At 53.9% G+C, this 133,263-nt stretch overlaps 6 protein-coding genes across 9 annotated transcripts; 2 read left to right on the forward strand and 4 right to left on the reverse strand.

Moving 5' to 3' along the window:
• Positions 1-18,359: 18,359 nt before the first annotated feature.
• MRPS23 (mitochondrial ribosomal protein S23) lies at positions 18,360-20,828 on the reverse strand. Its single transcript, XM_050322066.1, has 5 exons — positions 20,682-20,828; positions 20,410-20,577; positions 19,494-19,571; positions 19,260-19,383; positions 18,360-18,794 (listed from the first exon to the last, which is right to left on the reverse strand). Exons 1-5 carry the CDS (start codon positions 20,723-20,725, stop codon positions 18,633-18,635), a joined length of 576 nt encoding a protein of 191 aa, XP_050178023.1. The 5' UTR covers positions 20,726-20,828; the 3' UTR covers positions 18,360-18,632.
• Positions 20,829-25,261: 4,433 nt separating this feature from the next.
• On the reverse strand, positions 25,262-45,145 carry CUEDC1 (CUE domain containing 1). The gene is made up of 12 exons (XM_050321689.1): positions 45,038-45,145; positions 32,364-32,825; positions 31,779-31,899; positions 31,434-31,440; positions 30,832-30,958; positions 29,237-29,420; positions 28,543-28,626; positions 27,558-27,647; positions 27,088-27,181; positions 26,830-26,888; positions 26,447-26,517; positions 25,262-26,268 (listed from the first exon to the last, which is right to left on the reverse strand). The coding sequence occupies exons 2-11, from the start codon at positions 32,652-32,654 to the stop codon at positions 26,450-26,452; spliced, it is 1,125 nt and encodes a 374-aa protein (XP_050177646.1). The 5' UTR covers positions 32,655-32,825; positions 45,038-45,145; the 3' UTR covers positions 25,262-26,268; positions 26,447-26,449.
• Positions 45,146-48,823: 3,678 nt separating this feature from the next.
• Positions 48,824-64,414, reverse strand: VEZF1 (vascular endothelial zinc finger 1). Its single transcript, XM_050321688.1, has 7 exons — positions 64,238-64,414; positions 58,237-58,934; positions 57,483-57,546; positions 56,323-56,506; positions 54,689-54,907; positions 52,495-52,539; positions 48,824-52,139 (listed from the first exon to the last, which is right to left on the reverse strand). Exons 1-7 carry the CDS (start codon positions 64,268-64,270, stop codon positions 51,712-51,714), a joined length of 1,671 nt encoding a protein of 556 aa, XP_050177645.1. The 5' UTR covers positions 64,271-64,414; the 3' UTR covers positions 48,824-51,711.
• Positions 64,415-75,733: 11,319 nt separating this feature from the next.
• On the reverse strand, positions 75,734-79,239 carry SRSF1 (serine and arginine rich splicing factor 1). 2 transcript variants are annotated; one of them, XR_007629760.1, is made up of 4 exons: positions 78,890-79,236; positions 78,569-78,753; positions 77,164-78,316; positions 75,734-76,247 (listed from the first exon to the last, which is right to left on the reverse strand). XR_007629760.1 is itself a non-coding variant. In XM_050321851.1 (4 exons), exons 1-4 carry the CDS (start codon positions 79,081-79,083, stop codon positions 77,693-77,695), a joined length of 747 nt encoding a protein of 248 aa, XP_050177808.1. In that variant the 5' UTR covers positions 79,084-79,239; the 3' UTR covers positions 75,734-77,692. The 2 variants fall into 2 exon arrangements, 1 of the variants encoding a protein (XP_050177808.1); XM_050321851.1 differs by having other exon boundaries at positions 75,734-77,887; positions 78,144-78,316; positions 78,890-79,239.
• Positions 79,240-92,972: 13,733 nt separating this feature from the next.
• Positions 92,973-99,938, forward strand: DYNLL2 (dynein light chain LC8-type 2). 2 transcript variants are annotated; one of them, XM_050321853.1, is made up of 3 exons: positions 92,973-93,122; positions 96,298-96,436; positions 98,063-99,938. In XM_050321853.1, exons 2-3 carry the CDS (start codon positions 96,305-96,307, stop codon positions 98,198-98,200), a joined length of 270 nt encoding a protein of 89 aa, XP_050177810.1. In that variant the 5' UTR covers positions 92,973-93,122; positions 96,298-96,304; the 3' UTR covers positions 98,201-99,938. The 2 variants fall into 2 exon arrangements, with proteins under 2 accessions (XP_050177810.1, XP_050177809.1); XM_050321852.1 differs by lacking the exon at positions 92,973-93,122 and having other exon boundaries at positions 96,284-96,436.
• Positions 99,939-107,936: 7,998 nt separating this feature from the next.
• HEATR6 (HEAT repeat containing 6) lies at positions 107,937-124,380 on the forward strand. Of its 2 annotated transcripts, none has more exons than XM_050321956.1 (20): positions 107,937-108,020; positions 109,325-109,432; positions 109,839-109,979; positions 111,096-111,211; positions 111,611-111,725; positions 111,958-112,059; positions 112,472-112,609; positions 113,531-113,817; positions 114,105-114,282; positions 114,588-114,794; positions 115,443-115,542; positions 115,761-116,119; positions 116,891-117,013; positions 117,529-117,615; positions 118,551-118,685; positions 119,779-119,901; positions 120,901-121,025; positions 122,221-122,317; positions 122,677-122,881; positions 123,345-124,380. In XM_050321956.1, the coding sequence occupies exons 3-20, from the start codon at positions 109,842-109,844 to the stop codon at positions 123,893-123,895; spliced, it is 3,186 nt and encodes a 1,061-aa protein (XP_050177913.1). In that variant the 5' UTR covers positions 107,937-108,020; positions 109,325-109,432; positions 109,839-109,841; the 3' UTR covers positions 123,896-124,380. The 2 variants fall into 2 exon arrangements, with proteins under 2 accessions (XP_050177913.1, XP_050177912.1); XM_050321955.1 differs by lacking the exon at positions 107,937-108,020 and adding an exon at positions 108,620-108,796.
• The last annotated feature ends 8,883 nt before the right edge of the window (positions 124,381-133,263 follow it).

Genomic DNA, 133,263 nt, shown 5'->3' on the forward strand with positions numbered 1-133,263 from the left:
ACCCACCACGAGCTGGGGTTGTCACCCAGCACGTCCCCAGCCTGGAACACAGAGCGCAGCAGAGGGAAGCAGAGATATTAAGTGGCTGATTTACATAGTAATCTGCAAGGGGAGAGATGTTCGGGGCGCGCTCAGCCTTCATCATAACACTTGTCATATTTGTGCTTCAATCTGAAGGGGGAGGAGAAGGGAAATGAGCCCTTGTTTGGCTGGGGTTTTTTTTGCACATGCTATTTGGTGTGAAAGCTTGGACCTGCCACAGCAAATCAGAGCCAGCACCCCACCAACACAGATCCCACCGATGGCTGGGTCCCAGCAATCCCACTCCTGCCTGTGGCATTCAGGGCCTGGGGTGTGCAGGCAGGAAGGGGGGCTCTGGGACTGAGCAGAAAATCACCAACAGTAAAGTTTTTAATAAAACATCTGATGCCATGACACACAGTTGGGCTGGGTGCTGAGGTTGCACCCATGGGTGCCCCCGTTCTCCTCACCAACACCTCACTGACAGATTTAGCAATGCAATTCAACTTTTTTTTTCTATAGTATGAAAACAACCACATTTATGGACAGCTCTATCACTACCATATGTTATGCTCTTTTGCCATATATGAAGCAAGCAGCTTTCAAGCTTTTTAATTACACAGAATTGAGCAAAGTCTTAGCAGAACAATCAGATAAAGGGAAGGAAGGGAAATATTTTCTCCCCGTCATAGGAGCAATTACAAGAGTTTCCCTCTCCTCACAAGGACTGCAGAGATGGGCTCAATTTGGGTCAGTTCTGTGGTTGCCTCAAGAGAAAACCTGAATTTGTTTTACACAGGCAGCTCAGGGTTGCTCCGGCTGCACCCACGCCCCTGGACAGTCGGTGTCCGTGGATCCATCATTTACAGCTCCAGCCCATCAACTGACAAGTCCCCACACTCCATCCCACGGCCCAGCCTCTCGTGATTGCCGCATTCAGCACCCAGCCCAACACAGATCAGCTATTCCAAACCTGTCAGCTCTCATTAGCACAGGCAACAGCACCAGCAAACCCAGCAATTGCATCCCACCCCAGCCTCGTGTGCTGGGAGATGAGCAATGACAGCCAGAGTTTGGGGGTGGGAGGAGAGACCCCAGCCCGGCTCCTGAGGGCTGGAATGGCAGTGTTCCCAGGCAGGCAAAGGGCACAACCCAGGGTTTCTGCAGAGCACCCCAGCCTGGGGTGGTTCTCCCAGTTCAAATGTCATAGACTCAGAAACCTTTCACTAGACCAGGTTGCTCAGAGCTCCACCCAGCCTGGCCTTGAATACTCCCAGTTCCAATATTAATGTCCCTAAATAGGTGTTTGTCACTGCCCAGGGTGTGGGGTCACACACGGGGTGTTGGCCCCCAGGCTGGAGCACCTGGGCACGTCCAACACGCCCTGGTAAGAGCCAGCACTCCCCACACACACCACAGGACCCCCTTCCCAAAACACCTTCAGCTCCTGGATCCCAGTAAAACACCAAACCCCAAAGTGGATCTGCACCCCATCACTGCCAGCACCGACTGCCTGGGCCCATCAGCCCAGCCCGGCACCAGGGGAGCAGCTGGGGACATTAATATTGAACATCAACAAACAAAACAATTGAAAAGTCAACAGTTTAGGGGGAGAGGGGGCTGTGGCAGCCCCGCGGTCCCGAGGATTATTTTAAATGTGCAAAATGCCATCTCTCTAAATAATCAAACTCCACTGCTGCGACTCGGAAATTGCCACCCACGGCTAAAGCTCCAATTTTAAACGCATCCTCAAGTCAATCTTTGTAAATTCCACATTAAATATTGATCAGCCCCAGAGAGGGCTGACGCTGCGTGTTTAGCATAGATGTGCCAAATTCAAACAGCGGCGGCTGAGGCAGAAAATGTGCCTGGATCCCCTCCCAGCCCACAGAGACCATCACAGCAATCACACCAGGGAGTGCCATCCCCACGGGAAGGATGACCATGATGCCATGTCTTGGTGCTGCCCCATCCCACCAGGGACCACAGACACAGTGCCCGTGCTGAGGAACCTCCCTGGACTACCAGCACATCAAAACACACAGAGAAAGGGGGGGAAGCATCCCCAGCAAGAGCCTGGCACTGAGGGACAGGGCTGAAAGAACCATAAGGACAGAAAGAAATACGGACATGGGAGGGGGAAGGAGGTGAGAGCTTCCCTTTTAGATACACCAGCTCCAAACATACTCCATCCCCTCCACGGGATCAGTGAGCACATGGCCCAGAAATTCAAGTTACATCACTGAGGCAGCTGTTCTGGTTCCCAAATTCACACTATCACAGAGGGGCTCCAAGGGGGAATTCTGAGCAAGCAACATTCCCACTGATCCCATCAAGAGGGAGTTTAACAAAACCACAAATGTTGGAAAACGATCCCTTTCATTTCCAGATCCCCAAACATGGTGCGTGTGTGTGTGCGTATATATGCCTGGAGTATTATGAAAATCCTACTTGAAACCCAGATTCCAACTCCATTTCCCAACCACTCATATAAAATTTTCATTACAGATTGCTGCCCTGCAGTGGAACAGGGGGCAACTTTATTAGACGAGGAGGCAGAGCTGCCTGGCAGCAGGAGAATGAGCCAGTCGACAGCTCCAGATATTCCTCTGCAAGATACAGCAGAGAGCTGGAAATGGAACAGATTATATATAAAAAAGTAATTCAGAGCAATTTCTAGTAAAGAGTCAAAGAACCATATAATTCAACATTTATATAGACAAGGCTTCAAGGGAACTCGTCAAAAAAAAAAAAAAAAAAAGGACTGGAGGTAACGGTAAGAAACTCTGGTTTGATTTTGTCCCCCCTTTTTAATTTCTTGTTTAACCTGCCCTGCTGGTTTGTGCCACCCTTGGCTTCAGCAGCACCTGCAGGGACAATCCCAGCTGCCAGTGCCTGTTTTGGCTGCTGTTGCCTTCCCTCCTCTTCCTCACCACACTCCCCACCTGACCCAAGGGCAGGTCCTGCTTTTCCTAACAACCCCATGAGCAGGGATGTCTTTGTGTACAAGCCAGAAGATGAGGTGTGATCTTCCCCAAATGTGCCCACATGCAGTTTTCCTCTTCCCCATCCTGCCTCCCTCATTTAGCGCGCTATAAAAAGCAGGGAGGAGCAGACAATCCTTTGTGCCGTGATTAATTGCGGCCGGAGCGGAGCCGGGCGGAGCGGCGGCGATCCCGGCATCCTTCCCAAGGTGCTGCAGCTGCACCAGGCGCCGCAGCCCCGTGACTTTCCCCGCCGTCGTTTGTCATCGCCTGACACTGATAAAGAGCTTCTCCAGCACTGTGTCTTTGCGAGGGAACATATCCATATCAAAGCTGCTTGGATCATCCTTTTGCAAACTATCTGGCTGCGTTTTCTGGCCTACTTTCCCTTCTGATCTCCAGCTCCTGTTCCTTCCCTGGGTGAGCCCCTGCAGCGGCACACATCACCTCAGCCTGCCCCAGCACCCAGGGGTGGGGGCTCCTGGGAAACAAGGGGTCTCTCAGCCTCCACACTGCTCACACAGCATCTCTGCCAGCCCAGACTGGCGTGGTGCATCAGCCACAAACACACTCCTGCAGCCACGGGTGCCCGTGGTGGGATGCAGCTCCACACATCACCCCTACAGCAGCTCGGGTTTCACAGGTCCAGGAGCCTCCATCCAGCTCACCTGGCTGACATGGGACGCTGAAAGCTCCTGTGACGAGTCAGGAACCAGCAGGGATTCCTGGCCAGGCAGCAAGGTTACACCACAGGATCCACTGGAGCAGTTACAGATGCTCTCTGGATAATATTAATATCCCATAATTATTATTCATCTGCTCAGGCTGCTGAGAGGTCCCTTCCCGCTTAACCTTGGGCTGATGGATGCTCTGCTCCAGTGCCCAAAGGCCCAGCTGGGTGTCCAGAGATTGGGGCTCCATTCCCAGGCAGGCACATCCTTCAACTGCTTTTGGTCCTCAACACCTCCACCTTTCAAACAGCGTGAAAACATTTCCACACGTGATGGGACTCATTCTCAGGCAGCATCTGACATGGGAGAGAGCTCCTAGGACAGGGGGATGGAAGTGCTGCAAGCCAACACAGAGCCACAGCTTCCTGGGGCAGGTGAAAACAGCACCTAATTCTCAATATTCCGTCAGGTCATGCTGTTTGCTTAGCAGAAAAGCAAACACTCACCTCCCCCGAGGTGCATCACAGCTACAGAAGCAAGTTTGTGTGGCCCTAACACGAGCAATGTACTTAGAGCCATTAGGAAAACATCTCCAGGCTTCCAAACAGAGCCAGTTTCAGCTGGAAGTGAACAACAAGGAATTGTAGCTTTTTTTTGTTTGTTGGGTTTTTTTTTTTTATGTGGAGGTGCTTTTCTCTTTAGGACAGCACCTCAACCAGAGCTTAATGAACTGCACTTTCTTGGTTCTGAGAGGTGCAGACAGGCCAGATAAAGCTACTGATTCATTAGCATCCCATCATGTCTGCAGGCTCCGTATTCCCCAGCCATATGGGCAGCACGATGTGCTTCCAAAAACAGGGACATCCACAAAGGCTTTATTACCATCAGCCATCACGCTGGAGTAGCCTGTGGTCACGGGGAGATGGGGAACATCTTATTTCAGGATCTTTTGGGTGGGAAGGAACACGGTGTGGATGGGCAGACAAGGTGACTTTGTAGGACGTGAGCATCCCTCCTACTGCAGGCAGGATTTTAATCAGGATCAGCTCTTGGTCCTGAGCAAAGCACGGTCTCCAGAGTGGATACACATCTCCAGGAGAGAGATGCTGCCTGCCCAGGTGGGAGAGACAGCATCTGCTTTTATCTCTCCCCATATTTGGAGATAAATTCCCATATAACAGATTAAACCTCCCAGCGAGCTGAGCTGTGTGTCCAGCAATCAGCCACAGCCAAGCTGAAACCTCAGCCAGCCATGGAAAACCGAGTGGTTCCCCCCATCCCCACCACATGCAGGTCCAGCAACCAGAAGCAGCATCTGGGCATGGCCATAGGTGGCCATAAATAGACATTAAGTGACCATAAATAGACATCACGAGACCATATGCAGCCTCTGAGAGCAGCAATCTGTACAGGAGGCTCCTCACTCTCACCAGGGCACAGGGGAAGAAGCACCCAAAGCTAATGCAGGTAAGAGCAGCACCCTGAGATGTCAGCAGGTCATGGGGGATTTTATGGTGTCCTTGGAGGAGCGAGGGAATTTGGTTTTACGTGCATGGACCAGCCCAAAGAGCTCCTGACCCCCGAGGAAGGGTGGCCACGCAGCCCCCACCTCCCCTTGGACACACCAGGTGGCATCTCCCACCGCTCCTGAGCCACCTCCTCCTCTCCCAGCACCATCAGAATCTGCCTGCGGGTTCCCAGCACCCCACGTGTGTTTTTTAACAAGCAAATAACTCCTTCCTCACTCCGAGCTCCGCCTGCAGTTCCGTAGGGCCCAGCGGGAGGGTCTGCCCTCCTCCTGCATTCACCAACCTGTGTCAGCAGTTTATTGTGCAGCCCTGTGGGTTTTTTAGTTTAAAAAAAAAAAAAGAGGAGTTTTCAAAGCTTTAATAGCTTTGAAAACAACACAGAGAGTTCTCTCTACTGCAGGAGAGGTTAATGATCTCCCTGTGCTACAGAACCAAAGTGGACATCATAATAAATAATCATAATAAGATATAAAGTATCACCTAGAGTCATTCAATGCAGGGAGCGGGTAGGAGTTACGATGCATTTCCATTATTCAGAGTAACTGCCAGGTGGGAAATATTCAAAGTGAAGGCAGTCAATTAAAAAATGAAAAGCATTACTGAAACAGAGAGAGACTGCACCTCGTCTTGCCTGGGAAGACCATGAGCTCTGGCTTCTGGTGGGACTGCAGCCCCGAGGAGGCCCCTTGTCCTCACCTCTCCTTCTCCCTGCAGCCCAAGCAGGAATGGCAGCAGTGTGCCACCCTGTCACCCTGTCACCAGAGCCCACAGGGGTCCCGCAGGACCCATCTGCACGATGGCTCTGCATGGCCAGAGCTGAGCATCCTGGTACCAGCCTGTGCTGGCCCTTGCTCCAGCTGCTCTCAGAGCTGCCTTGGGTATGTTTGCACACCCAGGTTTTGTTCAGGCACATCCAAAAGGATATTTGCAATTACTTCTTGGCAGTTAAAGAAGACAGAGAACCCCAGGATGGGTTGGGAGGGACCTTAGAGATCACCTCGTTCCCACCCCCTGCTGTGGGCAGGGACGCCTTCCACTAGACCAGGTTGCTCCAAACCCTATCCAGCATCTTACAGGGGGGGATGTTTGGGTTCAAAAAGATCAGGAACACATTTTTCACCTCCACAGCTGCTCTGCCCCATCCCCGCACCAGACATGAACATGGTTTTACTCTTGGCAGAGCCTGGGGCGACACAACAGGTACCTGGACACCCAGCAGGGCTTGAGCACAGACAACAAAAACTCCATCAGAAACACCAGCGTTGCCCTGGGGAGCGACACGACCTCCCAGACCTCAGCACAAGGCCGGGGTGACACCCCAGCTGCCCCCCTGCCAGCTGCCCCGCGCGGACCGGAGGCAGGAGTCGATCCATCACCGGCGGCAGGAGGTGCCCCCAGCGCGGTGTCAGGGAGGGGAGGGGGTCAGAGTTCCTCTCAAATGGCATTAATCACCTTTCCCGAGGCTCTGCACACGCTGGACAGAACGATTAATCAGCGGCGTATCAGCCCTGCAGCCCGGTCGGGCCCCTTTGTGTGGGTCCCTTCCCATCACAGCCAGATAAGATTATCAGTGACGAGCAAGACACCCATTGAGCAACACCTGACTGCAAGAATGGGATTTTTTTTTTTTTTCTTATTTATCCCCCTGTCTCAAAGATGAGCTGTTTCTTGTCTTGTCAAACCACATCCTTTTCTTGAAAGAACCAGCTTTAAGAATCCAATTTGTCAAGCTGGACAATCATTTGAGAATCCATAAAAAGCCTCAGTGACTTTATCAAAAAAAATAAATCAGAAGGTTTTAAATGGTAACTGAAAGGGATTTGAAAATAGGTTGAGTGGCCTACATCAATTAATCTTCAGAGAGCTGGGGCTTTGTGAAGCTGGAGTGGCGGAGAAGTGTCAAAAGCTAGTTACTGGGCTTGAGGAGATGGAAGTTATCGATATTTCTCACTCCTTTTTCTCTCTTTTCCCCTTTCTCTGTCTCTTCAGAACATGTTGAGGCAATATCCTGTGCCACAGGGTACTGCAAAGCCAAGAAGGGCTGGGAGGTCAAGCCCAGGACGGGTGGGTGGTCAAGGCCACTCTTCCCTGGTGAGATTTTTGGGTGGTCACTCCCAGAATCAGCTAAAGAGGGCCAGACCATGGCGTTGGGTCTCACTGCTGGCGAGTGCCAGAGCTCCAGAGCAGCCACAGGGACAACCCTCAGAAGGAGTCATCACACACTGCTGACATTTAAGGGCAGCTGAGGAGCCCCGAGGCACATCATGACACCTGAGGATCCCACGAGCTCATCACCCACGGCCCAGCTCCGGCCGAGCAGGGAGGAGGGAAGGGCAGAAAGAGATAAATGGTTTCAGTTCAACCCCGGGGGCCTGAACAAAGAGCTGCAAACCGACAGGAGACCTCGGGGCTTGCAAAATGAAATGAAGAAGCTGGAGAATGAGGTGTTTGGCTGGAGAGAGCCAGTCCCCTGGAACAGCAGCAGATCCCCTCGCCCGCCTAATGAGAGCGGACAGCCCCGATTGCTCCTCGCTGCGCCGCTCCCTGAGACACGGGGACCAGGGACAGGGGGCCAGGATGCTGAGCCCCAAGGAACACAAGCAAGGGGACGCAGGGATGGAAACAATGGACTGAAGAATTTAATATATTGGATAAAAAAAAAAAAAAGACCTTGAGAGGAATCGAAATGCTGCAGAGAGAAGGGCCACGTAGCCGCGCTCCGGTACCGAGAGCAGGATGTGAGGGGCTCCAGATGGCTCTGTGGTTTAGTGCAATAAAAAATTTAATCTGACAGGCAAGTGTGGGGCTGGAGAATAATAATAAGACAAATAATTTCCTTAAAAAAACCTGAAAGGAATGTAACAGCTCAAAGATATCTTCATTTGCTGCAAAGAACAGAGACTATCTGGTTATTTACTGCAGTTGGGAGCATGTTCATGAGCTTTCAAGCTGTATTTTGTTGCAGAATTATAATAAAAGGACACTTTCCTCGCTTTCCAGTCTGGGGAAATAGATCTGACTTGGAAATTGGCCAGAAGGGCTGCAAGTTCGGGCTCTGAAGCGAAGGTGATAACTTTACCAATTAAATATGGATGTGATTTTCCCCCCCTCTCCTTCCCTGGAATACTTTTGCACTGTCATTAGGTGATGATATAAAGACATAGGCCTCCTGGTGCAGCTTAATTGCTCCTATATAGAAAAATGATGAGCCGGGTTGCGCTGCACGGGCGCTGCTGCGGCCTCTTGCTGCCTTATTAATAGGTGATACCAACGTGTGTTTAATTCCTCTGCCCAAGGAAAAACAGAGAGATGGCAAAGCCCTGCTCAGCAAATACTTCAGTGCTCACTAAACTGCTCCACTGAACAGCGAGGGGCTGAGGAGTGAGTTTATATTTAATCACACACTTAAAGTGTTTTGCTGAGTTGATGCTCAGTGCACGGGAGACAGGATGGACTCCCCATTAGGTGATCTTTTATTCCCATATCCTGGTATCTTTCTCTTTTATTGATACACAGTGCAGACTATCCTGTGTTTTGCAATCTGCTGCTGGATAATTTCGAGTCCAGGGTGAAGCCTGGGCAAACGAAGGACAAAAAAAGAACAGCTTCTCTGGGCAACCTGGACCCTCCTCACAGGGAAGAATTGCTTCCTAATATAATTCAGCACTGGGAAAGCAGCATTACTGCATGTTTTCAGTGTTTACTTCCTCAGTGGCCAACAGATCCTTCCTTAAAAATCCATATTTGTTTCTGCTTTGTAACAATCACTCTAGGAAAAAGTTTTTTAAGGGATTGGCCCTCTCCCAAAAGAAATTGGGGGAGCCTCCCTCAAATCTGCATGAAAAGCAAGTGGGCACGGGCTGCAGGGGCAGGGGATTTGCATTTGCATCTGCTGAGGCTCTGAAGGTTGAGTTTCGCTCCCGAAGAAGCTGCGGTTGGCGAGGGGGGAGCAGAGTAGGGAGGAGAGGCTGCCACTAAATTGATGGCAACAGAAAAAGCTGGAGGTACAAATGGCTTGAGAAAAGGCGTGATGAGATGTGACTGCCCTGGGTCCTGGGACTGGAGAGAGAAAAATGGGAAAAGACCACCTGGACGAAAAGAAAGTGCTTCTGATTGCTCGGGGAAAAACGGAGTTAAAGATCATTGGAACGGACAAGGCAATCTGGCGGCGGCGCGGGCTGTGATTGCTGCCGGGGCGGGCGGGGGCTGCACCCCGGGGATGCGCGGGGGGAAGGACCGGCACTAGCACAGGGCATCATCAACGCGGGCGTGACGTGCGGGCACAGGGATCCGGCCACACCAGCATCTCGCGGGGGAAGAGCCCCGGCAGCCCCAGCTCTGCCAGCTCCCCTCGACAAACCAGAGAGCTCAGCCCCGAGCTCTGTGGGAGAGCTGGGGACACCCTGCCCAGCCCCCGGGAAGCAGGAGTGAGCCAAACCACGATGGGGAAGTGTCATTTAGGGGTCACACAAATTTTGGGGTGCGACAGACCCCCCTCATCTCCTCCAGTCCAAAGCCCTTCACCTTGAGCGATGCTCCGTGCATCCCGGGAGCACGTGTGCTCTGGGCTGTGGATTCACACAGCCAAAGATTTTCTAAAGGTTATGCAAAGGTTACCACCCAATTAATGTGCTGGAGCAGCACTAGCTCTGCCTAATTTCCAAATCTGAAGGCCACGGGGCAGCTCAGCAGCCCAAAGGCTCCAGCTCCCCCCACACATCTGTGCTGGTCCCTCAGTCCTGAGCCACGTTCCAGCACACAGGTGACGGCAGCAATGAAGATAACAACAATAATGTATCCATTTCCTCTGCCTTGGGCATTTTGAAGTCATCTCATCTCAGAAACGAGCCAATTTCAGCCTTTTGCGTGACAACCTGTTGGACCTTCTGAGCGCTGGGCAGATGGTGGGGTTGCATTCACACATCACCTCTGGTAGAATCACACAGGCTGGGACCCCAGTCACTGCTCTGTTTGAAGGTCACAGAATTATAGAATGGTTTGGGTTGGAAGGGACCTTAAAGCTCATCTAGTTCCAACCCTCTGCCACTGAAGGGCACAGGCAGACCCAGCTTTCTCCACCTAATCTGCCTGACAGCCTCCGAACTCCCATGACACAGGAGGGGAGGCAGAGCCCCAGGAAGATGGAGACTGACTTTGGGTACTGAGCAAACCAGCAGCAGGTTCTGGAGCCACAGTCTCCAGCTGTAGGATAACACTGTGCAGAACACACAGAGATGGACCATTTCAAAACAGGCACAAGATGTATTTTTTTTCAAATGTCCCTACTCATGTTATGAACTATGTCCCAGGTTACTAACCACAAGCAAGTTAGGATTATTTCCTTCCCAGCACTACGAGCCTGAGGTTAGCTGTCCCCCTTAACTCAGGGCTTCCAACAGCCTTTACAGACAATTTCCCTGTCAGGCTTTCCATGTATGATCACAGTTTCCCAGCTCCCAGCATTCTAATCCAGCCAATCTATCCTTATTGAACCTCCAAGTGCTTCACTAATTCCTTCCCTCACACTGCAATTTCACATCCTGGAATATTGGGTTGAGCAGCAGCAGTGCTCCTGCCGCCGCTTCCAGACTAAATGAGCCAGGAGGAAAAACATTCCGAAAGGATTTCAATTGGGCCTTTACAGTTTGAAGGGCATTTTAAAGACAGGGAACATAACCTGGCTCCTGCTGATGTTCATGAGGATTTAATCGTGAGAAAGAGCAGACGGTGTTGGAGCAGAGCAAGGAAAGGGGGTGAAGTCTGATACGACATTAAGAAGATGGGACTTACTTTTCCGGTCCCCCCATGGTCCCACGGAGCAGGGCTGGTCATCCTGGCTGTATTTTTGGGGTCCTGTGTTGAGAAAATAAAGAGCCATCAGTAGGAGAAGATGGGGACTGGGTAACCTTCTTATCCCCAGGAATTGCAAAATGAAGCACATTTTTTAAGAGCTGCTGTTTTGGAGGGCCCCTCCGTAAAGGCACAAGGGAAGTACCTTGAGAACAGACTATGGCACTCAGGACATTCCCTAAATAAGGGACAAAACAGCCACTGGACCCATGGTGAGAAGGAGACCATATAAAGAAAAACTGGATCTTAGTCCAGGCTCCAAACTTTTCCTCCCTCCAGGAGTGACAGAGTAGGGTTTGGGTTTCCTCCCAAAGGAAGCCTCATGAGCAGGGTGGGACTGTGAGGCAGCAAAAAAAGGAAGGAGAAGCTGAATAAAAGAGTTTGCAACATCTGATGTTTAGTCCAGCAGAAACCCCAGACTGATCCCTCTTACTGCTCCAGCTCACCCAGGGGTGCCACAGAGTAGCAGTAGGTTTGGTTTCCTTCCAATACCACAAAACTGGTGGTTGTTGGGAGTCTGCCCCTGCCTGCACCTTGAGCCCCCCAGGACCCCCCATGTCCCACCCCCAGCCCTCCCTGACCCCACAGAGCCAGGAAGGAAAACAAACAGCAGCAGAAAGCGGAAAACTTTCAGTCTCTCTCCTGTTAATTATGATCTTATTTTGCACAGAGAACCTGTCATTCAGCTGCTGGTAATGGATAGTTTCTATTTCAATTCTCCCTCCACCCTATTATCTTTTATAAAATTCCGCAGGGCCGGGTGATGGATTGATAAGGGCCGGTCCCGGCGGGAGCCGCTCGCTCGGAATGGCTCTCACGCGCCCAACTTCTGTATCTTTTTAAATATTTCAGTTGTTTGAGATCTTTATTTCACATTTCGATTTCCTGTAGTACAGTAAATTTATCTTAGTCACCCAGTCAAGTTCTCTCCAAGTCTCTTATCTTCTCCTCCTCTGTAAGCTGAAGGCCCCTACACTATCTGTGCTGCTGATAAAGCCGGCCCTGGCAATCCGCAGATCCCGCTGATCCGGCAGCCCCAGCCCAACAGAGACCTTGGAGGCCCCGTGCTCAGCCCAGAGGAGACCTTGGAAGCCCCACACTCCGCACCAGCTGGAAGTTCAGTGCTCAAACCCAGCGCTGGCTCCTGCCAAGGCACCTCCTGCTCAGCTGGAGAAGAGTCTGGGGCTCCCTGTGGACCCAAGGGATGTTGTGGGCAAGGGCAGCTGCTCCCTGCAAGGAAAAGCCCAGCTGGGGCCAGTGGGATGTCCCCAACGGAGGGGTCTGTGCCAGCCAGACGCCCTGCTGCGGTCCCAGGCCGGCAGGCAGAGCTCATCACCACAAGGATGTGGTTTTCCCCCACTAAACCACAATTTCTTAAACACCTCAACAGCAAGGAATAGAGAGAGCACCCTGCACGGAAAACCCCATCCCAACAGCATCCATCACAGCCAGGGAGGAGATGAGGAGCGATCAAATAAAAATAACAATGAACAAAAACAACGAACAGGTAAAACCGAGTCACCTCCTCGCTGTTCCCTCGGCGGCGCCGGCAGCGCCGAGCGCGATCAGGCAGCACCCCCTGGTGCCACCGCGGGGGGAGAGGAGCCGGGCCAGGCTGCGGTGGGCATGGAGAACCAGCAAACGGGGAAACAACTGCCCAGGAAACCGTGCGGGAATTCAACCTCCCGTTTTCCCCCACCGGGACGCGCGCCTGGGTGGATGCTCGGGAGAGGCGCAGAGGGATGGCTGTGGAGGCAGCACATCTCACCTGCCCGGCTCCAAGCACAAACACACTGGTTTGGGACTGTCCCCATCCCACCTGCTGGGATCCAGGAGCTCTAGGATCCAGGAAATCTAGGTGGTTTCCCTCCTTGGGAAGAAGTGGGTTACAGCTCCAGAGAGTTCCAGCTCCTGCCTTACCGATTACAGCAAGACAAAGGGTTGGGGTCCTCCCTCTCCCCAGATCTCAGAGTGATTTCATCCCCCAGGATCAAAACCCAGCAGCAGGGCACCCAATAAACACATCTGCAGAGGGGTGATTTATCTGCAGGGGAAGCCATGGAAATTCCCACACCCTCTTAAATATCTGCCTCCTGGCTCTAAACCATCAGTAAGTTGCCAACTGGGGAATGTATTTGTCTGCTCCCCTCTGTATATTTTCTGCTTTTCATTATAATTTGCTAAATAATACATTACAATGAGTTATTTATCACACTCAGCAGTTCCGTGATGCCTCCTCCATCGCAAGGAATTTCACCCATAAATCAGACACACAAATATCTGCTGGCACTGCTGCAGATTTAACCCTGCACCCAGCACCTTTCACCTGCCCCAGTGGCTCCCAGGCTCTGTCGAGAGCCACCACTGCATTACATGGAATTTCTTTCCCCCAGGATTGCCATCTCCCTCCCACTGTTGCTCCTCTCCTTGTGGACACCAGCCAAAGGGCAAAGGGGGAATGGAAATTATAAAATTCCCAGGGGGAACACCAGGAGGGAGAAGTTATGATTCCTCAGGTTGAACCTCCCTTTCCAAGACACTGTACCCTCCCTTCAAAACAAATTGCTTCGAAAATGTGGATTCATTTAACTTTACACCATCCATCTTAAATCAACAGTATCTTGGCGCACAGATGGGGAAATCAAGGCATAGAAGGGATAAAAAAACAGAACCAGGAAAAAAACCTCTCTCTGTGCTTTAACTACAAAATCATCTTTCCTCATTAGCAGCTAATCAGAACTACCAGAGGGGAAGAGATTACAGACAGGGTGGAGAGGGGAGTAACTCAAAGAAATACAGACATCAGAACAGATTTTCATTTATTTACTCATTTATCACAGCGAGTCACAGGCTTCGAGTTCATGAGTCTGCATTAGCCTTGCAGGATTTTGGGACGCAATCTGCAAAATCTCAGAAGTGAACAGGTCACAGCTCCGTGCCATCTCAGGAAGGAGAAAATCAGCAGTTTTGGGTTGGTCTCGGGAAGTCTGATATTGCTTTGCCTGTTGGATTATAAGAAACCACTAATCTTCCCTCACCAGCCTCCTAATCTCTCTGGGAGCCCAGATGCCTTATCTGGAACTCGCTCAGTGAAGAGCACCCCAGCTTGCCTGGCAGTGGCTGGGGGATGGATTCCAGCAGCTCTGGGATGCAGGGAATGGCAGGTGGGGGAGTTTGGGTGCGTTTCAGCACCCACCACGCCACAGGTGCCCTGTGCTTCACCAGCCAGCGGTGCTGCCAACAGGAGCACATCGCCAGGGCAGGAGCAGTTTGGTGATGGACAACATGAATGACACACATCATATGCTTGTTCCTTAACTGAGCAGCTCCAGAATGAGAGGGCACCACTGGGCTGCAGGTGCCAGGGCTGAACCCCTGCACTCCCTCAGCTCATCTGAACATCTCTGTGCACACTTGGCCCACCTTTTGTACCTTTAGACACCAAAATAAACCATCAGCACTTCAAGGGCTTTTTTCCTCCCCTTCTTCCCCAAAATGATTTGCAAGAAGCCAAGTGTTGTATTTACTGCAGGCAGAGAATGTCTCGTTTCCCTTTCTCTCCTTATTTCACCCTGACCTTCCAGAAGTGAGGAGGCAGGAAGGTCCAAGGCTCTCACACCACCACCACCACCCCAGACAGTGCACTGAGCTGGCTCTGAGGGCTCCAGAGTGACCAAGACCCCACAGCTCACACCAGCCTGGGATGCCCAGAGAGACACCACCTGCACAGAGCATTTCCTGCGGCATCTCCAGCCCCGCACACGAGCCCGTGCTGGGAAATGAGGAACATATTTTTAAATGAGAGGAGGAAATGGTGTCTTTGTGTCAGGCAAGTGGAAGAAATCCAGGACCAAGAGACTGCAGAGCCTTTCCACTTCAGACAGCAGGTGCTCTCCAAGATGTGGTTATGGCAACAAAATAAATGATGGATAATTGCTTTTGTGACAACTTGCCAATTAAATTAGACTCAGCAGAATAACATAATGACAATTTGTTATGCTCTGGTGGGCACTAACACACCAATCATAATTAAATGCTATGACTGAAATAGAATGCTGCTGTACACAGGAATATATAACCCCAATTCCCTCCCAGTGAAACATTATAGGTTCAGACTTGATTTCAATTTCTGCAGGATAATAGCATTAGCGCACATCAGAATGAGCTTGCAATATGCAGAGAGGCAGCAGCAGCTCAGGGACAGACAGAGCCAAGGGCAGCTGAGCCACCGGGCTCCTGGGGGGACCCTCCCAGCATCTGTAACGCTCCAGGTCTCAGAGCAGTGGGGACATCCCGAATCACTGCTGTGTTCAGGGGAGATCTCAAATCCCCAGCCTGGGCAAGCAGGCAGGGTGGTGACCCCAAGGCAGTGACACTGCCCCAAGGCAGTGATTGACCCCAGGGGAGCAGCCCCACTGCAGGCTCTGAGGTAAGAGCCCGTCGGGACAAGGTCACAGGGGTTTCTTGGGGCTGCTCATCGCTTTGTGCCAGCAAAGCCCTCAGGATCAGAGCAAAACAGCAGCGGCTTCTTCACCCTGAGCCACCACTGAACTCAACCCACTGCCCTCACAGGGATGTTCCAACCCTCCCACTGCTCCTTCCTCCTGCCCTGCATCTCACACATCCCAGAACTGCTGGGCAAGGAATTACCATGAGCTGGGCATTGTTGGTGCTGCAGAAGCAAAGCACTGCAAAGAGCACCAATCCCAGTTCCTCGGAAAGAGTTCATTTAGAATCAGAACCAGGCAGGTGGCAGGACTGATGCTGCCCAGGCCTTGTAAAGCAGGAGCCACCTGTGTGCCATCCCCACTGTGGTGTGGGAACTCCACTGCCCTGCTCCAATTCCACCATCCATTTTCCCAACAGATACAGACTTCTGGAATTCCAAAGCTCAAAGGGACAGGTTCGAAGACCAGATGTGTGTGTGTGTGCAAGCAGGGGTGGGCAGAGGCAAATCACAGAGGAATCTGCAGTGTGGCAATGCCAACAATTTTATATCTTACTTGGAGCCACATTCTTTAAACATTAAATCCTTTATTATCTGCCTCGATGAAGCTTGGCATTGGCAAGGTCAGATCACCTGGTTTTCCAGCAAAGCTGAGGAATTATTTTGGCTGCTCCAGACATTAGACCTGATCCTATTAAATCCTTAGTTTCCCTACCCTCAACACATACCAGCAGATAATCCACTGCCCAGGAACACGTGAAGGGGCTGAGCAGTGCTGTGGGGGCAGCTGCCCATGGGTTAAGACGTTGGCCAAGCTCACAGCCCAGCCCTACAGCCCTGATCTGTGGGACTGGAGGCATTTGCTCCAGCAGGACATATCCTGCACTGTTTGGGAAAGCACCAGTCTGAGGAATGCTGCAACATCCCTAGGAGTCTCCAACCATCCACTGCACGCACCACTGTACCTGCATTCTAGATCCTACAGGGGTGCCTGCTAGAGACCAGGCAGTTTTTCATCCTAAAACTTCCAGGTGAAGCCCACATTTTTAGGAATTGACCTTGGAAAACCTTCAGCCTGGCTGCGTCAGAGCAGTGGAAGGTGTCACTGCCCGCGATTGTCTCATCTCTTTGATGTCTCGAGGAGTAAGGCACCGTGTAACCGATCCTTCGGCATTTATTGTCACTTAAAATAGCCCGGCAATCAGCGAGAGGAACTGCCGCCCTGCGGGAGGAGGGAGCTCGGGATTTAGCCCGGGAAAGGTCACACGGCTGCCCCGGGACGGGTGTGGGATGGCGAGGCAGCGACCGCCCCGCTCCGAGCCACGAGCGAGCGCTTCAGTGGCAGCGGAGGGTTCGCCAGGGGTGGGGACGGTCCCCGACCCGAGGCACAGGGCAAGTGACGGAGTCACAGCCGTGTCCTTCTCCCGGGAGCAGCCTCTGCCTTCCCCAGGGCACCCCATGGCTCTCCCCAGTTCCCCCAGTGCATCCCCCGGCTCCCACCCCGCTTGCTCCCGGGGGGAGAGGAGATGCCTTTTCAAACATTTTTTGGGGAAAGCTCGGACTCTCGCAGGCCTGCGGGAGGCCGGCAAGGCTGCCGTGCCCACCCCCGTGCCCTCCCTCCCTGCCGGGCTCCGGGAGGGGCCGGCGGTGCCGGCAGCGCTCCCGGCGCGGAGCGCGGCTCCCACCTAGCGGGGAGCGCCGGGGAAGGGGCTGCGGGGAACCCTTCCCACAGACACCCCCGGACCCCCTCCTGCCGGGTGAATGCTCCGTAAGTAACAAATCACCCCCCCCGGCTGCTGCCCTCAACCTCTTCATTAAAGTCGCTGAACTCCAGCGTGTCCCGGCGCCCGGGATCCGCCTCCCAGCCCAGCAAACGCGCCCATCCAACGCCATCCGAACCCGCGGAGCCCTGGGCTTAGCTGGGTTTGCTCCTCGATGCACCGACCGCTCCGGCTCGCAGCCCTTGCCCACCTGGCGTACCAACATTCCAGCCACTCCTCCATCACCCAGCCCGCCCCGGCCCACGGCAGCTTCCAACAGAGGATTCCCACCCTTACACCACGGGAAGGCTCCTGTTCTCCTTCTCTCCCCCACCAAGTGTAGACTCCCGTATAAATTTACAGGTTTTCCCACAAATTTGGCCACGTACCTGCCTCGGAACGACAGGGTTCAGACGCCAGTGAAGGACACAACTGCCTGTGCAGGAGCTGGGCAGAGCGTGGAGCACACCTGCACCCTCCCATCCCACTGCTGCTCCACAAACCCGAGGGGTTTTGCATTTTCCGAGTCACACTCTGGCTCCCTGGGCACGCTGGGGTGGGAGTAGGAAAGCACGTGGCAATAGAGCTCTTTCCTGTGGTGATGGAAACTGATGTTGTGCAGCTGGACAGGCACCATTCTGGAGTGTTCCAGGGGAAGAAAAACCCACGAGGGGCCTCTGACTCCACCCCCGGACCACAGCTGCCCCTGAGGGGAATTCCAGCTGCTCCCAGTTGAGCCCATCGAGGGAGGGCTGGTCCAGCTGGGTGGGACCTGCCCCCGGGAGCCACCCCGGAGACTTCTAACACACAAAAGAAGAGAAAATCACTTTCAACTTTCTCCAATTTCATTAGGAGTCACCAAAAACGACAGAGGTCCCAATTATCTGGTATTGCCACACTTCATCCCACCCTGAATTTAAGCAAATAAAAGAATGGGAAGAGCATATTATTCCATTTCTATCAAGAGCAACCTTCCACAGTGAGCTATAAAAAGATGACACTTGAGGCAGCTGCTGGGATGCATCACACAGGACCTGCCACTTCCACAGCAGGAAACATCTTTACCGCTGCAAACAAGACACCTGAACAGGCAGAACTTCCAACTTTTAAAGAAAATGGTTTATTTTCCACTCTTATTTTCCAGCTCACACTTTGAGATAACAGCCTTGAACCTTAAAAAAAAAAACCACATTATCTCCAATTTCATCACTGAGGAGAAGGATGGAGGAAAACGTGTCACACTCATGAGTCTGGGGGCACCAGAGCTGGATTCCCCCCAGGAAATGTCCCAAAGTGCTCGGTGTGGAGTCTGGATCCTGACAGGGGACAGCCAGGGCACAGGGGCAGCAGAGTCCAGGGCAGCAGAGCTGTCACGAGGGAGGGGGATTCTCCTTTTGTGTCCCTGCCAGCTCTGGTGTCTGCTCCTCCCCACCCTTCCTCTTCTCCTGCAGCTCCTCCAGCAGAGTCTGGAGCTGCTGCTGCAAGGCAGGGTCCCTGGTTCCAGCAGATCCCTGGTGCTCCTGCTGTGCCACCTGCAGGGAAAGACACAAAATCACACAAAACAGGGTGCAAGCAGCTTCTGAAGGGTGACTGAGGAGAGAGACAGCCCTCTGTGTGTCCAGAAACACTGACAGCAATTAATTCATGCTGAGATGATTATTATTATTATTATTATTATTATGGAAAAATTCAATACAGAGCAGCACACAAACATGTTTCCAAATAGTTTCTACAGACACACACTTATCTGAAAGATTATTCAATCTTTTATCACCAGAACAAGCTCTTTTCTGTCCCACAAGCCCCTTAACCTTGGCCAGACATGTTCATGACCAAGAGGAAAGTTTTCTCTGCACAGCAAAGACATTTTATTACGACCACCAGATGTCTGACTGCTTTGCTGAGAATTTATCCCAGACCACTCCAGTATCAGAGGCCTGGGAGAGGGGTTTCCTCAACCCACCAGCCAAGTGACTCTGTGAATATTTAATACTCACTTTATCTGCTGTTCTCCTCTGTAGAATGATCCCACTGGCTAAAAGAGCCTTTCCTGTTTCTTCAAACAATTTCTCCTCTTCAATTTTCCCTTCTTCCTTCAGCTCATTGTATTTCTCAACAAACCTGGATTGCAAGGTCGTGTTTTCACTCTCACAAATAACATTTTGGTTCAGTGACTGAAGGGGAGGAAGGGACAAGTTTCAGAGATATCTCCAGTTTAATTATAACCTTACCTCTGGCAGGTAGATTTGAAGTTTAACTGTGTCAGGTCGAAAGGCCTCGGACCACTGCCATAAACTCTGTAAAATCTCCTGGTCAGAAAAGAAAACAGGTGAGTTTTTGCAAGTGAAATCAATGGTAAATAAACAACATCAGGGTCTGTTAGCTCAGGGTGCAATAAAAAGCATTCACAGAACTATTTCTCCTTTGCCCAGGAGCCCTTATGAACACCTAGAAGTGTCCAAGGCCACGCTGGAGCAACCTGGGAATAGTGGGAGGTGTCCCTGCCCATGGCAGGGGAGGGACTGGATGGGCTTTAAGGTCCCAAACCAGCCTGGAATTCCACAGAGATGTTTGTTCCAGCATTTTTAATGGTTTTAATAAATTCTAGTTAATCATCACCACGGGTCAGAGCAGCTCTGGAACTCCCCAGAGGGTTAAGCCCAGCCTGGAGCTCTGTACAGGTGTGTTTGCCATTCCTGCTGCACAGGAGCCTCCACGAGCCACGAGACACACGGGGAGGATCATGGAAAAACCGTCCTATTTGTTCAAGAAAATCACAAGCCAAGAAGCAAAAGCTGGATTTAGGTGATTTACTCAAAACCTGTTTCTACCCCACAGCAGCTTCGAGGCTCCATTCCTCAGACCTGCCCTGTGGAAGCTCCCATCACTCAACCCCAGTGTGTAACTGGGACTGGTCCCCGATCAGCAACTGGTGAGACACAGAGAACCACGAGAGAATTTCAGCGAATGGCTCCCTAACAGCACGTCATTCTGCTCAGTATTCCCAACACAGCATTCCCTGGGGTCACGGAACGGTCCGGTTGGGAGGGACATTCACGATCGCGTCGTTCCAAACCGCCCAACTGGGGTAACTCCCCGGGCAGGGGCACGTTGCAGGAGCAGGCCGGTGTGCCGGCGGTCACTCACGCCCGCACTTCGTCCTCCCGGTACAGCACGGGCCGCACCGGGTCCGCGGCCCGCCCGCGGCGCGGCCGCACCGGGCGGTGCAGGGGCTCCCGCAGCGGCGGGAACGCCGCGTACACCTCGAACCACAGCGGCTTCCTGATGATCCCGATGCGCAGCAGGTCCCGCGTCCTGCGGGGAGAACCGGGGGGGAAAGGGGGTCAGGAGGGGCCGCCCGGACCGGGAACCGGGAACGACACCCCCCCGCCACCCCCGGCTGAGCCCCCTCCGCGCACCGGCTGAACACGCTGCCGATCTTCTGCGTGCGGCTCCCGGCCATGGCGGGGCGCTCCGGGACACCCGAGACACCCCAGGACCCCCCGGGACACCCCGGGACACTCCGGGACCCCCCGATCCCCCCGATCCCCGGGACACCGGAACGGGAACCGGGCACGCCGCCAGGCCGCGCAGCCGAGCGCCGAGCGGGAGACGGCGCTCAGGCAACGCCAGCCGATGGCCGAGCGGCGGCGCAGCCGGATCGTGTCGTGTGTCGCCCCACACACACCCGGGGCTATCGCGACACGCGGGGCCCGGGCCCGGTGAGCCCGGCACCCTCAGCCCCTGCCCGGGCGGCACCGGCAGGGCCGAGGCTCGCAGCAGCCCATTCCCCACGCTGGGACGGCAGCAGCTCCCTCAGTGACCCAGCCCCAGGGGGATAACGGGGACCCCCCAGCCCCCTGGCACCCCCCCCAGCAGCTCTGAGATCCATCCCCTGCTCCCAAACACCCCCTCCTCCAGGCCAGGCACCGGGGGTGAGGGGGTGCAGCAGAAGGGTTTGGGGTCACAGCCCTCCCGGGGGGGCAGCGAGCTCCCAAGTGTCCAAAATCCCAAAGCCCCAGCCCTGGGGAAAGGTGGCACCAGCTGTGCTTCCCCAAACTCCCACACCCCCGTCCTCGGGGCTGTGGTGTGCTGGGGTCTGGAGGGTGGACGGGCTGTGGGGACACAGCTGTCACTGTCCCCTGCCAGGCACGTGCGGGCTCCGGTTTCTCTTGGAGCCATCGGGGCTGCTGCAGGGCCAGGGCGGCAGTGACAGGGAAGGACAGCTGTCCTGGGGATGGACAGAGCTCCAAGGGAAGCAGGAGCTGCTCCCACCCTTGCTGCCCAGTCCCCTCTCCTCTCAGAGGAGGGGACAGCTCGGAGATGCTGTGCCTGCCCCTCCACAGCGGAGTGGTTCCTCCCCATGCATCAGCAATGATGTCCCCAAAAGGGCTGGGGCTCCTCTCCCCTGCCCTGCACTGAACTGCCCTGTCTGCTGTCCCCAAGCTAACACTGCTGTGTCCCCGTGGCAGCCAGGGCATGGGAGCTGGGGGTGACACGGGGCTGCAAACCATCACCAGGTGGGGTGTGGGGAGGGTCAGTCTCACCCCTTCACCTTTTCATGGACTCACAGAATATCCTGAATTGGCAGGGACCCACAAGGATCATCAAGTACAACACTCTGAGGCTCGTGGTGGGATTGTTGGGGTGTCCTGGGCAGGGTCCTGCCCAGGACACCCCAACAATCCCACCACGAGCCTCAGAGTGTTGCCCAAACGCTCCCTGAGCTCTGGCAGGCTTGGTGACTCTTTTCACGGAACCACAGAATCATTAAGGTTGGAAAAGACCTCTGAGATCATCAGGTCCAACACCTTTTGGTGTTGGGTCTCACCCAGACAGAGAGCAGATGGTGGGATCTGCACAGTCCAGGGGCTGCTCCCTGCCCTGATCCTGCCCTGGCAGCCCCAGCCCTGCCCGCTGGGCTCTGGAGGTGGCAGCGTGGCCACCACAGTGTCCCCCTCTGTGTTTTCTACCTTCATTTATAAAGGCCAGGAGCTCCACCCCGGGCCCTGTGTGAACAGCCTTGCTCCAGTCAGCATTTCCCCCAGCCTGGCTTGGCAGGGAGCTGGTCACTAGGTGCAGCCCTTAGCTTGGGAATGAGCTGATGGGAAAAAAAAAAAAAAAATACATCCCTGCTTCCATCTTCCAGCCTCGGGAAGGAAGGGGGCAGTAAATTTCCACGGCAGCCTGTCAGCCAGCAGGTATTGCCGGGCTCTCACATCTCCAGCTTCATCCTCATCTCAGCACTTCCCAGCCCTGGGCTTTTCTCAGCCGCTGGTTTTCTTAAAACACGGGTTTGAAAAAAAAAAAACAAAACCACAAACCACCCTTGTCCCTGTGGAGAAGAGCAATTAAAAAAGGAGTCGCTGGGACTGCTCCAGGGCTGCATCTGAGCTGCTCCCAGCACTGGGCAGGCCCTGGGCCATGCAGCTCCTTGGAAAGCCCTGGCTCCTGCAGCACGTGGCACTCGCTTGGCTGTAGCAGGAAGGCAACAGCCACAGTTTCTCCACCATTCCTACGATTTTGACATTTAAGGCAAGAATGCCTTGGCTTTTTCCAGGGTCTTCTTTCCCAGGGAAGGTTTCCAAGCCACACGTGAGGCTGGGGAGCTCTAATCCTGCCAGGAACTGAAGGCTGCTCCCGGACAGCTGGTGCAGAGGGAGTGGGCTCCGGACTATCCCTGACGTGAGAGGGATGCTCCGTGTGCCACCCCAGCCCTGCCACTGCCACAGCAGGAGCTGGGCTAGAGCTGTCCCTTCCTTCCCCATCCCCCTTCTTTTTAATTCCCCCTGTAAAGAAATGGGAGTGAAGAAATACACCTGAGTGTTGAGTACAACAGGACTTTATTATAGGAATTACTATTAAACATCTTTAAGAAAAAAATCACTTATGGAAATAAATTCTAAAACAGTCACACTCACAAACATCACAGATCAGTTTGGTTTGTTCTTTTTAAACCCTTTTGTAGAGAAATGATACAAACATCACTGAGAATTGGACATTTTAATGTAAGAAATGCGTTTTGGCTCCCAAGCCGGGTTTGTGACCTTTCTACTCATTAGACCTGATTTTTTTTTGTTTGTTTTTTTTTAAAGGACACAGAAATAATCCCTCTCCATCCTCCATTAAAATGATGCTTTGTTGCCTCCAAGATATTTTGACATGGCTACAGAGTGACATCACTCCGAGGCTGTGCCAGGCCTGGGATGTTTAAGGGCACGTTGTTGGCGGTGTGAGCCAAGACGTCCCCGGGGCGCTGTGCCAGCCCCGCAGTGCGGTGCCCGCTTTGGGCACAGGGCCCCCAGCACCACGACACCTCTGTGCAGGGCAGAGCCCCCCATCCCTTCCACAGAGCCCCCATGTCCCAGCTCACAGCCCCCAGGCCACCCTGCCTTCCTCTGCCCGCTCCTCACATGCCCCCCAGCCCCGTGGGCTCCGATGGGTCACGGGGAGCAGATGGTGACGGACGCTCGGGACGTGCTCAGGCAGAAAGCAGAGGCAGCTGCTGTCCCGAGGCTCCTCTGCCAGCAAACCTTGGCGGGGTTACAGAACGTGCCACCTGAGCAGGCCCAGAGGAGGGACAGTGTCCACCTCTGGCTGCAGTTAAAGCCAGCAGGGCAGCAGGACTGGCCTGTGAGTGATGTGAGCCGTGCCCAGCCACAGCCTGCCAAGGACAGCTCAGCTGATCCCCCACGGCACAACCCAGCCCGTCCCGGGCACAGCGAACCCTCCAAGGCTCGGCAGAGGGGGTGAGCTGCGAGTGCCCAGGAACCTGTGCCTTGCTGCCTCAGCCCTCCCATAACCACCTCCTGGTCTGCCAGGGCACAATTCCCTTCCCGCCAGAGCCAGAGCACCCGCCCGCCGCTGCTTCCTGCGCTCATGGAAACTCCGCCGGCACCGCAGCCCTCGGTAGCCGAGAGGCGCTGGAACAGGGACAAGCTGATCCGCTTCCAGCCTTGATTCTCCTCCAAATATGCAGAGCTGCTTTGGACTGGGAAGGGGTATCGGCAGCCTCCTATGGCCCCGAGGGCCAGCAGAGGGTAAGGAAAGAGCCCGTCCTTCTCTCCACCACTCTCAGGCTGGGAATGAAAGTCCCACCCAGGGACTAAAGGATTTTCTGTTCCCAGATTCACACTTAGGCCCCTTGCACCCTGAGCCAGGAGGGGACAGGCTCCTCCAGAGCCCCATCCTACCCTGCACGCTGCAGAGCAGCCTGAGGCATGGCTGGGCACACCACAGGGAGCAGGGGGCTCCGAGCCTTGCCCACGGCACGGCGTGGGATGGCTCTGACCTGTCACCAGGCTGCCACGGCTCGGGACATGCTCCTCAATGCTTCCTTCAAAAGCAAAGAAGCGGACACCAAAGCTAGGATTTGCTGCTCTGATTTCAGGAACTCCAAGCTCGCTGGTGTCCCCGGGTACTCCCAGCCCAGTGCATCCTGCCCTCACCCTCAGCACCCCGGGGTTTGTCCGAGCGCCGCTGCTGCAGGAGCGTTTACTTTGAGCTAAGGAGACACCACCTGGGCCCTGCAGCCACAGACACCTGGGAGCAGTACCAGCCCTGGCCAGGAACCAAGAGCAAGTGAATCCCGTGGGTGCCCCGATACCCCCACGCTGCAGGGCCGACAGCCGCGCTCAGCAGGTGCAGCGGCCGTGCCGCTCGCGGGGCAGTCTTGGCGTCCACTTCAAAGGCACGCGGGCTCCGCTGGGATGGAAGAGGAGCCTGCCGGGAGCCAGCGCCTGCAACAGGGACTTTTGTTACCAAACCCCGTGGAGAGGCAGGGAAAACAGTTGCGTGAGTGTTTGATGGCTGGGGCTTCTGCGTCTGCCGCCTTCGCAGCTCCAATCCTGCAACATTTGTGCTGGTTGGCGGGAGCCAGAGAGTGAAACAGGCACGTCTAGAGCCACCTCCTGCGTTTGGCAGGGAGTGCTGTGCCGATAAAGGAGGAGAAAATGTGCTGGCGGGAGCGAATTCTGCCTTTATGCTCGTCACTCGGTACTTACACAGCGAAGGAATTTGTTTATGTAATTATTTTTAGCCTGACAGCATCTCCGAGAGCTGCAGCGACTCCGGCGCTGTGGGCACGAGGAAGGGGCTCTGCTCCTGCCCCACACCAGACCCAGCAGTGTCCCCAAGCCCTTGTACAAACTCTCCGTGCTGAAAACACCTCCACCAGCCTTGCAAACACCCGGCTTGGGCTTTGCCTCTCACCTACAGCGGGGGCATCGCTGAAGCTTCCAGGCTCCAGGTCCACCCCCAGCACCCCAAACCCCGTGGGTCGTGTCCTGCTCCATCAGAGAGGGTTAAACTGGTGCGAAATCCAGCCCTTGGTGCTGCCCCGCGGCGGCACAAAGCGTCCCAACTTCAAGGCAGTTGTAGCAATGCTGAAGGCAAAGGTTTAATTCAAAGTGAAACGCCTAGGAAAAGAAGGCCTTTCCTTTATAAACAATTTATATTATTTGACTATTACCTGATCTGAATCTCTGCTCATTACTCCTAGCAATAATAGACAACGGCTGTTAGCTTCCCTTTCTCACGTGGTTTTTGTTCCGGTGTGCGCAGAGTGAAGTTGCATCAGACCACTACAGATATGTTCAGGAGTGCTCCGGCCCCGCAGACCCCACGTGTGAATGGATCCTCGTTAGTACGACTGATTTCATTCCTCCTCGGACCGAGAGAGCAGGCGGGCCTGCTCCTCCCCGCTCTGAGCTCCGCTGGCTCCTCCACAGCCGCTCGCAGCAGCTGCCCACTTTGTTTTTCCTTTTTTTTTCTTTTTTTTTTTTTTTCCTTTTTGGCTGATTTTCTGGATAGAAAACGTTGTTTTCAAACCGCTGGTAAGAAAACACTGTGCCTCACTTCAATACTTGTACTTCGGAGGAGTACAGCAGTGGAGGGGGAACAGCCAAAATCTGGGTGATTTGTTGGGTGGGTTTTTCTCTTTTCCAGCCATCTCCTCTTGAAGCCTCCTGCACGTCCTGTGCCAGCAAGAAACCCCAGTGCTGGGACCTGCAGGGAGGGGAAGGGAGGGAAGGAGAACAGCACGTGCTCAGCCTCAGCTGCACCATGACCAGCACGTGGGCCTGTCTCAGCCACGGCCACCGATGGGCTTGTCCCCACCCAGAGCACATGGCCCCTCCTCCAGCCAGGATGGGATCATTCACACTCATCCCCGGCTGCCTCTCACCATTTACTGCCCTTCCTTCGGCGTCTCCTCCTCCTCCCGGAGCTGTTGCCTCCGTGCTTGGAAGTCTTCATCTGAAAGGCAGAGGCAGGCGGGGGCTGGAGCCACCTCCACACCAGGACACCTCCATGCACCATGGTCCCAGCTCCAGGGAGGTGCTCCAGGGGGAGGCAGCCCAGCCCCTGTCCCGGGGCAGAGATTTCCTTGCTCAGACAGACAATTCCCAGTGGGACACTGGGGTTCTCTGCCATAACTGAGAACACTGGAAGGGGGTTTTGGCCCACGGGGGTGTTTCTGCCAGGTGGTCACTCCTGGGCCATCCCCAGGGTGACCTGGGGCCAGCCACGCCCAGCACAGCACACCCATCACGGCACAGCATTCCTTACCATATCCATGGCCTTCCACGTTGTCCAGGAGATTTGCCGTGGAAGCCGCCGTCCCCATCCTGCACCCCTCGCTAAGGAAAACCAGCTGTGGGACCAGGAGGTGGCTGTGGCACCACAATCCCCCTTCCCATCCCACAGCCCTGCCACGGGGCAGCCGGGGGGGCTCTGCCCACACCGTGCCCTTGGGGAGCCCTGGGAGCACCCGAGTGAGGCCCCTCTGACAGCCCTGGGCCCTCCCCCAGTTCCCTTTTAGGATACACCTGGTGCTTCAACAAGTGTTTTCTTTTTGATTTTCTCATCTTCGTCTTCTCGGAGAAGGCTCTGGCGAGTTCAAACAGCTTCTTGCGCGTGGCTGGAAGGAAGGAACTGGGTGAGGGTCTCGCTCCAACACCTTCCTGAAGCTGCCATGTGTGATGGGCAGGAGACAGGCAGGGCCAAGGTGTGAGAGCCACCCACAACCCTGTGGTGATGCCCTAGGTTTGCCTGGGAACAGGGACAGTGCAGAACTGGGGCGGCAGGACTGGGTGTCCCTGTCCCACCCGCTCTGAGCGTCCAGCCCAGGAGCATCCTGCCACTGGCAAGGCCCAGGAGAGCACCACAGGGTGGGGATGCACCAGCCCATGGATGTGGAATGCAGGTGGAAACTGCTGCCACCTCTCCCCCTGCCTCCCCCACTCCAGCCCTCCTGGGCACCCCGCTGCCAGCACGGAGCCTGCACACCGACTCACATTTCCCCATGTGTTTCAATTTGTCTCGGAATAAGGCATCGTCAGACACGGCACCGCCGGCCTCGCTGGTTACAGAGGGGGCTACATCACCTGGAAGGCAAACATCTGGTCACTGGGGGTGTGTGATGAGGGGACACTCGAGACAAACCACTTCCATGACCCAGTTCTAGTGCTAGCAAAGCACAGCCCTGCCACAAGCACAGCTGAGCCAGAGCAGGAGGGACGAGGGCACTGCCACACGGGGCTGGCTCTGGACAAGGGCCCTCAGCAGACACAGCCCTGTGTTGGTGGGTGCAGGTGTGGGCCTGCAGCCCACCCTCACCGTGATCCCCCTGTGAGTGGACGTGGGGCGAGCGGTGGCTCAGTCCCAGCACAGGCACCTCCCTCTGTGCTGCTCCGGGCACAGCAGCCCCAAATTACCCTGGGCACTACCTGCACTCTGGGTATTGGATCGTGGTACCCAGGACAGCATGGGCAGGACTTCCAACTCGGTCGGGTGGGCCAGAGACCTCCAGAGCCGTGTCCCCCTGCCTGCTGGGCCGTGCCCCTTCCCCAGGTCCGTGTGCCCAGCTGGAGCTCTGCCAGGCTGCCCTGCCACTGCGTCTCACCCGACCCTGCGCGGGGCCATCGACAGACACCAGCTCTAATTCTGACTCTGGGCAGCTGCTCCCTCACCGAGGTTAATCAGGATTACCAGGGAACAGTCGTTATGCCTCCCAGGCACAACCCTCTGCTCCAGCCCAGGCAACGGGGGACAGGGATGGACAGGCAGGATGCAGGAGCACCTCCACGAGGGGAGGGCAGGAGCATCTGTTCCCATCACCCACCAGCTCCTCTCCTGTGCTGGGGGGGCAGCAGGGAGGAATCAGCCCATTTCCTCCCCCCACAGCCACTTTGGAGGCAGCTGGGCCAAGGGCTGGGAATGCAGGGCCCGTGGGGCACCCTGCTGCAGAGAGATGATGCTCGTGTGTGCCTTGGAAGTTACCTGATAATACGGAGGAGAACCCAAAGTCGTTGCTGACAGCAACACTGCTCGACTTGGATTTTTTGGACTCATATTTCAATCGATCTGAAAAGCAGAAAGCACAGCGCCCGCTCGATCAGACCCTCGGGCAGAGCACGCGGCTCCCTCCCCTCCGCCCTCACGCCCTGTGACTGCCAAGGGACAGGCTGATGGCAAGGCAGGAGCTGGGGCCACACTTCAGCACGGTGACCACAAGCCCCTCGGTGGGAGCCAGCAGCAGGGGTGGGGCTGCTCCTCACCCAGCAGAGGAACCGCACACCCACCGCGAGCACACGGCAGGCACACTCACGGTTTTCCAGCCTCTGCCCTGAAGGTGCTGCCAGGACCCTGCAAACCACCAGCAAGGCCCCCTTGGCTGGGAGGCTCAGGAGGGGAAGGGCAGCTCTGTCCTCAGCAGCAGTAAAACCACCCACACCCTCCCTGTGGCACTGGACGAGCAACCAGCTCACTGGGAAGGAGCGTGGTGACAGGGAAGGAGCAGCCATGGGAAAACTGCTCTCCAGTTCAGGCCTGCCAGCATCTGGGGAGGGTGCACAGCCAGGGAGGGCTCAGAGGGCATTTCCAAAGCTCCTTGCTATGGATTCTGCTGGGCTCTGCCAGTGCCACGGGATGGGCACACACCCAAAAAGCAGAGGTTTCTGCAGGTGCTTCTCACCTCTCTCCAGGGCAAGGAGGAAATCCCGGTTCCTCTGGAGCTCCTTCATGAACTCCTCATTCTGCAGGAAGAGCGCGATCCGCTCGTCCTCCAGGTACTGCTTCCAGCGCCGCTCCTGCTCCAGGGAGCCCTGGCCCCGCGGGACGAGCCCCCTCGGCAGGGGCTGCCGGCAGCCGTGGGAGCCCTGCACGGAGGCAAACACGGCACAGTGGGGTGGTGGTCTCGGTGCCCGGGGGTCCCTGCACCAGTGCCTTGGGCTACTTGGCCTTTTGGCCCTGTTATGCTTCACCCCAGCCCGGACAGCCACCAACTGCTGCTCCCCAGCAGGTCCCTGGGACAGCACTGTCCCCCTGGGATGGGGCTGCTGCAAAGGGGACAAAGGGGACAGGGCATCACTGCCTCTGGCCACCGGGAGGGGGGACAGGACAGAGGGAGCCAACATCCCACATGGGAACCTCTCGGAGCCAGAAGTGCTCCTGTGCCAAGCACAGGCCTGCCCAGGTTTTTAACTTTATACCATAGGGTTATAAAGTTAACCACCACAGGCAAGAGAAGGGTCTCAGCCAGCACTGCTGCTTTTATTTCCCATCTCTGAAAAAAGCAGAGTCTGCAATTTCCTGCTGACAAACGTCCCTGCGTGAGGCACGTCACGCCTCGCACCTGGGGAGCAGCACAGCCCCACGCTGCAGCACAACCTCAGCCTTGCCTGCAATATTTATCTGATTTGTAGCTGCTCCCAGAGAGCCATAAAAAGCAAAAGCACACAATTACCGGGGAAAGAAAAGGGCAGCTGCTCCTCTCCTCCCCCTGAGCCCAAATGAATTGGCACACTCCTATTCCCAGAAAGGTAATAGAGCCCACGAAGCTCAACTTGCAGGGCAATCATTCATGAAAACGTGGCAGGCTGCCTTTGGAGCCGAAAAGGGAGGGAGGAGCAGGGTTTCTGCAGCCCCTCCAGCCCCTCGCCATGCCAGGAGGGTGCTGGCCCCATTTACAGTTAGCAAAGAGTTGAGGACACCCCAGACTGCAGCATGCCTGGCACTGAGCTGGATGCCCAGCATGGTCTGTGCCAGGGCTGCTTGTTCCCCACAGGGTGCTGCCCATTGCCTGCCCTGCTGCGGGCACCCAAACCTGTTGGCTTCAAAACTGCCATGAAGCACATGGGACTCTGCTTTCCCAGGGGCAAATCCTCTGGCTTGCACCAGCTTTCCCACCCAAGTTCCACTGCAGCAGCCCCCGAGTGCCCCAGCAGTGCCGTTGGTCCTGCAGTGTTACTGGTCCAGGGCAGCAGGTGAGACGTTCAAATAATTGAAAATACAAGGTGCTTATGGCAAGTGGCATTTCTGGCACCAATCACTGAGATAATGGCAGGGCAAATATGCAAGCCTCCCTGAAAGATTCCCCTTTCACACCTTACCCACTTCAGTCTCGCCTTGAACAAGACACGTTCCAAGGCTTTCAGTTCAGTGCACACCCAGTACCCAGCTGCTTCCAGAGTGCTGGTGCTGCAGCTCAGGGTGGCTGAGAACGGGGAGCAGTGCTCCGTGGTGCTCTGTGGAGCTGGGATGCAGGCTGGAAAGGGGAGCAAGCCTCACCTGCGTGCTGGCCGTCTGCTGGGGCAGGATGCGGAGGAAATCCTCGGGGAGGTTGCCCAGGAGCGGTGGGTTCCAGTTCCTGTAGTGCCCGGGTGCCGGGGTGCTGCCGGGGCCTGGCACGTCCGTCCTGTGGGACAAGCACAGACGGCCCCTTCGGTGAGGGAGAAGCCCACCAACACCTGGCACAGCAGCGGGGCACAGGGCCTGGCACAGCAGCTCATCCAGCTCCACCAGCAGTCCTGGGAACCAGGACACCCCAGCACGCTTCCCTAACCTGCGGTGTTAGTGTCAGCTCTGCAGAGTGAAAGGCTTTCCTACTGCAATTGGAATCTCTGGGAGCTGCATTTCAAGCCTTGCCCTGCGTCTTTGCAGGCTGGGATTTCCTTCTCCTCCCTGTTTCACTCAGACTCCCAAAAACCAGCCTGGTGGAGCCCCAGCACTGCAGGGATTTGCCTGCGAAGCTGACAAAGGTCTCTCACCAGACATCACACCCGGCCTGCACAGCCCATGTCCGAGGGGCTGGCACAGGGGTGGCCAGGGCACCACGCAGGGGTCCCACAGCCCCACAGCTCCAGCCATGGTGGTGCTGCTGGGGCACAGACCCCGGGGCTCAGTGCCCCTGTGAGCCCCACACAGCCCGGCTGCCCAGCACCTGGTGTTTGCGAGCGGGGGCGAGCGCTCCCCGCCCCCGGCAGCTCATTTTTGCCATTCCACACACTGCCAGAGCAGCTTTCCAGGCCCCTCAGCTGTTCGTGTTTTAGGGCCTCACAGGGATTGCTGAGCCAGCTGTGAGCTTCATTCATCTCCCTCGTCTCCATCCCACCCGACCCCAACGAACTGGGGTCAGATACTCCGTGCCAGGGCCAGCTGATGGCAGCCTGACCCCCGGGACTGGCACAGGGTGCACCAGGAGCAGGAGGTGTGTGGGGCTGGGGGCTCACCTGGGCGGGGGGTGGGCGGTGCACGGGGGTAGCGGCTGCTGAACGCCTGGCTCTCGTAGGCAGGAGGGGAGTAGACGGGAGGGGGCTCCTCATCCGAGCTATCCGGCTCCAGGGTCCGCTCCAAGATCTGCAGGGTGAGAGGATGGGGTGAGGGCAGGACAGGAAATGCTCCTCAATGGGCCAGGGCCTCAGTGCAGCAGCACGGACAGCACAGGTTGAACGACACTGCAGAGGATGGGGTCAACCTCGTTGGTGGAGTTTGGAGGTGCTGCTCAAGGGGTGAGCGTGGGTGAGCCTGTCCTTGGGTGCACACAGCTCTGCAGAGTCCCTCTGACAGCAGCAAAGGGTCCTTGTTGGGTTTTGGGGCAGGAGGGAGTGGGGAGAGCACCTTGGCTTGAGCCCCAAGCAGTGCCCAGGACACACCAGGCAGGCTGTGCGCTCCAGACCAGCTGAGCAGGCACTCGGAGCTCTGCCCGCCTGCAGCAGCCGAGCAGCACCGTGCCCGGGCAGCAGGAAGGCAGGATGAGACTGAGGTGCCTGCTCGTGACAGCTCAGCCAGGGCAGCCCAGGCAGGGGAGCCCCCCAGGTTACCTCGGGGGGGATGCTGTCCTCCGAGTCCGAGCTGTCGTCACAGCCGCTGCCGTCCAGGTTCATCTGCAGGAGCTGGTCGATGGTGGCGTCCACGGCGCCATTGTTGGCCCTCAAGACGCACTCGATGATGTCGTAGTCCATGTTGGGGAACATGGTCTTGAAGTCCTCCATGGCCTGGTTGAACTCCAGCCGTCGGACCTGCCTGGTGGGGCGGCTGTTGTTGAGCTCCTGGGCGGAGGAGCCGCCGCGGGAGCCGCCGTTGCTGCTGCTCCGGCGGAAGAGGCTCGTCATGGTGGGGGCACGGCGGGGGCACGGCGGCCACGGTGCTGCTGTGCCCGCTGCCCTCCTCACGGGGGGCTGCCCCGGCGGCCAGCGGGGACCATGGGTGGGCGGCGGGGGTCCCGCTCTCCGCGGCCGGTGGCTCCGCGGGTCAGCCCCCGGCACGCTGCGGCATCCTCCCACCTGCGGGGCAGAGAGAGAGCATCACCCACGGGACAGCACCCCGAGACACCGCCAGGTCCCCTCTCATCCAGGGACATTCGGTTCAATTCCACCCATCCCACTGTGTCCTCGTGGGACTGTCCCATCCCTGGCACGCCGGAGTGGGGATGTGCCGTGCCGGGAGCTGTACAAACAAAACGCAGGGCAAGAAAAATGGCATTACTTCCACTGCCCAGGGCTGCCCAGATTTAACATTTCCATGCTTGACATGTATTTATAAACACAGTAAAATCGCTCTTTAAAATAAAACATGGAGTCGGCTCAGAGAGTGTCAGAGCAGGGGGCTAAAATGCTGTGCAGCACGGCAAATCGACTCTTTGGAAAAGCCACCAAATCCAAGATTAACATTCACTTTAAAACCATAAACAGATTATACAGCTACTGCTTCTCCTTTGGAAATGCAGGGCCAAATTCAGTTCTGGATTAACTCCACTGTTGAAACAGAATTACCCCAGGAACACTTTTGATCCATAATATCATTTTCAAAGGCTTTTTCCTAAGCAGCAGGCAGAGAGTTCAGGATAACTGTCCCTAAATGGTATTTAATGCAGAAGAACGTGCCAAGCACATTTCTTAGCAGAACAGGGTATAATCAGATTCCAAGCCATTAGGAGGAGCAGTCACCTCTGAAGGTCAGCCGGGCTCTGCCCTGCCCAGAGCCAGGCCGTGTGTGACAGCGCTCGCCTGGCCTCGGCTCACAGCCCCGAGCTGCTCCAAGGGCTTCCCAGGGGCTTCCAGGGGCTGCTGAGAGCAAAACACACTTGAAAAATGTGGGGAACTGAGCGGGAACTCTGGGAGCAGGTTCACTTTTGCCACGCTGGTTAACCCCAGCCTTCATCCCCAGGGACAGCGCTGCTCTGGCTCGGTACCAGAGGAGTCACAGGGGATTCCTGCTCCTGCTCCGGGCACGCTCTGCTCTCCTTCCCTGGCTTTTTTGTAATCCTGGAAGCATTTGCATCTGGATGCACCAACAGCAGCCTCGTGCAAACAGCAGCATCAGCACCTGACCAGACCCTGCACCTCGGCCAAGGGTCCCCGGGCTGAGGATGGTGCCACAGGGCCCCTGGCCAGGTCCACTTCCCGTGGCATTTGTTTGCCTGTGGGACAGGACCCCTGGAAAAGCAGCAGCAGGTTCATTGCTGGGCACGAGGGGCCATTTCCAAACAGCACCAGGAGCCCCCAGCTCATTCCTGCTCACTGATAGTATCCATGTAAGTGATTCTCAGCCCAGAACTGTCTCCATCCCGCTGCTGTGCTCTGTCCCCAGGATCAGCTCTGCCTTGCAGGAGCTGGGCATGGAGCAGGAGCAATTCCGACAGCTCTGCCCAGCTCTGTTCACCGAGGACAAATAAATCCGCTGGAGTCAATTAATAAAATGCTGCTGCTCGGTTCCTCCTCCGCTCCCCTGACTCATTCCCAGCAAAGAGCACAGCATTGTTCACACCTCTGGAATTACACTTTAATTGCAATATTGCATGGCTGGTTTAGTCACGTATTAAATTGAGTTGTAACACATTCACGGGGTACGCACCTCCTTAAAAGATATGGCTGCTCCAAGAGGGTGGTGAAAGAACCTGGACACCCAGGAAAACACAGTTTATACTGAATACACTGCAAACACACACACCATCCACGTAGGGAGACGAGAGTTTCTGTGGAGAACTGTTGGCTCAGAAATGCCATGCCAGCCCATAAACCTCCAACAGCAAAATCAGCCCCCAGAATCAGGCTGCAAATCCCTAGATCTCTTTAAAAATCATCAGATCTATAAAGTAACAAGGAGCATCTGTGGCTGGAGAGGTCTTTGTCTCCCAGCATTTGTCTTTGAGTGTGTATTTAAGGTCTTCCCTGTAACCATGAGGGCCACGACCACGCCAGGCGTTGGCAATGCCCCTGCCAGCCCTCTGGGCTTCTCCTGATGCCAACACCTCTGCTCTGGGGAGGTGTTAGTGAACACTGCACGAGAGCCTGGGACAGCTCTCTGGAAGTGCTGGGACAGCTCTCTGGAAGTGCTGGATAGCGTGACTGAGCACAACAACGTGCCGAGCAGCAGAGAGCTTCTGGTCAGAAGATGAGTGAAATCAGGGATGGGGACAAGATATTTATACACCCAAAAGGCTCTGCTGCACATCTGGCTTCAAACAGGCCTGAGGGAATGTGCTGCTGGGACCTTCCCAGCCCTGACATACACCCTGGGGGTTCGGGGCTCGCAGGGGCTGCTGCAAAGGACACCTTTGGCAACGCCGAGGTGCAGCCGAGTGCCAGGGCAGCTCCACGTGCCCCGTGGGCAAACACTGCCGTGGGCAGAGGTGACAGTGGTGAAACACCACAAATGAAGGCTTTTAAGTCCATTTTTTAAAGTCCTGCTGCTAATCCAGAGAAATGCAAACCACTACACCAGCACAAGAAAAAATCCAAGGAAAAGCGAGTCCCCTCATTGGCACGAGTTGACTTAAAAGATCAGCTGGTAGTTGTATTCCAAGGACCCTCCCCAGTTCCTGCGTGTCTGCAGCAGCATGTTCAGGTGAGCAATGGGGAGGGCAGTGGGACCCCCAGGGAGGGGGCTCAGCATGCTCCTGGCCCTTATTGCTGTGATGTCAGTGAGGGGCTGGGAAGATGCCAGGAAAAGCAAAATCCTTTGGATTTCCCAAAAAAGGAAAGAAGCAGCTGGTGTCTGACTGCAGCCCAGGCATGAGCATGGCTGTGCTTGGGGCACGGGCCGGGCTCCTCTTTGCCCCGTGCCCCCATCTGCAGAACAGGGCTGTGATGACTCGTTTGGCTGCTGCCTGATCAACTTTCTTCCCGCTTGAAAACAGCTCTCGCCCTGTTTTCCTGCAGGAAGGACCCTGAATGCTGTTATTCATTCACCCAAACCCGGGCACAGGCGTAATCCTTCCCCCTTCTGCTGTGCCCATCACAGGAGGAGCTTAAAGGCTTTGCGAGCTCCGGGCGCGCGTGTCCCCGTCCCCGGGTCGCAGGGAGAAGCAAGGTGGCAGCAGGGACACTGGTGGGGCTGGCACTGCCCCTGTGCCCCCACCAGCCCCAGCAGCATGGCCTAAATCCCCCCGTCCTGGCAGGGCACAGGCAGTGCCCGGTCCTGGCTCGCCCTGGGGACACAGTGGCAGTGCCCAGCGGAGCATCCAGCGCTGGTGGCTGTCCCAGCACTGACCTGCCCATGGGGAAAGTGCCAGGTGACATCCCAGTGCCAGCCCCGCAGGAAGGGCTGCCTTGATGCCACATCCACACCAGCTTTTATCCAGGTGCCTCTGTGCTCCGGGATGGGGCTGGTACTGAAAATGCCCAGGCAGGTTTTGGTGTCACCACGCAGCCAGGACAGCGTGGGATGCTCTCCCACAGACCTCCATGGCTGCAGGCTGTGCTCAGGCACCAGCACACCTTTGTGTGCAGCTCCTGCCCCGAGCTCACCACTTAAAACCAGAAACTGTGACCAAACACAAGCTGACCTCAGGAGGAGGCTGCCCCGTGCCAGCCCAGGGCTGCACCCAGCTCTTCTCCCACCCAAGCTGCCAACGAGTTGCACAATTCAGGTCCCAGCCGGAGCCAAGAACGAGACCTCGCAGCCAGGAGAAACCCTCAGTGCAGCCCACGGGGAGGGACGATGCTCACAGCCTGCCTGGGCACTCAGTGCCTCCCAGAATCGGGCTTTTCCCGTGCAGGGGTGGCCCGGGGGGCTCTGGGCACAGTGCAAGGAGCACAGGCTGCCTCCCGTCAGCCAGCCGGGAACGGCACAGAGAGCAGCCGGATAATCCCGGGGCTTGGTCAGAGCGGTCACGTCGCGCTGCAAACAACAGTTGCTGGGCTCTGTGAGGAACACAGCCCTCTGTGAGGAACACAGCCCTCTGTGAGGAACACAGCCTGAGCGAGGAGCCAGCAGCTGCAACAGCACTGGGGCTGATGGCTCGCAGCCCTCGCCGCTCAGGGAAGAGCCTTGGCACCAAGTGCAAACGAGAATATTCCCTTCCCCAGTGTCTGCTGCGGCTCAGACAGCAGATGGGATTGCTCAAACACTGCTGAGCCAGCCCGGGCCCTCTTCCCCTGCTATTGCCACGCTGTGTTTGCAGATCATCCCTAAAAACACGCTGTGACCCCTGTTTGCAGCCAGGATGGGGGGATCCCTGAGCACTGGTTCCCCCCAGCCCAGCACTCCCCAGCTCCCCAGGGCACCCATCACTCGGCAGCAGCTGCAAGCCCGGGCCTGTGGTGCAGAGCAGACGTGCAGAAGCATTTCCATGCACAGGATTATCTGGAGACGAGGGCCGACAGCCCCCCCAGCTCCTGGAGGGAACACTCTTGGAGGAAGTCTCAAAACTAGGGATGTTAAACCAGAAATAATGGCTCTGGCCAGAGCAGATGTGCTGAGCTCTGCTGCAGCCAGGCTCCTGAAAAGGGATTGCTCAATATGGGAATGAGAAGTCTGGGAACTGTTCAGCAGCTGCAGGTGTGACTATAATGGGATTGAAATAGGGATGAAAAGTAAAGGATCAGGAACAAAACTTATACCAGTGTCTAACAGCAAACTTGCCAAGGATGTGCAGGATGAGGCCCCCTCAGTCTCTCCCAAATCCCCTCATCACCTTGCTCTCCACCTCAGGGGATGCTGAGCACCCCTCCTGGGCCCACAGCCTGGGAAAATTGCCTGCCAGCAAATCCTCTTCCACGGAAACAAATAAGCACCTGAGGATCTCCTTTAATACTTGCTCTACTGCATATTAAAATGGCTGGGTTTAAGCCCTTTTCAAAGCAAAAGCAATCAGGGAGGCAAGCACAAGTAAGCCCTGCTTGGGAACCTGTGCAGCACATACCTCTCTGCAACAGGAAATTCCCCTCTTGGCTCTGAGAGCAGCGATTGAGAGCAGAGGAGCCAGGAGAGCCATGGAGTGATCCTGAGCCCAGCACTGGGCACTGGCAGCATTCCTGCTCAGGTGCTCTCACCTGCTGGCTTTGCTGGGGAGCCCATGGACAGACCTGCACTCTGAATGCTCCATATCCACCTTTCAGAGAAGCAGTGGCTGCTGCTGCCTCAGGACACCCAGTGTTCTCCCAGCTGTGCTGGCCATTCCCTCCTCCCGGGCAGATTTATGGGAGCCCTTTGTGAGCTGACCAGATGTCAGCCCTCCACAGCACCCAGCTGGCTCCTAAACCAATGACACACGGAAAAAACCTGAGGGACACACAGTTGGGGCAGGAGAGCTGGGCAGGGCTACACTGGGGACCCCTTGACCCCCAGAGCAGCACCCACCTTCCCCCTGGCAGCGCTGGGACGCAGCAGGATCTGCAGGGCTGCCAGGGGGTCCTGGTGCCCCCAGCCCTCTCTGCCAAGCAAGGCAGAGCCACCCCCTGCCCCTCAGCATTGTGCTGCTAATCCCTGGCTTTCACACGTTTTCCATGCCAGGACCACAGCCCCCCCCAGCTAAGCCTACATTAATGAGGTAGAACTGGAGCCTCATCCAAAAAGTCGCCTGCCTTGCGAGGCCGCCTTGCACTGGTTTCATTGAAGGTAATTTGATCTTGGTAGGACGACATTCCTAAAATAGTTGAGGGAATTCAAACATGAAATAAGGTTTCCAGGAAGGGATTAAAAAAAAAAATAGGTCAAGCAAGTGTGAGCGATTAAAGTGACCCGGCATCCCTTTGTACGGTTTAACTGCGTCTCTGCTCAACTCTATCTCGCATCAACGTGTAATAAATTAGATCCAAGAGGTTGCCCAAAGCAGGGAGGCTGATATAAGATTATTCCGGGAGGTGGCTGGTGTCGGTGACCTTTCCTCCTCCAGCTTTCACCGCCGACATCAAACACACGCGGCCCAGCCGAAGGATCAGCTCCGAGCTTTGGAGCGGCGCACGCGGCAGCGGCACGGCCGGAGCCAGCGCTGCCGCCGTCCCACGGCACAGCCCTGCGCCCACCACGGACCCCCTGCCTCAGCCTGCCCGTGCCAGGCCTGGCAGGAGGGAAGCCCAGGACCCCCGTGCGTCCCCCCAGCGCCGGCCGCCGTGCAAAGCCCTGGCGCCATATGTCACACAAACCCATCTCGAACTGCTTATCCCTCTTCTCCCTTTGTGCTCCCAGCTCGGCACAAAAGCCCTGGGAAGCAGCTGGGAGTGAAAGAAAATAAAAGTTCCTGCGGAGACAAAGGTGTGTGACGTTCCCTGGGGCTGGGCTCGGGGCAGGGCGTGCTGAGGAGTCACTGCCAGGCAGTTTTTGGGTTAGATTTGGGCACTCTCCTAAAGGAGAGTGGGAGAAAAATAACACAGGCTGTAGGCAGGGCCAGCCCTGCTCTCTGGATAATTAGCCTGGCTTACTCCCAATTGCTAATTTGCTGTGATAGGTCAAGGGTCACAGAAGTTAAAGGACAGGAGGGGGAAAAGGGAGAAAGAGCCTGAGTAGAGGCAGAACCTTCCCCTCCAGCTTTTTGCAAGAACATACTGGAATGGACTGGGATTAGACTGGGCTGCCCCTGCTCCAGCCTGGTGCAGAGCATCTCTGCAGGATTTGGCCCTGGGCTTCCTGCAAAGGCAGGGACAGGCAGGGATGGGCAGGGACGGGCAGGGACGGGCAGGGACGGGCAGGGACGGGCAGCGCAGACCAGGCCCAGCCTCCAGCTCTCCTGCCGGCAGGGTTTAAGGGCCATCGCTCACTGTGCAAAGGAAAAATCCCGTATTGATTCACCCGAGGCTCCGGAGCACAGACCGCACGAGTTTCTATGGAAACAAAATTAGTGGAGTAAAACTCTCCCTGCCGGCACACGGTGAATTATTCACCAGGACAGGGCCCTGGCCAGAGGGGCTGCTGAGAAGATTTAAAGGTGATCACAGCGTGGCTGCCGTGATCCCCCTTCCCTCGGGGACCAACCCACAGCGGGGAGGAGGAAAGGACCTGGGTTTCCACGCTGTGTGAGTGGTGAGACCCACGGGGGATGTGGGAAGGTCCTGCACCTCCATCAGCACATCTGCAGCCTGCGGGGTCCCCGGGGAGGGGACAAGGGCTTTCCCCCTGGGCTCCCCCTGCCAGCCCCTCGCTACACAGCACGGCAGTGATTTGTGGCACAAAGCCAGCACAGATGACCCTGCCCGCTGCCCTCCTGCCATGCACTGGCCAACCCTTGGCCATCCGTCCCTGGCACCCAGGATGAGGGCAGGCCTGGCCGGGCCCTGCTCACCCCACAGTGCCTCACACCGCGCTCATCGCTGCGAGCCAAGACAGAGGGAGAGAAAGGGACTAATTAAGTCACAAACAGAGGAGGGGTTTTTTTACGAGTCACTAAGCCATATGGCTGATGTAGCTATCCCGGGAAAGTGCCCAGCCGACAATCCGGGCGCTACCCTCCTTGTCCTGGGACACGGCCTCACACTGTAATTGCACCAGGCTTTTGTCCTCCCTCACGCAGGGTGACATTGCTCAGCAGAGGAGAACCTGCTTGAAAGGCTACACCTCACCAGGGACAGGTATTTAATTAACACCCTGCGTCAGGCCCCTCCTGCCAGCCTCCAGCACAGGCTGCTCCATCCCGGCACAACGTGGCTCACAGGGCGGAGAAAAGCCCCAAAAAGGCAAAATATTGACTTTGCTCCTTTCCTTCTGCTCTATCACAGCACATCACAGATATACACAGAAACTGCATGGGACACGAACCTGGATTTGAAGCCAGGCCAGTGCTCAGAGAAGCTCTCAGTCTCCTCAGCAGCAGAATCACTCCTGTGCCAGCACAGCGCTGGTTCTGGGCAGTGAGGGGACCCAGACTCCCAGCAGTGGCTCTGTTTGCTGCCCACTTTGTCACCAACCACATGCTGGGCTCAGACACCCAAATGGGTCATGTTCTTATTCAAAATCCTATCTCACTTCTCTTTCATTATATTTAAGTTTGTCACCATCCCATCCCGGTTGATCTGCACTGGCCTGACCATGGCAGTCACCAGTCAGGGAGGTTAAAAGCCACAAGGATTTTAGAAACAACAGTTTAGGCTCCAGGAGCTGGGGATCCTCCCCAAAGGCTGTCCCCTCTCACCACCACTGCCTTACACCAGTGACCCATCTCCATCACCAGGGCTGCAGCCACCCTTCCCTCCATTTTCCAGAGATGATCTCCCTATTTTCCCTTGTTCAGCCCTGCTTTGCTACGCCAAGGACAGCGGCCAGGCTCCATCCCGGTGTGCTTGCGTGCCCAGCTGCGTGTGCCTTCCCTGGGGAAGGGAGAGCGAGGGCAGGGATCGACCAGCTGTCAGGCAGAAGGAAGAAATACCACTTCCAGGAGTCAGAGCTCATTTCCCAGCAATAAAAGCAGGCTAGGGCTGGAGAAAAGCACCACTAATGGGGATGCACATCCCGCACCGCTCCAGCTGCCGATAGGAAAGTATGCAGGGCTGTAACTTGGAAAAATAAAAGCCTTCAACAAGGGTTGGTTTTAAGCAGCACAGCCTGGCTCAGATTGGGCCATAAAGGATCTGCCATTCCCCACACAGATTACTGCTGTGGATGATGCCCTCCATGTGCCAACCTCGTCTCCCTGGCTCCCAGCTCCTCCAGCAGATGGGAAAAGAAAACCTGACTGCTTCCTCCCAGGGAGGGGAATTGCTCAGACAAGCATCCACCCTTAACTGCTCCACTCTCCATCCTCTTCAGCCCTATTATCCCCCCTCCACCCACACACACTCCTCTGGGGACCTAAGGAAGAGCCAGTCTCCAGTGCTCATAAATGTCACTTAGAAATGAAGACCTGAAGAGTTTGTGCTTCCCAGAGTTACTGCTGGGTGGATTTTACCTCCTTTTCCACCTATTCTTGCTGGCTTTGATGAGGAGGGTCCTCACCACTGAGCAGGCACTGCCTTCTCTCTGCCAGCTCACACCCTCCAAGCAGAGGGTGTGGGAAGGACAGTGTTACCTCCCCAAAACAACCCCCGAGATGCAGGCAGACCCCAGTGACCAGGATATGGCAGGGCCAGCCTCGCCAGCCGTGGCAGGAGGGGACAGTTCCTGCGAGGCCATTACTCTGGGTTTTAAGACACTTGTTTGTTTGTTTGTCGCTGGGCAACCGAGAGGATGGAAAAAAATATCAATGTCATATTGTCACCTATGAGTCACCGCTCAGCACGGGTCGAGATGCCCCGGTCCCTCCACAGCTGAGCGGGGGGCAGCTGGAAAGAGCCCCAGGCACCCCGAAACCTGCTCAGCCCAGCTCCTGCTCCCTGCTCAGTCCTGCCCCAACACCTTCCCCGTCCCCACAGATGGGGACTCCAGCGGCCTGGGGACATCGGTGGCCCGGGGACATCGGTGGCCCAGGGACAACTTTCCGGGCCCTGGAAGGCGAGGCAGGGATTTGCATTCCTATTTGCATTTCCTAATTGCGCCTGCGGGTTTCCTGGGGCAGCGGCTGGCTCTGGTTTCCATGGCAGGTTTTGTGCGGACCCGAGAACCGAGGGAGGCACAAAGGGGCCACAATGGACCTGCCACTCACCCGCATCAAAGGCGGCCGGCGGGGCGGGCCGGGGGCAGCGCGGACGGGGCAGCGCAGCCTGTGCCCCCGGCACCGGGCGGGCACCGGGCGGGCACCGGGCGGGCACCGGGAGCCCCGGGGCAGGAGCGGGGTGTCTGGTGGCCGACACTCCGAGACCCCGGCGGTTCGGCGCTGCCGGAGCAGCGGTGGGGACATGTCACCATGCTGCTCGATGGAGGGGCCGGGTTGCGGCCGCTGTCGCCCGCAGCAGCAGCCGCCCCGCGCCCGTCGGAAGCGGTGCAGGAGCTGGACCCAGATGTTCACCCTGTTCTCATTTCCTGTTATTTTCAGCCAGCTTTCCACCCAGCCGGGTGGGTTTCTTTCTCCTTCCAGCTTCCCTGTCCACACAGGGACTGTCTCGCCGTCCCGGCTGTCTCTCCCTGTCCCGGCTCGCCTCGCACGCTGTGGTGCCCACCCAGCCCCCGTGCTGACCCCAGGGAACCGGCAGAACAGCCAAAACCGGGACCGAGGCCTGGGAAAACCTGGTCCCAAACCACTGCTGCAAGCCCAGAGCCACCGAGCAGAGGTGAGGCTCCAGTCAACATCCCTCCACACCCTGGCCACGGTGCCAGAGTCGCTGCCACCCCGGCCACGCCACAGGAGAGGGACCCATCTCTGCCTTGCACACCTGCCAAGGGCTCAGGGCTATTACTTCAAGCTTTTTTCTTATTTTATAGTTATCGATTGCCATCATCATCATCATTAACTTGTGGCACCCAAAAGCCTCCTAGTTCTGCCCACGAGCAGCCTGAGATGCGCCAGCGAGTGCATCCACAGGGTTATGGCAACAGCCCCCACCCATCCTGGGATTTTACCCTCATGGCACAGATCCTGGGCACGAATGGCCCTCCAGCTCCTCTCCCACTTGGAACACCAGTGCCCACAGCATCCCTCGTTATCTGTGCCCCCGCAGAGGGGGTTTGTGCAGGCAGATAAGCACCAAGTGCTCGCTCTCGAGCTGCTGCTCCCCGGGGCAGAGGGAACCACGGCACTGCCACCAGGGCACAGCCGCTCAGCCACACCACGGACCTGGTCGGGGCAGCAGGTCAGGTTCGGTGTGTTCTGTTCGTTTGTTTTCATTTGAAGGCTCTTTTTAAATAAAATGCTGGAAAAGTCAAAGCTTTCCCAGGAACTTTGTGGCTGGGAAGAGGATGGGCACCTTTGACAGAAATTCTTGTGGCAATCAGAGGCTTCGGCACCGGGAAGGGGCTGTGGGCACCGATGGATCAGCATGTCAGGCTCTGCTGGCATCAGGCACATCCTCACCAAGGAGACACAAGGAGCACTGCCCAGGTAGTTGGATAACATAGTGGGAAAGGCCACAGGTGCATAACAAGGAGCTGAAGGCAGGGTCTCTGCCATAAGGACCACCAAAAGCTTCCCAGTAATCCCATGAACAGCACTGGCCAATCTCTGCTCCCAGAGGGCTCCCCTGGGGTCTCGCTGCCCCCGTGCCGTGCTCCAGCCAGGCACTTCCACAGGAAAAACTCCATGAAAACCACAGAAAGCTTCTCAGCGGAGCAGATGCCACTCAGCCTATGTTGTTAGAGACGGAGGAGGAGGTGAGGAAAGCCACAGCTTCCCCAGCTGTGGGGCAGCCCCGCCAGCAAAGCCCCACTGGCAGCCTCGGGGGTCAGCCCAGGATGGCGGCTCTCCCACGGAAATCCTTATGGCTCCGGCCCCCGTGTTTGTTGTCAGTGGTAGCAGCAGGAGGAGGTGTGAGGAGGAGGTGTGACTCCAATGCTTTTTAAGAAAATAATAAAAAGGAGCCTTTCCAACCCGCCTGTGAGACAGACGGTGCAGGAGAGCGCTGCTTTGAGCGCTGACTTGCACGAGAGAGGCAGCTCCCGTACCCTTCCCCATCACCGTGTGTCCACAACCCAGCGGCGGCAATTTCGGTGCTGGACAGAAACCCCAGGAGAGGAACAGCCTGGCAGGACAGTGCCCTCCATCCTTATGGAGGGTGTGAGATGTGGCTGGGCTGGACACCCGAACGGAGGTTCACAAATGACCCCAGCAGGTGACCACCAACGCCATGGCACGCCAGGGCCCCGCCGTTCCTGCCCCAAGCGCTGACCCACCCGGCTGGGATGCTGGGGATATCGGGGATTCCGGCGCTGTCGGGGTGTGAAGGGAGCTGCCCCGTGAACCCGGGGATGGGGAGGCTGTCCAGCAGCAGGAAGCCACCAAACCCCAACCCGCGGCGCTCGGCGGGGTCACGCTCAGGGAGCAGCGATGCTCGGGGCTGAGCGGGACGCGGCTCCGGCCCCCGGCCCCACGCGGGGACGGGACCCTCACCCCAGGCCAGGCCGGTGGGCTCGGCCCCCCACCGCCCCGAGGGCTCCCCACGCGGGACCCTCCCGGACCCGGCGGGCGCGGGGCCGCGGCGGGGCCGGAGCGGCGGCGGGGCCGGGCCGGGGCTGCGGAGGGCGGCCGGGCGGCCGCAACAGGCTCGGCCCCGGGCCCGGCCCCGCCGCCGCCGCCGCGGCCGCTCCGCCCGGGCCCCGGTGGAGGCCGAGCCGTGCCCGGCGGGGCCCGCGCGGCCCCGGGCCCGACCCGCGCAGGCCGAGCGGCGCCGCCCGCCCGGTCCGGCCCCGGCCCTGGCCCAGCCCAGCCCAGCCCGGCCCGCCGCACAAAGAGCCCCGGCCCGGCCCGCCCCCTTACCGGCGGTCGGCGCCGCGCTGCGGGGGCGGCGGCGGCGGGCGGCTCCAGTCACGCCGGGAACCATGGAAAGGAGCCGGGACGGGAGACGTACGTGGCGGGCGGGCGGGGCGGCCGTGCCCGGCAGCGGGGGCGGCGCGGCGGGGCCGGGGCCGGGGCCGGGCCGGGCCGGGGGCGCGGGAGCGGGGCCGAGCCCAGTGACTGCGGGGGCGGGGGGCGTGCGGGTTCCTCCGGGGCTGGGTCACCCCCCCCGGGCACGGTGTCCCCCCGGGGGCACCGAGGGGCGGCACCGCCCGGCCCCCGCCGCCTCCCGCGGTGAGGCAGCCCTGACTGGGGCTGGGGGTCTCCGGGCCCTCCCGCTGTCCCCAGGCTTCCCTGGCACCCCCAGCCCGGGGGTCGGCACCTCCGGCCCTGGGCAGCCTGTGGAGGGAGCAGCATCCTGAGGATGGATGGATGGATGGATGGGTGGATGGATGGATGGATGGGTGGATGGATGGATGGATGGGTGGATGGATGGATCCCAGCTCTCCAGGTGCTCAGCCTCCTCCACACATTAGGAACGTCCCAGGCTCCTGGAACTTGGACCCTCAGCCCCGTGTTAAGGAAGAGGACATGCTGCTGCTGCCCCATGGCTGAGCATCAGAGATGGGGTTGTAACAGAGCATCACTTGGAGCACAGGCAGAAAACATCCGTATCCCATGTCCCACGCTCCAGCTGACAGCTCGGGATGGGAAGCAATCTCCTCTTACAAGTTACAGGAACCCGTTTACACAGGGCAGACACTTCCCCTTCCACAGAGACCAGAGCGAGACCACGAATGGCAGCGGGTCAGAGCCTCCTCCCCTTTCCTCGTGGCTCTCCAAACCTCCTGGACACGACTGTGGGAGGAACCCACACCCCTGGGCACCACAGCTTCCACAGCACCCTGCTGCAGCCAGCAAGGCCGCTGGGATGCACATCTGTGGGTGCTGGAGCCCAAGCACATGTAGGGGATGTCCAGGGCTCTGACAGGACAGCTCTCCACGCTGAGGTTTTTCCCACTCAGTTGTTTCATCCGCGTCTGGGAGCTGAGCGGTCCAGGGTCAAGATCTGGATGGCTCTGGCAGGGAACACACTGGAGGCACACCTTTGGCTTTCAGTGCGTACGGAACATGTGCCACAACATTCTGTCCCCCAAGTTAACGCAGACCAGACTCTTCCGAGGCACAGCGCCTTGCAGCGAGCTTTGGTGGCTGCAATCTCTTCCTAATCCAGGCTTGTTTCGGGAAAACAGGCGGTTTTATGTCCCTTTGATATGGGTCTTAGCTGCTAATGACACTAGGAAGTAAAAAGAAATGGGAATAGAAATGCACAACTATGAAGAATTAAAATAGTGAAGGTAATTCAGCCAGTTCCAACAAAATTGGTAATTCCCTGAAAAACAAGCCTTGCACGGGAAACACAGAACATGAACGGTTTTGTCTTGACAGCTGGTGAGAACAACTAAGTGAAAAAGTGAATGCAATATTTCTGACTTCTCTGGACAACAAAAGGTTCCACACATTTGTAAAATGTCCCTTTTTTTATTAAATGGGTTGGTTGGGAGGCAGGGGTTGTAAAAGCTCTGGAGGAAAGCAGAGGTCTGTGCTCTGACACAAGCAGTGATTGCAGATGCCAAAGGTGTGATTTTGAAAAGCACTGATGCTTAAAGGAAAACCCAGGACTTTTAAAAATCATAGAGCCACACAATGGTCTGGGTTGGATGGGACCTCAAAGCTCACCTCATTCCAAACCCCACACCAAGAGCAGGGACACCTTCCACTAGACCAGGTTCATTCAGAATAGCCCAGAAACCTGAAGAACAACAACAAAAAAATGTAATACTTTTAAGAATCACAAGCCTGGCTTGCCCAGTGGTCCTGCTTTGGGCTTCAGGGAGATGCAGCGTCTGACAGAATGATGTGACGCTGCGGCGGTCGCCAGCTGAGGAGGGAGCTGGCTGGACAGCCTGGCTCAGCTCCTCTCAGCACTGAAATACTCTTTCCAAACCAACACCAAAAAAGGGTTGTTTCTAGGTCAAGACCTCAGCACTCAATTTTAACCAGGGGCTGCCAGTCCAATCTGAACACAGCTGTAAAATGGATTCGCAGGAGAAGTTCTGGCATTCTTTTTGTAATTAGCAAACAGCCAGTGAGCCATGTGCCTTTAAAGGTGAAAGCTATTTTTGACATAAAAATTAGCACGTAGTTCCTCTGTCATCCCTCGGCTGCTGCTCTGGGAGCCGTGAGCGAACAATCCAAAGATAAGAAGTATAAACATGCTGAATTAAACAAATGCTTAGAAGGGGATGAGGTTTAATTTGTTTTATTCTCTGACAATTAGAAGAGATTTATTTTTACACTTTTTCTCCTAAAAAGCATGGGTTAAAAGGTCCACTTAAGCACTGAGACCTCAACGGCATTTAAAAACTTGAAGTGCTTTTAATAGCTGCCTTTTGAAAATACTGTTAATCTATTTTTGAGATGGATAAACTCAGCCACCAATGAGCAGGGCAGGAGTTTTCCGAAGGGCCCAGCACTGAGAAACTGTTGTTCACTTCTCAACAACTCAGCTCCCACACGGGGACCCTGAGATAAAAAACACCACAGCGCTGGATGCTTCAAAAACCTGAGCGTTCCTCAAATCCCAGTTTTCCGTCTTTGGTGGGAATCTAACCCCGACAGCCTTGAAAATGAACCCCAGGTGGTTTTCAGGATACAGCTCTGAGTGGCTGTTTCTAAAATAAAAGTGAGGGAAGAGCAAGCAGAACTTGGAGGCTTATCAGCACCCAGAATGCCCCGGCTAATCCTCAGCAGCCCCGGCCCCTTTATGTAACCTGGGATTGCTGCAGCTCAACAGCTTACTGGGGTCTGGGTGGTTTTCTTTAAACCTCTCGTGGACAAATGCAAACACATTAAATACTTCTTTCTTCTGCCTCTCTAAAAGAAAAAGTTGTTTTAAGGGGGGGGGGGAAATGTTTTATTTGTGAACAAGGGCAAAGAGAATTAAACTCTTATGCTGAGAATAAAATGTGTTTCTCTCTGATTCATCCTGACTGAACAGAATCTTCCCAATTCACAGCACTCAGGTGTAACTCTTTAATAAAAGGCGGAATCCCGGTTTTCTCCTCACCCCAAACACCCTCTGGAAGTGGTGAGGTGTTCCAAATAAAAAGAGAGAAACTGCCCATTTATACCATTGACACCACTCCTGGCAGTGTGGGTGGCTGGGCTGGAATACTTACGTCCCTGTGGCCGCTTCCAGAGCCGGCACCCGCGGCTCTCCTTGCGCAGAGGACGCCTCTCTGTGCCGTTCATCTGACTGCTCTGACTTTCCACGGCACAAATCCAAGGCAAAATTCAACTTTAAAACTCTCGGTCGGTGCTAAGCCATTCACCTCACGCTGAATGCTTACGGAAACTTCAGAAGGAAAAAAAATAAACCCCCTATTGAAGTCCTTGCAATCGGAGACCTGAATGGGCTCGATATAAACCCCACTCGGACCAACGGCAGCAATAGGCTTCCCTGGATGTTGGACTCGATCCAGCTTAAAAGTTTCCATGAAATAAACTAGGCTAAGCACATCAGCTGCATAGAAACTAACTCGGTGTAACAGGAGCATCTGTTCTTCACATCCACCATTTTCTTAGAGCCTTAAACGCGAGGTGCCACACGGATCACCGGGTGTGACAGCTCCGGCCTCGCCGCACGGGGACGGACATGGATTAGCGGGGAGCGTGCACGTCGGATAAACTACTTGACCAGGTAGCTTTTGTTTGTCAGAAAAACAGCTTAATGTATTTGGTACGACGGCATTACAGAGCGCAGTCAATGTCCGCACTGAGACAGCTGAGGACACCTCGGACCCATTAATACACGGCACAAAGCAAATGTTTACCCAAGTACAAATGAAACAGGTCGACAATTAGCTAATGCAGCTTTGTGGACATAAACCAGGTACAGTCGAGCAGAACCAACATAAAATAAAAAGGAAACAGCCCTTTTCCTACGCCACGCTAAGAGCACCATGGTTAGTGGTTTGGGAAGCCTCTGTCACAGTGAAAAATTTCCTTGCCGGTATTTAATGTGTTTATTCTACTGCTACACTGCTGGGATAAAAATAACAGCAGCCAGGCTGTACGAGGGACCCACTGTCAATACTGCAGTAATTGACAACATACAATTAAGTCTCACACCTGTTTATTGTAAGTAATTCATAGATAACCACTTCTAGTACACATTTTCATATTGGCTTTTAATGCTTTTGTTGGGTTTTTTCCTTTTTTTTTTTTTCTTTTTTTTTAAGCTCAGGGACACCCAAACTTCACCTAAGGGTCATCTCTGTGGTTACCCAGACCCGGAAGGCTACACCTACTTTGGAAAACCGGTGCCAGGTGGTGCCGTGGCCACGGGTCCCAGAGATGGCTCGCAATCTACAGGTGCCAACATGCAGGGGGGCTGTGGGGAGGGAGGGTGGGGTGCATGCGCCTGGGGCCGCGGGCCGGCCGTGCCGCTCCCCGCACGCCGAGCTCCACACAGTGCAAAAACACAGACCTCTACACAGCTGGAGTAAGAACAGTGGTAACAAAGTCATAGCTACATATTCTTCTCTACATTTTTGTTTATTGAGACAAACTAATTAAAAGGCACAAACATAGGGCATATGTTTACATGGACATTATAACAAACATATACATTAAAAGTGTAGGAATGTGTTTCCTTTCTGCTAAACAGAAAGTTCCTAAGCTTTTATATATACAAAAGTTGTACAATTTGATGTCCTAAAGTACAAAAGATCATTTATAAAATTATTTTACACTAAGCTCTATTATTTTTTTTTGTTTGTTTTTGTTTTACTATGTAGTCCAAGCCCCTAGAACAGTTTCACGTAAGGATACAGATACCTGTCACCTGAGCCAGCAGCCTGGCAATCACTGCTCGCACGGACACGGCCGGGGAGGAACGGAAGCAGTCCAGTGTGACTGGTCAGTCCTGCTATGACTCTGTGAAAATGCACACGCTAATCTCCAGAGCTCTCAACTTCATTAAGATAAAAACATCTCAACTGTAATTTTTTTTTCCTTTTTTTTTTCTTTTTTAAATTTTTTTTTTATTTAATGTAGAGTCTTGGGTTTAGGGTGGTTTGTTTTTTTTTTTTAAACAAAGTTTTAAAAATGTGAATATGTGACATGATAGTCTAAAAAGTATATCTGTTTCCCTAGATTTTTGCTTTCTACTTTATGTACAGATAAACAGGTTAAGAAAAAAAAAAAAAAGCACATGTAGCTTAAACATGTGTGACCATTTATGGAGCAGTTCTGGGCTGGACAGCTCAGCACCCCAGAACTCCCACAAATTGATAGAAATGTGTTAACACAATAGAAGAATAACGTAAAAATGATGATGTTTGCAAATATTTACAAAGTTGAACAGATTTGCACAACACTTGATTAAGAAATAGGGGAGAAATTAAAAGACGCTCTCTGCTTGTCCTGGAGGGGCATCCTACCTAGTTAGTGGTTAGAATAAAAACTGTATACAATTTAATATAAGACAAAACTTCTAGTGAACAACTAACACGTCTGTCCCCTGCTGGAACACCAGCAGGCTCTGATTGGGAGGCAGAGGGCATAAAAATCACACCCAGGGCCTCCAGAATCTTCCAGCTTAAAGCAATATTTCTTAAGTTTCCAAGCACTCCTTTTGCTCCTAGATAAGAGTCCCATGGGGGTCTGACTGTTCAGAGACCATGTTTACATACATTTCGACTCCTCTTCTGTCAGCCATGGCTGTTTCTCACCAAACAATAACAGTTTTTTTAAAAAAAATGTTGACTACAATGCTCTATTCCCTTAGGGTAATATGTTGGGTAATATTTACATCTCCAAATATCAGGTCACAATCCCTATTATATGTTGAAGTTAGAATGATAAGTTATCATATGCTTTGCATATCAGAGCTGGTATCACCTTTCCCATAGGGAATGCTGCCTGAAATTATCATATTCCCAAAGGTAAAATGCATATTTTCTCCAAAAATGCATTTTTTTTTTAAATGACAACATTGTAATGCATTTACTCATTAAAAAAAAAAAACAACATCAACACAGACAAAGGTTCTACACTAGCTCAGAAACAGTGGACTTGCCTGGCAGGTTAAAGTGAGCCATCCACCCTGTCACAGATACAGAGGGGTCTTTGCTAGTGTTTAGATTAAAATAATTTTCTAAGTTATAATTTGAGGGGATAAAACATAAAACTTTTTTTAATTACCTTTTTTTTTGTTGTGTTTTTTTTCTTTTTTTTTTTCTTTTAAAAACTCTGGCAAATAAGTATCTGCTCTAATTCAGCATCAGTCAGCTACAAGGTAAAACTTACTTTAAATGAAGTGCTCCAGTGAAACTCAAGCCTGAACCATGTGAGCCAAATCAAGGGGAAGATGCTACTGTGGTCTCTGATGGTGTTGCCCCAGTGTCTTACTCTGAATTTATTATGAACTAAAACAAAACAAAACAAAAAACCCAACAGAACAAAACAAAACAAGAACCAAAATAAAAAAAAGAAAAACAAACAAAAAAAAACCCAACCAAACAAAACCCAAAAAAGAACTGCTGGTAAGGATTCCATTTTAATCCTTTTTAATACTGTTTAGAACTTGTTTACCAGGGAGGAGAGGTGGGCAAGGCCTGGGGCAGGAAAGGCATGCTCTCCACTGGTCTCATGGCTATGTTGAGGGGACCAGCCAGCGTCATGGGCGTGGGCAGGTTCATGGGGGACGTGATGGTGACGGGGTGCGCTATGTTCACTGGAGCCGTGACCGGCGTGGGCAGGTTCACCGGGGTGGTGAGCGTGAGGGGCGAGGTCATGGACAGAGGACTGGTTATAGTTACAGGATGCCCTAAGTTCATCGGACTGGATATATTAACTGCACTTGATACATTTACTGGACTTCTCATGCTCATTGCAGCTGCCACTGTGACTGGGTTTGTGATAGTCCCAGAAGCCACAGAGGACGTTATATTGAATGGAGTAGTAAGAGTCACAGGCGTAGTAGCAGCAGTGGAGGTTTGGCACAAGTTAGCAGCTTCTAAAAATGAGACATAAAAAAGACAAAAAAGTTTTTAACACATAAAAAAAACCCATGGACAAGATTTAAACAAAACAAAACAAAACAAAAAAACCCAAAAACCAAACAAGAACAAGTACAAATTCCGGAATAATTTTCTTTAGGAATTATTAGTAAGTTAAAACTGTTAACATTCTATAGCCTACAGGAAATACAAACTCTCATGCAGGTCATTTCAATTCAATTTTTTTTTTTTCCTGAGAATTCAAGGGAGGTTGTCTTAGCAAGAGGGTTTCCACGTTCATAAAAACAGTACCGTACAATCAAAAAATTCTCCCAAGAGGAACATTAGAAATAGAGGAGAGAGTGTACATACCGAATGGTACGTACTCTATAGCCTTCTCAAAGGTGAACTGACATTCTGTGAAGGTTTTAAAAAGTCATTATTAGGGACTGATAAGCAAAGCTCGTTTCAGTATTTACCTGCTTATTTCAGTCTTAATTACTGCTACTTAATTGCTCCACTGCTCACAGTTACCTCTACTCCAAGCCTACCCCAGCAGTACATCCTTCAACCCCCTTCAGCTCCTCAGCTTCCACATGAGCCACAGCTCCACCCCACATTTGTTCTGGGGGCTTTTTGGGTGGTTTAGCAGCAAGCAGGAATGAAGTGCCGAGCAGGGGAGAGCCAGGAGGGCAGCGGGCAGGGGCTGGGGAGCAGGGCCGGGCACTGGGGAGCGGGGCTGGCGAGGGGGGCCAGGGGGGACGGAGGGCTCTCTACACATCCATCAGCACCACCTGCCGGCTACCCACACCAGGAGGCTCCAAAAACAGGAGGAGGGGAAAGGGGAGGGCTGACTGCTAAAGAAACCCGGGGAAATCGTGTTCTACATCAGCGTTACGGCATGGCTAAGTCGTGTCTTATTCCACATTTGTAGGGCAGGACCCCAAGCTCAGTTACACCCACGTGTCAGAGGTAAACCAGGAGCAAAGAGTCCGCTTTGCCACTCGGGCAATACAAATGTAACTTTGAAAGCAACATTAGCCCCACTCAAGGGTTACTGTTGGTTCTTCAAAGTCCATAGCTAGGAGGGGTGGAAAGGAAGGGAAAGAGTAAAAAAAAATAAAATAAAAATTGTGAAAATAAATTGTATTAGACTAAAAAAAAAATCCCATCTAGTCTTGCAAAGCCACCACAACAAGTGGCACTAGCACAGGAGAACCAGCAAGGAAAGAGCAGCTCAGGCATGGCACTGACTGGTCTAACTTCACCTTCAAGCACAGTCACACCCAAAGACACATCCCACCCGTGCCCCTTCCCCAGTTAAACAAAGCTAACAGCACCAGTCTGACACCACTCCTACCCAACCACCTCCCTCACCCCCCATCCTGCCCCAAACCACTTCTGTTAAAGCATATTCAATAATCTCAGTAAGAAAGGAAGGCATAAAGGAACAAGACATAGGAAGAAACAAGCAGGAAAATAATTCTCAAGAGATTTTCTAAATCCAACACCCATTTGCTTTATCTCTTTAGTGGCCTGCTGATATTTATGTTTCTGTTATCAGTACATGTTAACATGAATAAGCTGTTTCTACACTGTCTAGAATTCAATTACTGGCATAACAAGGCAAAAGGAGCGAGCAGCCTAAAACACAAACAAGACCTAGAAAAGAAGAACAGACTGAAGAAACTGAAAGGAAGGTTAGGAGAAAAGAAAAAAAAATAAGGTGAGTCAAAAACATTCTAAAAACAGCCAGTGAAAAACAATAAGTGGTCACTAAGAGCTTCTAAAACATGTAATCCACAAGAGTCACATGACAGGCATTAGAAATCAAACTGTTGTGAAACAAATAAGCAGCTGTAATGGGAGAGTTTAAACTACTATATCCTAAAAACACTGAACCGAAGCAATTTGTTCTTTACAAACTGACACAGTGACCAACAACAGGAAGCAATTCCTCTTTGATTGTGGCAGCACAGGTAAGGTAAGCTGTGGTCCAGCACTAATGAAAAACAGGATCACTGATTAGTTCATTTTGTAATGAAAAAAAAGCAACAGAGAGAGAAGAGTAAGCTCTCTGAGGTCTAGAAAAAGGCCAGGAGAGTTACACGATGATAAAATAGATAGAATAAATTGGGAGAGAAAAGATGAAAAGAAACAGAAAGCACACACACACAAACTGGGGATGCAAAGACAAGAGGGGGGTGTGTATATATACACATATATATACATATATATACACACACACAAGTGAACAAGGGTAAATATGCACAAACACAGCTCAAAGCCACAGGCAAGTCAAAGCCCACACTCCTTCCCTGGAGCAGACACAGCCTCCCTTTGTAACTGATGGCTGCTGTGGACACAGAGACCAGAGGGAGCAAGCAAAGAGTTCTTTAACACAGCCTAATCCTGGGCCTGTTTCCTCCTGCTGGTTCTTAGCTGGGACTTCTGCTGAGAATGAAACTGTCCTGTCAGACACCCTTCCTGACACCTTGAACTGCCTGCAGACCTGCACACTGCACTGCCTCACACACCTAAACCCGTCAACATTGGTCTGGTTTACCTTTCTTCCTCGCTTTGACGGCCTCTTCCCACAATCTCAGGGTCTCTACCTGCTTTCCAGGCCAACTTGTTACGTGTTGCTGCTGCTGCTGCTGTTGCTGCTGCTGCTGTTGTTGTTGCTGTTGTTGTTGCTGCTGCTGCTGCTGCTGCTGTTGTTGTTGTTGCTGTTGTTGCTGCTGCTGTTGCTGTTTCTGGTTGCTGGTCTCTTCACTCATGCATGCTATGCCAATTAAGTAAGAACACAAATTCACCTTGAAAAGTTACTCTGTTTTCTGCTGAGATCACAAAGGCAACTTCCATAAAGAGCGTGTGGAATCTCACAGGATTCCAAGAGCAAAAAATCACAGAGGTGTTTAAAAACATATAATTAATTCTGTGCTTTATATAAAACTACTTTTCCAAGAGCTAAAAACCAGAATGTAAGTCAAGAACATCTGCTTTAACTGCTGAAAATGGATTTCCTTTCTGATTATTTAGTTTGTGTTTAGGAAGAAGGAAATTAAAGACTCTAGTGAGCCTCTAGAACTCAAGCTGATTCCATTTTTTCTAAACCTCAGCTCCAGCTTAAAAAAAAAAAAAAAAACCTTTTCAATTTATATTACAAGTATGACTTAAAACTTTCAGTTTACCTTTACATCACAGAACAGCCTGTCACTACTCCCTGGCCACAGTACAGCTCATCATTTCCACCTCTAACAACTGCTCTAAATGCCTCATGTGAACTGGCTTAGCACCACCAAACTGGCTTGGGAAGCCAGAGCTGTAACCCTATACCTTAAAAAATACTTCACATCCAAATTTCCTACTAAGCTCAACAATCAGGCATTTCAGATATTCCCAGCACCTTCAAATTATCCAGGAGTAACAGTAAAGATGTTGTAAATTAATATAGTCTAAGAGGCTTTAAGGACAAAGTTTCTGAAGACATTCCTTACATCTTCCTCTTGATTCCCCTGAAACCCCATTTTATATTACTAACCCTGTGGGTTAACTTAAGTTACAGGTATTTGAAAGTCAAGTCTTCGTTTGTTTGCTGAGCACTCCCAGGTCCAGGCTGCAGCACCTCCACAGAGGTTAAGACCAGAAGGAACTATTACAAACATCTCATCTGACCTCCTGCACAACACCAGTCAGATGCCATTAATGCCCAAAACACATCAGGGCTGGATTTAAATCCTCTTCTTGTCAGCTACTGCCAGAGGGAGGAAACATTAAGCCTCAGGGTCAAAGCTCAGGGAACGCAGAGAAATCTTTCTCCTGATTTTGATGAGCTTTAGGTGATGCTTTAAACCTGAAACCTGGCAGATCTTAGCAGTTCTTAAATAGCCTAAAATCTCCAAACTATCTGCTGGACTTCCAGGCCTGCATAGTTCAGGAAGCACTGTAATCACAAGGTGAGAAAACCTGGTCACTCTCACAAACTGCAGGGCATTCCTAAGGGATAAGAGCACAGTGTAGCAGCAAACCAGTTCCACACATGCCAATTCTTGAGCTGAAGCAGTTTCTGTCATTAAATATCTACTTTTAAGAGGTGTGACCACCCAGGCTGATGGGTTGTTGCATTTTAACGTCATCAAAGGCAATTCCCTTCGCACACACACCGTTATTAGAAATGTTTGTAAAACGTTCACCTACTTTTATTGATGCCTTGTTTACAGGTATTACAGTTGATACTTTGGCTCTGCCCGTGTGTCTTTAAGTGGCTGGTGATATATGCTGCACTCAGAAGTTTACCACAGATATTACACGATACCTTTCCTTCATGGCGCACCATGTGTGTCCGCAGTCTGTCTTTGGTGGCAAAGGCAGCAGTGCACGTCTAGATGGAGGACAACAGTTACACTTGAGGTGCAGACAGCAGCATTACAGGAGCAGCTCAGGCCCACTGAGAGCCCTTTTTACCTTGCAGGTCCTAACAGTACCCTACATGTATTGACAACATGAAGTTTTACCCTGTATTTATAGAGAAACCAAAATCAAACTACTAAACAGAGACTGAGAGTGGTATTCGTTTCTGAGACAATCAGGACAAAAATCATACTACTTGAACTTTCTTAAAATAGCAGGTTGCCTGAACCTCCAAAGCAAGAGGGAGCTTATAAAAAAGCCTGGAGCAGGCAAAGTTGTTTTTTGATATAATTTTACAGTACAAATATGAACTTGATCTCTTGAATTGCTCAATTACGTCTGTTCCCATCCAGAACAAGGAAATAAAACCTCTTCCTAATGCTATTCTTTTTACCCAAGCCTTTTATTTAATAAGATGAGTCAGTAAAACAGAGGTTGGAATAAGCATGGATATTCCAAGCAAAACAGTTAATTGTTCAAGGGCAATTTAATTATTTCTCCTACACTCAGTCATCAACTTACGACAACTTGCCTTCCCCTTCCAGCAAAATAACGGATCCAGAATCAACCATTCCCATCCATTTTAAATAGATGTACTGAGAGACATTTGATTTAAACATGCTGAGAAACACACTGCACACATTACTCCACAAATCAGCACTGAGCTGAGGATGCTGTTACAACCCTACTACTAAGTTAAGCATATGGTAAAATAGAGCGACTACGCTGTTCTCCAAGAAAACAAAAAGCCTCTAATCTTCCTAAAAAAAGCAGCCACAGCATCTTTTTAAACTTCCACCAGCACTCCAGCACTGTGTTATGCGGGTGGATGTGGCTTTACTCCTAAACTTGCTTTTCAAAGCAAAGTCTGGGAGCTCTGGAAAGATTCACCTGAGATTGTACCAATAAAATAAGGTATTGTTCTTAATAAATCATCATGTCCTTACTTGGCATTTGAAGGGTCTCTCTGTTGAGTGAACGTGTTTAACGTGACAGCTTAAATGATCAGGCCTGCAAAAAAGAGAGGAACGGGAGAAAAATGCACTGTTACAAACACAGAGTAAGGACACCTTAGCTGGTGGGCTGGCACTGCTGATGACCCCCTGCAGCCCCAGAATAAATACCTTCCCCTCACCTACCACCAGCTGTCACCCAGAGCTCCTCACAGTTACCCTGGCACCCAATCTGCAGCTTAAAATTAACCCTGTTCTCCTTACACACCCCAAAATGGTACATTTGGTCACACCTTGCGTAAAGGGGAGAGCGCAGCAGCTGTAAAGGCTGATGTTTTCTCTGCTGCAAGCACAGGTACAAACACAGCCAGCAGCAATGCAAGCTCCCCCCAGAGCTCTGTCAGTGCCCTCAGCCCTGCTACAGGATCAGGTGACACTTCCCCTGCCCTGCCCATTCGGTCACAGGCTGTGGCAAAGGCTGGTGAGGGGTTCCGTGCCCACCCCCACGTCACAGACATGTCCTACAGGACCTGGATGAGGTTGTGAAGCCATTTCCAACCACTCTCCTACAAAAGGGACTGTTTTGGCCACTGTTAACCTGGCTCCGATGGGGACCCCCACCCTGGAGGCAGACAAGGCTCGCTATCCCCTCACCAATCTCCCAGAGGCCTGCTTCTCCCAGCCCCTTAGCCCTTCCTGCGCGTGAAGAGCCACCAGTGGAGCGCGCCTGGGATTTGCTACACGGTACCTCGAGAAGCCTTTTCCACAAACGCCACAGGTGTAGGGTTTCGTGATGCCCCCTTCGTGAGACCTCACGTGGTAGGTCATGCGATCCTTTCTCTTGAAGCGCTGATTGCAAATGGGACATTCGAAGGGTTTCTCGTCGGAGTGGGACAGCTTGTGCCGGTTGAGGTGGTAGACATCCCTGAAGGCCTTTCCACACATCTCACAGGCGTGGTTCTTCTTCACGGGCTTGCTGGGCTTCTTCACCGTCTGCGTCACTGCCATGGCCGTGGCGCCGGCGCTGCTGCTGGGGTTGGTGGCAGAGGAAGACGTAGTGACAGTGGACAGGATGCCTGCGATAGTCGAAACCAGTGAACTCCGGCTGTTGTCACCAGCGATGGTCGAGATAAGGGGCACCATTGTGGTGGGAGTTTTCTTTGGCCGTGACACTAACTTTATCCCTGTGTGGCAGGACTCGTGACGCCTCAAATGGTAGCTGTCCCTGAAAGCTTTGCTGCAGTAAGTGCACACAAAGGAGGTTTTAGGTTTTTCCTTTTTAATCCCAACAATAGCATCCTTTAATGTTTCTGGTGCAGGCTGAGGTTTCTGCGTTATTGGTAAGGGCAGAATCGGCTTCTGATCGGGCGGCTCAACAGCAGAGCTCAGGAGAGGCAACAAACTGTTCTGTGCTGCCTGCTGTTGGTGATGGGAGGCTTCGTGTGCCTAAAACCAAACATTCACACTTAAATTCTCTGGATGGGTGCTCGCTTTAACACGGTGAGAACATTTACAAACGACAGGAAAGCACATTCTAGACTAAAAGCCATGGAAGGAACAACAGGGGAAGGTTACATAATTCTGGTTTTGGACAAGATAAACCGCTGCTCGCACTGTAAATGCATTCACTGTGCAGATCCTGTGGTAAGTGTAGGACACAGCACAACAACCAAAGAATTATTAAGTTTCCGGAGGGCAACTTTTTATGGAAGACAACGAGATGCTTGTCAGATCTTTTACTAACACGGCGTTTGATCTTTACATAACAGATAACTCATTTTGCTAATGATTGTATCAGATGCCACCTTGGGACTGTCTCTGGAGCTGACGAAGGTACTGACAGGAGTTGCAAAATAACGCCCCACCTTTAAGTCGAGCTCAGTGCACACTGAAAATTGAACTGCAGCCACAGAGAGCCAGGATGTGATAAGGCGTCTTATTTAAACAGCATGTTCATACCAGTGTGCCAGCACTGAAACCAAAGCAACTGGAATCGGGAGCTGTCTAAAGCCACATCTCTATATTTAGCAGGTTCCTGATGCATTTATCCACTGACCACTGTGCTCTCTGTGTCTGGAACTAACAAGAATAGCGACACGGCCTTTTTCTCTTCGTCAGCAGCTACTTTGTGCTAGGAAGAGAAGCTAATCAATACGCGCTGGGAGACATCTAGAGATGCTGGAGAGCACACATAGGGGGGTGTTGGGAAAAAAACTCTGAAAGCTGCCTGAAAACAGCCAATACCAACTGACTTTGAACTACAGAATCAGTGGGAGAAGCTACAAGGAAGGGGCAGAGGGGGGACCGTGGCCAGCAGCGCTCAGCTGAGCCGCAGCCTGCACCGCCACGGGCTGTGCTGCACCATGCTTGGCTATTCTAAGGCAGAAAACACTGTTATTAAAACTCATCCAGTCAGATTGGGACAAAACCCTGGCAGATACAATTTTAAAGTGGTTTAGAAACCACACAGACCAATTCAGCCTAATGGAGCATTAAAATAAATCACTCCAGCACCTTAAGCCAGTTTAAGCGCATCTGTATTCAAGATGTGCCTCGGTCTCATCAGACCAGTTTTAAATCAGGCTCGTTATTAACACAGCATGCCAGGCCTGAAGCTGAGTTTGGGGAAACTTGCATTCCCATTAGATCGGTATTGCAGCCTTCCAGGACTCCTTTCCTACAGCTTCCCTTACAAAACAGCATGACTCGAGGCTGCGAGAGCTGAATAGAACACTGTGCTGGTGTGTGACCAGAACTTGCCTACTTCTACATCAGCTGAGGATGGACAGTGCTAGGCAGTGCACTCGGGCTAATGCTCTTCCCACAGGAATCCATTTCAGCATGTCCTTTGGAGAAGCCAGTATTTCTAGAAGCTCCCTTTGGGACTTTTTCCTAGTTGGATCTGGAGGCTTTGCCTCTCTGGATCGCAGTAGGCCACCGCAGAGCACCTCTCCCTGGCTGCAGGATGGCTCCTGCCCCTCACAAGCCCTTCATCACTCCAATCTCACTTTTCAGAGGAGCGTGATGCTGGTGATCTTTGGATAGAAACCACCAGTGGATACCAACACTAACCTATGTGGGGAGGAATATGAGCTCCCTAACACCCCAAGCCTATCTGACAGGAAGACAGTTGACGGGATGAAGTCTGGATTTGGGACAGTAACAGGAGACAAAACTTGTGGGAATCATTAGGAGCCAGGCCAGCCTGTCCATCTCTATCTGCATTTTCCATCCTGCCTGTGCCCAAGGTCAGGATGCAACAGGCAGGCTGGATATTACCACACCTGCCTGGCCACAGCAGCCACCTCAAACAACAGCCCCAGGGGCTGGTTTGTGGAGCGACTGCTGAAGAGCTGGATCCAGAACCCTCCTGGAGGCAACGCTGCTAAATCAGGGCACTGCACAAGCTCCAGCAGCTCCACTAAACTTCTCCCTGACTTCAGTGTCAATTGTGGATTTTCAACCATTTATTTTCTGTGGTTTAAAGAGGGCATTGAGACACCAGCATTGCATGAAAATAGAGTCTGCATGATGCACACCAATAGCACAGTACTGAGCAAGTTAAGCACTTCAATATAATTTTAATTTAAAAAATTTTTGAAATGTTTTACAACTTTAAACGAGCATTAAACAGTGTGGTTAAACTGCACCAGAAGACACTGCAGAACACCTAATGATAGCTCCAGAGATACAGTTTCAAAGGCAGAGCTAGCAGATCGGATAATGGAGAGCCCAAATCCTTTGGACAAGGTTCAAACTTAGGCAGTTTATGGATATTTTTAAGCCTCAAAGAATCGTCAGCACTTCAAGGTAATGATGCACTTATTCCTACGAATCCGATGGAGACAGTGGACATAAAACAATGTATATTCATAAGGCTACAGGCCATGGAGCTGCTGCTTATATAAGTCTGCTTATCTTGGTTCCCAGAGAGCCGGCGTTATTAGCAGCATCTAGCCCGCAGCCCCTGTGCCACAAGCCATGTTCCTCAGTTTCCAAGGGCTGCCTGCCCTAAAGCCTTTTAAAAAAGGATCAGGCAGCATTTTTTTTTAACTCCCCGCTGGAGAAGGGAAGGCAGCACCTGCTGCACGCCTCTCGCGGGTGCTGCTATTCAAGCTCCCACCACGGTTTTACTTGACCCAGAATTAACATCAAGTCAACATTTTGGGGGTATTTTGATGGCCTGGGACAGGCTCTAGTGCAAAATCCCCTCGTTCTGTCACTAGCTTCTTCCCTGGGGGTGGGGGGAGCAAACAAAAACCCCTGCAATCCGTGACCCGGAGTGTAGGATGTGGCATTGTGAACTTCCAATGCCAGAGGCTAAAATATTTTTGTGCTCCAGCCTTAATGTGAGAGCAACAAATTAGGATGAGTCATATCTTGAACGCTCCATCTGATGGATGAGTCCTCCTCACATTAACAGATACAACTTTCGCTTCCCGACCAGATACTAAAAGTGGGTTTCAACATAAGCATTTCGGGGACTAAGGAGATCCAAACAAGAACTGCTTATTCAGTAGCACAATTGTTCCTTTAGAAAGGGATACAATTCATCAAAATGCCACCTAAAAACAATCAAACAACTTTATTTGGAAGGAGCGATTTACAGTCACACAGCCCATCGCTACAGGACTAAAATTACGACGCCGAAACCTCCTCCGAAAACATTTGGCTAAAAATTACAACTTTATATCCCGGGTATTTAACTGTCCCTCAGGAATCCTGTCCTAGCTGGAACACACACTTGGCTTAAAACTCCCCCCAGGAAGAATGAGCGTGAATATTCAGTCACTTGCATTTGTTATTTAACTGACACAGGGGGAGAGGCTTTTAAATCCACTTTTTAAAGTAATTTTAACTAATTAGCTGGGTCTTGGCTGATCTGTGCTGTGAGAATGAGGAGAAGAAAGTCACATCAGGAGTGCCTTAATGCTGCTTGCAGCTGGGTGCACTGGGATGCTCTCACCCCAAATCGTTGATTTTAATAAAATCACTCCAGAAACGATATTCAGCATTTATTATGAGGTCTGAAAGCTTTATTACTTGGGGGGAAAAAAAAAAAAAAAGGAAATCAGAGGAAAATTTCCACGTCACAGTTTTATGAAGACGCTTCCGAGTCGCACGCTGGGAAAGTGAACTGCTGACTCCTTAATTAAAAGCAGCAAAGGCGACTCCTAAATCAGCCTGTGACATCACTATTTCAAAACTCAGCACCTTCAAAAAAAACACGGACGAGCAGCGAGGAGCTGGACACGTACTTGAAAGCATTACTTGGCATTTCTCAGAGCCTGCTGCAATACCGTCCTGCCAGCCCAGGAAAAATTTCCCCTGGAAAACGCTCAGCTGGGAGGCAGCGAGGCACTACAGCAGCCCCGGCTAGCAGGGAGATGGCCCTAAACTAAGGAGATTAACTTCCTAGCGTGAAGTTTCCTACGTGCGAATCACAACTGCCCACTAGAGTGAGAAATAATTCACCAGACCTCAGCCAAACTCGATGGCATCACCCGCATCCATCACGAAAAGGCGGAAAACCCAGCGCCCAGCTCCCGGTACCGGCTCCCCGGAACATTCCCGGCGTGTTTTCGGAGGCAGAGAACCCGAGCGAGTGACTCATCCCTTGGTACTTGCAAGGGACGAATTTTTCCTCTCTAAAGGAATGGTGCTCGCTCTTGGCGGATTTATTCATTCAACTCAGGTTTTCAAACTCGTGTCACGGGTTGGGTTTGGGTTTAATTCCGAGGAGGACACTGAGGAAGCGAGCGGCCGCCACCGGGAATGTGCAAAGAGGATTATTTTACCTTGAGAAAGGTGATGTGCTGAGCTTTTTTTTTTTTTTTTTTTTTTTTTTTTCCCCGCTGCTGCTGCTGCAATCGCACATTTTATGTTTTCCAGCTCAAAAAGAGCAGGAGAAAACAATCCAGCGTGAAAGGGCTCGCGAGGCTCACAAAAGCCAGGCGAGGAATTTTTTTTTTCTTTAGATTTTTTTTTTTTTCTGGTACACTGGATTTTCTTCGGAATTACATAAACAGCGGTGTTTTTAAGTCAGTCTTTCGCCGACAGAAAGGGGGAAAATTGTGACTCAGTTGGCAAAGGGAGGGGTTGCACGCTCCACCGTCCCTATTCCTCCCCATTCCCGTTAGGATTTCGCCAGTTTTTACAGAAATCCGGCCCGCTCGCGTCCTATTTTAAAAGAAAACAAGCTCCCTCGTCAGCCGGCCCTGAGTCAGGCTGTTTAAAGAGGGATTAATTTATTCTCCCAGACACGGCGTTTGTTCCATCGGGGTTTTGTTGGAGCCCGGTGGAAGCTCGGGGTTGTTTTTTTTGTTGTTGTTGTTGTTGTTTTTCTCTTTGGGCGGGGGGGGTGGAAGAGAAAAACAAACACCAAAAAAAAATAATAAAATTTAAAAAAAAAAAAAAAGGCGCGATTTCATGTTTTGGAGGGAGGAGGAAAAAAAAATAAAAATAAAACACGACTGCGAATCCACGGTTTGCGAGGGAAGCGGGAAGGGAGCGCGCTGCGGGGCGGCGGCGGAGGGAGAAAGTGCAGGAGGGAAGGAGCGAGAAGCGGAGCCGCGGGGCCCGTGAGGCGCTGCCCGGCGGGCCGGGCCGGGCCGGGCCGGGCCGGGGGCGGGCGGGGGCCGGGCGGGCGCGCTGAGTGACAGCCCGGCCCGGCGGGGACCGGCGGGGCCGCGGCCGTGAGGGAGGGAGGGGGCGCGGGCAGCGCCGCCGCCGCCGCCGCGGGGCCTCACCTGAAAGAGGAACGCGGTCCAGTTGGCCTCCATGGCGGGGGCGGCGCGGCCCCGGGCGGCGGCGGCGGCGGCTGCGGCGGGCGGTCCCCGTCGCTCCCTCCCCGGGCCGCAGCTACATGGAGCCGACAACAAAGCGGCGGCGGCGGCGGCGGCTCAACATGGCAGCGCCGAGCGGCCGCTTCCGCTAACCTCGGGCTGCACCACTGCGGCCCAGAGGGAGGCGGCGGCGCGGCGCCCCGGCGGGGCGGCGATGGCCCGGGCGGCCGCGGCGCCGCCCCCGCCGCTCCCTCGCCGCGGGGCGGGCGGCGGGCCCGGGGCGGCGCGGCGGGGCGGCGGCGCGGGCGGCGGGGCCGGGGCGGCGCGGCGGGCCGGCCGCCCCCGCGGGGCTGGCAATGGGCCGGTCCCGGGCTGGGGAAGCCGAGCTGTGGCGAGAGAAGATGGAGGAGCGGCCGAGGTGTCCGGGGCCGCCGCGCCGCCCGCCCCGGCCCGGCCCGGGGCCGCCGCGCCGCCCGCCCGCCCCTTCTCCCCTCCCCGCCCGCCGCCCCCGCCCGCCGCGCCGGCAGGAGGGAGGAAGGGAGGGAGGAGCCGCGGGGGCGGCGGGGGCGGCTTCGCCCGCGGGTGCGGGCGGGCGGCGGTGCCGGGGGCGGGGGGGTGAGCGCGGGGCCGCCCCGGGGGTCGCCCGGCGCCACTGCCACTTCGGCTCCCCCGGGATCGTCCTCGGCTCCCCCGGGATCGTCCTCAGCCCACCCTGGGTGCTGCCGCCCGCCCGGGTCGGCCCGGCCTCGCACCCCGCCTGGCCGGGCTCCAGGAGGGCCGAGCCCGGCACTGTCCCGCGGCCCGGGGCCCCTCCAGCCCCCCCGGGCCGGGCCGTGTCCCCCCGGCCCTGCAGCCCCCGGGCGGTTCGGGTGATGCGGTGCCACCGCAGCCCCCTCCCCTCTGCGCTGCCCCGCACACCTCCACGTGTTCGCCTGAGTGGATTCGCCCGTATCTGAGGCATCTTCAGCGCAGCACCTGAATGCAAATCGTAGCCACGAGCAATTAAATACATACGTACCGTTAATTACGTGTTTACACACATCAAGCACATCCCTGACAGGCAGGAGGATGGGGCCCGGGGACAGCTCCTTGTGCCTTCCCGGTGCTCCCAGGACAGGGAGGGATGTGTGGGACACTTGTGCCACACCTTGGGTGGCATCTGAGGGACACTTGGCATTTCTTTGGTACCAGGCAGTGGCAGGTTTAACACCGCAACAGGAGGGGGATTTTAATCCTGACCTCCACTTGCCTTCCCCGGGGCTGGGGAGATGAGAACAGGCTTACAGCACTTTATTATTTATTTTCCCGCAGCTCTGGTCAATCCTCTTTGCTCGGGCCTGGATCCCTGCTGAGCATCCCAGGCCTGGGCCGCTGTGGCACCGCGGGCGTGGGGAGAAACAGCTGAGCCGCCCCGGCCACAGCAGTCGGGGCTAAATATGGCTCCTGTCAGCACGGCTGCCCCGGGACTTCCTCCCGTGCGGGACAGCCGGCTGGTTTCTCTTGTCTCCTGTTACAGATAATGCACAGGCCGGTCCCAAAGCCGCAGCTCAGTGCAATGCTGGGGGGAGGAGAGACAGCAGGGACCAGGAGACACTCATGGGTTCCCAGCCTGCTGGCCCGGCCGTGCCTTTGTGCAGCCTCAGTCAGGTCACCTGGCCCTGCAGCCACAGGGTCCTTGGCCCTCCCCAGGCGTTTCTTCACCTTCTCAGAGCGTTGCAAAACAGTCCTTGTTCTGTTCCGAGTGACGCCTGCGGATGTTTCGCGCCTCTCAGGCTTTTTTCCTTGAGACTCCAGTGCCAGAGTCAAGTGGTTATGTCAAAATCTGTTTGCACTTAAAACAAAAAAGAGTTTCTCAGCCCTGTGACCCCAAAGGGAAGTTTGTGGCCATGTGCCTGGGGCTCGGCTGCCTGGAGTGGCCTGACCTGCTCGGGAGCACCTGCAGCTCAGACGGTCCATCTGCCTCAGGAAATTTGGAGCCTGCTTGGTTTTGACCCCCCTGTCTGCACCACGGGGGGACTCTGTGCTGGGGCACAGAGCTGGAAACGTGCCAAACACCACCCTTGCTCTGCAGAGGCTCTGAATTAAGGAAAACAGACCAAAAAAGGGAGCTAAAAGGGTTCTCCAGTGCGCGTGCAGCGCTCACACCGGCCCGGCTCGCCTGGAGATGGATGGTGTCTCTGCTCAGCCAAGATGCTCTTCCCAGCCGTGGCACAGAAGCAGCTGGATCATCCCCTGCTCCACCCCGCCTGCCACTGCCCCAGGGTTTCCTTCTCCCGCCCTGTGTTCCGACCCTGGCACTGCCCTCAGCAAAGCGGGGCTGCGGGAGAGCCCGGAGCAGCCCCGCTGGAGCAGAGGAGACACCACTGCCGCCCCTGGTTATTTTCCTCCCGGTGGCTCAGTTATTTTTGTTAACGCTTATTAAGGAAGACTTGGGAGAGCTCTTTGTTAAGGGCTCACACTCACTTCAATTAAAGGCTAAGAAAGCTATCCAAGCGTATCACTGACTCATCGGAGAAATCCCGACGAGCACGTAGCCGGCTAAACTCTGAGTTCTTGCTTTCACAACTAAAGAACCAAGAGGGGATACAGGAACAAAACCTGTAAGACTCAAAGCTGAGCCAGAGCAGAGGGTAATGGAGTTGGAGCCCACTTCCCTCTTGGTAGTGCCTGGCTGAGCCCTCCCAGCCCCTCATCCTGCAGCCGAAAACAGAGCTGGGTTGGGAGCAGAACGAGCTGAGGTGCTGAGAGTCCCTGGGGGGAAGGAGCTCACGGGAGCTCTATTTAGAAAGGGCAAGTCTATGCCAAACCTGACGAACTTTCCTTTACCCAGAATTATAACTGGAAATCTAAAAAGCCACAGTGTTTGAAAACACATATTTACATTATATATGCCCCAAAGCAGAATAAACAAAGGTTAGATTTGTAAACTCTCCCTCTTAATTAAAGCGGCGCTGCTTAGGACAAACCCACATAACAGGTGGCTCGAAGTGTTGTGTTATTTAATTTATACCTTCCAGCTCCCTTAGTCATCGAGCTGGGACAGCGATAGCATCAGCAGCCACCCCGCTGCGCCGGCACCGCGGCGAGTGCGCACAGGGAATTTCTAGGGCACGGGGAACCAGGTGGCCCATTTACCACCGTCCCGAGGCTGCGCTTTTCTGCCTTTTCAAACACAAATCTTCCCTCCTCCCTTCCTTCCTCAGCTCTTCCCACGTTGTTGGGAAGGATGTGAACACTGCTGGGGCTGCTGGGTGTCCCCTGCCACCAGTGCCAGAGCCGAGGCTGGTTGTGGGGAGCCTCCCAGGGACAGGCCAGCACTGGGGCTGCCCCTCGGTGCCACAGCCACGCTGTGCCCAGTGCTGGCACTACCAAAATCCCCACAGAGCCCAGCTGATTGTGTCCCTCCTGCCACCCAGCACATGCTCCTGGGGACGTCACCTCCAGGAGAACCACTACCTGTCCCCAGCTCAACAAACCCCCCTAGGGGGTCACTCGAACAGAGGAGCTGCTTCCTCCACTGTGCTCAGCCACGGAAGAGTTAAGAAGGTGCCTATTTGCACACATGCCATGAGCTGTCCTGCCTGCTGGGATGGGATGCAGGGCTAGGGCAGGAGGACACAGATCCCCTCTGGGTGGGATGCAGATCTCCTCTGGAATGGGATGCACTGAACTCTACCCATCTTGTCCCATGATCCTTGCAGCAGCTCCCTGTGCGTTAGGACCTGCACTGGCACTTAATCTGTAAAATCCTGATTTGCTTTGCTGCTGTCTGTGTGTCTCCCGTGGGTGTGGAGTGGATGAGAGGCTGCCCACAGTGTGCGTGCACCCGTGTCCCCTCCTTGCCCGGGACCTCCAAACCACGTCCCCCAGCCCCTGCTGACACGCCGTGCTCCAGTTCCACCGGGCAAGTGTGTGCTTGCCTTGCTAAGAATAGAAACTGTTGTCAAATATTTCAGCTTTAGAGGAGCCCCTTTCTGCTCGTGCTCTGCTCCCTGAGCGATGGGGCAGGCTTTGAATTTCACAGCTCCGTGGGGCTGGAGAGCCCCGAGTGTGTAAATAAGCTGTGCTGCTGGTTCTGAGAATGTGCTCCCTGCAGGCAGTTTCTCTTCAGCTGCTTCCCAAGTTTGTGTCTTCTCTGGTTTCTCTGTTTGCAGCCTTGATTCCCTCTCAAACTGATCAGGGGCACTAAAAAAGGACAGTAAAATACATCTGTGGGAAGCAGATGTGGAAGCAGAGTGTGTGCCCACTGCAAGGATCAGCCACAGGATGATCCAGCATCCTCCAAAGAGCATCCCTGACCTGCAGCACAACAAGGGTGGAAGGTGCTGTGGGGACAGACAACTCATTCACCAGGCAGAAGGAAAGGGAAATGGAAACAGAAAGGGAGAGAGAAAGGAAGGGAAGGGAAAAAGAAAGCGAAAAGGAAAGCTCTTGCCAGATAACTGCCCACAGCCATGGTCTCCCCCAGCCTTGAGGGTGGCAGTGATGCCCTGCCCGTGCCATGTCAGGGCCACCCCCCAGCGCTGCCACTGCCGAGAGCACGGGAGCCTCCTCGTAACCGGCGCATCTGAAAGATCGCTCCACTTTTCAGAAGAGGAAAATAGGATGCAGGAAATTACCAGCCAGCTCGGCTGAATCACTGAGGGAGGCAGGACAGGAATCAGTGGGGAAGCAGCAAGGAGCTGCTCAAAGGCAGGAGTGGCGGTGCAGGACTGGCAGGGATGGCTGAGCACTGCCCATGCTCTGCTTCCAGGGGTTTGGCACCAAACTTCGAGGTGAGTCGCTGCAGTGATGGGTAAGGAGGGAGGGAAGCTGGAAAAGCCGACGTGGTGTCCAGGGCAGTGTAGTCATGGTGCCAGGGCCACACATGTTGTTGTGGCAGCAGGGAGACCTCTGGCTCTGTGTGGAGCTGGATGTCAGCTCCCACCACACCCTCCCCGTCCCAGGGCTCCTCAAGAGCCGGGCGATGCCCGCGCTCCCGCCAGGCAGGAAAAGCGTGATGGTTACTCCATGCTTTAAGCATTCCCTGGTGAAAGCATTCCCGTGGCAAACTGCCCTGCAGTGGTCACTCCCTTCCCTGCTGTTCTCCTGAGCTCTTCCTTCCCTGCTGCACCTCCTGCACTCACTGTCTCTGCTCAGCCACGCTGCCACACCTGCTGTGGGAAACCCTTCCTGCCTCCCTGGGGTTTCATCCTCCTCCCTAATCTTTGCCATCCCCGTGAATCCGTCACTCTCCTCTCCCCAGGATGCCGCAGCAGGCGGATTCCCACTTTCCTGAGGCCTGAGCTTCACTTTCCCCGGCAGGGCATGGGGCTGGCTCTGTTCCCCCACGGCTCCAACACTCCCTCTGGGCCCAGCACGGGGCTGGCTCTGTTCCCCCACGGCTCCAACACTCCCTCCGGGCCCAGCACGGGGCTGGCTCTGTTCCCCCACGGCTCCAACACTCCCTCCGGGCCCAGCACACGCCAGGGCCACGCGGGAGCCGCTCGGAGCTTCCTGCCGGGCAGGAGCAGCGGGAGCAGGGCTATGTTTAGCCCCACGTCCGTCCGGCAGCGCCCGGGAAAGTGCCCTTATCTCTTCCCACCTCCTTGTCCTCGGCCGTGCCTGGGCTAATCTCTGCTTGGCACCTTGAGCGCCGGAGCTGCCACGAGCCACCGGCACCCGGCGGCCTTTTGTTGTTATTTTAGTGAGCTCCGTCACAAGGTTTTTCCCACAGAACGGTCGCTGTCATCTGTGCCCCGGCGGGGCGGAAGGGCTGCTCTCCCGGTGGCCACGCCGGCCACAGGGATGCTGCTGGTGCTGTCACCATCCTCAGCAGTGTGGGAAATTGCTGCCCGTGCCCCAGAACTGGGGCTGCTCGTCGCTGCTGCCACGGCACTGCACACGTGGGGGGCTCCCCGGGGCAGCTGAGGGGCGCACGGGGCCGGGCACTGATGCCACACGCTGTGGGTTGTCCACACTGAATATCAGAGCATAGAATCCCAGAACGGTTTGGGTTGGGAGGGATCTTAAAGCTCACCCAGATCCATCCCCACCTCCCACTAGGCCAGGTTGCTCCAAGCCCCTGAACACTCCCAGTGATGGGGCAGGCACAGCTTCTCTGTGTCTATACGATTTACGTAAGATTTTACATGATTTGCACAGAGACTTGCAGATACACAGCAGCTTCTGTCTCATACAGGACGTTTCAGAGCCCTCCTGGCAGGTGCTCACGGCCCCCTGCTCACCCCGTGCCCCACACTGCCCTCGGTACTTCACCTTTGAGCTACTGCTGCTCTCCAGGAAAACGTTCCCAGTTTGATTTAAAAACTTCCCGAGCCAGAGCCTGTACCAATTACTTAGCAGCGTGCTGCTCCGGTTAATCACCAGTGACCATTTTTAGTAATAATTCCTGCAGGGCCGAGGACTGCAGAGAAACATCCGCTCCTGCCTTGCTCCCCTTCCCACCATCTGCCCGGCTTCTCCCGGGCACGGGATGTACAGCAGCAGGCACATAAGGTCAGTGCATTTAGGGAAAAACACGGCCACTGAATTAGAGCAGCCGAGCCAGCGAGGAAATCCTAACGCTAATCCCTGATCTTTCACTGACACACGGCAAAGCTCGGCCCAGCCGGCTGCTTCCCTCCTCCCCAGCCACAGCTGGAAAACACGGATAATGCTGCATTACCTTCCCTGCAGGGCTGCTGCGATTAATAGCAGCGGAGAGCTCCGAAATCCTTCAGGGATGGGGTTGGCAGGGATTAATACCCGGCAAGATGGTCCCCCGGGACCCTTTGCCAACACTGTGCCCCATTTTCTTTATTCTTGGCTATTTACTTTTATTTTTTTTCTGGGACCTGGGTGTTGTTTAATCTCATTTGGCAGCTATGGATTGTCTCCAAAATAATCAATGTTTGTGCATTCATCTGCATCGCTCAGCTGATCCCACGGGGATGAACATCCAGCACTGGCAGGAGCCTCGGGCAGAGCATCCCTGCTCCCACCAGCCAAGGAACCAACTTTCCTCCATGTTTCTGAGGGGGAGGAACAAAACCTTTGGTGGTACCAGGCACCAATTAATTTTGGTGCCATCGGGAAAATATCCTGTATCATCCTGCAAATCAGGCAGGGAATGATGCTGCCCCTGCCTCCCCCCTGCCTGTGCCTCGTGTACTGTAAAGGCACGCACGTGTGAGGATGGAGAATCAATGGATCCAGAGTCAAATCCAGCACGGAGCTGCCCAGAGGAATTTTCTCCCCACGTTTCAACCGGTATCAAAAATAACCAGAAAAATAGAGCCCTGCCCTTTGTCGGGAGGAAAATACCCAGAGTTCAGCAAACTGCCAAGTTCTTCATGTTTGAATTTCCGCTGGCAGCTGCTCCCTACAGCATCCCAGCCGGTCCAACGCCCCGTGGGGGCCGGGCAGCGCCGCAGTCCCGAATCCAGGCTGGCAGCCCTGCCCGGGGCTCCTTGGGCGAGCGAGAAATGGGGCTCTCGAAAAAAAACACCAGACCCGAAGCGTGAATCGAGGCTGAGTCACCGAAACACGAAACTCACTTAAGGGATGAATTAGAGCTATTAGAATACAGAGGTAATTACTCATGCGAACAATGCCCTGCTCGACTCTTTAATGATTACACAAATTAGTGCATAAAATTATGTTAATGGCCCTGCAACCGGCACATGCACCCAGCCCGCCCGGTGGGAGGGGACGAGCAGAGGTGAGCCAGGGACCCCTAGCACCCAGGAGCGAGGTGAGGGAATGCCAGGAGAGGCTGAAGCCCATCCCACAGCTCTGCTGGGTTCTGTGCTGGGCCTGTCCTGCAGTTCTGCCAGGCTCCATGTCCATCCCATGGCTCTGCCAGGCTCCAGGCCCATCCCAAGGCTTTGCTGGGCTCCATGCCCACCCTGCAGCTCTGCTCAGCTCTGTCTCCATCCCACCCCGCAGCTCTGCCATCCCATCCCATGGCTCTGCTGGGCTCTGTGCCCATCCTGCGGCTCTGCTGAGCTCCATGACCATCCCACAGCTCCAGGCCCATCCCATGGCTCTGCTGGGCTCTGTGCCCATCCCGCAGCTCCGGCAGGCTCCGTGCCCGTCCTGTCCCATGACTCTGCCAGGCTCTGTGCCCATCCCATCCCGCAGCTCAGCCGGGCAGGACAAAGCGCTGCGAGGAAGGCGCAGTGCGGGTGGTACCTCAGCCTGACTCTCCTTCAGGCCTGCGGGAGAGGGATTTTAGGGAACATCTGTTACGCAGGGAACTTCCCGGAGTCTTCATTTTTCCGAATAATTCAGCTTTCTCTCTGGAACAGCTCCAAGTGCAATGCCAGATAAACTGCTCTTCCCTGCGCAGGTGCAGCGAGGATCATCCTGCACTTGGCACGGGGGACTCCTGCCAAAGCTGGGGCTGTTTTTAGCCAGTCTAGAAATGACTCCGATTTTGCTGCACAGTTAAAACCCTGCTGTTACCAGAAGCAAGAAACCTCACAGCACAACCAGCACGCACAGATCAATGAATCAATCCCCTGTTCCAAAGCAGAAGTTTCTGTTCAAAAAAAAAACCTCCAAAACCTCAAACAAACAACGAAAAACCCCCAAACTGTGGTGTCTGGGAGAAACCACAAGTTTTCTAACCGTTTCTATTTCAGCCTAACGTTGGGTATATTAAGTACAGGGCTATCAGGACGGTGTGCAATCGAGGAGGAGAGATTCCCTCCCTCTCCTTCCCCAAGTGTTGGCACAATGAAGGCAGTATCGGCAGGGCGGCCGGGCAGCTGCACGGCCCAGGGCGGCACAGAGGGGCCACACAGCCCCGGGGGCACAATCGCCCTCAGTTGTACCAACAAAGCGGCTCTATCGGAAGCGCAGGAGCATCGGAACAGGCAGATTCCCTGCTGGAATGGCTGGGCTGCTCCAGCGCTGCCAAGTAAAAGCCCGGTGGCACCAGGGAGGGAAAGCTGCCTGCTCGCTGCCACAGGGGTGGGTGTGCAGCAGAAACACCCCTGGCCTTGGGATGGAAGAGTTATTTAGGAGAGGGGGTTACATTTGGTTGCTCCCTTTGCTCTAAAAAATGTAGTTCCATTTCTAATTCCCACCCCTTTCCATCTTCAGAGAGTACAGAAGCTCAAAACACTGAGTTCTGGGAAGAACACATTCATAAAAGAAGACACTTGGTGCCTCGATTTGCATCTGTTACAATCCTAGGAAATGTGCTCCCAGAAGATGTGCCTGGCTGCCTGCAGGGAGCCTGCTCCCACTGATGCACCGGGATATTGAAACAAATGGAAGTTTTACTCAACAGCCCCAGCTGGGCGAGCGGATGCAGCTCTGGAAGCAGCTCTGGAAGCAGATTCCCTACGAGGGAAGGCAAGAGGGAGCTGACTCAGGTTCGTTTTCATCCACAGCCCAAGAAGCCAAAGGGGGAAAGAGATGGCACTGGGTTGCCCGGGCTGTGCCAGGCAGGAGTGCTGCTCCCAGCACCTGCTGACTCCTCACCATCTCCGTCACGTCGTTAATGAACTCGTAACATGGTGTAATTAAAACCTGAGAGTGTGTCAGGAGGCACAGCCTCCTCCAGTTAACTTTTTCTAGCACTCAAACCTGGTTTATAGCACGTTTCTGAGACATTAATTTAATTCCTCTATTTTATGTCAATCAGAGAACACGGTGATCCCCCCGAGGATGGTGAAACACCCTGGATCAGAATCCAAAATTAAACCATGGGGCGCTTGGGGAAAGCCTTGCTTCACCCCGTGGCTTTCCTGCTCCACCATCCCCTGTCTGGCTGCTCACAGCACGACAACAGAAACAATTTCACAGGAAAAGAGCTGAAATGAACCAGAGCTCCACGCTGGGAACAGGTTTATTACAGCATCTCAAAGTGCTTTACAAACCCCACAGCTGGGACACAGAGGACAGAGCGAGTGGGTGATGATGGGGTAGCTACAGGAACCCCGAGGACCCACAGCCACCCGAGCTCTCCCTTCAGAGGGGAACCCCAAAATGAGGGAGGGAACTCATCAATGCTCCATTCCCTTCTGTTTCCAGGTGAAATGGAAACGCACCTTACAGGAAGATGACACACTCCACAAATCCCAACACTGAGGAAGGCTGTGTGACCTCCTGCTCCTCGGAGTCAGTGCCCTCTTGTGTCCCCCCAGGGAGGATCAGCCTTTCCACAGGCTGATCCAAACCACTGACATAATCTGGGAAGCAAACAGTCCTCGGGTATTTCCCGCTCCAGTAGCTGATCCATAGTGAGACCTGGAGCACATCCCACACCCACCGGCTCTGCAGCACCAGGACCAGGCTCGACCCACGGCAGCCCTTCCTGCACCTCCAGCACGCCCCTTGCACAGGGAATTCCATGTTACAGCATTCCTGCACCTCCAGCACACCCCTTGCACAGGGAATTCCATGTTACAGCATTCCTGCACCTCCAGCACGCCCCTTGCACAGGGAATTCCGTGTCTCAAAATCAGTTGAACCACCCCTGAAGTTGGTGCTCCATGTATTAACAAGCTCGTATTAACAAGCTCTGCTTGGACTCCCTGGGTCAGGCCTGACCCTCGTTATTTCAAAGCAGGGACTGTGTCCCCGTTGTCTGTCGGGTCCTTCACTCCTCCTTTCCCAGGAATCACTTTCTTCCCAAGCTGGAGCAATCCTCCCCAACTCCAGTCCTGGCAAACCGAACTCTTCAGGTTTTCCCTTGTGAAACAAAAGGTTTTTCTTCCTTGAGCACACCCAGAAACTTTGTTTTAAAATCATTTCACCTTTCTTCAACACAGGTGATGAACAGAGCAATTGTTCCCAGAGTTTGGGGGCTTTAGGGCCAAACTTGCCCTGGTTTCCCCAGCACACACCCATGCAGCCCATGCTGCCCACTCTACTCCCTGGTTTCCCACATCCTAAGAAACTTCTCTGACGAGTCACCCACCTTCCCACAAGGCCACAGCCTCCTTTGGGCATCCACCTGCCACCTGGGGATGGTGCCATGTCCAGCCTGGCCACATAGACCACGGGGGTGCAGCTCCCTGTGCCCACAGCTCCATGATTACACCACTATCCCAGCTCCTGCCTAACCACCCTTCCTCAGCTCCTGCTCCCTGCCCCATCCACCCACACCAGGAAGGGCCATACAGACCAGTCCTATCCCAATTTACCCTCGGGAGCACAGTGGGAGCAGCGCCAAGCCCACAAATCTCCCCTTTCCCCCATGTGCTCTCCCATCCTTATTAACATTCACATTAACACCTCCCCCTTAAAGCAGTGGGAATTCCTCCCTTCACTCTCCCTCCACACTGAATTCCACCCATTTCCCAGGGAACTGATCCTTCGCTGAGGAGCAGCTCAAACATGGGCGCTTCCTGTGGAACACTCCGGCTCTGCTGCACACAAAAGCCCTTTGTCTGGGACCTCTGGATTCCCGAAGTGAGGGCGGCGGGCAGGACGAGACTCCGCGACCAACAACGACACCGGGCGTGTTTTTGTAAAAATTTTATTTGTCAAAGAAAAAAAAAAAGCAATGGCCAATTGAAACCTACGTCATCTTTAAACTCCAATTTTGGTCTTTAAATTTAGAGAAATGACTTATTTACTTTTTTTTTTTTTTTAAACAAACCCCCCTTTTTCCCCTTTAAGGTTTACCATCTACTCGTGCTGAATCCTTCCAAGGAGATTGCTCCAGCGTACCTCTCCAGGTCCTCGCTTTGCTCCTTTTACCAAAAAAATGCAAAACTCCATCGTGCATCTTAAGGGCTCCAATCGTCAAAAATAGGAAAAAAAATATCTTTGGAATAGCCAATTGAGTTGAATAAAAAAAAATCCACACGAATGCGGTTTGGTTGGGGCAGGAATCCACTCCTATGTTCCTGGTAATTTGATCCCGCTCCATGAATCCTTGTAATTCAGCCTCCCTATCCTATCCACATTATGATTTGAATCCAATGATCCAGCTCCAAGGATTGGGATCCAGTGAGCCCTCTCCAATCCAAACCTTTATAACCAGCAAAACCAAAAAAGAGGAGGCAAAAAGTTAGATACTGTAATGAAAAAATAGGATTCTGGGGAATGATCAGTTATGTTTGCCATCAATTAATTCAGATGTACAGTAATAACTATCAATTCCCCAAAACAAACTTTCCAATGGTGATGCTCAGATAATTCTTTCAGAAATGTTAATTACTATTTGGAGGAAACATTGTAAATATTTACAATATGTCAACTGGAAATGCCAACATACTCAGCGCATTGGTGGGCTAGGAGGTTTTGTGGTTGTAAAAAATGGTTTTATTAAACTGGAAAAGCTTTAACTGCTCGGTCTATCCACCTACTACGGAATGGCTGGACTACAGCTGCACTCCCAGCTGGAGGGAACGTTAACAATCGGTGTTTTCACACGGATCGTGAGTCAATCGTGAATTAGTCTGAGGGGGCAGGGCTGAGACTTAAATTATTCCCCACTAGGTTTGCTTTTTTTTTTTTTGCTTTCATTCTGGTACTTATAAAAATGCAACAGCCACGCTGTATCAGTCACACAGAGGACATGCAGATTTTAGCAGTATTGATATTATACTCTGATTGCAAGTTCTACTACAAGTGTACGGATACTACGGACATGGACACTTGTAACCAAACGCTGCGGGACAAATGAACCAATACTCCCCCCCGGCCCCGGTTACTCCTTTAAAAAACTAGAATGGAATAGAGAATTACAAAAGCAGGGATCTGGCCACAATTGCCCCCCCGAGAAGAGAAGTTTTAAAGGAGAAGAGCAATCGCAGCCTGCGGTCACGGAACACGCCTGAAGCGACACGTGGGGACACGTATGTGCTCGGCCTCAATTCCCCTGGCTCTCAGTATAAGGTCAATACTGCCAAGTTCATCTGTGACAATAGCACTTGGAGTCATACCATTGCCTCCATTATTGATCTGATCCTCCTCAATCCTCCTTTTGACAATCCTAAAATGATTGACATGTGCTCCACAATCCTTTAATCCAAAGCATTCTTAATCCATCTCTTCAGATATGTCTACAGAAAGACACACGAAAAGGCAAGATAAAATGTAAGATCCCCCAGAAGAGACAAGTTAGCCACAAACATCCCAACATCCCCAGCTCGTCTCGACCACAGCGGAACACTGAGACATTTACACAGCAATACCACGGCTCCAAGAATGTTGGTACTGAACTAGAACTAAACCGGAACAATCCTGACTGACAGCAATTAAAATACAATTTACCAAAGACAGGAGGGGAATGTTGGTGTCGAGGAGCAAATACTCACTAGGGATTTTACACAAGAATGCAATTCAACACTTCAGCCAATTCGAGTAAAACAGTTGGAATTTTTAAAAAAAAAATAATAATGAAAGACTGTACTAAGTAAAGAAAACTGTGTACAACATGGGGTTCTACAAAAAGATCAGAGCTAGTGATGTTTATGTACGAGATCGGGATCTGCTGTGGCGGGGAGAGTAGCGTGGAGATCCTCTGCTTCTTCTTGGGGAATAACTGCGGCTTCTGCTGTTGCTGCGACTACGGCTCCTGCTACGACTACGGCTGCGGGACCGAGATCTTCCATAGCTTGGGCTTCTTGGGCCATCAACTTTAACACGGATGTAGGCAGTTTCTCCCTATTGGACAGACAGAACTTTCCATTGAAACGTCGAGGCTTCAAGGGCCATGTTTCAGGCATGCTGACAGACTGCAGACAGTGCTACTACGGCCGGCACAGACAGCGCAGCTCACACGTCTGTCTCCAGCCTCACCACACACTTATTTAGCTGCTCTGCCACCAAACAGTGAACACCACGCGTTCCTTACCTTCCAGTCCTACTGTTAAGCCCCTTGTATCCAATTCTGGCCAAAGAAAGTAAGTGTGGTACCTACCTCGTGCGATCTAAATTTAGTGTTATCCAGCTTTCGCACAGCGTAGGTCATGTCTTCCTTCCGCACAAACTCCACGACACCAGTGCCATCTCGGAAAACATCAGCATAACATACATCACCTGCTTCACGCATGTGATCCTTTAAATCCTGCCAACTTCCACTTGGAGGCAGCCCTAAGGAGAAAGCAGAAAATGATTGTAAAACCAAATCACAGGCCTCACCTCCGGCAGGTACAGCAGGAGCAGGGAGCACCAGAGGGGAGGGACTGTTCCGGAGGAGCACCGAGGGGACACCGCTCCCGCCCTCCCAAAGCGCACGCGGCGATGCTTTTTAAGGAACAGCTCGCAGCAGCATCGCCACGCCTGCAGGACCCCGGGGGAGAGCGCTTGGGCTGAGAGAGAGAAAAACAGAGAGCAATGACTCACCCGAGACGATCACTCTGTACTCCGAGCGCCGGGACGGGGGGCCATACCTGCCCCGGGGGGCTCCTCCCCCTCCTCCGCCGCCGCCGCCTCTGCCGGTGCCGCGGCCGCTCCGGGGGAACTCCACGCGGAGGCGATACCCATCGTAGTCGTAGCCGTCCCGCCCGTAGACGGCGTCCTCCGCGTCCCTGCGGGCGGCACGGGCGGTGAGCGCGGCCAGCGCACCCCGCCTTTGTTCGCGCTGCCCGCCCGCCCCTCCCCGCCCGCCCCCGGCCCGGCCGCGGCCCCGCCGGGCTCCCCGCGGCCCCGGGGCAGCGCCCTCACCTGGGGTCCTCAAACTCCACGAAGGCGAACGGCGGGCCCCCGCGGCGGTTCTTGAGGTCGATGTCGCGGATGGCGCCGTACTTGTAGAACACGTCCTCGATGTCCTTGGTGCGGATGTCGGGGGGCAGGTTCCCCACGTAGATGCGGCAGTCGTTGTTGCCGGCCGGGCCGCGGATGACGCCGCCGCCGGACATGGCGAGGTCGGCAATGTTTGCGGCGGCGCGGGGCGGCGCGGGCGGCGCGGGGCGGCGGTGGCGGGGCCGGGCCGGGGCTGTCGGAGCTGTCGCCGCCTCCGCGACCGCCGCTCCAAAATGGCGCCCGCGGCTCCGCTCGCGCTGCCTCTGCGCGCACCGATCTCAGCCCGGGACGCACCACCGGCCGCAGCACCGCCCGCGCTCACGGCGAGACAGCGGCGGCACGCGTCTTCCGCCGCGCCCTCAACTCCTCCGCACTGCGCATGCGCGGCGCCGTCTCAAAATAGTCCCTCCCGGTTTTTGCCGCTCCGGAGAAGCCGAGCCCGTGCGAGCGGCGCGGCTCCTGGGCGAGAGGGCGCGGCGAGCTCGGTTCCGCCGCGGGGAGCCTCCGGTGTTGGCGGCGGGGGGAGAATCTGTCCCTCGGCCGTGGCTTTTACGGCCGCGGGCCGCGTGACGTCACGTCCGGTGCGGCGCTCGCGCCATCGAGGCCCGGCCGGGCAGGGCGCGTCCCACAATGCCCCGCGCGGGCGGCGGGGGCGCTTGGCGCCAAGCGCGGGGCGTGTCCCACAATGCCGCGCGCGCCGCGGGGCCGTGCGCAGCGCTGAGGGGCCGGCGCGGGGCCGTGCGCAGCGATGGGGGCGGGACCCGCCGTGTTCCCGCTGCTTTCCCGCGGTGTTCCCGCTCCGTTCCTGCTCCATTCCCGTTGTGTTCCCTCTGTGTGCCCGCTGGGGCTGAAGGGCCGCGGTCTCGGCTCTGTCCCGCCGTGCCGTGCCCGGGCACAGCGGGGAAAAGGGCTCTGCCCGCCCGCGGGGGTAGGACGGAGGCTGAGGCAAAATGGCCGCCCTGAGGGCACAGGGAGCGGGGCCGGCCCGCGGCTCAGCCAGGCGGGCACCCAGCGTACACATCTGCTTCAGCGAAGTGTTATTAAAGCCCAGTTTTAAATCTGCTCGGTTTGGTTCTTTCCCCCCTCACGTGGTGCTTTCTTATTGCTGCACCTGTATGATGGTTCTTAGGGGCTCTTGCATCAGACCAACCTCGTGGTCGACGTGTTTCCTTTGCACCTGAGCAAAATGGGTTTGGACAAAACAAACTTAAAATAGGACTCTGTGCTTACATAAATCAATAAAAGTGGAGTAACAACACTAGAAATTGAGGCAAAGTCACATCCCGTGGGTTCAAGAGAACATCACCCATGCAGGGCTGTGTCCTTGTGCTGTGTGGTGCATCTGCACTGGTTTAATGTAGAGTTACATGAAAAATATACACAAAAGAGGACCGAAAAGATTTTCCTGCAGAAGAAGCAAGAAAATAATGCACAACTGTGTTATAGTTACAAGATTATAAATCAAGGCACTTCAAGTCACGTTGGAGTAGCCTGGGTTGTCACAAAGCCCTCCCAGGTGCGTTAAAGCAGCAAAGGCAGCCTTAGAGTGCAAAAACACTTCTGTGTGCCTCAGTCCCCAAAGATAAAACAGATGTGGGAGAGATAGTGCTAAAGGTTAGAGAAATAGTTGTCCCTGTGCAGTCTGGGTGTCTCTCACTGATCCCTGGGTGTCGTTTGTACCGGCACAAGTGACTCCACGTGGCACCAAAAACACCCCGATGGTGTTAAAGCAGTGCTGGAGTGAGGAGAAAACCCCTTTAGGCTCCTGCGTTAATTAAGGGATTGTGAAAAATGCCTCCTGCCTCTTCCTTGGATCCTGTCACGCTGCCCTCATTTTTCATGTGGTAATGAAAAATGCATATTCCTCTGGAAAAACAGCGATCCGGTGGCTGACAGATAGGGAAATATTTGCAGTGTAACGTCATGGCGTGTGTGACTGTTACAAATGCTGCTCGTTTTTCTCTTGTTGAGGTTAAGGTGCAGGGATGTGCTGTGCTCCGGGCATTTTTAACTGGGAACATCAGTCTTGGATTGCTAATGGATTAAATAAAGGCGGCTGCTAATGACAGAGAGATGGTGTGAGAGAGCCCATCTTCAGGAGTTGTGGTTGGCAAAGGGTAAAGTCCCAACTGTCTGGGGATTTTCTACATCTTTACCAGAGTTTTATGGTTTCACAATCCGCTTTGTAGCAGAACACGATGTGTTGAGCCGTGACTGTGGCCCCTGTGGTTCCAGTGCTGATCTAGGTGACCTAAGTGGGTGCTTTTGGGTAAATGATGCATTTTTACCATTATTTACCAAGCTATTCACAGTTCTAACAAGCTGTTCAGTTATTTGCCAACTCAGTAGAAGTGCTTGTTGGAGTCCCTTCCGCCCCGGAGGTGTCCAAGGACTGACTGCACGTGGCACTCGGTGCTCTGGGCTGGGTGACAAGGTGGGGATCAGCACAGGTTGGACCAACCTCAGTGATTCTGTGATCCCTGGAAGTGTTCAAAGCCAGGCTGGATGAGGCTCAGAGCAACCTGGTCCAGTGGAAGGTGTCCCTGACCATGACAGGGAGTCCCTCCCAAACCAAACTAAACCTTTCTGTGACATTAAAAGAACCCAACAACTCCCCTCCCCACAAGAAACAAACCACAAAGAGCCTGATTATGCTCCTCCCAGGTGTAGGGAACTTCCATCTTTGCCAAGAAATGAGTTTCATTTTCAAAAAGTTATTAAGCCACCGAAAGTTATTCTTAAAAGCATCATAAACCAATGGTAAGTCTGCCTGGTTGGTGAAAACCCAGTTGCATAATTTCTTTTGTATCTTAATAATCCTCATAGCTGCTTTAAATGACTGTCTTAATTACCTTAATGAAGTGTCTCTTTATAGAAGTATTGGATGTTTCCTTCCTCATTACCTTGCTTAGCTCTGTGTTATCAGTGGAGCGTTTAGTTGGATAAGCTGCAGAGTACTTAATTCTCAGAGTAATTTTTGGCTTTCTAGCAAAACATATATGTGGAGAATCATTGAATTATGTAGCAAATAAATTGCTGGGAAGGAAAAAGCAAGTGATCTTGCTAAAATGAAAGAAACCGACTGCTGTAAAATGACGAGTTTTTGTTCTCAAAATGGGAGCAATGAAAATCAGGGCTTTCCAAGGGAGAATATTGGTGAATAATGCAAATATTACCCGTGTAATGTCAGTGCTGATTGTAATTCCTGATGAAATATGGGAAGCAGGAGGTTTCCCAAGCAGAGCTGTGGGCTTGGGGCCACGGCCCACGGCCTGTCATCGCCCAGCTCTGGTGGAGAACCTGTTTTTCCTAATCCTTAGTACAGAGTGATCCAGCTGGGATTAGTCCCGACTAATCTTACTTTGTTGCAAAATAACAGTTCATCAAAGCTCAGATTGTTTGGGACAAAAGGGTCGTTTTTAAAGAGGTGTCTGAAGTTGTAACCTTTTTTTTTGGGGAGAACTGAGCTGTGAATTATCCAAACTTGCCATTTCCCTCCTGTAACAGTAGTTGGGAATCTGCTGCTGCAGGGGTTTCCTTGGCATTTCAGCAACAAGAAACCACACAGGTTGTGCCTTGGGAGGTGAAATAGAAAGCTGATTGTGTGTGGAGGGGAGAGTGTTCCATTTTAAATAGTGCCTCAAAGTTATCAAAGTTATTGATTTGCACGTAGGAGAAAGATGCAAGAATACCAGTCTGTGGTTTTTTTCAGAGAAACTTTGAGTTTAAGATAAGACAAGGAAGGTATGTGTGAGTTTGGAAATAATTCCCATAACAGTGGATGGTGACAGAGCTTGTTTTGTTTATGCAGATTTATCTGTAAGCAGAGATTTCCTCTGCACATGCTGGGGCATGTCTGGATGCACAGGAAAACACAGCACGCTGCCAGTGGGAATTTTTCCTGGAAGCCAGCCCGAAAGGACACACACAGGTGGAGACTGAAAGGAGAAAAGCCTTGCAGACGGGCAGAGGTAACACCACCAGAATTCAAATCATGCCAGGCAGCCTGGGAAGTGCTCACTGTCAGAAATTCCAAAGCACTGCTGTTTTTCCCTGGTGAGAACAGGCACACCGTGCAGTTGGTCACACGATGTGCTTGGCAGAGCCCTGATCCAGGTCCCTGGAGCAGAGTGCCCAGGTCTTCATGGGCCACCCCGTCACCCCAGGCGGGTGAAGGGGCACAGGGAAGCAGAGAGAGTCTGGTTAAATGGTGTGTGTTAATTTCTCTGGCTGGCACCAATTAGAGGTTGATTTTAAAACAATTTAAAAACAATAAAAATCAGGGGCTTGCTGTGGTTTCTGCTGCCTCATTTTCACGCTACTCAGATGTGCAGTGCCCAGTGTCCCCTTTCATTCCCAGGTGCTAGCACACCATGGCTGGAGGTGGAAGGGGAAGGGGCAGAGGTTGGCACGGACCAGAAAGCTTCAGTGAACGCCCCCAAATCTGTTTTAACAGATTTCCTTCCCTGGGTAAATATTTCTGTTCATCCAGGGCTCTGCCATTGCTCCCTGCCTCCCGCTGTCACCAGGCACTGCAGCTCCCATCGCCCTTCCCTCTCCCTGCCTGCTGGGATGCTCCAAGGCCTGATGTGGAGAGGGAGGAAAAGGAATGCAAACTGTTAAAGTAAATAAACCCACCAAGGTTTGCTCCTGCTGAGGAATAAAGAAGTGGAAAGGAGCAGCTCTCTTCGGGTGGTTCATTCCAGAGACACCTCTGTGGTTCGGCGGGACTGGCCGGTCAGGGTTTCCCTGTGGCTGCTCTGTTTCCTTTTGCTGTTTTTATTTCCCTGTGCATTTCCTGGTGTTGCCTCCTTTGCCCTCAACCCATTCCCACACTCCAGGCTGAGCCATCCAGGCTGGGATCCCCCAAGGAGCCACCACACCGGCACTGGGAGCTCACCAGCCCCACTCGGCACCTCCTGTCCCACCACTTGTGTTCTGACTCAGAGTGAACAGTGCCACCCTGACACAGGGAACTGAAACAGCGCATGTTTGTCCATGATCTGCTGTGTGGCTCCTGCCACTGTCCCTGCCAGGACACCACAGGACTGTGGCACAGCCACGGGCAGCAGCAGCAGCTCTGCCTTTACACAGCCTGGGGGTGTCTCCGTGGTGGCCGTGCCACCAAGCCGAGCCTCGGGAGCATGGGTAGAGCTGCATCTCTTTGTTCTCCAAAAATAACCCCAATTTGCCAGGCCTGAGTGGGTTTTAAAAGAGGTTTTCCATTAGCTTTCCATCTGAGAGCCGCTGGCGGCGCTGCCGACGTCCCCGCTCCCTCCCCGGGCTCGGGGCTTTCAGCAGGACGTGGCCCCTGTGGCATCAGTGTGGGTTTGGTGATTTTATTTAACACAAGGCACTACAATGAGTCAAAAATGCATTAAAATTGGTTTCAAGCAGAGTATTTTTAAATACAAAGTTTTCAGAACTGTTTGATGGACGTGTGTAACTTTATGTAAACATTGGAGAGAGGCGAGGGACTGTGACAACCACTTGAAGCAAAAAGTCGTGGAGACGAGGGTGGGAGGGACACCAAGCCATATATTTTTCCTGTCAGAGCTCACTGAAAGGCAAATAAACGAGGAAAAATAAACTCAGCGTTTACAAAAGGCCCAGGGTGGGAGCAGCCGCCGAGGTCCGGAGCTGTTTGCTGATCCCAGTGCTCAGATGCTGCTGAAAGGCTTCTGCTCCCACTGCAAATCCTGTTCCAGGGCATTTTATTATGCAGACAGTCCTTGTGTAGGAAACCTCAGAGTAATATCCCATTAATGTTTAAGGTGAAGGGTGCAAAATAAGTGGTTTTAAATGGCCAGATTAAAAGATGTGTCAGAAATTAGGTGTGGAAATGCCCCAGCAGCAGCTGTTCCGCTCTCTTCTCTGTGGGTCAAAAAAAAAGAGAGAAAATTTTATTTTCATATGATATTGGACTTTCTGGTACCACAGTAGCCCAACTAAAATATGAGATACAATGAAGAAATCTAATTTTTTCCCTTTCCTAATAGGCCTTTTAGGTGCAGTTCCTCGAGGGCAGTAAATAGGATTAACAGGTCGTTGTCATTTAGAGCATGACTGGCGGATAATATTTTGATAATTTCCCTGGAAGCATATTAACATTTTTATCCTCTGAAATACCACCTGTGAGAAAGAAAAGATCAAAGGAGCAGGAGCTGCATGGGGTGAGGAGCCTGGGAGAGCTGGGCTGGTGAGGGCAGGGAGCTGCAGCACCAGGAAAAGCTGCAGTTCCTCCATGGGAACCAGTTATCCATAAACCCATGGCTTTGGATAATGTCCTGGGCTGTCAGAGGACTTCCCTGCTTCTTTGCTCACCTCCCCATCACAGAGGGTTTCATGGGACACACACACACATGGCATCCCCATAAGCCTTTTTTGCTGTTAACAGCAAACAATCCCCGAGCTGGGGGCGAGCACAAAGCATCACTTCTGCTTGCTGTGAGAGCATCAGTGCTCTCAGTGAGCATTTTTACCCCTCTAGGGTTTGTTTTTATTTATTATCCCCCGTTTTATTCCTCCTCATCCTCCCAGACAGAGGGCAGCTTGGCTCCCAAACCGGTTGCTTGCCTGCCTGGTGTTCCACACAAGCTGAGTGCTGTGATGGACTGGGGCTGAAGTGCTCCTGAGCACTGGTGGGACAGGGATGAACTGGAAATGCCCCCTCCAGAACCCAGCTGGTGGTTTACACTGAGGGCATAGGTTTGGGTGCCTCTGGTACCCACTGGCTTCTTAATGCTCCATGGCAAGGCCTGGTGTGTTTGCTCGTGGCTGACCGTGGGCTGGCCTGGATCCCAGCTTGGAGGCTCCCCTGGATCCCAGCTTGGAGGCAGAGCCATCCGAGGGCAGGGAGGGCTGTTCCTGAGGACACTGTGTGTGTGTGTGCAGAGCTTTGCTCTCCTCCCACGGATGTTTCCATGCCGTGGGACCTCAGCAGCTGGAACATTCCCGTAAGAAAACCACCACCATTTGACAATGTTTGGCTGGAAACCTCTGCTCTTTTCTGGCCATGGAGTGCATTCCTGATGCCTCTCCCCGTGTCACCGTGATAACCATCACCTCAGGCCGGGGATGAGGCTGGACCTGCCTGTTCATTGCCATCCCGTGGGTGTTGAGCGGGGGATGGGGCGTGCTTGCAGCTCCAGGTGTAAGTTTTCCTGGCTCATGCTGGAGGTGCCAGAGGGAGGTGGACACAGGCTGTGCTCCCCTCTGTGTCCCTGCTCGTGCCCTCGCTGAGCCCTTGGGTTGTGCTGGCTCGGAGCAGCCTCTGCACAGGGACAGCCCTTCCCGCTGTATTTCCGAGGCCGATTAAGCGGGAGGCAGAGTAGCCTTAAGCATTCCTCTAATTAAAACAAAATCCCTTGTGGCCTCTTACATACAGAGAGATATTACAGACTTAAGGCTTGTGTAAAATGTGTATTTATTGATCGGATCAACTGTTGCGGCTCCTTCTGTAGAGTTCAGCGAGAGCATCGACGTGGCCAGGCTGGCAAGGAGGGCAGGGAGGGGGTTCTGGCTGTGGGTGATGCCAACCCAGAGCAAGCCTGTGAGTATCTGTGTGCTATATAGACATTTATGCACATTTATATACATTTATATCCACAGCTGCCCATCTAGGCATCACCTCCAGCACCTGTCCTGATCCTGCTTTCCCAGGCTGGTCCTGGCTCTGGAACAGGACACGCTGCTCGCACTGGGCTCTGGGCTCCCACCACCAGCCCCTTCCCCAGCTGTGCTTTGCAGAGTTGCACCACAGTGGGTTGTTTCTGGCTGCTTCTCTTCTGAGCCCACTCAGATGGCTGGTTTTTTGACTGCAGGAAGGCAAGAACGTTTCTGATAAAGCCTTGGAGTGATCGAAGGACGGGACGTGCTTTCCAGGGAGCAGCAGCCACTGAAATGCTTTCACAGGCTGAGATCTTGTGCTCAGCAAGTTGCTCCAATTTGAAGCACAATCCCAAGAAATGTGAGTGCGTGGTGGAAATGTCTGCGGGCCTGGATTAAAGCGGCGCTGGCAGATGATGCTGTAGCTTCCACAGTATAAACATTACAGAAAAATAGTGTAAATATGGGGGTTTCTATTTTTTTTTCCTCGTTTTTTCCCTCACCCGGGCCAGGAACTGCTAAAGCTTAAATAAATTATTGCAGAAGTGAGACTGACCTAAATCACTCTACACAGTGGAGACCTTGTCTCCTGCTTTTGGAGCTTCCCGTGTTTAAGCTGTGCCAGAACAGGGTTGAAGTTGTCTGTACAGCAGTGGCTGCTTCCTACGCCCCGGGGAGCCCGGGGGAAGGTGTGAGATGGGCTGCCATGTGCCAGCGAGGCTGCTGGGGAGGCAAAGCCACCGGCTCACGCTTCCTGGGGAGCCAGCAGGGGGTTTTGGTGCCACAGCATCCCGTGCTCGGTGCTGGCAGGTCTCCCTGCCCTGTGTGGGGCTGGCACTGTGCTGGGCTCTGCCTGTCCCCAGTGAACACCCAGCTGGGTGCCTGATGCATGCATGCATGAATCTAATCAGGGAATGCACAAGTGCCCAGTTAATGGACACTTGAGCACCCAAGGAGTTCATGCATCAGCATCCCAAGCGCTGGTGCAGGAGCACACAGGTTTTACACTTGGTGCTGGCACAAGGGCAGGGTTAGTCCCGCAGGAAAGCCGGGTCAGCACATCGGTGGATTGCCCCAGTCAGTGCATGCATGAGCACCCGGGCAGCTCACGCATGAGCACCCCCTTATTTTGCATACAAGTACCCAATTAGCCTGTGCATGATTGATCAATTATTTCATGCATGAGCTCCAAGTGGTTTACACGTGGTTTCCCAGTTGGTTCAATGGAGGGTGCCCAGTGTGTTCCTGCAGCAGGGACACCCCTGGGGACTGCAGCCCCGGGCTGGAAGGAGTGTGGCAGAGCAGAGGAAGCGCAGAGAGCGGTGCAAGGACCTGGCTGTTGTGGACATGCTGTGGTGGGGCAGGAGGAACCCCCTCCCTGCAGCCAGACCAGAGCCACCAGCATGTCTTGGCACCTCCCAGCTCCTCTGACGGCAGCACCGTGCTCTGCTCGACCACAGGAACCCAACCTTGGCGAGTGCTGTGGCTCACAGGAGGGTGGAGTAAATGATCACAACAGCCCTTCCAGCCTTAAAAATGTAGGAAGCCTTTGATGTGCAGGCAGGACGCCTTGCAGATAAACCACTGGTGCTCCGGCACAAGCTCAAGTCAGAGGGAGCACAGGAAAGGAAAAATGGAGAAAACTCAAGAGAAGAAGTAAAATTAACCCTTGTCCTTTCTCTGGCCCTGCAAGAACACTGAGTCTTGCTCTGTGGTCTGACTTGGAGCCCTGCAAATCCCACTGTGGGAGCGAAGCCACAAGACATCGTCACACAGCTCGTGGCTTTGATGTGACCTTTCCTTTGGTGTTTATGTTGTCTCCAAACCCATTTTTCGCTCTGGGAGAGATCAGATTAAAGGGAGTTGTCAGCTCTCGGTGCATTCAGCTGGTCCAGGAGCTCGAGCTGGGGTGCTGGGAGCTGCGAGCAGGGGGCTGGGCAGCTTCTCACCCTTCACCACTTCACATGCACAGAAGCAGTCGATGTACTCACACGACCCCACCGAGATTCCAGAGAGGTGTCCTTATTTATGGATCCTGCATGAACTGCACACCACCAGCCACTCACAAAAATTTGCAGGGAGCAGCTGACCTGAATCCATATTAATAAGGCTCACAAGTCGTGGAGTGTTTTCTCTCTCATGCCTGTGGGATGGCAGGAACGCGCTGCCTCGTGGCACGCAGGCTTTAGACAAAAAGCCTTCTATAGCCTGTCACATTTTTAAGCCCGTTTGCCTTGGAGATAAGCCCAGGCTGCCCTGCCGTGGTGCCACGCTGCAGCTGCCTCTGCTCTGCTCCAGGGCACACCTGGCACACGAGCAGTGATGGCTCCGGGCACGCTGGAGCCACGGAAGGGCCGTGCTGGCTCTGGGATTTCAGAGCCCCTGTGTGTGACGCTGATGGGAAGGATGTGGCCCAATCCTGGGTCATTTTCCCTAGAGAGGAGCGTTTCTCCCCAACCCCCTGCACCCGCCACCCCGCTGCTCCTCTGGCAGCAAAGGGAGGGACCCCTTGCCCAGCTGAGGAACGTGGGGGACAGTCCCAGGGCTGGCATTCCTGCACTCTCTGGTCACATGCTGGGATGAAGGCCTTTGCAGATCAGGCATGGGGTTCAGGTGCACAGGGAGAACCGGGTTCCCATTCCCTGGGAGAAGTGAGAGTAACCCATGGGAGACAGCACTGCACCCAGGCAGGATCTGTGCAGTGACACGGATGGCAGGCAGTGAAAACATTTTATTGGCCCAAATTTGTGAGCAATAAACCCCACGGGGGACTTGGGGTCTGCTGTTGCTGTTAAGGGACCACTCACTGTGCCCAAACCCTCCGTGTCAGCGGTGGCAGCTCCCGCTGGAGGTTTTAGAGCCTTTCCTTTTATAGGGCTTTTTCTTTTTCCCCGGGATTTATCCAGGTTCTATAGCAGGGATTCAGGGAGATAATAACGTACATTAACCAGGGCGCTGGAAACTGCTTCGCAAACAAGATTGATCAAAGCAGCCCAGGACGGAGAGCAAACCCTCCGGAATGCGCTTTGCAAAACACTTGCCAAAACAATTGACTCCTGGTAAAAAATAGCATGTTGGGCAGCCCCGGGGGGCTGTGCCGGTGAGGGACCCGGCTCCAGCACCCGAAATGCTGCTGGGGGCTGCAGCCATGAGCAAGGGCTTTTGTGGAGATGATGAAGTAGCCAAATTGCCCTTGGCACAGAGCAGCAACCCTGCTCCAGGGTGTCGGGGTGTCACTGCTGTGCCCACCCCCTTCATTCTGTTCCAGAGGGGAATTAATAGAAGCTGCTTTACTGCTACTGTTGTTTTTATTGATTGTTGGCAAGGAGAGTGACTGATGGGGGAGAGAAAGGAAGGGAGCACAGGTGCAGGAGACATGTGGGAGGAGGAGAGCGGGAAGGAATTCCTGCGAGGCGAGGAGATGAAGGTGACATTTCTGCTACGAATCCATGCTATAAAATAAGTCAGTGGGCCACTTCCATGGCGGGGCAGAGCAGAAGTAATGGGCTGAGGTGTAGCAAAGTGGGCTTAGGTTGAATAAGAGAAATTTTCTCTGGGGGATGTTCCAGCAGCATGGAGGTGGCGGGATGCTGCAGCCACACTCACGCTGTCAGCCCCACACTTGGCTCCCAGACCTCCGCATTTCTTGTGGAAAATGTGCACAAGTCTGTGGGTTTTGACTTAAAATCGCCTGCAATTGGAAACATCCTGTGGGGAAGCATGTGGCCATGGGGCAGGAGGAGCAGAGCCTTAGATGGCAAACTGCTCCTCGTGCCAGGCCCTTTTCCTGTGAATCCCTGTGAAGTGCCTTATATAGTGCACTTGGAGGAATTTATAAACAAATGCCTTTTGTCACTCCTCAGGAACGCACCTCCCTCCATGGCACACCAAGCGCTTCATTCCATCAAGGCAATGCTCCTTCCTGTGCAAGAACAGGACTGAGCCAGGCAGGAGTGGGGCTCCTCCACCTCCTCTTGCTGCAGATGCTTTGGGAGGAGGCAGGATGTAACTGGGATGGGGTTACACTGGGAACGCAGAAGCACTGGAGCCAGCTCTGGGGACTGTAGACTGTCACCATGTGGTTCAGGGCTACTGTTTAATACCTTGTCCCTTTGCTCCCTGGGGCAGCTGCCTCCTACCCTGGGCTGAAGGTGCCCGTGGGCATCCCCAGGACAGGCAGGGCAGGAGGGAGGTGAGTGCTGCTTCTGCTACAGGAAAATACAGGGAGGTCTGGAGTATGGAAGTCCTTGTGGGAAAGCTTGGGGTTCCCGTTGGGACACACAGACAGGATGAGCATCACCCAGCACCTGCCTCTGCCCTTAAAACCCGCTGCTCCCCATCCCCTGCCCCGGCCTCAGCTCAGGACTCGCAGCACAGCACAAACCTCGCCCCAGTGCGAACGGCAGCTCCGTCCCAGGGCTCTGCACTGCCTGGGCTGGGGTGTTCATGGAGCAGATCCACAAGACTCAGGGATGTGCTGCCTCAACAGAGACTGGGCAGAGCTATAAATAGCACAGCCCAGCGTGGTGCAACGAACCTGAGCGGGGCCGGCTGCCCTCGCGGCCGGGCACTCCGGGAGCCGTGTCCCAGGGGTCCTGCCTGCTCCGGCTGGGCCAGCTGGGACCATGCCACCTGCCCAGGCACGGCCTTGTGCCTCTGGGCTCCTACAACCTCAGTGCCGGGCCCTGCAGCGTTCCTTCATCTTCACTGGCTTTTCAGCTGCTCTCTGGCTTCTCCTCTCTTAAAGCTGAAGCTCACGTCTGGACCCGTTAAACAATAGTAAACATTTTATTTGCTGTTGGGAGTTTTGACCAGTACCTCAGAGGCTGCAGAGGTCACACCAGCAACTATCCACTTCATTAGCAAACGGGATCAGCCCGCTCCTGGGCTGCCCGGCTGGCTCACGTGGAATGAGCCCAGCCTGTCCCCGGGGTGCTGTTACCAGCCCTAGGCTTGTCTTCCTTCAGCAATCAAATCAGGGAGGTTTCAGGACCCAAAGTAGTTTTCCTGGTTCTCAAGGCCACGCAGGCAATTAAAACTGGTCTCATTAAGAGCCAGCTGAGCCCGGGCAGCGCTGTCTGTGTCTCGCTGCTGTGCAGGCACCACGGTGTGGGAATGGGGACAGCACAGGAATCGGATTTTTTTGTTCTGCTGGGCTTTTCTTCAGGTGTCTTCTGCAAAGGGCTTCTTGGCACTGCAGCTCGAGTGAAATGGAGCAACCAAAACGGGAGCTGGCTGTCGGCCAGCCCGGCAGCCGGGCACGCAGGGGCAGCCGGGGGGGAGGAGTGTGCCCGGAGCAGAGTTATCCAGGGCAGGATCCCCGTGCGGGAAAGCCAAGCGGCTGGAGCACCGGTGTCACCCCTGCGTGCCAGGGTCCTGCTGGCCCGGTGCTCCCTCGCTGCCAGCCCCCGTGAGAGCTCACAGGCAGGGGTGTGAACAGGAGGGCTTTATTGTCCCCTCTGTCCTCACTTTGGCTTTCACGTGTGTGGGGAACATCCCGTGTTCTTGATGCTGCTCGAACAGCCACGTCACCCCCCAGCTCTGCTGCGGTGCAGGGACAATTCTCAGCAGTGCAATACTTGGGGTTGGGATTTTATCAGCTTTTCCACATGAAAGAAGATTGGACCTGGCTGGAAAATGACCTGGCAGGACTCCCTGAGGCATCCCAGAAGAAAAGCGGTGGCTTTCACAGGACATGGGCCTGATGGTCTAGTGAAAGTTGGTCATTCCCCAAACTTTTGGGGCATTCCCCATGCTTTGCTGTTTGTAAGAAAACCCCAAGAAATGTGAGAACCCTCTTGACGTGTTCGGGAGGAGGGAGATCTGTCTGGAGAGATGCTGAGTCCTGCTGATGGACACTGAGCACCTGCTGCAGTGACCTGAAAGCATGGACATCTGGGGATGGTGGTGGAGGAAAAGGTTTACAGCAAGCTCCAGGAGAACACTCTGGTGTGCGACTCAACCCAACGGGTCCCTCATAGGGGTTCAGGCTCAGGGATCGGGGTCCCCAAGGCAGAGGGGACCCCCGCGGGGAAATCCTGACCCCCTAGGGCAGCAGAGCCCCCTCTGAGGGATCAGCCCTCCCAGGGGATCAGGCTCCCCGCGGGGATGGAGGGTCCCGAGGCGGCGAAGCCCCCGAGGCACCACGGTCCCCTCACCCCGTCCCCTCAGCCCGGCCCCGGCCCCTCCCGGCGCCCCCGCCCCCGGCCCCGCCCCTCCCGCCGCGCGCCGCCCCGCGGCATTGTGGGATGAAACAGGATGTAGGCAGAACAGCGCGGGCGGACGGGCCGACGCGGCGGGCCGCGCCGCGCCGCAGCCAATAGGAGCGCGGCGCGCGGGGCGGCGCGGCCAATGGTGGCGCGGCGGCCCGCGCGCCGCAGCGGGCGGGGCGGTATTTGAGCGCGGCGCGGCGCCGGGGCGCAGAGCGCGCGGGGCGCCGAGCGGAGCGGAGCGGGCTGAGGCAGCGGGGCCGCGCCTCCTCACACCCCATCCTCCTCCTCCTCGGTGCCGTGCCTCGCCCTCCCGGGGTGGCCCTGTCACTGTGAAGGTGAGCGACGGCCTCCGCCGGGGCGCCGGGGGTCTTCGAGCCTCGTCCGGCACCGGCCGCTCCGTGTGCGAGGTGGCGGCGGGTCCGCCCCGGGGGAGGGTCGCGGTCGCGGCCGTGGCCGGGCGGGACCGGCCCGTGGATGGCGCTCGGAGCCCGCCCCGCCCCGGGGGTCCGCGCTGGTGCGGTGCCGGCCCTGCTCCGGGCAAGGTCACCGCGGCCTCGGGCGCCCCTGGGGCTCCCCCCGTGAAGGTCACGCAGGGCTCCGGCTCCCGGCAGCGCCTTCCCGAGCCCCGCTGCCCTGCGCGGAGAGGGGCTGTGCCGCACCCCCTGCCAGGGCCCTCCTCGGCCGCGGGGGGGGATGCGGTGGGTGCTGGGCTTGGGCCTCGTCCCGATCCGTGGGATCTGTGCTGTCCTGATGGGGAAGTGACGGATGCTGGGCTTGGCTTCTCGTACCCGTCCTCGGGATCCGTGCTGTCCTTATGGGGAAGTGGTGGGTGCTGGGCTTCAGCCCCGTCCCGTTTCTAGGGCTCTGTCCCAATCTGGACAGGGAAGGAATGGTTACCAGGGGCCTTGTGTCTCATGCCATTCCCAAAGCTCCAGCCTGCCCTGCTGGAGCTGTCATTAGGTGCTGGGCTTGGGCCTCATGCTCCTGAGACTTCATTCTACCCTGATGAGGGAAAGGTTGGGTGCTGGCTTAGCCCCAGTCCCCCTCCCAAGGCCTCATCCTGCCCTGGAGTGGCATCTGGGGCTGTGGTCTCCCTCCTTGTAGCCCACATCCTGCCCTGGGTTGGGGAAGGGGTAGCTGCTGGGGCTCTGCTGTTACCCCTTCCCAGGCCCATCCTGCCCTGAGCTGTGTGCTCGGGGCTTTGTGGTTTTCCTCAGATAGGACCAGGTTGGGAGGCAAGACCCCGAGGGCCACCTGTGATCCTGTGGTTTAAAAGGGTTCTGATGTGTATGTAGTGGCACTGGCCTGCCTCATGGGGAGGACCCACCTGTAACTCCCCAGAGAAGGAGCCCAGACTGGGGCTTATGACTGCCCTGGTGTTCAGGTGGGTGCAGAGGGTGACACTTGGAGCTGCTCCCTGTCCCGTGGCAGGTGCAGGGCAGCACAGGTGCTGCCAGCCCCTGTGGTGGTTGGCCACGGAGGGTGCTGGGCAGGGCAGGGCAGGCTGGCCAGAGATCTCCTCAAAGATAATCATTTCTCCTCTGGCGCTGTCGCCCGCGGCAGCACGGGCCTGCACTGGGATGCTCCTTGCCTAAACAATGAGGAAGGGAGATGCCTTTTGCAGGTCAGTCCAGGCTGGTTATGCAATGGCAGGTGCCCCCTGAACTCTGGGCAGTGGAGGTGTGTGAAGGCCTGGAGTGTGTGAGAGCTTGTTTGCCCTTTTTCCCTAAGGATGCTTTCCTGGAAGAATGACCTGCAGGTGGATTTCTGCTGCTTCCCTCTTCCAGCAGACTGGACCCCTGGAAGGCTTTTCCCAATCTGCAGGTGGCTTGGGCTGTTCTGAGCTGTGTCTTTTTCCCGCAGGGTTTCTGGGCTGCAGGCAACCCCCCACTGGCTTAAACCACAGTATGGAGAGGAACAAAGTGCCTGGAAGTGGCTTTTCCAGGGCTGTGGCAGGGGCACGTGCTCTCTGTTGGCATTGGAGCTCAGTTCCTGTCATCCCTCCCGATGCTGTTAGTGTGTGTTAATAGCAGTGCTCTATTAAAGACTGTATCTAAATTGTATAAATTAAGGTGGCAATAGAAGTCTTCAAGTGCAGGCAGAGGGAAGAATTGAAGTATTGTAATCAGAGGGCTGCAATTATGTAACTGGATTCTCTTTCTCTCTGGGTAGCAAGCTCGTTTAATTGCTGTAACAAAGCTACTCCTTCAGTTTTCTGGGACTCTTCCAGGAAGTGATCATTGCAGCAGATTTTTTTTTTCCCTCCACAGCAGAGCTAAAAATGTGTAGTTTCACTATTTCCAAACACGCTTGGTAGTATCACCTCAAGACTCACAGCGCTGTAAAAGGATTTAGGAAACTTAATGGTGCTCTGCAGGCTTAATGGGAGGCACTCCTTGCCATTAAGAAGCTTATTCCCACAAAGTTTGAATGTGCTGTGGTGAGAGGTGCTGCAAGGTGAGCAGCTGTGGTCCTTCTTGGAGCAGTTACCTGGTCCTCCAGGTGACGTGTGACCCCTGACCAGGCCTTCTGTGGGGCATGGGGGCAAGGTCTGGCTCTGGAGGACTGCATGGGGCTCCTCCTCCAGGGCTTGAAGAAAGGCTGCAGGGCTGGGATTGGAATCCCAGTTTTCTAGGATAATATGAACTGTACTGGAAACTTCCTGGTGCTGAACAGCTCCCTAGAGAGGCCACAGCAGACCTAATGGCTGCAGTGGCTGGTACAAAGCACCTGAACTAACTTACAGAGCGAAGGGGGCTGCACACCCGGCTCCAGTGCAGCATTTCCCAGTTTCCTGAAGGTCCTGGACAGCACTACCACACTGGTTTTGGCACCGTGTGTTGTGGTTCCCGGGTGGGGAGGGCTGGCTCTGTGGTGGGAGTCGCTTCCCCTGCCCTGTTTTCAGGCTGCAGTGTGTTGTTAACCTGCTTCTGGCTCGTCAGACCAGCTTTGTCCCGTGGGAACAGCTGAGGGCTGGGTTTCATGGCAGAGCAGCAGGGAGGGGAGGGGGTGATGATGGCTGAATGTGGAACAGCACTCCTCCCAGGCTAAACTCGCAGCAGGAACTGTGACACCTGGCATGGGGTGGAATGAAAGCACTGCTGCTCTTAGTGTGCTGCCTGGGATCTGTTGCTTGCAGGGCTCTGAGCAGAAGATGTGCCAAACCACTGGTGCACCTGGAAGGGAAACTTGGCTGTGTCCTGTTGTTGTTCAGGAGGGCTGTGGCTCTCTGCAGATCCCGTCTCCTCCCACACAGAAGGTTTTCCTGCGTGTGTTTAATGCAGGTGGTGATGTTTGACTGTCTCTGATCTAACCTCCAGCCAGTGCTCTGGCTGCAAGGGGCACCTTGGCCTGGGACTGCTGTTCACAACCCCAGTAAACTCGCCCAGGCCATACAGGGGTTTGTAGTGTCGGCTTGTGACGCAGCCTGCCCAGAAAGGACAACCTCCGATGCACAGGAAGCGTCTCCTGCCTTGGGAAGGGATTAAAGGAGTCTATGTTCTGCCTTAGGTTCACCATGTCTGACAGAAAGGCTGTGATCAAGAATGCGGACATGTCCGAGGACATGCAGCAGGACGCTGTAGACTGTGCTACACAGGCCATGGAGAAGTACAACATAGAAAAGGACATTGCAGCATATATCAAGAAGGTAACTCGGGGCTGAGGGGGCTGTGCTGGCTGAGACTTCCCAAAGCTCCCGAGTCTGTTCCTGTCGGGAGCTGAGTGGCCGAGGCTTCATGCTTGCATGTTGGGAGGGAGAAGATGCTTGGCTTCTTGTCTGCTTTACTGCTGTTTGCAAGAGGATGGAATGACTTCTCCAAGGTCAGGGAAGGGCTGTGGCAGAGCTCTGGCAAGCTCTGAGCAAACTACGAGTGCTGTCCCTCAGGATTTGCCAGCCTGGAAAGGGCTGGCTGCAGCCTCTGCTTAGGGCCTGCTCCACAGATGCTGCTGCTTGACTTGCAGCACCAGTGCAGGTGGGATGACTCTGATGTTTCGCTTGGTGGGCAGCAGTGCACGTGTGTTCCTGGCTCTGGGATGGGAGCTGAGGAGGAGGATGGGCCTTGTGGTGGCTGCTGGGGTTGTGGAAACAGTGTTAGAAACAGTGTGAGCAGCTGCCCTGGCTGGTGGAGAGGTGCTTCCCCATTTGCAAGAGCCTGTTAATTGTCTCATGCTTGATGGCATCTGGGGAGCTGTTGGTTCCCTCTGTAGCAGCTTCTCAGAATGGTCAGGCAAAGTGCTTTTGGAGGAGGGAAGTGTGACTTCAGAGGCAGTGCAGTCCTGGCACTTGGGCTGGCATTTGGGCCTTGCTTGTAATCTAAGCTTGAAGGTAAAGGATTCAAAGGTGTCTCCTGACTTCTCAGATCACTTTGAGGCATGACTTACCTCAAAGTGCTCGGGGCAACGCAGCCTGTAAAGTGAGCGAGTGCAACAGAAGGCATCCAGAAAGAAGTTGGCCTTTATACCCTGAGAGTGTGTTGGGAGGAGGGAAGCAATTTGATGCACCTTCGTGCCCTGGCAAGAAAGCCTTTTCCTTACTTCAAAGGTTCCCTGCAAAGAACTCAAACTCTTGCTGCTGTCTGAGACTAGCACTTGCTTTAATCTTGGGTGTTGAGTCTGTTCTTCTGGCTCTGTCTCAGGGGAGGGAAGGGTGTTATGTGCTAATTAGAGGGAGGAAAATGATCTTTAACCCTATCCTACCTGTTAAGTAGGAGAAGACTATTGAACCAGCATTCAGCTTGCTCACCTCTGACCTCTTGTTCTCCATGTGCTCTCTGGGCTGTGGATCTGCCTGCTCGTTTTCAATGTGGGTTCTTGCCCCTGTATGTGTAGAAAAGTCCCCAACAGCAGAAGCCAGGCTCCTTCCTTTTTTCTAGGTGACCTTTCAGCTCAGATGCCTTGCTGGAGCAGACATGCCAAAACCTTTATTTTTTGTGAGTGGGTTTGGAATGGGAGAGGAGAGCTATTCCCCTGAGTAGCCTACACACAGGGCCTGGAGAGGGCTGTTCCAAGGAGAACTCTCACCTCTGCTCCCCCTGCCCAGGGCTGATGGATGCTCCAAGGCTCAGGAGATGTTTTGCTCGTATATGATCCTTCAAACAATCCAGTGCAGAGGGCTGGTTGCTTAATAGAACGGTGTCTTCCAGTGGGGAATCTCAAGATGCTGCAGGTGGGAGGAGAGGCGATAGTGTGTGAACAGAACCAGCTCAGAATTTGTGCTCAGAACTATTTTCATGTGGGCTTTCTTGGCCTTAATGCCTCTCTTCTCTTTCTTCAGGAATTTGACAAGAAATACAACCCAACTTGGCACTGCATTGTTGGCAGAAACTTTGGCAGCTATGTAACACACGAGACAAAGCACTTCATCTATTTTTACTTGGGTCAGGTTGCAATTCTTCTCTTCAAGTCTGGATAGGAAGTAGGAGCGAGTGAGATTTGGACTGTAATGCACTGATGGCTGAAGCCACGACTCCCTCTAACATGGCTATGCCGCTGCATGGACTGTATACTATATTTAATGTGTATATGTTGCAGTAAAAATCTACTTCTGTTTAGTTGCCTGGGAAGAAGGCGGCATTTTTTTGTTACTGCTTTTTTTGGTTGTATTGCACTAGGAAACCTGTAAATGCTTAAACAATGGCCTTTACGTGGGAAGAAATAAAACTATTCCACAACAGCTCCCTCAGTGGTAACTCCTTCTTTGAGGCTGGGAAAACTTCTTTGGGCAGGCCAAAAGCCCCTGACTTCCCTACTGAGTCCTGTTAGACTGTTAATCTTGTAAAGAGGAGCAAAGCCAGTGTGAGCCTCTGTCCCACCCTGCAGACTGTAGAGAGCTGGCTCTCCCAGTACCCTCGGGGCGGGTCTTAGACCTTCCCTGAAAGCTGGTGGGGTGGCTCTTGGTGCCGTGGCTTCCACACCCAAGTTGAACTCCACCTCGGACTGTGATCCAGGCTCGCAGCTGGCACCCTCCGTGTTCGCGCTCAGTGCCCATCGCTGTATCTTTGGCTCTGCTGAAATGTTGACCTAGACTTGTGTAAGCAACTCAGCCTGGTCTAGAAGGCTTCCAAACCACCCCCCGAGCTGCTGCTTGCTGCAGAAAGCAGCATCCTGTGGCTGAAGTCTTTAGACCTTGATATTGAGCTCTAAAGCCACGTGGCCCAGCCCCGCAATGGAGTAGGATATCAAATTGGTGACTACTGACAACAGCTCTATTTGGCATGTTTGTAGCCAGTTGTCTCAACACTGCCTTAACTTGATGCTCTCCTTAAAGCAAGCTAAGTCGTGTGGAAGACTTGTAAGTGGCCACTGTCTTTTTCTTATTTTATTTTATTTTTATTTTCTGTAGCTGATAAGCTATTTCTGGAGGACTGTCCTCCATGTTCTGATATCTGCTTTTGTTCTTAAAGCACAGTACCAAGAAGTTAAATTTACATGTGATGTTTGTGTGAAGGAAACTTATGTGACATCTGCTTCAAAGGCAGACAAATGTCTTGGTCTCCAATAGGTTCAGCAGTGATGTTGTCTTAGTACGTACTGACTTGGGATTACGCTGCAGGAAGTTCTGATCTGGGTGCGGAGAAATACTCTGTGATGGCAAGTCAGACCCTGGTGCTTGTCATAAGCTCTATTTATTGGTTTGCTGACTAATGCATTGGCAATATCACTGAGCTGCTGAGCCCACCTTGTGTCTCTAAGATGAATTTGATGTTGAGAATAAATCACTGCTGGGTGGGGAAGGGCAGAGTGAAGGGAGCGCTTTGAGAAATGACTTGGTGACCCAGGTTCACGACTTCCTGAAGTAAAAGTCCTTCTTGTCTCTGTGCAAAATCCAAAGTATGCCTAATTTTGTATTATGGGTAGAACAATGTTGTAACTAGAAAGAATGTAGCTGTCATAATTTCATGTTGATGGAAATGTCTGCACTGGGGTAACGTGCCTTGGACCGTCCGGGGCGCTCGTGTGGTCTTGTCTCTTCAGAACTCCACTCTGGGTCTGAAAGGAGAATGTTTTGGGTTTGTTTTTTTCCAAGCATGAGTCTAATGTGAATCTGTTCACGGTCTCTCGTGGAGCAAGATCTGTTCCCTTCATAACTGCAATGGCTCAAATACCATTTATTTTTTTTCAAACATTAAAGGTGAATTGACACATTTAAACAGCCTCTGGTTTCTTCTTCCTTACCAGCTGTCCTGAGCAAAACCTGTGAGTTGTCTGCCCTGGAAGGTGCTGATGACCCAAAGGAGGCAGGTCTGTGAGGAATGGCCTGAGGAGCATGTGTGGCCCCTCTGTGCTGGTGCTGACTTCCAGCCTGGCTCAGGCTGAAGGAGAGGGAGGGATCAAGGGAATTGTGTCCTGCTGCACCCTGATGGGATGTTCTGTGCCAAGTAACCTGGATCTGAAGGTGCTGGGACTGACCTCTTAATGGCTTCAGACAGCTGGGGGCTGGTACAGCAGCTGGGATCCTGGCTCCTGCACACAAAGGTGTCTCCCTGCTTCCCAGGAAAGCAGGTTTTCCCTTCAGGCCTCCTCCCTGTGTTGGAGAGAAAGCTGAGAGCTGAACTGATGTGTTTAATACTTCTCTCACCACGGGGGCTGTGGGCTTGCCCTCAAACAACCCCCTCAGCTTGTTATCTTGCTCCTGCTGCAACCTCCATTTGTGGTTGTGGCCTGTGTGATATTTTGGAAAGGCTGTGGGCTCTCCCCAGCTCCAGCAGCGTAGCAGCTCTGCTGTGGCACAGTAACACCAGCGTGACTCACGGGGAGCAGCTCCCGGGGCTGCACCGGCGCTCGCAGCACCACCCCGGCTGTTACACACGGCCCATCTGCTCCCCCCGCGCCTGCCAGGGCCCGAAAGCAGGGGTGGTTTCTACTTTGGGGGAGCTGGGAGTGATGTTCTTTTCTTGGTAGCCCCAGCCTTTTAGCTGGAAGTGGAGTTGCTGTGCTGAAGCACCAGGCAGGCTGTGCTGGGGCTGTGCGTTCCAGGCCTGGCACTGTGGCTCCGAGGGAATGTGCAGCCATCTGGGGCTGAGCTAACCGAGCAAATGGCAGAGGAACTGCTCCTGAGTGCCTGCTGCAGCACGGGAGGCTGCTGATCCACACCCCAGGTGAAACACTTTCCCAGCCTGAGTTCCATCTGGGAAACCCCCTCCTTCCAGCCGCGTATCCACAAGCTGTGGTGCTGCTGGAAACTGGTCCCTGGTGGGAAGGGGAGGCCCTGCCAGGGCTGGAGGGATGGTGTGCCCTGGAGCTGACACATGCAAGTAGAAAGTGGGTTTGGTGCTTCCTTGGATGTGTCACTGCAGCGGGAGTCCTGCTTCAGGCTAAGGAAAAGGAACTGTAGCTCTCATCTTCAGGAATTTGGCAGTAAAACGTAGCCCTCTTTCCCCTGAATCATCTTCCTCGTAGCACTGGGGCCCTGGACATAAATTGCCTGAATTTGAGCAGCGCTTCCCTCTACACAGCCAAGAGCAGGGGGAGGTCTGAACATGGAGCTTTGTGTCCTGCTGCCCTCCCCTCCCGCTCCCCTGCAGCTGCCTGACAGCTTTTGGCTTTGACTTTTTCCACTGCTGGGCTCCACTTTGTCTCCAGTTTCCACCAGGCACAGGTGTCCTGGATGAAGCCTCGGAGCGTTAACTGTTTCCATGCTGGAGAACCCAACAGCATCCACTCAGTTTTGAGCTATTTGGAAACATCTGGATCTAGGACACTGAGGGGAAGGTATGTATCTGAGGGGGGGAACATCTGGGGAAAGAAACTGCTTCCAGATGTGTTTGGGCAGAACCGCCATTGAAATGTAAACTCAGGGTGTGTTGTCCTGCCTGGAGGCGCTCAGGAAGTGCAGGGTTGCAGGGGAGTCTGAGGCTGCTGCTGGGGGCGAGCTCTGGGTGCAGATGTTTCTCCAGATGTGTGTTCACCGCGGGGGATGGTGTGGTTCGTGGTTGGTGAGAGTGTCACATTGTTTTCTCTCCTAGGAGCCAGCTTACGCAGTTTCTTATGCTGAGTATTTCTTCCAGATGGGGAAGTGCCCTACAAAGCAGAGCTTTGTGGCACTGAGAGCAGGCAGGCTGGGGTTTGGGAGCTGTGCTCTGTGGGTGTTGCTCCTAGACATTACCTGGCATTCATTCTTCTACAGAGTGAGCATGGTGGAAAGCCGTGGGAGAAGGTGTGTGACTCCATCAGCAGGCAGCCTTGCTCCCTGCCTGCCTGGCACAATGTTCTTCCCCTTCTCTGTGACCGCCTGGGACTCCAAGAAGGGACAAAGTGACAGCACAGGGACCTGGGAGTTGCACCTTCCTCCTCTGGGAACACCCATGCTGCAGGTCAGTGCTCTCCTTCCCTCCCAGCCAGCCTGCAGCATTGCCATTGCAGTGCTAACCTTCCCCAGGCACGTGGGAGCAGAGCCTGTCGCTGGAAAACCCAGTACCCAGTGGAGCTGTTCCTTCTCCCAACCCTTTTTGCAGGAGGTTTGAGACGAAGAGAGAAAACCCAGAAATAATTTTTATCTGGCTTTCAGCAGCCTCTGTTGGGTAAATCCTGAGGAGGCCGGTGGCACACAGTGAGGGAAGCAGGGCTGTGCCATCCCTGCCCACCCGAGGTTTCCCTCCTTTGTTCTATTTACTGAGCAAGGATCCTGACACCCTTTCCCAGACGGTGACTCACAGCAGCTCTGTCTGCCATGCGTCTCGGAGCGCTTTATAGATACAGGAGCTGCAGGAGCCTCGCAGGAGCCAACTGTGTTTATTAAAAGATGATCAGATGTTTCCTTCCTTAAGGCAGTGTCTAGCTGAGGCTGAGTAATAACTCATTACCAACGAGACAAATAACTGCTCCTCATCAGGTCACTGCCTTTGCCAGCCCTTCTCGTGGTGGTGGCAGGTGCTCCGAGCACTGGTGGGCTCAGCACCCAGCATGGGGTAAGGAAACCCCGCTCCAGTCCCTGTGCCTGAGCAGGGGCAGCCCTGAGTTAAGCTCAAGGAACAGTTTTATCTGGCCCTGGTGCAGCGTTTTCCCTCCTGCCTGTGGAATCAGGCTGCTCTAGTGGCCTCGCAGGCCACGTCACTCCGTCCTGGTGCTGGGGACTCAGAGCTCGTTGTTGCCTGGTGGAAAAATCCCTGGTGGGCCAGGGCAGTGCCAGGGAGGTGTCCTGGGAGCACTGCTGGGCCGAGGGGGAGGCAGGAGGTCACGCTCTGCCACATCCCCTGTCCCCATATGCCCTGTGCTGATGGGCCTCTGGAGGGCTGGGCTGGAGAGAGGCAGGAGAGCAGGTCCAGTGCTGGTCCCCTGGCAGGACATGGGGCTGGACCCTCAGCCAGCTCAGAGGCTTCCCTCCAAGGCCATCCCCTGGTGCGGCTCTTCCCTGCCAGCTGCCGTGGCATCCCTCCATGTCCTTTGTTCCCTCCCTTGCTTACGCCTCTCCCTTGATTTATGGCTGTTGCGGAGCAGCCCGGCTGCAGCTCAGCTGCCTGCCCAGACCCCGGCTGGGCTCCGTGCCCTCGACCCCAGCCTGTGGGCAGGGAGGCTCCTGTGGGCAGGGAGGCTCTCAGGGAGCGCTCCGAGCCCCCCCCTGCTTTTGGGCCCCCCTACATTTAACCATGTGCGTGGCCTTTCCTTTCACTTTCCAGCCCGGGTGTGAATGAAGTGCTTTCAGGAGGAGGAGATTGCTGGGATCCCTGCTCTCCCTCTGCATTGGTTGCAGCCCGTAGAAGCATCCCAGGAATTCGCCTCTGCCGTCCCTGTGCGGGGTGAGCCACTGAAAGCCCCCCTTTGTTCCCTCAGCCCTGGCCACCGAGTCCCACACATGGATGGGCTGGAATCTGCAGAGCTGGACGTGCACTCCCACAGGGTGCCACGCTGCACCGAGACCCTGGGGAAAGCTTTTCCCACGTCTCCCCCTGGTTGGGGTGAGCAGGTCCAGCCCTGCAGAAAGGCTTTCTGGGCTTTGCTGGCGGGCCAGGCCGGGCGTGTGGCACGCGGCGTGAGCCCGGCTTTGGCTTAGCCCTTCGCTGCCTGAGCTGAGTCAGGGACGGAAATCCCTGCTTACAGCGGTCCTTCCCCACGCAGGGTTTGATCACAGCTCTGGGGTGTGATGTCGTGCCCACCGTGCGCGGTTTCCGCTGCCGGGGCCGCTCCAGCCGGGAAGGGCAGGGCAGGGAAGGCCGAGGGGCTGGCGGGAGCCAGGCCGAGCCTCTGCCGCAGCCCGCACACAGCCCGCTGGCACCCGGCCCAGAACGGGGCTCTGGGAAAAACAAACGCCTTTGTTGTTGCTGAGGAAAGCCCGGAACGCTCAGACAAGGACACAACCTCTTCCCGAGGCTGGGTTTCAAAGCCCTGGTTTCTCGAAGGGTTCAAAATGACCCGGCCAAAAGCATCTGCTCCTCCGGGGGTCAGCCCGGGGGGAGTAAATCCTGACCCCCCCCTTGCAAGGGGTCCCTCTGAAACCACGGCCTGCAGGGGGACCGAGGGATGGCACCCATGTGGCCCCTTCCAGCAGGGTCCCCACCCAGGAGTGCTGGCAGGGGGTCCCTGGAGCTGTTTCCTTTTATCATTAGCAGAAGGAAAGTGTTGGGTGACTCAGCAAGTGTTGGGTGCCAGGCCAGGGCTCAGTCGCTGCCTCTGATTGATAAATGCGGTTCAGGCAGAGCCTGGGCTGGCTAAAGATACTGTGGTGCTTAAATATTTTATAGAAAATCATTAAGCAATTAAATCTGGCGGATCTCACACCGTAGAAAAAGCAGCTTGAAGTCTGTGCAGTAAACAGGGCAACGCTTCCTGCTCGTTTGGGATGTCTTCTTGGAGTCTTAACTACAATCCTTGCTTCAGAATAACTATAATTATCTCTTAATTGCCGTTATTGTTTAACATTTTTAGCATTTGCAAGTGCAAACTGTTACAGTTTTCCATGCAGATACAATCAGTAGCCAGGGCTCACAATGAAAGCAATTAAAATCCTGTGATTATCACAAGGCTGCGTGTCTATCCACCAGCTTCAATCTGCATCACTTGCCAAGATGTAGGCTAGAAACTCAGACAAATTTAGCATTTATTTAGTAACCCAGCAAAGCTACTACCTCTTGCTGCCTCCAATGATTTGCGTCTACGGCACTTTTTGGAAGGACGGGAGCGGGGAGGGGAAAGAAAGCAGTTTCTAGAATACATCCCGGGAGAATATACAGCAAAGACAAAATTATGCACATGAATTATGCATCTGAATTATGATTTCACTCCTATTTTTGTCCGGATTAGCTCATGTTTGGTGTGCATCCCTGGCAGGGTGCTGGCAGAGCACACTCCAGCTCCCAGCAGGTCGCTGCAGTTTCGGGTCCCACGGTCCCTGCTCTGCTGGCAGCAGCTTCCCAAGGACTCACGGAGCTTCCTGGACATGCAGCCCCCAGGTAAGGATGGCAGCCCCTGCTCCTGCACTGCTCTTGGGCTGGGCAAGTTGTTTTTCTGTGTTAATCGAATGCATCTCTTCTGTAAACACGCAGTGGATGAAAACACATTTAGGTATAGACTAAAAAAGCAGGTCTGTGCTATTTTGTACAGACAGGGAGGTGTCTGCAGGCTCTGCTGCCACCAGCCAGGCTTCTCCAGTGTCCCCCGGGTCCCCACCATCTCCTGGGGGAGGCAGGCATGGAAACATCCCAGCCTCTGCCAGCCCTGGGGAGATAAAGCCCAGGAGAGGAGCACAAAGGAAGGGCAGTAGGAGGGTTTCCAAAATCTGCTCACCAGGTCCAGCTGCAATCCCAGCACACAGCCCAATAAAGCCAGTGCTCCTTCCAAGAGAAACAGCTTGGGAATCCTCAGCCCCCTTCCCAGGAGGGCTGGTGACCCCAGCCCATGGTGTTTCCATGGAATGTCAATGGCCCTCCTTGCAGGGGGAGAATCATCCTCACTGGCCAAACCACCAGGGCACCTGCGCCCAGGTGGGGCTCCAGGTTGGGGTGGGTGTGAGCAGAGGCACCTTTCTGTGATGGGAGCACATGGAGAGGCTCAGGGGGCTGTGGATGCTCCCTGGCTGGGTCCTTCCCATCTCTGCTGCTGCCTTGGATTAACATCCCTGACATCCCTGCAGTTGTTTGCATGAGAAAATGAGATTAGGAAAGTATTTCAAGCATTTGTGTCTGTTGTTCAGTGGCAAACAAGGCTGGAGCCAGTGTTGTTTGTCCAGTCAGCTGGCCCAGAGCTTGGAAAAACAGCTGGGAAAGCAGTGGGAGACACGCAGCCAAGTACCGAGGGCTGAATTTGCACATGCTTTGGAGAGTGGGAAATGTGGAGTGTGGTGCAGGCAGGGGCACGGGCTGAATCCCCTCCCACACCTGTGTGTGCACCTTTGCAGGTACCCCTGGGACAGCCCCTGCACCTTCACCCATCTCTCAAGGCAAGACTGAGGGAAAAAGCCATCCAGGAAAACCTGGGACCGAAACCCCTGAAATTCCACTCAGTGTTTTGGACCAGTTGTGTTCCCAGAGTGATCAGGTTAAGATAAACTCTCTCCATTTTGCCTTTTGCAGGAAGAGACACAGCTGGTGGATGTGAGAGGGGAGGAGGAGGCCAGGAGAGCCACAGCAGCTCCAGGTCACCACTCCTTGAGGCTCAGCAGCACCTGCCGTGCCCGGGAGCTCTCCTGTGGCTCCTGTTCAGTTTGGCTTCCCCATGGCACTGTCCATGTGTTATTAACCACCTGCCTCAATTTCAAGGAAGTCATCCATATATTCAACAGGAATATCAATTTCCAGGAGCTCCTGGGGACCCTGAGATCAGAGCAGCTAACACAGAGATTCTGCTGAGCTGTGCTCACCCCACTGGAGCTGGAATTCCTCTTGGACAGGGTGTCTGCTGGGGGCTGCAGGGAGGCTGGGGGTTGTTCCACCTTCCCCTGGTCTGTCTGGGGCTCAGCTGTCCTGAGGCTGAGCCCCCATCCTGGCAGGATCACGGCTGGTGGAACCCAGCCCAAGTGATGCAGCCCAGAGAGGACACTTTCTCCATGTTTTTAGGCCAGAGGTGGCTCCTGAAATCAGTACTGAAGGAGATTCCTCTGCAGCCTGGGGAACCCCACCCTGTCCACATTCTTCCCTGAGGCCTTCAAAGGAGCTGAGGAATCCAATTCCCACTAATTTGCTTTGAAAACACCAACCTAAAATTGTAATTACAGCGTGGTGTCCTATGGGGGAGGGAAGACCCCAGCAGACTGCAGCTTCCTGGCTTCCCCAAGACATCAGTTTTGATGATTTATTAAGACTTACATTTTTAACAATATGATGTTGGTTAATGTTGGAAGATGTTCCTACAATTAATGAAATTTTCATAGACTGACAGGGGAAGAAAGAGACCGTTTTATGTCCCCTACCAGATGGCCTAGACCAGCTGTTCACTTTTTTCTTTGAACTGTGATTCTAATGACTTCTCTGTCCTTTGAAGTCTGCTTGGAGCTGCTGAACCAGATGGATTTGCATGATAGTAGCAGAGCACGTTTAACAGTGGAGGACTTGTGCTATTTTCCCTCATGGCCACTGCTGGAAGCTGCAGTTTGGAGGGGTGAGTAAACCTGGAGTGTTGCCAGGTGCTGGTAAAGTGTGTCTTGGTGCAACATCAGTGGCTTCAGTGGAGTTATTCCCAAACCCACAGCGTCCTTACCCGTCCCCAGCAGCTGCTCCCCTCGGAGCAATGTCCGGGCTGGGCTGGCACAGAGCTCTCTAAAATCATCCCTGCACAGCAATAACAACATGCTTGGGGCTGTCTCTGTGCTGTGTTTCCCTGTGCCTGCCTGCAGAAAAGTTAGGGACTTCTGAGGATCCATTGTAAAGGATAAATGGGATGATAAAGGGAAGGAGCAGAGCAATTAGGCATAACCAGCCAGCCCAGGGCACTGGTGGCACAGCACGTACTGTTCTTACTGGAGGTGGTCACTGTGATAAGGAAATGGAAGGAAGGTAAACCAGAGGTAAGGCTTTGCCTGGCTGTGACACGGAAGGAGAGGACACTGTGTCCTGAGCCCTCCTGTTCTCTTCCAGGTGATGCAGATCCAGTGCTGGCAGAGGTCCCCGTGCAGTGAGCAGGAACACTTGGCTCAGCCCTGTCCAAGTGAATGTCCCCATCAACCAGAGCCTTCCAGTCCTTGGCTGCTGTCCCCAGATCCTGCTCACAGGAATGGTGGGAGACCGGCAGCTGATTGATGTGACCCGTCAGTGAGAAATTAATTCCAGTGAGGTGCTGATCCTATCTGGATCAATGTCCCTAAGGTGAGGGGTTCCTGTTCCCAAGCACTGGTGCTGGTGTCCCCAGTGCTGTAGGGCTGTAGGCTCTGTGTCAGTGTCTAACACAGGACAGCCCCGTGTTCAGGACAGACAGACGAGGCTGTGGGACAGGAGCAGCCACGGCCCGTGTCTGGCTTTGGGTTACAGCCATCACATCCTCCAGGTTGGATATTGGGAACAGCCCTTCACGGAAAGCGTGTCCAGCCTTGTCACAGGCGGGGGTGGAGCCCCCATTCCTGGGGTGGCACTGTGGTAGGACACGGTTCAGCGATGGACTCAGCCGTGCTGGGGGGAACGGGCGAACTCGACGGCCCTGGAGTCCCTTCCAGCGCGAGTGACTCTGTGCTCGCACAGGTTTCAAGGCCAGCCCCGGGTGGGTGTCCCAAGGCGGGTGTCCCAACGTGGGGTGTCCCAAGGTGGGGTGTCCCACAGGCGGGTGTCCCAAGGCGGGTGTCCCCCGGGCGGGCGGGCATCGCCACCTGCCGCGGTCCCCGTCCCGTCCCCGTCCTGTCCCCGCCCGGCCGCCGTCCCCGCCGCCCCCGGAAGCCGCGGTTGCCATGGCGGCGCGGGCGGGGACAGGGACGGCCATGGCGGCGATGGCGGCGCCGGCGGAGCCGGGCCCGGGCGGGGCTCTCCGGCGGTGCCTGGCCCGGTTCGGGGCCCCGCGGCCGCGGCCCGACCGCACCGAGCTGCACCTGCTCTTCGACCAGCTCATCTCCGAGAGCTGCGGGCCCGAGCCCGCCCCCGCGCCCGCGCCGCAGGTACCGCGAGGAGGACGGGGCTGGGACACGGCGGGGACTGCCGGTTCCGGGGCTCCGGCCTGGGGAGGAGGAGGAGGAGGAGGAAGAGGAGTCGCTCGCACGTGTCGCGGGCTGTGCGCGCCCAGCACGGCCGCGTGGTGCGCTGTGCGGGACACGCGTGGGTGTGCGGGTCACGCATCCCGAGCGCGGTGGTCAGGGGGTGTTTTCCCCGTCCGTGCCCGCCCGTGGGGGTGGGAGGGTGGCCTGGGGACCGCGCAGGGTCCCGCCGGTCTCCCCACGCGGGTGGTGCAGGCAGGGGTGGTCCCGCACTCCTCCCGCGCCCCGTGTTCTCCCCTCCGCCTTCCTCCTGCCTCCACCCTTCCCCACCCCTTCGTGGGACACAGAGCTGCCCGAGCCCGCGGGTGGAGCTGGTGGGTGACACCGGCACCTCACACAGACCTGGCTCTGCGATCAAAGCCTCCGCTGGTGATGTGGTTTCCACCCTGGCTTTGTAGTCCCTAAATGATGAACCGAGGCTTTCTTTTCCAGGATGTTTGTGCTCTGCTTGTCCAAGCCTGTCAGCTGGTTCCCCTTGATCAGGAACATCTTGTCAGCAAAGTCTGTCAGCTCATCCATCACTTGCTTAACAGATATCAGGTAGGAAAAGTTTGGTCTTGTCCCTCTGTTCTCTCGTGCTGGTTCCTGGTCCCCCACTAAGCCAGGGGATCCTCAGTCTTTTTCCAGGGCTGTGGAGCCAACCTTCAGGCAAGTTTCTTGGATTTTCACTGTGTTAGTTATTTTTGGCTGAGGTTCTGATCTGGCTCTAGGATGACTCCTTATGTAAAACCAACTCTCAGTCAGAAGTGATTCACCATCGGAAGTGCTCTTGGTTTTAGGACACTTGTCCTGATTTATCCATTCCATAAGTGTCAGCTGATTCTGTGCTTGTGTGTGATTTTAACAGCCAGATTGCCCCAGTCTATGACCAATAACTCTGGGGTTTTTGACTCCAGCAGTACATGATGATGTTAATCTTGATCACAGTCCTTTTGTTTTACCACAGGTGATGGTTGATGAGCAGAACTTGAATTTCCTTCTCTCCTACTGCATCTCTGCTCTGAAGCAGTGCAGCTCCTGGACACATGTTGAAATTCTGCAAGCCTTAGCTGCTCTTTGTTACAACAATGGGCCTAAATGTCAGAAGGTGAGTTTACAAACTAAGAGAAAGTGACAGCAAAAACATTTGCAGCATTTTGCCGTTTCTACTTTATTTTATTCCCGAAAGAAAGAATAAAAAAAATTCTCAAATTGTGTTACCTTTCATGCTAAAATTAGTTCCCATTTAAATAGTGATGGATATTTATGAGAAAGTTGAATTTCAGGTGTGCATACTAATAATAAGAGAGAACAAGATTCTTCTCATGTGGGACACCTCTGTACCTGCAGCTGTAGGGACACCTGGCCTGAGCCCTTAAGGAAGGGCACTGGGCTTAGTCTGCAGACCAACCACCCTGTGTGTCAGGCAGGCAGAACACAGAGCTTCAAATTGCACATTACTCCACAGGCTCCCCTGAGGATCCTGAAATTCATCCTGTAACCAGACCAGGTGTTTATTGTGCAGTGGGCTTGGAGCCGTTTCAGGTGGAGACTCTCAGGTATCAATCCTGTGTGAAGCTCCTTGTGGCTGCAGCATGACAGTGCTTTGAAATGCTGAATCCTCCTGCTGTCACCAGCTTGTGGCAGCTTGCAGAGCAGTCTCTGGGCTGAGCATGGGGTGGTGATGCTCACAGTTTTGGAGCTGCCAGCTTGTGTGGGTTTGTAGCCCATGTAACAGCAGCAGTTTGGTGCAGCAGTTGTTCCTAGCTCAGCTGCATGTCTGGGAAGAGAGCATAAACTGGGACTCAGCTGAACTGAGCTCACACTCCATCCCTTCTTAACACAAAATAAAAGAACTTGGGGAATTAAGATTTTCATGCTGTTTTTTATGAACATAATCTGTCTCTGGAATCTGGAATTGCAGCTGACAATTTTTAGGTTTTGTTTTACTTCTCATTATCCTGCTCTGGTTTTGATTGGTAATAAATTCAACGAATTTTCCTTAAGTCGAGTCTGCTTTGCCCGTGAGGGTAATCTGTGAGTGACCTCTCCCTGTCCTTAACTTTCCTTGTATTTTTCTCTGCCCTGTCTAGTTCAGGAGTGATGGAGCAGCTCTGGTGGGCCCCTGGTGCCCAGCCAGGGACATGTTTAGCTGGCAGCCACAAGGAGCAGGAGGCTGAGGGAAGGGCACTGCCCCCTAATGACTCATGGTGCTTTGTTTCAGTATCTCCCGGATTTGCTGGGCAGGCCTGGGCTCCTGCTGCAGTTCAGCGACCCCGCTCAGCCAGACGTGGAGCTCAGGAGGGCAGCGGTTCGCAGCATGGCCAACCTGTGTCTCAGGTGTGTACGGGCCTTTTTGGGTGCTCTGGGAGATAGATGTGCATCTACCAGCACAGGGCCAGCAAGGGGTAATGCGTGCATGGACGTGAAAAGTAAAGCTTTAGTGCTCCGAGAGATTGTGTCACAGAACAACAAACCCTCAGCCTTCCAGAAATAGTGTTATGGGGATTAGTTTAGGGAAGAAAAGAAAAGGTGTTGTGCTGTCTGGTCCCTGCAGTGATTCTTTGTGCAGCAGGTTTCCTTTTGTTCTCTGCATGGTAGAGCTGGTCCCTTTCAAAGAGCCACCCATCCATCTGGGGCTCTGCAGGCTAACAGAGGGCTTGGATATGAGTTTGTGTAACTTTATGGACGTGTGGACAGACTAAACCAACCTTTTGTCTGCTCCTGCTCTAATTATAGTGTGCCTGGACAGCCATACTTGGATGAGCCCTACAGAAGTGTCTGTTTTCAAACTTTCCTAAGTGTTCTGCAATCCTCAAAAACCTCTGATGTAGATGACATTACTTTTTGCATGGTAAGTGTGAGTCTAATTGTCTAAAATACTGTGATTAGGAGATTGTGCTGCTGGAATACATGAAATTTGGAATGTTTTCAACTGAGATTTTGCTTTAGTAGTCTATAATTTTTTATTATATTGCTGTCTCAGTAATTACGCTGAGCAAAACTGTGATTTCCTATAAAGTTACTAGAAAGATGTGAACCTTGAGTGATTTGGGAAGGAAAAGTAAGTAATTCTGTGTTTTCAGTTACTCCAAAATGCACTGAAAGGCATCCAGTCACTCCTCAACGGTGGGAAGATGAAACTAATGCAGACTGACCAAATTGGAGCTCTTCTTGCAGTATTAAAGGTAAAGACTTAAATCCACCTTGGGGAAGAGGCAGACACTGGAAGGTTCCAGATGTTGTTAAGTGGGAAACAGAAGATGATCAAGGGGGAGCAGAGAAGCCTGAGCATGGGGGGAAGTGGAGTGTGAGATATAAGGAATAAGTCACTGAGTTTTCTCTCACAGCATCTTAACTGCACAAAAGTTGTGAGAGAAAAATGGGAAGCTTGGTTTTTTTTCGGACCTACTTAAAATCCTTCTGGATATAGCTGAATGTCAGATGTAGCAGGGCAAGTTCCATGTGGGGAGAGGCAAGACCTGGGGGGAAGGAGGAGCACAAGCCCAGCTGAAAGCTGGTGAACACCTGAGTAAACACTGGGTAAATCTTTGTGCATCAGGGAGGGTCAGAACACTGATGTTTGTACTCCTGCTGCAGAAGTGCATGTTCCACGGGCTGCCAGGACTGAGCATCGAGGTGCCCCCAGCCCTGTACCCTGCTCCGTTACCGCAGTACGATAAAAGGTCACCTGTCAAACAGGAGCAGGCAGAACCAGCCACCTTGAAGCAGGCAGGGGTAAGCTGGGATGGTCCTGATTCCGCAGTGTGTCTGTTGTGCTTGTGTGTTACCTGGCTCTTCACGCTCTGAGCGTGTGATAAACTCAACTCTTTGCTTTAAAGGTATTGATTAGAACTTCTGCACTGAGTAAAATGGCTTTGTGTGAACTCAGCTCTGCACAGATTGGCTTTCCTGGGTTAAGCTGTGTTTAACAGTTACTCATCCAGAGCCAGGAATTCCTGGCCTGCAGGCACCGGATGGATGGGTGCAGACTAACCAAAGCTTTTGATTTTATAAGTTACATTTTCTCTCCTAACACTTGCACAATTGTTTGACTCTTCTTAGGGAAGTCAAGTTCATCTAAAGACTGATTTCTTGCCCCATCTGCTTAATCCTTCTACAGGTTGTTTTTTAACCCTGTGAACATTTTGGATTACTGATTATCTGAAAGACATTAGGGAAAATAAAGTTGTGTACTCATGTTGACCTGTTTCTTTTTAGGTGTTGAATACCTACTGTAAATCTAAAAGAATTACAGAAGTATTTATTGTTCCTTAATCACCTCTGTGTGAAATGTGTTTTTTAACTAAAATTTTTCTTGGAAATACTTTGTTTTACCAATAAAGAATCCAAAGCTTAATTTTTGGGGCTCTTCAATTAGAAATGCTTACTTACACTAAGGTATTACTGAACTGGTGTGACTGTTGCTACTAATAAGCAGAATTTATAAGCTCAGATACTAAAGAGTGACTGTTTCTGTATGTAATATACTATACAGAGGACATGATTTATTATAATAAACTCTGCTTTTATTCTGGTTTAGCAGTTACTTTTGTTTTCAGATGAGACCTTTTTCCTTAGCTTTACAACTATGAAACCTTTGCACATCTTCCTAGGTATTAAAAAAAAAAATCCATTTTTTTTTCTTTCTTTAAACAGAACCGAAGAAAAAAGTCCAAAGGGAAACAAAAGAAGGGAGAGGAAGAGGGAAGAGAAGATTCAGGGGATGCAGGGAATGAGTCAGTCCTTGGAGCAGACATGCTGAAATTGCAGCTGGGGGATGTGCAGAGCAGCCCCTGCCCAGATCCTCGGCCTCGTGCCTCGGGTGCTGCGTCTGTGCCTGCTGGGAAGGACCCCTTGCCCTCACAGTGCACCGGCTGGAAGAGGATCAGCAGCAGTGAGTCGGAATATTCTGATGCTGAAGGTGGAATACAGAGCAAAGTGAGGTGATTGTTGTGCACGCAAACATAAAACCTGAGACACTTCCATAGGGTCCTCGCACTTTGTTCTCATCGAAGGTGCTGAGGAAATCGCTTTCCCTTTCGATTTATGAGATGATACAAGAAAATTGGGAAGCAGTAACTTGTACTGGTTTGAAAGTAAATTTGTTCTTCCTCTTCCTGTTCTGGGTCTAAAAAATTTCGTCTCACAGCCAGCCACTGACATGAGTAAAAGAGGTGAAGTCCATGAGTTTTTCCTGCTGTTTTCATTAACCTTTTTGTTTGTTTTTAAGATCTTACCAAGCCAATGTTCGTCAAGGGGCCCTGGCCTGTTTCCTCTCTGCTATAAAATCAATAGAGAAGAGAGTTCTTTATGGCTACTGGTCAGCATTTGTCCCTGATGCCCCTGGAATTGGCAGCCCCCAGTCAGTGTCCCTGATGACAATTGCTCTGAAGGACCCTTCTCCAAAGGTGAGGCACTTCTGAGTACAAAAATTGTTGTCTTTTTCCCTATATTAATTTCCCCATATTAATCTTAGGAGTTGTCTTCTCTGGCCTTCAGTAAATATTTGGCTACTGTATCAGTGTACCACAGGAAATAAATAGGATGTATTGGTTAAGGACATGAAGGTTTGGTTCTGTATTGCTTAAAGTTACTAGAAAAGATAGTTGGAGTTGAATTTTCTCTTGCTGGACAAAGATTTTCATGCAGTTAAAAATTCTCCTTCCACCCAAAGGAGGTGTTAAGAGGTAACAGAAATGTTTTATCATTTCAGACCCGTGCCTGTGCTCTTCAGGTCCTCTCAGCCATCCTGGAAGGTTCTAAGCAGTTTCTCTCAGTTGCTGAAGATGCCAATGATCACAAGAGAGCTTTTACTCCCTTCTCTGTCACTATTGCTTCCAGCATCCGGGAGCTGCACCGCTGCCTGCTGCTGGCCCTGGTGGCAGAGTCCTCTGCTCAGACACTGACACAGATAGTCAAGGTAACTGCACTGCAAGTGTGTCAGCTGCTACCCAAGAGATGATGTTGGTCTGTAGATTAAAGTCCTGAAGAAAGATTGCAGAGAAGTTATTGTGGCTGTTGAGGACTTTGGTGGGGGGAAATAGACTGTTGTCGTCTCACGAGGCTTCATTGACCGAGTCATAGAATCCCAGAATAATTTGGGTTGGAAGGGACCTTAAAGACCATGTAGTTCCAATTTCCCTGCTGTGGACATGGGCACCTTCCACAAGACCAGGTTGCTCAGAGCTCCATCCAGAGTCCCAGGGATTTTTTTTCAGCACAGTTCTCTTGTTTCTGCTTTTCCTTAGTCTTTTTGGAGCTGAGTGAACCTATAAAAGGTTCATTCTGAAGACTCACGTTGACTTTAAAACTGGAATCCAAATTGATAAAAATATCTTTCCTTTGGCTACTGAGGTTCCTTGATCTTTATGCCACAGTGTTAACTCCTTGTTCTTCAAAGCCAGGTTTGTAAACAGTTTTCACTTGGCAGATAAAATGGGGAGTTTGTTTTCAGGTGCCCTCACATAATGAGCTGAGTGACCTAAATTACAAATGTAGAAACAAACCTGTGGGAGGCCAGGCTGACAGTGTACCCATCACACCACATGTGTTCTTTTGTGTGTTCCAGTGCCTTGCAAACTTGGTTTCCAATGCACCCTACAACCGATTAAAGCCTGGGCTGCTGACCAGAGTGTGGAACCAGATAAAGCCCTACATCTGTCACAAAGGTTTGCATTCTCTCTGTATGTGTTCTGTCTTCATTCAGCATTGGTTATTACCAGCTCTCTAGATCCCCCCCCTCCTCTGGGCTTCATAAATACAGAATTCAATAGCAATAGATAAACATTTATATGTTATAATCTGTCTTGTCTGAAAGCTGCTGAAGGAGGATACTGATGGACTGTTTTTTTGGCCCTTTCTTTCCCCACCCTGTTCTCTCCTGCAGATGTTAATGTTCGAGTTTCCAGCCTGACATTATTAGGGGCAATAGTGTCAGTCCAGGCACCTTTGCCAGAGGTGCAGTTACTTTTGCAGCAGCCCAGCTCCTCAGGGCTGAACAGCAGCGGCAGCACAACCCCTCGGCGCTTTAGTTCCTCTGAGCAGTGGAGGAAAGCTCTCCTCTCAGAAGGGGAGCCTCTGGAAAATCCAGCAGGATGTGCATCTCCAGAACCCTGCTGGCTGCTGCATCTCTGTGTTTCCCTCATCGTTCTGCCCAGAGAGGATTCCTGTTCTGACAGCGACGTGAACTTCCCGTCCTTGTCCAGCGTGTACGAACCGTGTCCCCTCCGACTGGAGTCGCTGCAGGTGGGATGGACAGCAGCTTGCTGCAGTATCAACCTGCCTCCTGGCAGCCAGACCTCGCTCTGGGTTCCCTTTGCTCCACTCTCTCTCAGGGAGATCTTTATCTTGGTTATTTTTAAATATTCTTTAGTTGTGTGTGCTGGCACCTGGTGAAGGCTGTGAGTCTGCCCCATGCAAACTCCTCCCCAGAGAATCTAAATGAAAGCTCTGCTGGGAAACAGTGGGGAAGAGCCCTGAAGCCAAAGGACAGGGAACTGTGGAGTGATGTTGCTGTGTCTCAAGGAGTACCTGTGAATGTGGAGGCTTGGCCTTGTTTTCCTCATGTAACCACAGAAAGGAGTAAGATTTTGTGAAATGCATCCCGAGAAGTCTCACTCTTTCTCACTCTTCTCTCACTCTTCTCTCACTCTTTTCCTGGAACAATAAATAATTGTTAAATCCAACTTCACAGAAGGCAGCAGCAGTGTTACAGGAGGTACAGAATGTCTTGCTCTTACACTCTTGTTTGTTTTTTTTTTAGCTACAGGAGTCCTCACTCACAGTAAATAATTCATGGTGTTGCTACCTGATAGTGCTTCTGTAGCTCTTTTTTGAGCAAGATAATGGAGCAGGGAGGTTTTTAATTAGCTCTAGGATTCTAGAAGTTGTGCTGCAAGGTGTATCTGTTACATCAGTGGTCCCAGGGCTGATTAGCCCATTAACAGCCTCTCAGTGTGTATTTGGGGTTAACAGAAGGGAGAAACACTGAGTGGAATTTCTTTTGTCCACCTCTAGGTATTGGCTCTTCTTGTGAAAGGCTATTTCCCTATGGCTCAGAGCTATTTCCTGGAACTTGGAGAAGTGGCTTGCAGATGCATGGAAGAAATGGATCCCTCCATTCAGCTTCATGGAGCCAAAGTAAGAGCAGAGGTCACATCAACTTTGTTTTATCAAGTGGATTTTATCTTAGTGTGATTTGCAAATGCAGATGAGCAGTGATGAATATTGAGAGCATCTGTGTGTGTGATGTAGAAATGCAGTATCCTGACACTTTGAGAAGTGCACCTTCAGCTTCCAATCTTGAAGTCTCAGCAGAATTTGGTTGCTCTGCTGAGTCACCAGGAAGCTTGGGAAGTGCAAGGACCGGTCCTTCCCTGATTTAGCATCAGCTGGTGCAGGGACTGTAGTCTGTCACCCAGAGGAAAGCTCACAGAGATTTGTCTTTGTGCAGCAATTTTTCTAGCTGAAGGCCTTATGTAAGAAAGGCTTTTCTCAAATTTCTTCACTAGGAGGGACAGAATAGAGTCCAAAACAATACTGAATGTTTTATTTTTGCTCTCTGGCTAAGGGTAGTCCTAGATAAAGGTTGCTGTAGTTCCTTGGTTCTTGAGTCATCCCTGATGAAGATCTCCTTGAATTTTCTTCCTCTGCAGCTTCTGGAGGAGCTGGGCACAGGTGTCCTGCAGCAGTACAAACCCGACTCAGCCACTGCCCCTGCCCAGAGAGTGCCAGTCAGCCTGGTAAGTGGGAGATTCCACTGCACTGGCTCTGCAGAGTCACTGGCATGGATACAGATAAATCCTGCAGGGAAGCAGGAAGGGACTCAGTACTCTGTGGCTTTACAGATGCTGTTATGAACAATTTTTGTAGACTTCCTGCATTACTTTGGCAGGTTTTGTCGGTAGCCATGTGGGTTGGTTTGTATTTTATGTTAACCCTGCCTCTCTGCCTTTCCTTTTCCCACCTCTTCCTGCTTGCTGGAGATCAGAGAGCTGGAAGAACAGCACCAACTCTGCATGTGTCATTACTGCTGCATAAAACTTCTAGAGTTTTGGTGAATTTGCATTGTTGAAGAGCCAGTCTACCTCTTCTGGCTGCCCACAAGTGCAGAGAGTGACCAGAATCACCATAGATGTGAATGCAGAAAGATTCCTTAGCTGTTTTTTGCCTAAGTTTGCAGAAGCTGAGGGACTGGCATCCTAGTTAGTAACATAGGCCTGTTTGAGTCTTGCTTCTGTGAACAGAAGCGTGAGTTTAAAAATTTCCTTGGCTCATGCTGAGTTTTGAACCTACAAGACAGGAAATGTGTTCAGTAGCACCAGGTTCCTGTTACTTGCTATGAATGTAAATTGTAAGGCAAATGAAAATACCCAGCTGTGGGTTCAGGAATGGGATTGTAACTCCCCTAATGCAGTTTAGTCTGAGTGCATGTGGCCTTGAGGAGGAAACAAACAGAACTTGGTGAACAACTACTTGATAGCAGTACTAAGATGTCTTTAAAATGTTTCTGAATGCCAAGTATTTTGGGCTCCAAACAGTTGTAGTCCCTTCCACATGTGATTATGCTCGCTGCTCTAAGTATTTCTTAAAGACAATCATCTTTGAGATAATCTATTGTAGAACTTGGGTGTAACTGCTGAGTTCAAATGGGTGAACCTGGCTGCTTCTCCTGTAGGTTGTGACCTTCTGGAAGATGATGTTGAATGGCCCTTTACCTGGCACTCTCCAGAACTCCCCATATGCCACTCTCCAGACAAGTGCCTGTGATGCCCTGTCCTCTATCTTGCCAGAAGCTTTCAGCCTTCTGCAGGTAAGAGAACACACCTTTAAATGTGGTATTTTTACCTTGGAGGCTTTTTCCTTGACCACCAGATTACAGTAGTGCAAAGCCTTTTAAAACTTACTAGGAGAGGGTGAAGAAACCTTCCAGGATGATTAGTTTTTTTACATTCTGAACATTGTGACTGTTGAGGGCTGGAAATGGTGATGTGTAAACAATGAAACTGTGGGTCACAGCAGCTGTTTGGCCCTGCCATGAATACTCAGCCTTGGAGATGTTGCACAGGAGATGGAGGACAAGGATTTCATGGCATGAGGGAGGGGTGAGGGATTGTTCTTGTGCTGGTTGATTCTTTGAAGAGCCAGCTGAGCCAACAGCCACGGCCTGACGTTGTGCACCCATTTCCGTGAGTGTTTTTTAGTTTTGGCTGGCTTTGAAAACACCAACCTGTGGTGGCTGCCCTGGCAGAAGCAAACAAATGTGTTGGCCTCACTCTGCCTTTGCAACATGAAATGCGCTTTTAAACATGAAAGCCTTGGCAGTGGATCCCCACTGCATTGTGCAGCTCCTGCTGTGTCACCGTGCCCTTGCTGGGGAGTGCTCTGCCAGGTCTCATTTGCCCAGGAATTGCTAGTCCAGCAGTATCTCTGGAATTCTCCATCCAGCTTCTCCAAGTACAGGGTGTACTTCATCCCCCTGTACTTTGATCCCTTGCACTCTCTTGTCCCTGTGGCCAAGTGGGGACAAGTCAGTGCCCACTCTGACCCTCTGTCATGGGCTGGTGAACTGACAACCTGCCCAGGATGAACTTACCCTGCCTGGCTGTCCTGGTTAATGAAGGGGAAAAGAGGGAAGTAAGGGAAAAGCAACCCATCCACTCTGCTTTACCTCTGATGGATGTTATTAGTTAATATTTTGGTTTCCTTTGTGGTCTTATCTAACACCAATGAGCTCCTGTTTGCTGGAAACCTTCCCGTTCCCCGTGTGGGATCCTGAAACACCAGTGAATTTGCTTTGGACTACACTCTGAGTGGAAGCTCCTGTAGGTCCCACACGTTAGGGTCTTCCAGAGTGTTTGTGTGTGTCTGTGGGGCAGAGGTCTCTTCAGTCTCTCCCGTTGCAGGATGACCAGCAGATCCTGTGTGTGACGCTGCTGCTTGGCCTGAACCACAGCGAGAACCCCCTGGTCAAAGCCGCTGCCGCACGCGCCCTGGGAGTCTACATCCTCTTCCCTTGCCTCAGGCAGGTCAGAGCTGGCCTGCTTGCCTTCTTCTGAGCCACTTCAGAAAGGGTTTGATGAACCATAAGTCATGGAACGTGGATTCTTTTGAAATTAATTGGCTTTGCCTTTGGTCTGTCGTGTATTTATAGCTTTCCCTTACTGGCTCCAGACCGGCTCTTGCCTTTTGTGTGAGAGCAGAACCAGTGCAGCTTTAAGTGGATGAAGCAGAAGCCAGAGTGCCTCGTGAATGAGAGGTGAAGGAGGGAGGTCAGGATCTTCCCTGAGCTCTCAGGGGTGGAAGTTGGAGTGGTTAGGTTGGCACAGAGGAGCTGTAAGAGGTGAGATAGAGCTGGGCCGAGGGGAGCAGCTCTGCAGGGCTCCGTGGAGTTTAAGGGTTGGACTCCCTCTTAGAGGTCTTCTCCAACCTTAAGGATTCTATGTTTTAACAACTCTTTAATGTAAAGGCTTCAGTTTTGCTTCAAACTAAGAAATAGGAGTTTATTTAGAGAAAAATGCTGTTTTGTTTCCTCAAATTATGCAGTAGCTGACATTGGGGTTTGATTCCAAAATATTTTGAAAGAAAATCCTTTACCATAGGCACATGTAATGTGCCATAGGAGAGAAGATCAGACAGGCAGCTCAACAGGGAGTTTGGAGAAGCAATTACTTTAAGAGTGGGATTTGATGAGTATAAGATTGGCAGTCCAGGTAATTATGTTAAAATCCAAAGTAACTAAAGCACCAGTGAAATTAAATAATAGATTGAAGCCTTTCAGCAACAGCTACCCAAGGGTGGTGAACTTGGTCAGCAGTCAGGCTTGGGATGTTAATTAAGGTCAGGCAAAGCTGTACAGAGCTTTGTTAAGCTTAAAAGGTGTCACCTAAAAAAGGAGAGTATATGGATAGAGCTGGTCTCTCCACAGGTCCCATTTTCCCTAGAAAATGCAGAATGTATGTGTTACTTAAGGAAATCACCTGAGTTTTGAAAACCTTCTCACTCTGCAGCAGTTTTTGCTTTGACAGGATGTGATGTTCGTGGCAGACACAGCAAATGCCATCCTGAATTCCCTCCATGACAAGTCTCCCAACGTCCGTGCCAAGGCAGCCTGGTCCCTGGGCAACCTGACAGACACTCTGATCATCAACATGTACGTGAGGACACCGTGGCTGTGGGGGAAACCTCGGGGCCTTGTTCCCAGAGTGTCAGACTCAGGGCACTGGTCTACAAGAGGGGAGGTTCAGGTTGGACATCAGGAGGAATTTCTGCATGGAAAGGGTGGTCAGGCATTGGAAGGGGCTGCCCAGGGAGGTGGTGGAGTCCCCATCCCTGGAGGTGTCCAAGGAACACTCAGTGCTCTGGTGTGGTGACAAGGTGGGGAACAGTCACAGGTTGGGCTCAGTGATCTTTGAGGTCTTTTCCTAAAGGATTCTGTGATAATACCAAAAAAGCACCAAAATTTGGCTTGGATCCTTCTTTTTTACCACTCTTTGCCTGTGTGTCTACCAGTGTATGACACTGAATTCAAAATATCCTGTATCCATCTGGGGTGACTTCTGATAAACTGCTTCAGTTTAGATCTTTCTAATCATTAGTTCTGGAGCATATCATAAAATCACAGACTGGCTTGGGTTTGGAGGGACCTTAAAGATCATCCAGTCCCACCCCCTGCCATGGGCAGGGACACCTTCCATAGCCCAGGTTGCTCCAACCTGGCCTTGGACACTTCCAGGGATGGGGCAGCACCAGCTTCTCTGGGCAACCTGTGCCAGGGCCTGCCCACCCTCACAGGGAAGAGTTTTTTTCTAATATCTAAACCTTCTCAGTTTGAAGCCATTCTTCCCTGTCCTGTACATGCTCTTGTAAAAAGTCTCTCTAAAGAGAGACTCTCTCTGTATTCCAAGTTTACTTTTTGGGTTTCTATTTCTTGTGTGCTTCTTGATGTAATGACATGGCTCCTTTACTTTCAACATAACAAAGAAGTAAAATTAATAAATATTTAACCCTTCCTGGAACCAAACACTGAGGAAAGCCCAACCTGCTGTTACATTTTTAACAGGAGAAATAGTTATCATATATTCCTGCCACAGAATTGCCCCTGAGCAATTCCTTGCCCTCTGTTTTTTATTACAGACTTAACCATTGCTAACCAGCTTTCTTGCATTGATAGTTTGGTTTTAAATTAATAAACATAGTGGTCACATGCAGAAAGGTCTGCCTTACATATTAGCCCTCTAAAGAGTGAAGGTTGGTGGTTTGTGGGCCTTTATAAGGGGTTGTAGCACATCTTTGGGGATGGGTCAGCTGAGCTGGGTGTTCACGGGGTGATTTGATTCTCCTGCCAGGCAAACCATGGGACAGAGCTTTCAGGAGGAACTTTCTGATCTCCTGCTGCTGAAATTGTTACGGTCTGCGACAGAAGCATCCAAGGACAGAGACAAGGTAGGACTGAGGGGAAGGAGGGCGGAGTTGGTGTAGTTAACTCCTGCATTTTTATTTTAAAAGGAGAAAGGCAACAGTTTCTTTGTGTCTCTTTGCCCCAACAGATGGGGGGAGCTGTAGCTCAGCACCCTCCCTGTGTTTGGAGGTTTCCTGCATGGTTTGACCGGCAGGCCATTTGGTTGTGCTTTTCCACGGTGCAGGGATTTTTGGTTTGGTCTGTGGCTATTTGCATTGAATGGTCTTTCTGGTGGCATTTAGGAAGCTGCCACGTGGTGAGACCCTGGTGTGGTTCCAGCTGTGCTCGGTGTTGGCTCTGGGCGTGGTTTCATGGTTGTGGTGTTGGTGTCCGTGTGTTCCAGGTGAAGAGCAACGCCGTCCGTGTGCTTGGGAATGTGCTCCATTTCCTGCAGCCCTGCCACATCTCCAACCCCAGGTTCAGGGAGGCCATCGAGGAGGCTCTGCAGGCCCTCATCGGCACCGTGCAGAGCGAGGCCACCATGAAGGTGCGCTGGAACGCGTGCTACGCGCTGGGGAACGTGTTCAGGAACCCTGCCCTGCCTCTCGGTGAGTCCTGCTCCCCTCACAGCAGGGAGGGGTTTTGGTAAGCTCACCTCTGGTGCCAGTGTGGTGGAGAAGAAGCAAACGGAGCTGGGTGTTGCTGTCAGAGCTTTGCCAGAGCTCTTCCCAGAGAAACAGGCTCAGCTCCTGCCAGTGCCAGCACAAGTGTGGCTGCTGTGTTCAGCTGCACCCATCAGAAAAGAGGGTGAGGATGGGGTTATAGCTGTGAAGAGATGCCAAACCTCACTTTTCCTCTTGGAAAACTTGAGAAGATTAACTTTTTAAACTGATGTTTCATAACACCTGTTTCTCTCACTTAAACCACAATAAATACAATAAAATATAAGCCCATTAAATATTGAGGAGATATATTTACAGTTTTGTAAGTTAGTTTTGTATATTTTAAAATACGAAATATTAAAAAGGGGCTGATTAAAAAGGAGGCTTTGGGGCTTTTTTTTTTTTTTAGGAGAGGCTCCTTGGACCACACAGGCATACAGTGCACTCTCCTCGGTGGTCAAGTCCTGCAAGAACTTTAAAGTCCGAATCAAGTCGGCCATGGCCCTGTCCATCCCGAGCAAGAGGGAATGCTATGGCTCCACGGAGCAGTTCTGCCAAATCTGGAGTGCCTTGGTGGTGGCCTTGCAGAGGAGCGAGGACACCGAGGACTTCCTGGAGTTCAAGTACAGCTCCAGCCTCAGGACGCAGATCTGCCGGGCTCTGCTGCACCTGCTGCGGCTGGCGAGGAGCACCGACCTGCCCGTCATCTGGGGCACCCTCAGGGACCACGGGGAGGCCATCAGACCCTACATCCTGCAGTACCTGAGCTCCGGGGGGGAGGACGGCGACACGGGGACACACACGGACGTGGGAGAGAGGGAGAGAGGATTGCAAGGGGCCATCGACCATCTCAGCGGGATAGAGGAACAGCTGGGGGGCAAGGCGAGGGTGAGAGTGTCCCTGTTCCTGGAGGATGTCCTGACAAACCACGCCAATGCCACGGGACTAACAGAGGCTTAGAAGGAAGCACCCATTTCAGTGACCAAAACCTCCCCAGGAAACACTGAACTGTGTTTCCTTGCACAGGGCATCCAGAGGAAACGTTTCCAGCTGCTGATATTAAATATTTTATTTTGAACTTATTCATAATGCCTGATGAAAAAAATCTCCAGAACTTCATTTTTATATTATTATTATTATTATTTTTTATTGTTGTGCTTGGTGAACTCTGAAGTTGCCCTCCCCGGGGCTGGTTTGTGCACTTCGCTGTTACAGTGTCACCACTTGGAAAACAAATGCCTTTTCCTTCTTTGTTTTACAAAGCAGCCTGTTCCCTCAAAGCTTATCTCAAGCATTTTGTTCCTATTGCTGCAGGATCCAAAATCATGTTTGTAAAGGAGGGGGCTGGAAGAATTTTGTTTTTCAGAGCACTGCAAATGTTGTCAGTCTTGTGTTCCTGCAATAAACCCAAATATGCCAATATTTGAAGAATAGCTCAGAGCAAACACCCTTTGCCTTTACCTGTCTGTGTTCCCAGTGTCAGACAGCAGGCCTGCACCTCCCTGCTGCCTCCACTCATCCTGTCTTCCAGAAACTCACAATTCCCTGTTTACAGGCGGATGGTGCTGTGCTGTGTGAGCCAGAAAATTCCTAGTGGGTTCTCCAAGGGCTGGAATTTTGCCTCTTCAAGCACGGCTGTGGGAGGTGCAGTGATGTTCTAAAGAGCCTGTGGGTTTGTTTCTGGTTCTGGAGTTCTGTCCCCTTCCCATTCCTTCCTGCTGGTGTTACTTGCTCTGTGTTTGCTCTGTGCTTACTCTGCTGATACCGGGGGAGCACTGAGCTCTCTGATGTTGCTGGGGACAAATCAGTGCCTCCAGGAATGAGCAGGGCCGTGGGGCACTCAGAGTTAAGTGCCTGCTGTCCTAACCTCGGGCTGGATGTTTGAACAGAGCTCAGGGCAAGCCCTGCCTGCCATAAAACCTCTTTGGGATACAAAATTCATCTGCTTTGTTCTCCCATCCTCACCGGTGGTTTCGACAGCCCTCAAGTGCTGCAGGTATCCGAAACCCTCTGGAGTGATGGAGTCTTTTTTCCCTGGATGGATGGGGCCAGCTCTCTGCCAGGGCTGACTTCTGCCATCCCAGCCTGCAGCAGGAGCTCTGCCAGCAGCTGGTGTGTGGTCAGGCTTGTCCAAGTGCTGGGAAATGCTGGAAAGGAGACTGAGGAAGGGAGGGACAGAGCTGAGCATCCCTGCTGGTCCCTACTGGGACAAGGGCCCTATCCTGGCTCAGGAGCACCCTGACTGCTTCAAATTTTGCACTTCAGCTGCCCCTTGCTCCTTTCCTCTCTGGCTGCTGCAGTTGTACCTGTACCTGAACCAAGCCTGTGTTTCACAGCTGTATTCTGCCTCGGGGAGAAATCTGCCCCATTACCACTGAGGCAGGAGCTGGTTTTTGCTCTGGCTGGTGGAACTAACTCCATGCAGCATCTTTTGAAGATGAGATAAACATCTCACCACCTGCCTTCCATCAGGGCCCAGCAGCCTGTGTGTGTGGCACAGTGGCATTGCTGGGGGACACATGTGGAGGGGGCAGGTGGGGAGAGGGAGGCCTGATTTCTGTGGGCAGCAACCGAAAAGCCACTGGGTGGGGACCTGGGTCAGTTATGGGGTTCAGCTGTGCCTGGCCCCGGCCCTGCCAGCTACTTCTGCTGCTGGTGGCTGCACCTGGGCACAGAGCTGAGGGAGCTGGAGCAGCGCTGGGATGGGCTCTCCTGCCTGACACCGAGGTCAGTGATGATTTTACCTGTCTCTTCAGTGTCGTGCTTGTTTTTGGAGCCTGGCAGAGCAGTGTGGGCTGTGTGTGTCCTGTGCCACCTGCTTGCTGCCAACAAGAGCCCCAGGGCTGGACGCAGCCTCTGTCCTCGTTGGGGCCTGGTGGGGCACGAGGTGCTCAGGGCCAGGGAAAGGCAGCACCTTCCCCACCCCGGCCAAGGTTTTATTGTGCTGCCTCTTTATTGTTGTGTTTACAAGCCAGGCACTTTATAGGTTTTCCTATGAATAGTTCCAAGGAGAAGGTAATTACCTTATCACATGCAGGATGATTTATAGCCAAGGTGGCAAGGGACATTCAAGCTCCACATCGGCTCCGTTTGAAAGACAATCCGCCTGTTCCTCCGCGGGGTCACTGGGCGGGGGAAAACAAAAGGGCTTTAGTGCCTGATCCCAGCCCAGGGATGTCTCCTGCGGCTGAGGGAGCGTTTCCATGGGCTTGCTGCCCACCTGCAGCCCTGTGAGAGCCCCTGGGGCTGCCCACGGTGGTGAGCTCTACCCTGGGCAGCCCCGGGGCTTCAGAGCTGGGGTGGCAGCTCGGGCTGTAGCGCCCTTTGTATTTACCTGCAGCACCCTGGTGACCACGCAGGGACTGTCCTGGTGGCCGTGTGGCCTCGCAGGCACCAGCGTGGCTCTGGGTGGGACTGGCCTGGCACGTGCCGTGGTGGCTCGGTGAGCTGAAGCGCTTGGTTTTGCTGGCAAAACTCCTCACCAGTGCCTGCAGGCCCCCTGACAGCATCTGTGGGGCTGTTAAACAGCCCCCCATCTGCGCCGAGACATTTTGAGTGCTATTTTAACCTTTAACTGTTTTCCTCTCTCCCCCCCTCCCAATAACTGTCTCCGTGGCCTGGGAGCAAAGCCAGTGATTTTCCGGGTACCCTGTGGTTTTTTGGGACCTCAGCATCCCGGTGCAGCCGCCGCCGGGTCCGGGAGCGGCCCCGGTGCCGGGGCCACGAGGTGGCACCATGTCCCCATGTCCCCGTGGCCCCGGGCGCGGCCCCGGCGGCTCCTCCTGCCCGGGGACCCCCGGGGGGGTCCTGGGATCCCCTCTCAGAGTGCTGGGGTGTCCCCCGGCAGAACGTCTGTTCGCCCCCCGGGAGGGTCCCCGGGGCCGGGGCACCCCCAGCGGTGTCCGAGCTGGTGCCGACACGAGTTCCCCGTGTGACAAAGCGAACCTTTCTCCATCCCGATGGTTTTGGGGCATTGGGAGGACCTTGCCGCCCCTCGGGACGCGGGTGCTCCCTCCGTGCAGCCCCCGGTGTCGGTGACATCGAACGTGAGCAATGGGGTGGTGCAGGCAGGGGTGACTTCCAGTGGCGGGGTCAAAGGGAAGAGGCTGATGCTCAGTTCATGCCTGCTGTCTCTCCCATAACAAATGGCTCTGTGCTCTCTCACAGGCCGTCCCTCCCTGGGACCCGCTAATTCGGTGATTTTTATCCTGTCTGGTTTGGTTCTCTCCCCCTGCCCTGCTGTAACCTCCTGGCGCTCCTCCTGGGGCGGCCTGGGGGTCGTGGCTGATGGATGGCTCCCGGCAGCGCCCACACCGAGGGGCTGCAGAGGGGATTTCAGCACAGCCCGACCCTCAGTGGGTCTGACCTGGCCGTGGCACCAACCTCGGCTCCCAGGCTGTGCTCTCCCGGGAGCTGAAGCCTGTCCCAGGAGGGATCCCAGCGGGAAGAGCCAGCAAGGGGATGGAGATGATAAAGGGGCTTGGAGAGGCCCGGGGAGCAGCACTGTCCCTGGGGTCATACTTCCCTGTGCCACCCTCGGGAAAGGGAGCCCACGCTTCCCCAGGGGGGGTCCTCTGGCTCCCCGGGAGCCCAGACTGGTATTTCAGTCTAGACGTGCTGGTATTTTTTCAGTCCAGCAGATTTCCTTGATGGCCCAGCGGTGGAGCGCGGGCACGCTCGGCACGCCGGCACCGGCGGCGGGGGGTTCCCGCGGGGGCACGGGGGGCACAGCCTGGGCAGGAGCCCTGCCGAGGCGACGTGCCCAATCCCTGCTCCTGGGGGACGTTTGCATCGGAATGGGAGGGAAAACTATGTGGAACTTGAAATTTGCTCATAAACCCAGGCTTGCTGGGTGGGAAACTTGCCGCGTCTTGCTCGAGCGCTGGCCCACGTGCACAGGGCTGCGACGGGCTGGGTGAGGGTTTGATCCAACAGCCGCCCCCATCCGCCCTGTCCCTGCGCCCACCTGGTCCTGCACCCGCAGGGCCGGGCTGGGTAAATAATTTGGGGGGCAAGAGGGGCTTGGCAGTGCTGGCAATGTCGCAGTGACTCAGGTCAGTGCTGTCCCCTCGATGTTGTTGGCACCGGGCCGATGCTCTGACCAGCCTGCCCGCCCTGGCAATGCACCTCAGCGTGCCACCCATCCCGAGGGACCCCCGACGCCTGCCCGGGGACTGCGGGGGGGACAAAGGCGGCTTTCAGGGCCTCGGCCGTGCTTGGGCGGCCTCGGAGATGTGTGAAATTCGGCTTTCGCCCAGCTCCTTCCTGGAGCGGAACTGTTCTCAGCGAAACTGTCCCCACCACCCGCCCTTAATGGCTTTTCTCTGTGCGCCCGCATTAATGAACGCGAGGCCCAGCCTAATCGGGGGGAAGCCATGCAAGTAATTGCTTGAATTTTTAATTCGGGGTTATGATAGGGGAATCAAAGTCACACGGCGGCCGCTGAGGCCGCCCGCGGCTCCGCGCCATTGACTCCCGCAATTTGCTTTTGATTTTTGCCCTCCCGGCTCCCCCCACGGCCCGGCGGGGACCCTGCTGGGGGCCAGGGCTGGACTCTCCCAGGGAGGGCACCCAGTGCACAGAATTGCACTTGAGGTGGGGGTCCCACCTGTGGCAGGGCTGGGGTGAGCTCGGCTGTGCCCATGGGGGCCTCTTGCCACAGGTGGGAGGTTGTTGCCAACCTCCAGCAGCATTTCCTTGCTCCAAAATCCCTCTTCCGTCTGCGCCTCCCTGTGTTGCCTGCAGTGAGCTGGGCTTTACTTCTCTTGGAACTTTTTGAACTTTTCTGGTTCCGTTATGGCAGCTCTCGCCCTCAGCCCAGGGAGTTGCCAGTGGGGATCCCTGACCCGGGGCATGGACATGGCACTGTCCTCACACAAAGGGGCAAGTGACAGAAACAGGCACCGGTAACCATGGGGTGGCACACGGGGCTGGACGGGGTTTGGGTTGGGGTACCTGGGTTTGGGGCTCTCTGCAGTACACCCGGGACTCACCCCCAACTCACTGCCCCAAATTTGAGACCCCCTTTGTCAGGGAGCTCCTCCAGCCCCTGAGCATCTCCTGGGCCTTGGCACTGGCCACGCTGCTTTTGTTTTCCCAGAAAACAACTCCACCTCCGCGCTGGTTCCAGCTCGCTTCCCTCCTCTTTGTCTTAAATTAATAAGGAGTCAGAGGACTCGAGCGGTGTGGCAAAGCAGAATGGCATCCGTGCAATTCCTGCCCCCGTGGGGACACGGCGAGGCCGCCCCTGCCCGGCAGCGGGGTCGGGGAGCCCCGGGAGGAGCGGTGCCGGTGCCGTGCTCCGTGTCGGGCACAGCCACGCGTGGGACGGCCCCGCGTGCTCGGGGCAGCCCTGCTCTGCTCAGGGATCCGCTGCCTGCCCGGCTCTGCCCCGTGACCCCGTGTTTGGGGTTCGGGCCGCTGTTGTGGTGTTCCTTGTGCCGCGATCCCTGCGCAGATAGCATTGTTTGCCCTGACAGGTAAGCCAGTGACAACCTGCAAGGGCTCTGCCATGGATTCCGGCCCAACTCCCAGCCTGCCCCGCTTCCACCTGTGCCTTTTTATAGCCCAGCAGAACTTGTTTTGCTGTGGCAGTGAAGCAGAACCCGAGTGGGGCTGGAGCTGCGGGGGGACGTGTGTGTGGCTCGTGGTGGGTGCTGGGTCACGTCCGCACCCCTCCACCCCCAGACACCCCTGTGGTGGGTCCCCTGCTCACCCAGCTCCAGTGCTCACCTCCAGCTCAACTCTTGGGGCGGTTGAGGGAGGCCCCCAGGCTCTGAAAATGAGGGGTGCAGGGGTTTGAGGGGTCCCAGAGTGGGCTGGGAGCCTGCTGCAGGGGAGGAGGGGATGTGGTGCTCAGGCCACCAGTGCAGAAGGACACATTGTCATGTCCATGGGCAGGGGATAAGCTGAGGTGATCCTGAGCCTCACCATCTGCCCCCCTGACAGAGTAAGGGGGACACCAAGCAGCCCCAGAGGGGTCCCACCTGCAGGTGAGGGGCCACCAGCACCCCTGTGCCCCCAAGAGCAGCAGAGCCTCGGCACAGGGTGAAGACGGATTATGAAAGTGTTTCTTTGCTTTGCTTTTGAGAAAGGAGAACTTCAAAGGGGCCATTTATCACCAGACAAAGAGAGTCGCGAGTTATTTGCAAAGCGTAAGGGAGAAACATTAATTATGGGTGTGACAGACAAACGCTGCTGCCGGGTGTCCTCCTGCCCACCCTGTGCCCCGGCCTGGGGGGCTCCTGTCCCTCCTGGGCTCCAGCCCCAACTCCTGCCTCGTCCCCCTCCGCCTGGGGAGAGCTGTGCCGGGTGAACCTGCGGGGCTGTGGGTGAGGGCACCGGGGCGAGGGATGCACCCTCCTGTGGGTGCACCCACGTGGCTGCCACGGCTCGAGGGGCAACATGTGGGGCTCCCAGTTGTGCCCCCAGTGCTGGCACTGTTGACAGGCTGGGGGCTGTGAGTGAAGCCCACCTGGTGCCAGCCCTGCCCGAGTGCTCCTGTCGGGTGAGACCAGACCATGGCAGACACCAGATGGGGAGAAATCCATCCCCTTCAAGGCTGAGCAGCCCTGGAGCATCTCTTCCCAGATGATGCCCAGGTTCACCCAGGGTTCCCTGTGCTTTGAGTGGGGGGCACGTGGGTGGAACAAGGGTTGTTTCCACAGCAAAGCTGGAGTTCTGCAGCTCCGTGACACCTTGGACCCGTCCCTTCCCTGGGAGCCTAGTAGGTTGTGCAGCATAGCCAGTGATGGGGTCTGTAGGGTGTCAGTGGGGTCTCTGTGCTGGGAACTGCTGGTCACAGCCGATGGCTGGGATGGGGGACAGGGACAGTAGGGCTCAGCCCACAATTGGGCCACCACACCCCTGGAACTGAGCCCCTGTCCCCAGATCTCTGCATGGGAAGAGCCACAGCTCCATCCATCATCTCAGAGAGAGGAGGAGCAAGAGCATTCATATCCCAAACCAAAATGCCAACAGATCCAACTGCCCTTGGAGGGTGAACGTGGCACCCACGCCACCGTCCCACCCCGTCTGCAGTGCTGGAGGCTGCAGGTACTGGGGTGCTGGGAGTGAGGGCTCCCCATGGCCCTGCTGAGCGAGGCCTGCACGGGGCGGGCAGCTCTGCCTTTCATGTCTGATCCCTCACAAAACCACAGCTTCCCTTCGCCCTGCGCGGGGATCAACCGCGGGTCATATTTAATAAAGGTGGGGATGGGAGAAGACTTCAAAACATTACGTCACCTCGGTGTGGGGGAGGCGCAGGCAGGCAGGGAATGCGAAAATCTCAGCGCAAGTGGGGGCAGAGGAGAAAAAAATCTCGGTGAGGGGGTTTAATGGCCCTGTTTTGGTGGGAACTCTCTTGCCCACTGCCCGCGAGGTCAGGGGCGGTGTCTGCACGCGCTCAGGCGTTAAATGAAACAGTAAGAAAAAAATGAGGGGCAGATCCGAAATGCATAAGTGTGTCCGTGGCAGAAATCCCCCGGTGCCGTGTGAGTCACAGCGCTGCGCCCGCCGCGCCGGCTCACGGGGAAAATCCCCACGGCCCTGCGGCTGCCGCGTCCCCGCGCTGCCCGCGTGAGGGTGGGCACGAGGCCGCCCCAGCCAGGACGTGGGGGTGCCCTGGCACCCGGGGCTCTGCCTGAGATGCAGCCGTGCGGTGCCAGGAGCAAAGTCCCCCGTGCCAGCGCTGTGCCCGTGGCTGACCCCGCGCTGGCCATGGTGGTGACAGTTCGGCTGTGGGTGATGGGTGGCCTGGCCGAGGCAGTTGTTCCAGGATGGTCGATGGGATGGGACAGGCTGGGCTGCTGGTTCAGTACTTGACGCCCCTCAGGTGCTGGGAGTGATGGGGAGCGGGAGGTGAGGCTGCTCCAGCCCTGGGAGCTGATGGCCAGCGTGGGCTGGATGCAAACCAGTGGCACTGGAGCGTTGAGGGGCAGAGCAGAGCATGCTCAGCTTAAGAAACCCACCCTGTACACTGCCCTGCGTTCCCAGCCACAGTCACCTCCCGCTGAAAGCTCGGGCTGATGCTCCCGCCAGGCGGGTGCTGGGAAACTATGTGCTCCCAGCCCCCGGGGCACCCACGGCCCCCGAGCCGTAATGACCGCGCTCTTCTGCTGAGAGGAGTTAATGAGCTGTGCCGGACAACGATGGGAAAGGGCCGGCTGCAGAGAGGCTCCTGACATCACTCGGAGGAGCGGGGCGTGGAGGAAGGGGGAAGAGCAACGGGGTGAGAGAGATGGACCAGAAAACAATATCCACTTCATTAGCCAGGTGGCTCTAAATGTGTGGAAACAGGACAAGGTCCAGGTCACCCACTGTGACAGAACATGATTATCATGCGATGCCATGAAGCCTGTGCAAAGACCAAGTCAAAGCTCACCAGCCCACTTGAAAGGGAAAGGAGACCTTCTCAGAAGAGGAGCCAGGCTGTTCCCAGGCCAGTGCAGGGTGGGGGTGTCACAGCCCGTGCCGGGGGGTCTGGGCACTCAGCCCAGCCCTGGCCTTCCCCCGGCACCTGTGGAGCCTCCCACAAAGCCAGTCCCAGGCAGGAGCCTGTCTGTGGAGGGGCAGCAGTGGGAGCACAGCCTGGGGGCACAGCGGGTGTGAACCCCTGTCCTGGGGACAGTGGGTGGCTGCTCAGGGACAGTGTTGGCTCTGCAGGATCCCCCAGCCCCAAGGGTGGGAGAGTGGCTTGGTGTCTCCCCCATCCCCTGAGATCAGGGGAGCTTTGGGGTGATCAGGGACCTGCTGTGGTGTGAAGGATGAGAGCACCTTTGGGTGCAGGGACCTGGTGGGCATGAACCACTCACCCTCACAGGTGAGGAGGGCACAGGGGGGACGCTCACCCAGCAGCCTGGTCCCTGCACCCCACATACCCTGGGTGCCAGGCACAGAAGAGCTGGGGAGCTCCTCACCCTCACTGCAAGGCAGCAGAGCAAGGATTCGTGTGGTCCAAAAGTGGGTGAGAGGGAGCTGCTGCTGCCTCCTCGACTGAGCAGCCTCAGCACGTGGGAGCAGAGCTGGGAACTTGCTCAGCTGGGCTGAGGGCTCTGGGCTGGGAGCCAGGAAGGGGCTTTTTGGGATTTTTCTGTCCTGTCTTCTTGAGGTTGTGGTCAGGCTGCCGTGTGCCCATTGGGTGATCTCCCACAAACTCCCAACACCCAGTGAGGTTTGGGATATCCCTTTGGGATACCCCTGAGCCCAGCCTCCTGTCCCTGGAGGTGGGGGGGGCTCTGAGGGTGCTGCTCTGCCATCCTGGCCCCGGGCTGCTCCTGCTCCACAGAGCAGGGAAGGTTCCATGGACTGCAGCAGCCCGTTCAGTCCGT

The sequence above is a fragment of the Myiozetetes cayanensis genome, unplaced genomic scaffold (assembly GCF_022539395.1).
Source record: "Myiozetetes cayanensis isolate MyiCay16 unplaced genomic scaffold, myiCay2020 scf27, whole genome shotgun sequence".
Taxonomy (NCBI): domain Eukaryota; kingdom Metazoa; phylum Chordata; class Aves; order Passeriformes; family Tyrannidae; genus Myiozetetes; species Myiozetetes cayanensis.

Coding starts and splice junctions, on each gene's coding strand:
- MRPS23 (XM_050322066.1), bottom strand. CDS start 20,725: ATGGCCGGGAGCCGCACGCAGAAGATCGGCAGCGTGTTCAGCCG. Junction 20,578..20,681: donor ATCGGCAGCGTGTTCAGCCG/GTGCGCGGAGGG, acceptor TTCTCCCCGCAG/GACGCGGGACCTGCTGCGCA. Junction 18,795..19,259: donor AGAGGAGAACAGCAGATAAA/GTGAGTATTAAA, acceptor CTTTCCCTGCAG/GTGGCACAGCAGGAGCACCA.
- CUEDC1 (XM_050321689.1), bottom strand. CDS start 32,654: ATGACGAGCCTCTTCCGCCGGAGCAGCAGCAACGGCGGCTCCCGCGGC. Junction 29,421..30,831: donor AGCAGACGGCCAGCACGCAG/GTGAGGCTTGCT, acceptor GCCTCCGTGCAG/GGCTCCCACGGCTGCCGGCA. Junction 26,889..27,087: donor CACTTGTTGAAGCACCAGGT/GTATCCTAAAAG, acceptor CGAGGGGTGCAG/GATGGGGACGGCGGCTTCCA.
- VEZF1 (XM_050321688.1), bottom strand. CDS start 64,270: ATGGAGGCCAACTGGACCGCGTTCCTCTTTCAG. Junction 58,935..64,237: donor GGACCGCGTTCCTCTTTCAG/GTGAGGCCCCGC, acceptor GTTTGGTTTTAG/GCACACGAAGCCTCCCATCA. Junction 54,908..56,322: donor TAAACAAGGCATCAATAAAA/GTAGGTGAACGT, acceptor TAATTGGCATAG/CATGCATGAGTGAAGAGACC.
- SRSF1 (XM_050321851.1), bottom strand. CDS start 79,083: ATGTCCGGCGGCGGCGTCATCCGCGGCCCGGCCGGCAACAACGACTGC. Junction 78,754..78,889: donor GTGGAGTTTGAGGACCCCAG/GTGAGGGCGCTG, acceptor TGCCGCCCGCAG/GGACGCGGAGGACGCCGTCT. Junction 78,317..78,568: donor GTACAGAGTGATCGTCTCGG/GTGAGTCATTGC, acceptor CTTTCTCCTTAG/GGCTGCCTCCAAGTGGAAGT.
- DYNLL2 (XM_050321852.1), top strand. CDS start 96,284: ATGTTCTGCCTTAGGTTCACCATGTCTGACAGAAAGGCTGTGATCAAG. Junction 96,437..98,062: donor TTGCAGCATATATCAAGAAG/GTAACTCGGGGC, acceptor CTCTTTCTTCAG/GAATTTGACAAGAAATACAA.
- HEATR6 (XM_050321955.1), top strand. CDS start 108,623: ATGGCGGCGATGGCGGCGCCGGCGGAGCCGGGCCCGGGCGGGGCTCTC. Junction 109,433..109,838: donor ACTTGCTTAACAGATATCAG/GTAGGAAAAGTT, acceptor GTTTTACCACAG/GTGATGGTTGATGAGCAGAA. Junction 111,212..111,610: donor ATGGCCAACCTGTGTCTCAG/GTGTGTACGGGC, acceptor CTCTAATTATAG/TGTGCCTGGACAGCCATACT.